This window comes from Chamaea fasciata, unplaced genomic scaffold, assembly GCF_029207755.1.
Source record: "Chamaea fasciata isolate MVZ Bird 193981 ecotype frontalis unplaced genomic scaffold, bChaFas1.0.hap1 SCAF_10, whole genome shotgun sequence".
NCBI classification, from domain to species: Eukaryota; Metazoa; Chordata; class Aves; order Passeriformes; family Sylviidae; genus Chamaea; species Chamaea fasciata.
In genome coordinates this window covers 15,214,851-15,357,879 of record NW_027094095.1, presented here as the reverse complement: position 1 = coordinate 15,357,879, position 143,029 = coordinate 15,214,851, and the positions used below count along the sequence as shown (strand labels likewise).

Genomic DNA, 143,029 nt, shown 5'->3' with positions numbered 1-143,029 from the left:
TTTCTAATCTACTGCTATTAAAGAAGCCCAGGAAATTATATATTCTTTCAAACCCTTTTCTTCTCTTCAAACCCTCTTCATTTACTCAAACCAGAGTAATTAGGTTCTACAGCAGGAAGCAGGTAACTGGTAACTCAAACACTACCTCTCAGAAAAATCGGCTAAAGAAAGCTGAAGCCTCTCACTGCAGGTATTGCTATAAAAGTTACTCAAAACACACATTCCTTCTGCTATTCCAGCAAAGGCAAAATCCATGCTGCATTTTCTCAGCACTTTTTCCAGAGGTAAACCTCAAGACTTATCACTCTAATTTGCCCCCACCCAGCAAGCTCATGTACTTGATTCTTTGCTGCCAGCTGTGATGCCAGGCATAGGCTTGACTGGGGAATGAACAGATGACAGGGCAGGTCCTGAGGTGAGAGGCATCTCCCAGTTGCTCAGTTGTAACAGTGCTCAGTGTTTCCCACCAACCGCACTGACAGCACTTGGTTGCCTGTCAGCCTGCCCTGATGTAACTCCATGAACTCACATTAGCTGAACAGGCTGACTGAGGTGCCTGTGATAGGTATTCATAAAATAAAACACAGATTCCTCCCATTCTTACTATCCTTGCACATAATGATTCAATCTGTCTTTTTTTTTTTTCTTTTTTTTTGGAATTTAGGTGAAAGACATGATTTCTTGAGAACTTCCTTATCTGCTTCTAGCTACTAAGAGCTGCCTAGATTTATCTTTCATAAAGGTAGTAGATCAAAATCTTTCAATTCATGCATAGCACGTTTTTCTGGTTGAGGTAATTTTTCCCACTGCTAGTTTTCTTGGCAGAAGCACAAGCAGTGCAGATTTCACACCCAAAGCTTTAGAAGACCTTGTCTATCAACAGCTTCATACTCTTGTTTTGCTTTACTGCCAGCAAAAATATTGCAAGAATGAACTTGGCACAAAGAATGAAAAACAATGATAATCTGCTGCTCCTGGCCCTCCACCTCACACCCTCCCACGTATATCTCTGACCAATTCAGTAGGTGATGCACAAGGTTGATTATAATCCAGGAAACATTCAAAAATATTTTGGATTTGGCCACCCTGACAAGTTGTGCTTTAACCACATAAGAAGTGTTATAACGATATTTTTTAAAAAAGGGTGATGACCATAAACACATTAGAAAATGTTTATTTAATTTTCTAATAATTAATATACATCTTAAGAAGAAAGTCTAAGGAAAGTAAGACAAAGTGAAAAAATTTATGATTACATGAACTTCTAGCTCAACCTTTTATTTAATGAAAATGTAGTTTTAGGAACATACAAATCAAGCCATAAGGCTGCTACACAGGAGTTTATGAGTAAAGAAGAAAGTACAAGTGTGAAAGTAGTAAAGACAGTCCAACTCCAAAGTAACAGGTTCTGATTCAATACCCTGTAGAAACTTTCAAAGCACTATTTTCCAGCAATTCAACACAAGCAGAAAGAACTGCTGGGGGTGGGCAAGAGATGCACATACACACTGCATCCAAAACTCAGGACCCCACAAGGCAAGTTGTGGTGTTATTATACTGCACTCCTGAATTGAGAGTAGGTTTGAAATACCCACCCAACAGAGTGTATGGGCAAGGATGTGCTGCAAATGACTGAGAGGTCTCAATCCTCAACTATTTAAGGTTCCATTATTGTTCAGCCGTACAAAATGCTCAGGTGCACTGACTGAACTTTATCTTTGTTAGTTATATTTTGTTCCATCCTTTCAAAGACCTTTCAATATCAGCCTTACCACTGATATTTCACCTCACAATCTTTGTTTACTTTTTAATTAAAACCAGCTAGATTCTTTCAAATAGAAGTAGCTTTCCATATCAAAGACATTTTCATCCTATCATTTATTAATGATAAAGGCTGCCATCAAGACAGACCATAGTAAAAATGCATTAGTCTTTATTTTCTTCAAAAGTTACTTGTACATTTTACTTGTATAGGGCATGATTAATACAACAATGTCAGCAAGGCAAGGCAACAGCTTCCTGCAAAATTAAGCAAAAAGCATTTAGCCTTAGCACACCAGATACGTGCCTGAACTGATACATATGCTTCACTGACTTAACACAGTATTGACTTCCAATTATGATATATAATGGGACTTCTAATTGATCCCCCGCAGTGTTATGAAGTGAACCAAAGCAGTGGCAGCTCAAGCTGGTCATGCACTGGGAATCTCAACAGGAGCTGCAGTACAGGTCCTGCTCCAACACATCCTTCTGCTTGGTGAGTACTGGCCTGAGCTCTGACTTGTGTTCTGCCCATGCTCAACATAGAAGGGAAATACTCTGCTGGGGTCCATGGCAGCAGCAAGGCAGGAGCTGCTTTTCACCGTGAATGTTTAACCAAATCCCTTCCCAAATGCATGTGTATTTGATGCCTTAGCTTTTTTTGTGAAAAAAATTGTTCTTATTCCAGCAAAACCAGGGATACTAAGATAATGCTGCCTATAAATAAGAGGCTGTAGCAGTGGAAATATCAGCAGGAAAGCAATGTAACAGGAAAGCTTTCTTAGCAGGAACGCAAAGTAAGGCTTTTGCAATAGCAACGTCCAGTTTTATCCTGGGTAGAGCCATGGTACAAACATGCAAATCAGAGCAAGAAGATTTGTTTGGAATCTATCCATAATTCAGCCAGCTAGGCTTTTCAATAGATCAGATTCCATCTTCATGCAAGCATTTCAGGATAACAAGAAAGTGCAGAAATATTTAGGCAAATACTTGGTGTTCCGGTCCTGTGTGTATGCACAAGCCACATACTCTTTCACTTCACTGTAGCTCCTAAGGATAACTCGGTAACCGAAAGTTTGTCTAGATAAAGGTCTGCCTAAATAAAGTCCTCAAGAAAAATCCTGTGTTGACCCTAGAATACGGGGTTGAGTCTTGGAAGGGAAGCAGCAAAGGCACTGAGTGGTAAAAGTCTGGTTTCCATGAGTGAGTATCAGTGACCAGGGCAAGCTCAGGCTCCCAAGACTTAAATCCTGCTTGGCCCAGCTGCTGGGACTGGGCAAGGCATTGGGGACAGTCCAAGCAGGGCACTAGACCATAACTGTGACAGCAGCACTTCATCCTCACTGCGGTGGCCTTCCCTCGCTGCCAGCTCCTCCAGGGGCACTGACGCCTGCCAGCCTTTGCCAGTTATACATCCAGAACAGCATCCGCTTTGAGTAAGAGAGTTTTGTACAAGCAACAAAAAGTTTAATTATGTTTCTCCTCTAAAAATGTACTAAAATCTGCACTGGTTTGAGAAGGAGGAGGGGTGAAAAAAAAGGTGAGGGAGGGGGACCAGTGTGGGTGGGAGGAGGGAAGGGTTATTTCAGCTTAAAAAAAAAAAAGAAGTCCCAAACATAGAACAACCCACCTGAAGAAAGTCAAAACCGTTTTTGAGAAAATCACTGTCATTCAACCCCACTAAATAGAAACAATGACATAAGTTACAATGAGGCATTACTGCAGAACCAAATGTATTTACGCAAAAGAAAGTATTTGCTGCTGAACATAACTATACAAGTTAACAGTTGTTTAGAATCAGATACTTACAAAAAGCACTTTTAAGCAAAAGAGTCCCTCTTAAAGAAAAAAAAGGAGGATTTTCACATGATCTCACTTAGAAAAAATCTGTTTCAAATTGCCCTACGTGTCCTGGCCTCCAGCCCATTTTTACTGAAGGCCTTTCCTGTACAGTTCCATAGGGGATGGGAATCTCTACAAAGTTTGCCTTAAAAGGACGTGTCAGATGCCCAGTGTATACCGTGTTATGCAGCTACAGAAGCTAACAATTCTGAGTACAAAGAAGTTTCTATCCTTTATTCTCTGAGGCAAATTATAAACTACTTACAGGCAAGAAAAAGCATCCAAATTACTGTTCTGTCAGAAAAACCAAGGTGAGACAAAAATCAGGTATGTGCTGCTGTCCCACCAGAATGTGTGCATCCATTCATCTATCTTTCATGGGTATTGACTCAGCAACAGGACTATAACAAATATTTTTCTCCAAATTTTAAACTAAGTCTAACTCTGAAACCACACAAAGAGTACATTCATTTGTAAATTTTAAACAAGCAAGCCTTACTGTAATGCAAATCATAGTTTTTATTTTCTGAGGCTGCTAATCCCATTTAATTGCTATGACTGTCAAGCTCTATTTGCTTTCTTCAGAAGTGTTCTAGTCATAGGAGGTACACTGTGAGCTTGCATTCAAAGGATGCAAAATACTTATCTCATATCCTTAAAAATCAACCTTAGCAAGCTTCATGATTTTCTATCACCAGTGTATGATTTACTAAAAGTGTATTAATCTACCATAAAAAAGGTCACTGTGCTACATTTTATACATGGGCGGAAAATGCTTTAAATTTCCAAGTGCAGACACGGGGCGCTTACTAAGGTTAAACATAACGGAAGTTTCAGCAAGCATCCTCACTGTTCGTCTGCTTGTGCCCCGAGCTGATGCAGCGCTGGCAGCCCTGTCTGTGCTGTCCCCACACGCAGCAGCACACCCGTGTCTGCCTCGACGCTCAGGAGGCAGCAGTAGCTAATCCTGGCTATGCCATGCCCTCCATCACCTCCCTCCTAGAAAATCTGCTGTAAGACGAGAGGCGGAACTGGAAATGACGGCCCTCCCTCGGGGCTCGACACAGGCAGTGACACCTGCCCCGCAGCTCAAGCACGGCCAGCGCTGCTCCCCGCCTCAGCTCTCAGGCCTCCAAAAGACAACTGGCAACCGGGCAAGGAAGCGACAGGATTTACTGGGGATTTAACCACCGGGCAAAGGCAGCTAACTCCCGTGTCAGTGGTGTACAGCAACGACTGCCGGATGTCCCTGGGGCAGCCACTTTCACCTATCTATTTCATCTGCCCAGGGGCTCCTGAGGTGGGGACAGGGCGCACCTACCAGCCGGGGTTGTGCGAGGGCTCCCGAAGGCGAGTCTCATTGTCTGTGGGCTCAGGCAGGAGTCCAGGACAGGCATGGGTGCTATCATCCAAGCTGCTGGCAAGAGAAGGGTTTCCATGGCAAATCATTGCTTCTGCTCATGCTAAGAGACGGATCCTTGCTATGATCTGTCAACCCAATGCCACGTAGGTTCCATCACCATCGGTCTGTACCTCTTAGTAGGGCTACTTACTACTGCTGTAGTGTTAATACTTCTCTTGAAGTAGCCACAGAACTGGAAACCTATACTTGATCACGCCTAAGAGAACAGATCTGTCCTGAGATTCCAACAGTGAAAGTGGTAAATGGATTAGACACATCAGGGTAGGGTAGACACACTGAGACAGACAGTAAAGGATGAAGATGAGTGGAAACACTGTAGTTAAGATTCTCCACTGCTGGATTACCTTCCTTGTTTAACAACAACAAAAAGAAATCTAACTAATCTGCGTTAATACCGATTCTCATTCAGTATGAGAACTCCTCACACACACGACCTAACACCAGGAGAATACAAATTAATAGGTGACTACAGCTTAATAAAGCCAGTGATTCACTGGGTCTCTTAAACAAAAAAAACCTTTGCAAAATTCCCAGCAAGAGGCTAAACTCATGTTTCAGCAATTGAGGTGGCAAACACGTTCTCAAAAGCACAGGAGGCGTCTGATCAGAAAAGGAACACGGCACGATTTGGAAGCAGAAGGCAGCAGGGCCATGTTCAAGCAAGTGTCGTTGAACACAATTAACTGAAATTTAATACGGTCAGTCAAAGTGAAAGTAAGCATCAGAAACAAGTAACCAGCAGAAAACTGTAAACAAATTGGAGAATTCTCATAAATTGGTTGCTGAAACATTAAAAAAATGCATCTTAAGACTGACAAAAGAGATGGTCTCATTTTTATATCACGAATGTGGTTTTAGTGATGTACATAGTTATTGTGGCAAACATCAATTATAAGTTTAGCTATGGAATTATTCCACAGTCATATTTATATTTCATGGACAGTTTTGCTACAGACTCAATTATCAGAACTGTACCATTAAGTACAAAGTTATGAAGTTCACTTGAACTGCAGATCTGTTACCAATGCCTGGATCCAGCTGGAAGAAATTCACAGGTTTTTTTTGAAAAGAATACCAAATTTGGACACAAAGAGAAAAGTTTTAGTGCTTTCTACAGTGAAATTGATATTTAGCTAGGAGATGTTAACTTCAAGAGCCATGATCAGCTATCAGAAACCATGAACTAACTGGAGCAAACTGAAGTTTAACACTTGCTCCTATAAATTCTTCTGCCATTTCCTCTGAAATTGCCTTTTCAGTATATATTTCTATTACAATATTTCTAAGAGCACCATAATATTAGATTTTTTTATTTATTCCTCATGCAACAAAATGAAGATTTGTGTAATGCAAATGGTCATGCAGGCTGATTTTAAGATAAACACCTGAATTTAATTCAAAACTTGTAAATTAAAGATATTATTTCTTTAAAAGTTATATAGATGCCTACACACAAGAGAATAGGAATGCAGAGATCTTATCCTGTCACTTACGATGACAGAAGATATTCTCCTCTGCTCTCAAGGCCCAAGTTTTCACTGCCTTTATCGAGTACCATCTCAGTTTTTATTACATAATTTCAGACAACATTAATTGAAATGCACTTTTGTCAGCAGCAAACATTCTTACCTAGGGTTCACAAAATTTGGTGACCAAACCTTTCCTTTAACAAACCTCTGTTTGTTAAAGGAATATAGTCTAGAGGAAGCGTGGTAAAGTTTCAATGGTAAAGCAAATATATGGTAGGAAGAGATGCATTTTAAGAATGGAAAAGGGTATTATTTCTGTTTTGAAAGGAGGGGTGAGAAAGAGGAAGGAGAGGTTCAGTTCAACCAGACAGCCAAAACTTGTCTCACTGTTAAACCACTAATTGAAAAATCTGAAGGCCAGTGATTTTAATCTGGTTCCCAGATAAAAATATTTATTTAAAAAAAAAGGTGATTTCTGGACTTAGCAATTAAATCTGTTTATTTGGCCTGTAGCAGGCAAAATAGATGACAAGAATTTTCTCCTCAGCAGTTTCAAGAGGAACACAATAATCATTCATAGAACTAGTTTGCATTAATCACCGCAGACTTCAATTCTTTTTCATTAATTGGCATTTGCCCTCAAGAAGGAAAGCAGGAAACACTACTGCCCTCCTGCATACTTGCAAAATAGGGAGATACTTTGTTTACAGGCCTCATTTGTTTAATAGCCTTCACTTTACAAAGTTTGTTTCCTCTGCTCTTCCATTTCACTAGGGCTTGACCTTTCAGGGTGGAAGTTGCAGGGCTGGGATAACTGCCCTCAGTTACTCTGCTGTCTTTAAAAAGTCTGGAAAATGGCACTGCCCAGTGACAGCTTCCTGGGGCAGGGATGGCTCAGAGGGACAGTCAGGGATGCGCAGTAGCCAAATGCTATGCAAAATTTAGCTCCCCACACAAACCAGAGTCCTGCCCAACCTCACTTTCTTATGAAGATGAAACTGGCACTGTATCAAACATAAGAGGTGGGAGAAGATAAATGCCTGCCCAACACAAATAACATTTCCATGGGAAGGGTGGAGCCACTAGGAAGCAGCTGAATGGACTGGAACCTCTTCTCCGGCTGCCCAATGTTCCTGTTTGCTCCACACCTTCTGCAGTGAGACAATGGAGCATAAATCAGAGACAAATATAAAATCGAGTTTGCAGCCTTATCTAATTGCCTCGTCATCTCATGCTATGTCAGCCTCACACACTGCAGAAACTCTCCCATTGCTCAAGAAGAAAATTATTTCTTGCCTGCAGAAGAAACCATCCATTTCCATCAGCTTAAAGGGCTCCCCACTGAATATTTGTTTTGGATCAATTATCTTCTGTGATCTCAAGTAAACAGGGAATCAGCTTCAAAGGGATTACATTAGTTTGACTACCTACACATTTCTCATGCAGACAAGTTTCCTTACAGCTGGGAACCAGTACACAAACTCCATGCTTTCTTTGTAGGAATGAGGAAAGAGATTCCTAACAGAGACCAGACACCATATTAATGTGAACTAAGGTAAGGAGCAAAACAAGAGAAGGGTGGAGCCTCAAAAGGGTAAAAAGAAAAAAAAAAAAAAAACCAAAACAAACCCCACCAAAAACCCCCAAACCCCTAAACACCAAACTAGAGGTAGATTTTATGATCCTGAACCTCAATTAAATTAAATTCTTAAAAAGCACCAGGACATGTTGTTGTCATCCATTCAAATACCATAGCAAACAAAATGTCTCTCTGAGCACTAATAAAATGTCAAATGAGAAAATAAAGAATAAAAACCAAAACCAAGGGATTTTTTTTATCCAGCACAGCTGGACCCTCAGGCAGCATAGCTATGAAGCTGTCTGTTTACTGCAGAAAAACACTGCTTGGGGATCAGCACTGAAAATTTCAAACAAGGGTATTTGAGAGTAACTATCATTCAAGCACGGAGGTTCTACAGCTGCCTACAAACATTAACCCAAAAGGACATTAAAAAACCCATGACACAATAGTTTGCACAAAGGCCAGTATTTTAGAAAGTGCGATTATAATTGGCAGGAAAAACTGCTCCTCCAAGAGTTGGAAACTAATTCTTCAAATCTTCATGAGACAGACAAATCTGGGAAAAGGAATTTTTGATCTAACAGAGATATTATCAGCTAATCCTCTAGAATTATACAGATGAACAGACATCTAACTCACAAACGCATGCAACAAACTAGATTGGAGCTACACAGTATACCTGTATATAACCCAATTGCTTTGAAATTTGATCCCTTACAGTGAGAACATCATTATAAAAGCTCAAAGCTACATCTCTTCTGGAGTTTTTGTTGTTCATTGGAGGTGTTTTTTGTTTGCTTGGAGTTTTTGAAAGCCAATGAATTAATTTGTCTTTGGTGCACTTGAATTGTTTTCTATGGCTCTGCTGCACCAACACTTTCAAAGAATGCAGCAGAAACCTACAAACAAGTAAACTGGAGCTGCCCCAAAACACTCACCCCTCTGCAATATTTGTACTGAAGACAGAGAATGTGAGCAAAACAAAACCCAGCAAGATGAAGTCGAAGGCCCTTTGCATATGGGTGTGAAATACACCAGTTTCAAACCCTCTGCTAATGTACAGGCTTGGAACAGCTCCTTAGGAGGCCCTAAGGAAGCTGATGGCAATAAGAAACTGAAAGAAAGAACAAAGAACTTCTTCCCATCTTGTCCCCATTAAGGGATCACTGTTAAACCTATGTAGTTTCGTCAATAACATTTAAAGTAAAAATGCATCTACTTTCTTCCTAATTCACATGCATTAGTACACAACCCGTTTTAGTCTTTTTTTAGGTTTGAGTTGGTTTTAGGGGTTTTTTCAGTCTGTAATGGTGTAGATAAATCACTAAGTTTAGATGCTGGAAGCAACCACTCTGGAAGACATTTAGTTACATGATGTCATCAAACTTTGCAGCAGAACCCTCAATCACGCTGAGAAAGCTAATAAAGAAAAAAAAACAAAGCAAAATGTTGTTTTGTAAAGCATAAATTACAAGGTTTAAAGTAACTACTTTTCTCCCTGTTCTCCTTTCTACTCAGCTACAAGTAAAACAGGATCTGGGGATCTGCTGAAGCCTGAGACCAGACATGAAACAACCGGTTATTAAGACCACGTTTAGATTTTAAGCCTGTGAATAAAGACACTAAGCACCAACTTATCCCCGCTCGTTTAGCGGTGTAATTTTTATTGCAAAGGTTTTCCCTCTTACTAGGTAATTGTTCGCTGCAAGGTAGTAGCCGGTCTAACAGGGCAACGTGAGACATCTTTTGTTCCTAAGAGTACGAGAAAAACCTCAGCAAAGCCGCGCACAACCGGCGCCCGCCGCTCCGGCCGCGGGGCCCGGCTGCCGTCAGCGCTGCCTTTTCTGCCGCTTCCAAGCGGAGCTCCCGGCGCGGCGGCGGCCGCCGGGCTCTCGGCGCTGGCGGGACTCCCCGCGGGGCGCGGGGCGCGGGGCGCGGGGCGCGGGGCGCGGGTCCCGCCCGCAGCCGCGCCGCCTTTGTGCGCCCCCGCGGGCGGGGCGGGCCGGGCCGGGCCGGGCGGACAATGCGCGTCTGTGCGGGCCCCGCGCCGATTGGCCGCGCGCCGCCCGTGCCCATGATGTCATGCGCCTGGAATGCGCTGCGCGGGGGGCCGCGAGCCGCGCAGCGCCCGCGCCGCGCTCCGCACCGCGCTCCGCACCGCGCTCCGCACCGCTCGGCGCCGTGCCCGGCTCTGCCCCGCCGGGGCACGCCTGCCCGCCGCTCCGCTCCGCTCCGCCGGCTGCGGGACGGCTGCGGGCCCCAGCGCCGCGCCCCGCCCGATCCCGGCGGGCGGAGAAGGCACGGGCGGGATGTCCCGTGCCAGGGCTGCCGGCACGGGCAGGTGCAGCCCGGGCGGCCACGCGAATCGCGGCTCCGCACACGGGTCCGCCCGGCGCTGACAGCTCTTCGGTGCCCGCAAGTTTCCGGAGCGGTGCCGCGAAGGGCGGCGCTGTCCCGGGCCGGCGGCGGGCGCATCCTTGCGCGCCTCCACCGCGCGGGGCGGGCGGGACCCCGGCTGGCAGCCGGAGGCAGCGGAGCCCCGCGTCGCGTCGCGCCTCATCCCGTCCCGCCCCGCCGTCCCGGTGCAGACAAAGCCCGGCGAACCCCGCGCCGCCCGTACCTTGTTCTTGACCTCGGCGGAGAGCCCATAGGAGGGCCCCTTGTTGAAGTGGGTCATGTCGGTGGTCTCCCGCGGTTCGGGGGCGCTGATCGCAGGCGCTGGCGGCTCCGGGCTGAGACGAGAGTCCGCCCGCGGCCGCGGAAAGTTCTAGTCCCTCCCCCCCGGCCCGGCCCCGCGGCCGCCGGAGCCGCTGCGCGCCAATCGGGGCGCGGGGCCGGGGAGGGGGCGCGGGGAGGAGCACCCGCCCCGCCCGCCGCCGCCGGGCGCCGCCCGGGGGTCCGGCCGGGGCGGGGAGCGGAGCGGAGCGGGGGGACGTCAGCGGGAAGGAATCCGCGGGCACCGAGGGCCGCCGCGGAATGCGCCGCCGCCGCGGATTGCTGCGGCCCGCGGCGGCCCCGGGGAAGGGGAGGGGGATCTCGGCGAGGGACCGGCGGCCGCGATCCGGCGCTGCCCGGCTGCTCACGGGGCCTTCTCGCCCCGTCAGCGAACTGCCGCACCCGCTGGGAAGCCCCCGCCGGACCGGGATCACGGCACTGAGGACAGGGAAGCCGGGAGGATGGCGGTGGCTCTGCGTTCGGGGCCGTGCTTGCCCTCGGGCCTTTCCCGGGCGGTGCGGGACCGCCGCCGGAGAGGAGGGCTCGGGCAGCCCGGGCAGAGTGGGACCGGCCGCGGGCAGGGCTGGATGCTGGGGGAAACCCTCGGCCGCTCATGCAAATCGCTCTCTTGCTCTGTGCCGTGGCCCGAGCTACTTGTGAAATTCCTTTAAAAGGTTAGAGATTATCACGAAACTTTGAACAATGCTGGGAGACGGAGCAAGAGGGAGGAAAGACGTGTGCAAGTTGTCGAAGTGAGACTGAAGTGTAGCAGGACGATGGGCTCATGCTCGTCTCGATCTGATAGTTCCTCTGTGCCATGTGGTCCTGGGCACGGATCCTGCGGGAGCCAGCACCTCCGGAGTTCGGTTCGGGTCACCCCCTTCCCTATGGCGTTAAGGCATTAAAGGACAGCGCTGCGCTGTGTTAGTGGCCGCTGGGGAGCCGTGGGAGTCCCGTCCTTCTGTGGAAAGCACAGGGCACACACGAGGTTTGTGTGTTGGGCATGCCAGCGGGATTACATCCAGCCCAGGGCACGCTCGTTCCTGGGAGCCAGCGGTGGAGCGCGGCTGGCTTCGGCACTGAAGCCACTCTGGAAAGCGAGTACACAGTGAACACTTGGTCCATTGAGTGAAGTCCTGACCCGAAAATGCAAAATTGTTTCCTTCAGTGCTGGAGTAACCCCAGGCATGCAAAGTAACCTTTGAGATACGGTTAAATTGTAACAGATTTGAAAATAAAGATCATAAAATGATCCACTGGTAGGACTAGTTGTACAAGGCACAGCAGGCTATAAGGCTGGCTGCTGGAGCTGTGGCCTCCTCAGCCACCTACTTGGTATCCCACAGAACAGGTCTGTGCTTCGATTTCATAGCAAAATATCAGCACCAAGTGATCTTGACTCCGGCTGAAACCAACGGGGCTCTTTCAAAAGACTTGCGGTGGGGCTCTAACAGTCCTGAGGAACTCACAGGGCAGCCCGGAGGTTGTTTTGTGCTGTGGTGCTGTGGATCAGCTCAAACCGCTTCTCCACTGCACTGCCTCTAAGGAAAACAGCCAGGGCTGTTCCTAATTAAAGGAAGCAGTACTGCCTAAAGAACCCATTGGGAAAAGGAAACTGTGCAAGAGAAGCAGGAAACTGAAGAATGGGGTGAGGGAAATGGCAGTTCACATAAACATAATGAAAGTTCATTAGTTTTTGGACATTCATATTGGGATAAACTCATCTTTCATGACCTCAGAGAACATGTGATTTAGGGCTAGATTCAACATCCTCCAAAGTCCTTGGAAATGTTTCCATTGACTTAAGTGATGTTGGATCAGGACGCTGTTAATGCTCTCAATCATTTTTGCTTGCAATACACAGTGGCTTGGGAAGTTTGAGACATTGACAGTTGGTATGGTTTTCTCAGCTCCTTAAATTATATGTTCCATCAATTTTGGAGTAAAATGGTCCTGATTAGTAGCAGACAAAAATATGGCCTACCATTTTCTTGCTGTACAATTAGGTTTAAATTATCCTCAAATAAATCCTGTAGTTTGTGGGGGTTTTACCTCATCTGAGCAGGGCACAAATACCATTTGTTTTTTTATGCTGATGCTGAACATCTGATTAGAAAATTACCAACCTTTCAGGGTGATTGCTGCCTTTTATTCTGTGACCAGGAATATGCTCACACCCTGGGGAAGAAGTTGTACAAGAAATATTTGAGTGTAGTTAAGAACACATTCTGTTTTGCATCACTCTAACAGCACAAAGCAAATTTAAGCCCGTCAGTCCACTACAAAGCAGCTGGAGCATACTGGGCAATCTGGCTCATTATGGGTAAATCTTTTATCTTTGCCCTATTTTTCCACATTTCTTATTACTAAGGCTGTTTGTATGGAAAGAGGATTTGTAGAAGAATTATTCCCCACCTGAAATCTTAATCCTCTCTGTGACATTGTAATAACTTCTTCAGCCACCGCACATAATATCATAAACACGCGCTGATGACTTCAGTTGGCAACTAGAGAAAAAGAGCTCTGAAGAGGCTAAGTCTGTTTTCCTGGAAACATGGACCATAATCTTACAAATATTCTTGCGCATGAATTGTTATAAGCATGTGTAGTCCTGTTAAACTCCTTGAGTTTAAATTATCCTGTGTGTAATTCCACCGTAATCTATAGAATTAATGTGGCTCAATCAAACTTCTAAAATACATTTGATTTCTGTGTTCTGCTCAGTGACTGAAGATGTGCAAAGGGGAGACGAGCTCAGCCATCTCTGAGGTGGAGCACTGTCTCCTTCCTACCCATCTGATCCTGATAAAGGGCTGGCTCAGCTGAGGAGTGGGATGATCTCCCTAAAGGATAAAGGGAGATAGTTTGGGAGACCTAAACTGTGTACAGGAAGATAGTTTGCCAGGATGATCTCCAAAGGGTGATCCGTAAGGGAAGGAGGAATGAGCTGCTGAGTGGTGTGGCTGTTCGGAGGGAGAGGAATCAGGTTCTGAACTGGGGAGAATGGTGGTACCAGCCACGGGGCTGGGTGGAAGCAGACGAAGAAATTCAGCGCTGTGTACATCACACGTTTGTGGTCATGGGTGTGATTTTCGCCTGGAGCAGAGGAGTAGGTTCCTAGGTGGGAGGTGGGGCTACAGAGCTTGGAGGTACAGGAGTGCAGGGAGAATTAAAGCAGGAGTTGTGCTGCCCTGGTACAGGCAGGAGTTGCCTGGGCAGAGGAGGGGTCCCGTGCTGGCTGCCGTCGATGGAGCTCGCTGGCTTGCAGGTAACTGGGGAGGAGCTGCCTGAAGACTGTGCTGGCCAGTAGCCTCGTGCTTTAGGAAGGGGTAGGATTCTCTAGAATTTCTGAGTTAAAACTGTGTTTTCTAAGGATTAAGGAAAAAAATACCAGTGAGTGAGGGAGCTGACCTGATGAGGCCAAAGGAAAGCTGGGCTGTTTGCTTCCCCTTTGATGTGCCTCAGCTGAGGCAAGGAGTTAACAAAGCCCTTGTGCAATTCTCTTGAATTTGGGGGAGTTTTTCTCAGGCTGCCATGTCAGTGTGTTAACTACTCCTAGTGTTGTGAAATGGCCTGTCCCAGGGTGGTAGTGACACTAACATTCAGTAATGTTTTAGCCTAATTAACTTGCGTGACTAAAGTTATTAAAATTGCTGTAGGATAAATACAACTTGTGACTCCAGTAAGACTTGAATTTTACTGATGGTCAAGGCCAAACCTTAGCAGTAGCATTGAAACTGCAAAGAAAGGACTCTACAGAACAGCCTTAGCACTACCCAAAACTGTTCCTAATCTTTCATTTATTAGGATTCCTTTTCAAAATAATGCGTGTCCTATGTAAGCTGTTATAATGTTTATTCATTTGTTATCTCAAATACCTCCTTTAAAACTTTGCTATGCTCTTACTGCTGCTTACTTTGGAACATTCTGAGGGTGTGCAGCATTGCCCTTGGTACTTTGATTAAACATGTCGTGCTGTATGTGTGCTGTGCTGCCTCTCAACTACTTCACCAGACCATTCTCATCCCATGAGAGATCCTCTTGCCTTGTAGAACAATTACAGGCACTGAGAGGTGTTCGTAGCCCACTCCTCTTTCCTGTGTACCAGACTACAGAAGACAGCATTTTCTCAACAGTCATTAATTCTACCTAAAAGTAGCTTGCAAGTGTCTTAAAATCAACATCTGGAAAAACTAAGTACAGAGACTTCTTTCAAATACCACAAACTGAATCATGGGGCCAAATTCGGCCTTGATGGAATTATTATCTGATATCTGTGTTCTGTGTTTTCCCTACGTTGTTTGAGTAAATTCCCTTATATGGAGATGTTTTCTGAGATGCACATGATGCCAAAATGCTCAGAGAATCACATAGGACCAAACCTAAAATACTGAAGTAAAAAAAAAAAAAAAAAAAAAAAAAAAAAAAAAAAAAAAAAAATTCAAACACAGACTTTTCTTGAAAGTGTGTTGTTGAAATCCCTCTTTTGAGAAGGGAACTTAAGCATCAGTTCTGGCAGTTGTAGTACTGGAAGCGTGGTCTTAACTTTGGGAAAGACTCCCCTTTGTGACTTAAATTTTTAAGGACATAAATATTACTCATGCTTATGATAAAATAACTTGCTGAAGGGAAAGACTTATCTTTGTGTTTGTATTTTTAGAGATTAAGCTGTGTTTAAACTAAAACAATATATTCAGTTTGTTAAAATATCTAAAGGTTTGCTTCTTAATTAATCACTTTTTCATTGATTCTAACACTGATGTCATCTTCTGTTCTCCACACTTTTATGAGAAGGGGGGGTTTATTACCTGCTTCTGCTAGATGTTCATAAATAAGCTTAAGGAAGATTTTCTGCTTTTTAAAATTTTATTTTAGGCTCATGACCTCCTCTTAAAATGTGATAGCTGCATTCTTATCAGTGGGGCTATAGCTCAAAAATATTTGAATGCTGAAGTACATTCCATGGTAATATAGGGAAAAAAAATCAAATATAATTTACCTGCAACCGGATTACTGTTGGGGGTCCTGAGTTGTCATGTGCCCCTCCCTGCCTCCTCCCTGCCTGGGTGAAAGGCTTGCTGCTGGTGTTGGTTTTTAACTTGCAAAAACCAGTACACAAGCAGAAGCCAACAAAGGACTTCAGATTGCTGCTGTGCAATCAAAGTGCCTGACATATTTTACAATTCTGTTCCTCAAGCACAGGAACAGCAGTCTGTTGGCTTGCAGCAGGTGGGTCACAGCGCCCTTTCTCCCTCTCATTTGACGGCTTCACTTCTCCATCACTGGGACCAAAACACTTGCAGACAGACTGTGTCACCAGCATGATGATGCTGAAATGTTGGACTCCGTTAACAGCCATCAGTTTTCTTCACAGTGATATTTAACTACAACAAAAGGAAATACCTGCAGGGACAGCATGTGCTACCAGACTGCTCCTTGTGAGGAAGACAAGGCTTTGTGTTTTTCTTCTTTGTTCTCTTTCATGTGTGTGAAGAAAAAAACCAACTCAGCTCTCCTATCTCAGCTTAAGGCAGACTTTGGTAGGAAAATAACTTGGCACAGTATCTTTGTAAACATTAGGCCACTTGTAAACATTGGACCTCTTAAGAGTGGCCTTTTCCTTCTTAATTATTTTGCTTCTGATGGCTCTTCTTAAAACTTCTCATCAGTCACACCGCAGGTCCTGAAGTTCACCAGGCCACTTCCTTGGCAGCCCTGGATGAGCCAAGGCTGGGAGCAGCCAACCAGCACACACCAGAATTTCTCCTCCCCACAGCAGAGGTCTGAGCACACACACACCTACTGCCCCATCTGTATTTGAACTGCAGTTCTGTGATGACAGAGGGGAAGGCCAAGTGGTCTTCACATGGGCCACTGCTGTTGGCAGCCTCACAGGAACTGCTGCTCTGGGAGCTGAGGGAGCGCCCCGAGCCACGGGCACCTCTGCCCTGAAGAGAAGGGGCTGCTGCCTGCTGCCTCAAAATTATAAACACTGAATATTAAGGATGTGTTCCACTATTAAACTCTGAATGGATGCAAAAGTTAATGATATAACAGGTTAATTCTAATGCAGAATGACTTTGAAGCCTGAAACTTATTTTTCTAAGAAGCTTCACGAGTCAGTTTTGCCCTCTCTTTTGGAGGGAATGACTGCATGAGGGAATCAGAGAAAGGGAGAAAACTGTAACTTTGTGGTATTTTGTGCTTCTGTAATTCTTGACTTCTAGCTACCACTTTAACTTTCCATATATACATACGAAATACAGATTTTCACATAGATATTTTGAAGAAGCAATTTCTGTCTCTCCAGGATGCAGAAGTTATTACATTTACTATTTGGCTGAAGCCTGCTCAGCATGATCTAAGATTGATTTCATTGCTTTATCTCCCTTTCTGAACCTCCAGACTTGATTTTTATGCTACTTGAGCACGTTCTCCTTGCTTTTATTTCAGTGCAGCTCTTAACAGGTCTGGACAAATTCATGTCTTTAAAGGCCTGGTGTGTTAACACCAATCTTTTTCTTCATTCTCCATTGTGTTCCCCAATAATAACCTCACAAGAGGATTGATTCAAGATAATACATGGTAAATTTTTTCGTGCAACTTCGTGTTGCATTATTCAAATTCATTAACTTGGATGCCAAACACAAAATAATCACAATTGACCTGTGAATAGATCAGTTATTTGATGGTTAAAGCTTCATGCTCACTTACTGGAAAAAGACTATTCTTGAGAAGTGCTGATATTTTAAAAGGTTGGTTAATTATCCAGTAATAATAATCTTCATCCACTCTTAATATTCAAAATGTTAATATAGAAAATAGTAATAAACCCCTTCTCCTTGCTGCCTAATTCTATGACTTCTTCCAATTTTAATTATCTAGGCAGTATTTTCTAAATTAGACTAATTCATTGTCAGAAATATTTTCCACTTCTGACAAGGTATTCTCATAAGCTTGAGAAAACGTGCTCGTTTTTGCCTGATAACTTTATTCATTATCCTTCTGTGAAATCTCATGATAAATTTATACTTAGAAGTTAAGATAATTTCAGGAGCAAAACAATACATGGCAAGTGATCATCAGAGTGCTTTATAGGGGGTTATATATAGGGTTATTTGGGACTGGAATGGTGCAAAGAAGCAAAGAATGCTGAGTGCTGCACATGAGTGACTGGCTGAGACACAGTGGCATTTAGCCAGAGGCTGGCTACCATGGCATGGAAACTCAGTTATTACAATGGTTTGGATCCCAAATCTGTTTGAATAAGAGAGGTTTCAAATAATCCATGTCACTGTTAATGTACTTCAGTACATGTCAGAGGATGTGATTCAGACTTGGGGGAGAGAAGGGAATTAGGAATAGCTGATGCTCAGATAACTGAGACTGTACCAGAACACAGAATGCTGAGGTTTTTAGCCACTTTATCCCAGATCATTAATCTTGTCTATTTTATGCTCACATTGCATCCCGCAAAACTTCAGAATTTCCAGAAGATGTTGAGTGTGGAGTTTTTTTGATGGTTTGGGTTTGGTTTTTTTTTTTTTACTTGTTTATTTTGGCTTTGGAAAAGTACTTTTCCCCCTTCTTTTTCTGTTTTTTTTTTTTTTTTTTTTTTTTTTTTCCTCCCAAACTGAAACAAAGATTTAATATTACTGGGATGGTTCAATTCTGGATCTGCAGTTCCCACATGTGTTGACCCATCTCCAAAAGGGGCTGTGGGATGCAGTAGAAGGTACTGGTAAAGTTTACTTGTAAACAGAAAGGAAAATTCTGGTCATGGGGATTAAAGCTGCAAGTAAGCAGATACAAAATAAAGCTGTATCTGTGGTCTGTAATAAACCTGCTTCAGAGGAAAACGTTGGCAAAGGAGCATATAGGAATTCTCATTACATCACAGCACAGTGCCGCTGTGTAAATTCAGTCTAACCAGTGTAAAAGCTTAATTGCTTTGTCATAGATTCTGATTCCTCAATCAAACTGAAAGAACCTGGTGGGGGTGGGAGGTGTGTTAGGGGAGTATGGCAGCAATCATAATTGCTTTCCTCTCAGAAACACCTGTTCAGCCTTACCAAAGTAACACTTTATATGGAAGCGGCTCTCTCTGTATTTCCTCAGCCTTCCTATTCTATGCCCAGTTTATTCAAAGAAAGTTAGACGAAGATTGTAATGAATTATCTCTAGTCTGGAGTTAAATGAAAAATGTGTTTAGAATTGGGATGAGCTCTGAGATAACGACCTTTGCTTGTCAGCAGTCATCTTCTATCTCAAAGTTACAGAAGAGTGAAGATCCTTCCACCAATAATTTTTAAAGGTATTTATTTTGTATCTAACTCAGTGTACCTTGTTATGAAGTTACTTTTTAAAGGAATTATTACAAGTATTAATGCAGAGCTGCTAAGATATCACTTAAGTGCTTCTTTACAAATACAGCTACATTACTTTTAATATTCTGCTTTTCAGTGTGGATATAAAAAGCACATTTAACTGTAATTCCCAGCTGTCATGCTTGCTTTTTTACAAATGGGTGCCTGCAAAAACAGGCCCTGTTTACTGCTGCTGAATAATAATTTCTAGATGTCATCTTGGCAGTGAATGTTGGGGAGATATCCTTTAAGCCACTGAATTGGAGGTTAGGACATTCATTTCAGTGTCAGCTGACATCCCAAGCTGGATCACAAATGAAAAGCAGCAGAGTTCAATTGCAGTGTTTAACAATAAAGCAGGAAACTCTAATTGCCAAGCTACTGGCAGCTGAAAGTAGAATTTACAGTAATGCTAAGTGAGCAGATCTGGCTGTTGATATAGTATTACAAATATCCACTCTTTCTTAAACCAAGGAGAGGGCTTTTTTGATTTTAAGAACCTACTGTGCATTGATGCATAGAAGGGGTAGGATTATGCACAGCAACTTCACTGTAGGGTCTAAAATACTTCCTAAATCACAATATTAAAAAAAGAAACTATAACTTTTTAATACACTTCTTTAAAAATTATTTGCTGCATAGTACAAGGACAATTTAATCCATCTAAGAACATTCTCTTTCTCTTCCTCTGAAGTTTACACAAAATCTCTTTGAGCAGTTGCCTAAACCCGGTACAGTCCAGGTCATCTCACTGCATAGTCATCAATACTTGACTTTTGGAATTCCATTCTGGGTGGAACAGTGAACTCATGTCTGTGCTACTGTTCACTATTTCATCAATTTACAATACACATGTTTAATATGCATAATATCTTAATTGATAAAATGTTGTAAGTTTTTTTAAATCCTCAGAGAGACCCTAATTTCCCCCATTTTCTGTTAAATATTATTATCCCTACTCTGTCTCTTGCTAGAGAATAACAAACACATCAAATGTCTTGTTTAGCTTTGTTCCTCAGGTACATGCAAAGATACAAGGTATGTGTAAAACTCACATTATCAATCAACAAATGCATCTTTTTATAGATGCATGAATGGTTAAAGCCTGTCCTTGGCACAGCTAAGTCTGAGATTGCTTATTTCTGTTGCATGCACATTTTATGCCCAAAAATTTTGGGCAGGGGAGTAAAATAGATACAAGATATTCTAAATGGGAAATTTTACACTCTGCAGAATAGTGCCCTTAGTTTAAATATGTAGGTCAACAAAGGTCCATCTTCATGTATCATATACCACTTTCATTTCCTTATCCATTGCCACTGCAGCATGAAACAGCAATGAGAGGGAAAATGTCCCAAGGTGTTACTGTGAGAGCTACTGTTTTGTTTTTGTTTTTAATTCTTGTGCAAAATCTGGTTCTTACCAAGCAGCTTATGCAAGATGACCTCTGCCTCTGAGTACTTCCTATTGATTTCAACAATACTGGTCATGAGACTACCATTTTGCTATCAGGAAGTACGGCCTTTGGAAAAAGTCAGATTCAAGTTTCAGAAAGGTCTGTGAGCAGCCTGAGGGCTCAATGCTTACTTTCCTAGATCCTCACCCAGCTCCTGGAACAAGCAGGAGTTTGTTGGCACAGCATGGCCAGCCAAAGGAGAGGCCTATCAGAGTACTGACTGAGAGCCAGGCAGCTTCTTCAAACCTCCTGCTGCCAGTGCTCTGCTATTTTGGTTTTCTGTCCCATAATATAGATACCATCTTCCCACCACATTACTCTGTGTCCAGTTATGTAAGCTTCAGTTAAATAATCATTGGGTGTTCATAGCATGTGAGCTGTCCTTCATTCACTAATAAATTAGTGAAGACTGTTTTTGCTGAAATAAAACTTAAAAACTAATGTCCTAGGGCACGTTTGTCCTGAACACTGAAGTCAACAACCTATGTGAACTAGTTGTTACTTATGTGAACTAGTTTCCTGAAGTCAGCCTGGAAATAATAGATAAGGATTGTATGGTCTATTCTTAATGCTGCTAGGTCTAACACATACCCCAGGATCAAAGCACTTATGTACCATGGTTGTTGATGTTCCTTGCTTGACTGGTACAGAAGACTCTACCTGTGTCCAAGCTAATATGTGAAATGCACTCGGGGACAATGTGAAGGCAATTTCCCCTTATCTATACAAGGTTAAAAGGGGGTTTGCAATCTGTTGTAGAAAATATTTATTATGAGAATTTTACTGCTCAACCTGTGATAGACTTAAAATAGCCAGTGTTAGATAAAAATATGTTTCTGAATTGCACAGTTAAGTTGTAAATTTTTTTAAAGTGACTTTTTAAAGCTCCAACATTTATGACATGTATGACCTAGTAGTCATCTGTGTCAGGCTTTTACTTGAGTGCACCAGCTACCAGAGACAAAATGGGATTGCCATGGCTACAGTCCTTGGATGCTTATGTTCATTCTCAGTGCCTCCTGTTGGGAGAGCAGAAGTTCTTCAGAGAACTAAAGCCATTCTCAGATCAGCAGGTCGTGTCTGTGGCAGTAACTCCCCAGCCCAGCACAGGGACTTGGTTTCAGCCCGGAGCAGGAGGGGCAAAGGCAACACAAACATGATTTGGAGGAGACACATGCACTGTGTGTGCAATGTGTTTGAACAGCCATGGAGACATCTATCAAGGGTCTGTTAGAACCCTTCATTTCCATTAAGGAGATGTAAGAGACACAGTTGCTACAGAGAAATGGTGACAGCGAGTCTTTTGTGTTTTTGCTTGAAGCGTGGGGCAAAAATGTCTTCAATTGGATGGTGCCACTTGGCACTAAACAAAGTAAAGGTTTCTGCGCAATTGCCACTCCCTGACTCCCTCTGAGCTGTTCTTCCCTGTGGCATCCTACTTTCTCTCCTGTCCCAGGGAAACTGCCAGCTGCTTGGATGCAGTCTGTGATTGCTCATTGGCTAAGGCACACTGGTAAGCTCATTTGGAGGTGAAAATGAGGGTGGAAAAGGTGGTCACTTTGGGTCTGCTTATACTCTGGGGCCCCTTGCACAGATTTAAGAGGATCTTTTGCTTTACAAACATGACTTGCATTCGCATGTTTAAAATGGTCAGTGCAGTATTTGTATACAGCAGGGCTCTTTTTTCACTGGTATTAACTGTCCTATGTTATGACAGGGTGATTTTGCATGGAAAAACAGGTGTCTGAAGAATTATGTGAGTACAACTTCAGAAGTTGTTTTTGAGACATTGACTGCTGTTCTCAGAAATCCTTAATGTCTTGCAAAATAGAACAGCATGACTACTGGAATGGTCATGGCTGAGTTGTAAAAATTTGAATCATTGGCTGAAAGTAGACCTGTCTGTTTAGCTTTCTTCTGGTATAGCATGGAAATAATCTCTTAAGCTGTTTTGAGTAAGAGCCCACCTTTTTCTCATATAGTTATTTTATTACATTCTATCTGGTGCTCCTCTTTTACCTTCCCTTCCTCCTTTTTTAAAATAAAATTAACCCATTTTTAGATGCACATTATATACTCTCCAGTAGGAGACAACCAGGCCAAAAGAGATGCACCTCTGAATATTTAATATTTGTCAGCTAATGCAAATCTAGATAAAACAATCTGATAAAGAAAATTCATTTAGAATTTGGCTTCCATGCTAGGATTCAGACAATGAATTTCTGGATGCCTTCTGTTCTCTTTGAAAATCTTTTCCAATTTTGATGATGATATTTTCATAAAGTTGTATTTGTTTAAGAATATGTTTTTTCTTCATTTTGCTTCAAATCTATAAGATACTATGGTTTCCTCTTCTGGAAATGGAGAAAAAGAGGTAATGTATTTCATGTCAAACATTCCTTGTATGTAAAGCAAATGTGTTTGCCATAATATTAATATTTAAGAAAAAAAAATAAGACATAACAAACCCCAAGAATCTAAACTTAAGGAATCCAGCCAGTGACCTTTAACTCTTTAGCTAGACCCTGGGAGGGCTGTTTTCTGTTCTGTGCTGGGAGAGGAAAAATGCAGTTTTCTCCTAGAACAATAGACTGTTTGGTTGTATCCACCTTCTAAAAACAAAAGATAAGAAAGAGTTCCTCAGTAACAAAATGCTAGTTTACTTCAGCTCCACTGTGCTCTTGGAGAGAACTAGCAGTTATTTGAGATAATCTTCTCAAGGAAAAGTCACTCAGGTTGATAACAAAACTTCCTTTAAGAGAATTTGAGCTAGAAGTCTTTTTTTCTGAACCTGTAACTGTGACGTAGTGTTTTGTTGAAGGCTTTGGTCAGTTAGGCTGTGATCTTCCCATTTCAGTTCTACCTGCTTCAACTCTAGAGAGTTCTTGGTCATTTCTAATCCAAGTTTTCACTTGCTAGAACGGATTATAAACTGCTGAAAAGTAAATGCCCGTAACTCAAATAGACACTTGAGCCAGTAAGGAAAACAGCAGTCCCAGGGAATGGGTACCACTCATAAGCCAACAATCCGCATTAAAAACCACGTTATATGTGCTATTTTAACCAGCATTTCCCAGGTTTACCAGAGTAAAGAACATGCTGTTGGGAAAACACAGGCTGAGATACTCTTGACTTTGCTACCCCAGAAGGCTGGCAGTGAAGGAAAGTGGGAAAAGTCTTCCCAAATCCTTGAAAATGAGACTCCTCCACACCAGATGACCTGGAGCAACTCAGTTTTTCAGGACAGCCTCTTGTGAAGAAATCAACTGTTACCTTCAGAGTGTTTACATGGGAGGTTACAAGTCCGAACAGGCGAGTTCTTTCTTTCAGCAGCAGTCATTGCCATGCAGGTGACAGGTGAAAGAAAATTCCCGGAACTCCACGGCGTTCAAAGGCAGGCTCACAAAGTTTATGAACCCGCAGTCGGGAAGCACACCAAAACCCCAAATGCTGCCCTGGGCAGGGCTCTGAGGCAGTAACGGGGCAGGCAGAGCCGCTTTGGCTGAGGTGCGAGCCGCGGGCAGGACGAGGCCGGCGCTCCCGCCCCGCTGGGCGCCGCGGGCGCGGCTGAGTGCGCGGGTGGCTCCGGGAGCTCACCGCCTTGCTCTCCTCAGCCTTCTCCTCGCCCCAGGGCACTGAGCCTGTGCCCCTGCCCCTTACCCAGAGCAGAGGAAGAGGCTGCCTCTGTCCTCTTCCCCTCTACTCTAGTTCCCTTGCAAGAAAGAAAGCAAGATTCAGGAGAGAAAGCACGGACCGAAAATCAACTACCATTAGCCATAACAGAGTCCAGTGCTATCTCTAATTTACCAAACTGGCTGCAACTGTGTAGAAAGTCATGATAAGATAGTTCTCACTCCAGCTCAGGGGAAAAAAGCCCTTGGACACACCAGATTTACTTCAACCAAATAATTTTCAAGGACCCCAGTATGCATTGCACAAAATCCTTCTCACATAGCCTTAACCTATTAACTGCTCTTTAATTTCAGACATAATCTTGGTTAAAACCCACAAAACCTCCCTGTTCTCACATGTGACCACATCAAGGGACTCTACCTGTGCTGAGGATTATTCAGCCTGTTGGAGAGGTTATGACAGCTGGCTTCCCCACAGGCCCCCACACGACCCTGCAATATCGTGACAGTAGTTTTCTGCACAGCGTTTCCTGATGATTTCTAATGGCTTTCCGCATGAAGCAGCCTATTCCTCTGGACCCTTGTTTGGGAACTGCAGGAACCATTGTTTCTGTTGAGCTAAATTCCACCCCCTCCCATTCCCTCCCAGAATAGCTGCTGCAATGTTTTGACATCTGATGCAGAGGAAAAGCCTTCCCAGAGAGTCTCCTCCTGCCGCAGCGAGGAGCCGCTCCTGGCTCCACCAGAGGCAGCCTGTGCACTCTGGAGGGCGTTTCTACTCTTCTTTGAGCTTCTCTCTTTGTTTGTGTTTCTGCAGCCAGCCACATAGCTCTGTGTGCGTACAGATGACAGATGTGTTTATATTGCTTTATAGGTGGGATAGTTGTAGAAGTACATTTTGCCAGACGAATGTGAAATGCTGGAGTATGCTTTCACACATTTACCGCCAACAAAATGCCTTTTAAAAGTTGTTCCCATGTATGAGATACCATTTTTCATGGCAAAGTCTTAAGTGTATACTGTACTGTTGAAAGTAAGGGGCTAAAAACAGGATATACTGGAAGTCAAATTCACTGAATGAGGAAAAGAGGGTAACTGTTCCTTCCCCTGTTACTGAGGTGTTTTGTTTTTTTTTTTTTCTCTATTTCAGAGCTTGAACCAGTTCAATTTCCCGAACTGACAGTTTTGTTCTGTTTGATGTAGATTCGGTAAGGCTTTTTGCACATAAGCTTTGAAGAAAGTCTTCTTAAACGGGTAAGTATTGTGCCTGTAGCATGACACTTGTCACCTTTTTATTTATCTTAAGAAGTGAGCAACAATTTTCAAAAGGCGCACAACAGATTATAAGGACAGCTTTGACAAGACCAGAGGAAAAATGATACTGGTTTAATGCTCTGGGGGTTTTGGAAGACTGTAAAGTACAAACTGTCATGAAGCCAACTTAATATAACTGTTTCCTTTATACTCTAAGGATTCACAAGGGACTTCACTGCTAGCATAAGGGAAATAAAGTCTGTTGTGCTAGAGAAAGACTTTGTTGCTTACAATTTTAAAAATGACACAGAGTTTCCTTACAGGAAATGCTACATTCATACAAATCCCCATATTTATTTGTAGACAAAAATTACCATTCACATAGCAGGAAAACTAGATGAAAACAGAGACAGCATAGAATTAAAGCCACTATGAGTTATTGGCAAACAGACCTACACGATAGCAATAAATACAAATATACAAAATTTTTACTTAAATGTAGAGAAATCTTTATTGTCTCATTTTTAAGTACCAGCCTAACTTCTTAACAGGAATTCTTGGAAATAAATTACTACAGGAATGCAAGTGAGAAGCTTGCAGCATCTATTTCAGGTAAAGCTTAGCATATCTTCTGTCGTTACACTATTCGACCAAGATATACTGACTTGGGATATTTTTTCTTTAGATCAGGCCACTGAACTATGAAATAATCTGAAAAGTAGTAAAGAATCTTTCCAGACAGGGATAAAGTTTCCACACGGCAGATGCTCTCTACATACACAATGATTGTTCTCTTTATTCGTAGAAGGCCAAGAAGAAAAGCAGATAAACAGACAGGAACACATGTTCCCGGTCCATTGCACAATATCTAAAAGAGATGAAACACATTACAAAAGTAAGTAATAAGTTTTTTCATACAGTAAAGAATTAAGTGTATATTCATTTAACATTACATTTACACAAAAAAATATATTTCAAAATATATTTAAAAAAACCCAGAAAAGGCAGGTGAATATGAAAAAATAGGAGGGGCAAACAAAACACATTATTTCAAAATCGCTGTCAAAAATACCATATTTCTTTACATGTCATGAACGAGGAAAAGACCTCTGATGGCACAGTTATTTTTATGAAGGAAAAGTTTACGATTCCTTGTCTCGTGGATATATAACGAAAACAGCTTCCACTCTCAGTCAGAGCTTTGTGTTGTATCAGTCATGAAATCTTTGCACATAACAAAGCCAAAGAAATTTAATTAGGATTAAACCTGGGATCCAATTACAAATGTCTTGAACCTTGGCTTAAGTCAGCAAAACACTTAAGAGTTCAGCAAAAATGTGCTGATGAATTAGGACGTTCACAAGAATCTATTAGCCATGTGTGACTAGATTTTATTTTTTATTTTTAATAAACATGAGGAGATAGTTAAAAGCATAGAGAAGGAATATGTTGTGGTAAAACCATGTCATATCCTTTGAACCGAGTAGCTCAAATTCACTTATAAATGTTAACAATTAAAGGAAAATACTCTTTTAATTTTAGACATTGTTCAAGTGAAAAACAGATTGCTTAAAAAAGTAAAAGGTTAAAACCAGGGTGTATTAGGCACTCACTTGGTATCAAAATTGATTTCAGGCAAGAAATTTCTACTAAACTTAAATACCACCATGTAATCAGCACTTTTCTGCACAGCTGGAGTTACATGGAAATAAAGAGTTCTTTTATAAAATCATGGCCTTATGTCCCATAAACTCACTTTTTTTTTGTTCCAAGTTTGCCAAATTGTGAAAGATATTATACTGGGGGGGGGGGAAATCTGAATTTCTGTTTAACGGCTGTAACAATTAGTTCAGAACACTTCCTTTCCTGCTTCATGGCAAGATCCCACTGATAAACTGGTTAGCAGCACCTAGCCTGAGCTAAAAGCAGCAACAGATTTGGTGCTATGGAATTCCAAATTCTCTCACCTATTCTTTGCCTTGATCATAGCCCCAGAAATCCAGCTTGGGGATGTGATAACTGTAGTGCTGTGTTTTCTGACCAGAATCTGTAATAATGTTTCTAAAAACGCTCTGATTTTATTGTTGATTTTAACTGAACTATTTATTAATGCAAGGCTTCACTGATGTTTTCTCAGAGTCCCTTACAAGTAATATGCCGTATGCAATTTTAATCTTGAATTTTTAGAGTATCAACATCTACAGATACTTGAAGTATACTTCATATACAGAGCACAATCCTGGAAGAGCTGGCAGCCCGGGGCTTGGACAGGAGCACTCTTTGCTGGGTTAGGAACTGGCTGGATGGCCGGGCCCAGAGAGTGGTGGTGAATGGTGCTGCATCCAGCTGGGGACAGTCACCAGTGGTGTTCCTTAGGGATCTGTACTGGGGCCAGCTCTGTTCAATATCTTTATTGATGACATGGATGAGGGCATTGAGTCGTTCATTAGTAAATTTGCAGATGACACTAAGCTGGGAGCATGTGTTGATCTATTGGAAGGGAGAAGGGCCCTGCAGAGAGACCTGGAATGGTTGGAAGGATGGGCAGAGTCCAATGAGATGAAGTTTACTAAGTCCAAGCGCTGGATCCTGCACTTTGGCCACAGTAACCCCCTGCAGTGCTCTAGGCTGTGGATGGTGTGGCTGGGCAGTGCCCAGGCAGAAAGGGACCTGGGGGTTCTGGTGACAGCAGCTGAACATGAGCCAGGGTGTGCCCAGGTGGCCAAACGGGCCAATGGCTCCTGGCCTGGATCAGGAATAGTGTGGCCAGCAGGAGCAGGGATCTCATTCTTCCCGTCCTGGGCCCTGGTGAGGCCACACCTTGAGTGCTGTGTCCAGCTCTGGGCCCTCAGTTTAGGAAGGATGTTGAGACACTTGAGCGCATCCAGAGGAGGCAACGAGGCTGGTGAGGGGCTTGGAACACAAGCCCTGTGAGGAATGACTGAGGGAGCTGGGGGTTGTTTAACCTGGAGAAAAGGAGGCTCAGAGGTGACCTTATCACTCTCTACAACTCCCTGAAAGGTGGCTGTAGTCAGGTGGGGGTTGGTCTCTTTCTCCAGGCAGCAACTGACAGAACAAGAGGACACAGTCTCAAGCTGTACCAAGGGAAATACAGGTTGGATATTAGAAAAAAGTTTTTTACAGAAAGAGTGATAAAGTACTGAAATGGTCTGCCCAGGAAGGTGGTGGAGTCACCATCCCTGGATGTATTTAAAAAAAGACTGGATGTGGCACTTGGTGCCATGGTTTAGTTGAGGTGTTAGAGCATGGGTTGTACTTGATGATCTTGAAGGTCCCTTCCGACCTAATCATTCTGTGATTGTGTGATTATAGATGTTCCTATCCCAAAATGCTTGGATTTAGGAACTGGCCGCTGAAATAGACTTATAAACCTGCTGAAGCCCACAGACAGGTCCCTATCTGAACTGGTGGCTGTGATGTGTAAGTCAGAACTAAAAATTAACCTTCAGTTAACCTTTAGTGCGTGTCTACAGACAGGTCTTGCTTAGAACTGGTGCAGTTGCAATTGCAGTGGCAATTCCCCTCTAAAAATCCGGTCCAACCAGTCCTATTTACTCCCTCTCACACTGCCAAGCAGGAAGGGAGACCAGTGGTCCTTTTGCTTGGAGTCCAACATGACACAACCTTCAAAGAATACAGAGGACACTTCTAAGAAAACAAATATGTACATTATGAAGAAGAGGAGCCATTGCAGAAGGTGTAAGGTAGAAATGCTGCTGTTCAGCTCCTGTCTGTACACAAACTGGAAAGAGTGATGAAAAGGAACTGAATCACCTACAGTCTTCTTCAAAGATGAGAAGATGAGCAGTCCTACTAGTGAATTTCAAAATGCTATTCAAAAGTAAATTTTGGAGAATGATTGATGTCTTACACCTTGAAAAGACCAAGGCTTTTGCTTTTCCCTGCTAGCAGAGTACCAGTATCTCCCAGTGAAGCCCATGGCAATCATCAGTATGCTCTGGGGAAGAAGCAGGCATCTCTTGGACAAGAAGGGACCAGGGCCCCTACAAGGCCAAGCAGCTATTGAGGGTGTTTCCCTTAAGTATCTATTTACAATTATCTGTTTCCCTTAGTATCTATTTACTTCAGCAACAAGGCGGCCCTTAGAACATTTGTGTTGCATGAGATAAGTCTCTGAAAATCTCTGAGTTCAGCCTTCCTTAATGAGGCAGCAGAAAGTGGGGGGGGGGTTAGAGGCCAAAGACAATTTTTGTGTCACTTTTTTGACCTCCTGAGCTACAATTGTCCAAGGACTTTCCTGGTCACTGGGGGTTCCTATTAGCTGTCAAAAAGCTGTAAGGGATTGTTCTAGAAGCCAGTGCTACAGGTCTCCCCACATCATTTATATGCACTAATGCACTATATACAAAGAAATATCCAACTCCCTGTTAAATTGGCTCACTGGCTGCCTGGGCTCACATCTAGGTCTGTAAACTAAGTCCTACATACTAAAATTCTCTGCCAATTCAATCTAACTCTAGACAGTACAATTAACTAATCAGGCTGTATATTAATGGAGGTTTAAAAGTAAAGAATCAGAATACGACATTTACCTCCAGCAACTCTATGATTTCCAATTAATCACTTTTATATGAAAATGGAATAGTTCTTGCCTTTGTGTTTCAGATATTTTCCACAGCTGTTGAAAGAAAATAAGCTAAGCCAGCAGTCTGGGAACACCAGGAACACTGGCACATGGCACCACTGCTGATAAAAGCTACTTTAGAGTTGGTGAATGCAGCAGTGTAGCAGAGTGACATTTACCAGGGAAAACACTGAAACAGAGCTTCAGCTTCACTGGGGTTAAATGTCACTGGTCAAAGCAAAAATGAGTAAAGCAGTAAACTTGCAGTTTTTCTCATAAGTACGTAAAAATACAATTGCTGCCGATCTTTTAAAGAACAAGTGTTTAAGTACCACTGATGTCCCCAAATTACAACAATCAAAAGGAGGACAACATAAGTCCCCCTAAATTTAGCAGAAAGTGGAAAACTAATTTGCAATTTGCTTTCCATAGGAAACTGGCAACACCAGCTGTTCTCCTTAATGACTTCCGCAGAGACTGGCCTTTTGTCACTTGGTCAAGAGCAGAAAAACTGCCCTGCTCCCTGAGGCTGGGGAGGATGGTGGTGTGGGAACGCTGTTTGCTGATGGGGATGATGTACATGTGTGAATTGAAGGTTGTGTTGCTTACTAGGCACGGAGCTACCTCCTGGAGTACCTTTAGGACAGTGCTCGGGCCTCCTTCGTTCTGGTAATGCTCCCTACTCCACAGTGCTGAACACCTGGAGATAAGACTAAGGGAATAGGAGGTGGTGGTGATAGACAACTTCTAAAAGAGGCAAAGGCAAGTGGAGTGATACAAAATGGACCAAAGCTGGGTTAACTGAATTATCTATGTCTATGCAAGTCCTACCTTGTAACTGCTATGCAAAACCTACTTTTTAACAATGTAGGAAAAAAACCCGTTAGATATTCCTATGTTATAGGAATAATGATTCTTTTTGTTTATGTGGTTTTTGTTTTGATGGGGGGAGGTGGTTGTTTCTGTGGCGCAAGAAGAGAGAATCTGCAATGAATTCACTTGCATTCTGCTACGTAAATTAAAGCACTGCATGAGCTCATCAGCCCTTGCTTGGTTTTAATACTATATTACTGTTTCAAAAACTTCGCACTCAAATACTTAAGCATGTTGAGAGGGAGTGTTCCTATGGAAGCTTTTGCTAGTCTTGGTCTTTAGTATGTCTGAAAATTCAAGTTTTGAACACTGAGAAAAAATTAGCTTAGAATTGTTAATACTTTTTGTGGTTTAAAAAAGGCAGGAACCTTTATAAACAATTCTTTATTATTGTTATTGAAAGAAGAATTTCAGGTTCTGTTTGCACAATAGAAAGGTCATTAAACTACCTACTGCTTTATTCTTTTTGAAGAGTGAAGATCTTATCCACTTCACTTTCCTCCACCACCTGCATGTAAAACCAGCTAAAACTTCACACCCTATTTTCTGTTTGAACTTACCTGCAGAATGCAAGGCAGGACAAAAAAAATGTCAAAAAACTAGCTGTGTAGTTTGATGTAAATCAGGTAATTAAGGCAGAACTGAATTATACCTGGGTACACTTTTATCTTCTACTGTCTAAATTACTTGAATCATCAGGGCTGCAAGAAGGTAGTTATAGTGTCCTACAGCAACAGCCTGTGTTGGGGCTGTAGGTTGTAGCACCGCCATGAAAACCTTTCTTGTTCACCTCTGGATCTCACTGGTACAGTTGCTGTTGTTATTATCATACAACACAGCCAGTAAGTGAGGTGCTCTTCAAAACAAGCAGAGACATGTGTGGTCCTACAGGCAGATTACCTAACCAGGATAAATAAAATTAGTGAATGCCAGAGTGGGGAAGACAGAAGTGGAAGAGCAAGGACTTAAATTAGTACACTATACAGCTGGGGTTCTATTTGTTTCTGAGTATTACTTTCATCATAGAATGAAATAGATTGGGAAGCATCAACTTTTATGCAGCTCTCACTTTCTGAAGGTTTGGGGACAGAGACCTAGTGGATTTTTCTATAGGACAAAAGGAGAGTTTCTGCAAAACCACTAGGAACTAGAAGTAAGGATTTAATTGTAACAGCATTAGACATTATCACATCTGTCTTCTAGGCCTGACCCAGAGTTACCAACCCACTGTCCTCAGGGGCAAGAGACAAGGGAAGAGCCTCAGCTGATGTGACTTGCATCAGCCTCTGAATACAAAGCAGCGAGGGAAGCTCCCAGCTCCTGGATTGCAGTGGAGAACACGGAGAACACGAGCTTAGTTATGCATGAGGCTGTTTGACACTGTAGACTTAAAACAGCTCAGGTCTGCTTGTGGGTATGCCCAAGGGCTTTGCTGATGAAAAGAAAAGATATGACTGGGGTCACTAAGAGTGTCAAAAGTTAGGCAACAGCTTAGTGAGGAAGGTTTGAGAATCTTCATTTGGATGCCTAAAGAAACATGCAGGCTTTAATTTTTTCTAAGGAGTCTAACTTCAGGCACCATACCTAACTGCCCCTGAATGCCAGGTGACAGGTCTCTCATTGGAATTGAAAGGTCTTTGGAGTGGTAGTTTCCACCAGCATACTTCCCAGCCTAGTTTCCAAATGTAAAATGAGAAACATAGAATGATCAATTAAAAATAATAGTAAATGACAGCTGTGAGACTGGTACTAAGGCTCAAGTCTGTGAAAATGTTAGTGTTGGTTATTAAAATGTAACATGAATACCCAGGCTGTCAGTCGGACCAACAAAATAACCATTGAGTCTTTTGAGAAATTGTGGGAGATGGATAGGTTGGTTAAAAAAGAAGATTACCAAAGCAGATACAGGGTGGAGAATAAACTAGCTCCCTTACTCCATTATGGAGTGGGTATGTGGTTTATTGCTGCTGACAAATTACTAGGAAGTAGAGGAAATTTGACCTAGTGTAGATGAAAAGGTTGGTCATAAAAGAATTCAGTAAAAAGCCTTTGCCAAGTAAATTAAATGGTAGTTACTGAACTACATCTCTAGCTACAACACTAGGTACTAGTTGGCTTTCATCATCGCCTTGGCTGAATCTGAACCTGACCACAGTCTGTTGGTCACCATGAGAAATACCATCCAACCTTTTAGAGGCTCTTTACAAATAATTTTTACATCTCCTCATATTAAAAGTACTGCTTATTCTAGTAGCCTGCTTCTACTCGAAAGATGAAATTAAATCCAAGGAATTTCAAATATACTCATATATGTTTCTACTAGTGGCCTAAAATGAGCCTTGAATTACAAATCTCAGTGTGTTTTTCATTAATCAGGCATTTGTTCAACTTGAAAGCAGTATTTTAGGTTAACTAAACATGATATTTAAATGTTCATAAAACACCTCTTGGGCTACTGCCTAATCACTGAAGTTAGTATAGCAAGAATGTGCATCAAATACCTGCCTGAAATATCTTCACAGTGTAAAACCTAGAGGTGTTGGCAGTCTGTATCTGCATACCAGTGGTTAGATTTAGCAAGACTGTTATGCTTTATAACGTACATGGAAGTGTGACCAGGGTGTTCATTAGGCTCATAATGAACCTCATAGCTGATGAGTTAAGACTCTTTTATGTCTAAAAATGCCTCCTTAAATCTAAACTAAGATCTCAGTTCATCTTTACTGCTACTCCTGTCCTCCCTCTGAAAAGGAGTGTCTATAGGCAAGTCTAATTAGCAGTCACAGAAAGGGCAGAACTACAATGCAGCTTTGAACCAGCTGACTGGAATAGCTTCAGATGTTTATCTGTGCTCAGCAGAGGGGATATTCTACATTGTGACTGCAGGGTAGCTGTACACAGTACACAAGGTAGGAGAGGTGAATAAGACCCATTTTCACCAACACTGAGAAGTTAAACAAATTCTGATGCTTTCACTTTGTTTTCTTTTTAGATGAAAAAGTTTGTATCACTGAAGTTCTTAATCCAGTGTTCTCGCTCTTGCTTATTTCGACTGTTTTGATCCTAGAAGAACATTAGTAGATCAGACATACAGTCACTGTGGTCCAAAAGAATTCTAAACACTGTGGAAAGATTCAGTGTACAAAAGAATGCAGCAGATAGTCCTAATATTGCATTATACAAAGTTCACTTGTTATAAAATGAATAAAGAAAAAAATGCCACCACCCAGATTTTGTAGCTTTGCACAAAGTTCCAATTGGAACTGTGATATAAGGGACAATAACTTACTCTTTGTCACAGTGAGAGTGTTATGAACTTAAGACATTTTGGGCAGGGCACAAAGAATGGAAAATCTTAGCTAAATGAAATAATGATCTCCTTTCATTTAGCTTACTGTGCAAACACTTCTGTAACCAGAAGCTGCCTTAGTCAGTTTAACCAGACAGAGGACCAGGCTGTGTGATGGGATGTGCAATCATAAAAGAAGAGGTGATTGCTACAAGCATGATGAGCTGTGCAGGTTTCAGGCTTCTAGAAAGAAGTTTAAAAAGGAGAGACTCATTCAACTGACAGCTGGTGGGGAGGGAGAGACAGCAGAGCACGTACTTGCTGTGCAAATGTAAACTTACTACAGACTTCCCACAGGAAGGAGGCCCTACTGTGGGAGGACCGCCTTCTTAGCCTGATTTAACCCAGGTTTTTCCAAATAGCAGTCATCTGAAAATATCCACTTATCTCCGGCTCTGTAGAGCCCTGAGGCAGTAGGAACTGTTGAGAAGTGTCCCCAGAAAAGGAAAAAGTCTGGTCCTAGGGGTCCAGGATGTGCAATCTACTAATGAATGGAGCTTTTTGCAGCATTTCTGTACAACTGTAGGTGAAATTTAATTATACTGAAGGACAACAAATCACTGATCCAATTACATAACCCATCTACGGCTGAAAATAGAAGTATTGGATACAACATTTTGCAGCTTCTGCGGTGTGGTAGGTGCACAGCCTTTGTTTTCAGTTTGGATTTCAGGTATGCCAGAATGAGCAGGGTAATCATGACCCAGACAAAAGGCTAGATCACCTGAAAATTTAGTTGCAGGGTTGGCAAACTGGCCCAAGGACAATGGTTCTGTAAGCAGCAAGAGAACTGAAGACCAGTTTCCTTTGTACTTGTATCTACTGACTGACGTCAAACATATTAAAGGAAAGATGTAACTTCAGTAGTTCTTGTATAGCAAATAATCTATGTAAGATGCAGTAATTTTCCTTATATTTGGAAAAAAAAAATCTCTGTGCAGCTTGTGTAATTTTTTGTAAATAAGAAGGATTTGCATCCTCTTCTAGATAATAGATCTTATAACAGCTTGTTCTGGTTTTATGTTTCTTCTTAGCCTTTCTCTCAATGAAGACAACAAAAGTCTCTCTTCTCTGACCAGCTGCTTGTTTTCATGGTAGGAATTTGCAATCTCTGAGACTGCATGCTAAATCTGGCTGCAGCTGATGAATGGTTTCAAAAGCTTTTCTGGGGGAAGGTGGGTGTAGGCAGTGTGTGCTGGCACAAGCCTTTCGTTCCCTGGAATTTTAGGCTTCTGTACAGGAATCCTATCTAAGGCGGATGGATGCTGTAAAAACTGCCTACCATACATTCACCTGCAAAACACTGACATTTACATTTCTATCATTCTTGGCTATAGAAACACAAGCCAATCATCACTTCTGACATCTTAATTGTTACTTGGCTCAATGTCTCCAAAGGGACATAACTTTGCAGAGTGCAGATGTTCATAACTCAGAAATGGGCCCCCTGAAGATGATCTCAAGCTGAACAACTAAGCTAACTTTTACATTTCTTAAACTCTCTGGAGGCCCACTTCAAGCATGGGTCAGGTCCTGGAAGACAGCAAAGATCTCCTGGAAGTTGTTCAGTTTTTTCTGAACTTACTGTCTTGAAGAAGGGTTAGATGGAACTGATTTCTCAGGCAAAGTAAACCAAGAAGCTTTGACCGATCAGTGTTAGACATAAAAGGGACACAGTGCTCATCAAGTAAAGCACATATCAAGTGCTCATCAAGTAACTCCTGTGCAGCTGGGTTTGGTGTTTCCCTTTTGCAGCTATTTGCACTCCACAGACAGGCTTAGGCTGGCATAACTAGCATATCTGTTCCAAATCTTGCCTTTGTGCACCTACCTAATGGTTTTGGGCTCCCTTTGCAGTACTTTTCTTGCCCTGCATTTCTTGACAACTGCAACACTTCTGTGTTTCTCTAGCTTTTGGCTGCCTATGGAAGACTTCAGTCATTCCTTCATACATACACATATTTCTGACAAGCCTGAAAGCAAGTGTAAGGATTTGGGGATCACTCACACATACAAATGACTTAAAAGCAACTCAAAGTTGTCTTTCCCTCCTGCAGTTAAACAAAACCAGTGTCTAGACTGAAAATGTACAGCACCCATAAGCTCTCCTGTTTAAAAATATGAAGCTCTCAGCATGATGTAATACGATGCTTGTTTCTAAACTCAGTTGTTGATTTCCATGCCAAAACTTATAGATGACTCCTGTGAATGCCAGCATTTGTCCCAGCCTTTCTAGTTCTTTACATTACTAAGCATTACATTTTGCCAAGAGTAGAGTGAGTTTCAATTCAATGCAAATATTTTTGTTGAAAGGCAATTAAATACTACCAGTTGCTTCACATACCATACATCCTTTTTACTGGCAATGTGAGGCATTTTAATCCCTGAAGCAGTCTCCTTGGGTAAGTGTTTCAAAATCTTTGCAGCTCTCTGAGTTATTATATTTTACAGAATTCTTAAACCAACATATGCATACAAGTAGTATGTAAGCAGCTTTCAAGTGGTACATGATTTGCCATAATGCCAGGGATGCTTCTGCCAGCTGTTATTTTGGTTGATCATAGCACCTGACAAAAAGTAATTGGGGTTGTTTTCCCCTCCTGCTCTTTAACCATGGATAAAGACTCTTTGGATCTGATTTTGAGATGAGTTAAACACTGCAAAGGGCTTAAAGACCTTGCTAAAACCTACCCTTATTTTACAAGTAGAGATGTTTTTCGAAACATTAGTCTTCTGATAGCTTATCACAGTTTATCAACTCCAACGCCATTTCTAATAACTCTATGTGTAAATTTCACTGTCACTTTAAACTCCTTTGGTAAACAGAAAACATGGAATTAAATTAGTACCTTCCTCCTCCCTTTATTAAGCTACTCAGTGAGATTTTTCCATTAAATTTCTTTTGCAGTAAGTAAAAAAATAAATATACACTAACCTAACACAGTGGTGCAGCAAAGTGATTACTAAATACCTTACTCACATTTTTCTCTATCTGCTCATGTAAACAAACTTGTCTATTAGCACTGCCCCAATCAAAACCACTGTAGAAAGAATAGCATGCCACCTTCTCCCCTCTCCCAGTTTTATCTCCAGTTTTCAGAATAGGCTTGAAAAACAGTAACTGCAAAAAAAACTACTTCTGCTGTTCTGCACACTAAACTGTTTGAAAAGTCCAGCAAGCAAGTAGCTTTTGATCTGACAGGAACTGACCAGTACTATTGAAGCAAATGAGATCACATTACTCACATCAGCCTCTCTAAACATTCAAAATATCATAAACGTTTAAAAACCTCTTTAGAACTAGCTGCACAGTTCACAGAGGGATTTTTAAAAAGTCTTACAAATATTCTTCCAAACATCTGTCTCCTTACAAATATCTGTGCGTGTATAGACGCTACTACTAAATTATGAAAAATACCTTGTAACATGTAATTTTTACATGTTTCATTTAAGTATTTTAAACCTCATAAAGTATTAATTTGAAGTTCTACTAAACTAAAACTTTTTCAAAAACCCTCAAGTTTAGGTTACTGACTCCTTAGGATGACAACAATTCCAGCAAGAAGTCAGTTGGAACCAAATTTTTTCGTACAAAATTGTAAGACTTGAGGCTAGAAGACCAGAGCACAACCTTTTGTGTTAACACAAAACTTTCTTGACTGAATATATCCATTGTAGTTCTACCATCTGACAACCCTGAATGCTTCTGACTTGTTTAAGTTTGTGGAATATTTTTAAATAAATGTAATTAGCATGAGAGTGCAAATTTCTGAACAGCTTGAAAAAGCTACTAAAGTGCTGAGGAGTTGCTACTTCAGCAGTGATGGGTTTTGTCATTAGATGAGATAATTAATGTCAGTCAGCCAAAGACTAAATAAATATGCATTGTAGCTCAAAAGTCTGTGTAAGCACAAGAACTGAATCTGTATATATTTGTGCTGGTCTGAACCTGTCTGTGCCATGCTGGTCATACCATTTTAGAAGCAAGTCCAGCCAACAGGATAACCAGGCTTTCAGGCATAGCTTGTGCTGCTGCAATCCTGAAGAGATATTATCAGGAAGCAGCAATCTTGTTTTTGCTAGCTCTACCAGCATAACAAGGGAGTGACTCTCTGAAGTTACTTGCGAACTTTGAGAGGGAAAACTGGTACTTGCTATTCTAATCCACCAGCAGTGAAACCTGTTCTCTCTTTCTTGATGTATTGCTGCTATATTTAATTTAACATTAAAAACAGTTTTCCTGTGAATTGCAAACCTAAGCATACAAATGAGATGCGGTCTGCATATTTCAAGTGCTTTAATGATGCGGATTAGCAAGTTGTCAATAAATTAAAATTTTCTTTACCTACCAAATCTGGCTTCCGTTTGTAGGTCAGAGGAAGAGAGTAAAGTATGGAGTACAGTGTTGTTACCACAGAGGAGATCCAAGACTGTCTAACCTCCCGGCTTCTGGGAATGCGATCGAGGCTGAACTGGAAAAGAGCACGAGGAGTGGAGCTGTTACCTTCCTGAGAATATTGTGGCTCCTTCTTATTAAATCTGTCTGTGCCAACCTTTTTTTATTTTTTTTTTTCACTTAGCCTAGTTTGGAAGCGTTGGTGTATAAAAAGTATACAGTAGAGTACAAAGAACAGAGAAACAGTAGAACTGCGTAGCTGTTGTTTATTCCGTCCCAGGTTACCCCGAACCACCCGCAGGACGCAGCAGTCGCGCCGGGAGCGTTGGGCGAGGGCGGCACCTCGTGGGCACCGGCGGCGCTCGGAGCCGCTCCGCCGCCTCCGGCCTCCCCACACTCCCGGGGATTTACACTGCAGGAAACGCAGCAGCTTTGCTCAGCTACTGCCCGCCGAGTGCCATGAAACATGGAAAAGCAAATATCACCTTCCTTTACACGGGTACTCAGTGAGTATTCAAAAGATGTGCACGATGCATATTCAAAACGCAAAATATTCGCATAACAAACAGGAAAGAGCATCTTATCATTAAATTAAAAAAAAGGTAAAGAAGTAACTTTCTTAATTCTTTCCCTAAATGAAGATTATTCGCTGTTGTAAAAGGTATCAAATTAATAAAGCAAGGATGTTTTCCTTTTGTCTTGAAATCCTGGGAGCAAGGAGCAGTTGTTAGGCTGCCTGCCCTCCTTGCAGGTGCCTTTACCTCAACGGAGAGGAGCTGCACCCAAGAATTCTTGCTATGTCAGACGGCATACCTGATGCCAATGACATTTTTGACCGTTTAAATGGAAGACAAATGTAGTGGCTGCAGTGCAGTGTTCAGTGATGCTGACGTGGTTGTTACCTCACTTCACATGGGACACCAGATCACCACCACTTTGGAAGAACTTATATGGGGTGTGAGAAACTCTAAATACTGAAAATTGCCCAGTTACTTCACGTGTACATTGCTAATTGTCATAGCTTAGTCCTGGTGATTTGTGCCCCCGAAAGAGGATGTTAGCAAAAGCTGTATAGTAAATACAAACTACAAATCTGTCTTGAATAGCAATAACTGGGACTATTTTTAACATATAAAGTGTAAAGAATAAAAAAAACCCCAACACTTGTAAATGCAGAATGTTAATCTTCTTGACTGAGATTATCCTGTTTCATTGTGATATGTTTCTTTAATAGCTGTGATACTGGAAGGTGTTAACAGATGTTACAAACTGATTTTTTAATGTTTTATCTACAGGTCTTGAAACTCTGATTGCATTACTCTGACAACAGAATATGGAAAAATAAACATGCCCCCTGCTCCCTCTTCAACAGGTTTCTGGTTATCACTGCCTCTGTTTCTTAAAGCTTTGGAAGAGTTCAGGTGATAAAAAAAAATGCTCTAAGTTGAATTTAAACCCCTGCGTAGCCCTCAGCCCTGCAAGAAATATGGGCATGATAAGGTGGTTTTAGGCAGATCAGGGTCCAGTGGAACTATTCAGATGAACCTTCACTGTCAGAATGGTGTTAAAGAGTATTTGACAAAAAAAATGTAGGTGATTTTCATCAGCATTAAAAAACCCAAATAATTTCAGCAGAACTTGGCAGGAACCCCAAACAGTATCAAAGTAGGAATTTACTTAGAGAATTCAAGTAAAGATCAAGCTGATTTTGTCTACCCTTTTCAAAAATCATGCTGGAAACTCTGCGCATCAGTGCCTATGTCATGTTAGGACTTCAGTCCACACATCAAACAACTCCTAAGTATTAAAATGAAAAAACAAAATGGGGGGTGGGGGGTGTTGTTTGTTTGTTTGTTTAAAAGCCACTGCCAGATGCTTTTGTAATCCCAGCCTCTGATCTCATGAAGAACTATCAATGTTCCAAAGGTACGTCCTGTATATTTTGGTGGAATACTGCACAGTATGTCTGATACCAGAAAAAGATTTCTCCCCTATCTACTACGGTGTCATACTGTTGCATCTTTTTTCTTTACATCTTTAATGCACTCAGAATTTTTTTTCTAATTTGAAAACAAATGTTCCAAACTGGCAAGTCTGTAATGTCATTTCAAAACCAGTGATGTAGTCCTTTACCTAGTTAATACTGTTGTTTTGCAAGGATGCAAGGAAAAGCTGGTGGAAAACTGCAACTGCTGTGGATTATTATAATATGCTGTATATAGCTGAACATACTGTTCAGCTCAGCTGAACATACTGCAATGCTTGCAAAGAAACTGAGTTTACATAATTCTTTTTCACGATGGGAAAGAAGACTTCTTAGCATAGTACCCGTCATGAAATGGAAAAGAACATATGGTCAGAAGAGGTTTATGTAAACGTTAGTTAATCTGGTTGCTCATCTCAGACATGACCAATGGGGGTACAGGAATTCATGTTCTAGAGTCAACAAATATAAGTTCGTCTCTCTGCTGCTAGAGTATGTTGCCAGCAGCTGAAGCAGGTTCTCTATGAGCGTAGAAGGTTCCCTAAGTAACAGCTCTGGGGGCATCCGTGTGGAATAGTTGTGATTACAGGTGGGGGGGCAACAAAGAGGCCAGTTGATAGCAGGACCAAACACTTTTCATAGGAGGCATTTTTTATTTCTTTTTTAAGAGACTTAGTGGGTTGAGGTCCAGCATTTCTCTTCTTGTAAGCAAGATGTTCATTCTGGCTTTCTTTCCTTCTCCCTGAACAGCTGTTGGAACAGAGCTAGAGCACAGATCAAAAAGAAAAATATTTGGGGGAGTGGGGAGGTGTGTGTCTTTAATTTTCTCTTACATCACTGGTTTTCTGTTACATCATTATTGTAATTTGTCTTCTATCTGGTCCCTAGTTCTGGAAAAATCTACTTCCTTAACAGGATGAGGAAGGGAATGACATGTGTTGAAGCATTCAGACTTCTCCCTTTCATTTATGCAAAGCTGCAAGAAGCTACTGAGAAATAATTTTTAAATGTTTGATCTCCAGTGTCCCCAATAACAAAACACACACTGTATGTGTGTGAAAGCACAGCCTGAAAATTTAGCAAATATATGTTACAGGTGATATTTATATTAAATAAGTGATATTTACTTTCCAAAATTTATCTTTCATTTTCACTCTAAATACTTTTGCTCAGTAGGAAGAGAATGGTCAAAGGAAAACGAGCATCTGTTATCCAGACATCAAACTCACATGCCGCCAAAAATGTTCCTCTGGCTTTCAGTGTTGAGGGAAAATATAAACTACAGGATCTGTTAGTAGTTCGAGGGGTTATAAAGGAGAAGCTGCTTAGCAAAAATAAGTGAACTATGAAAACCACATAACCTTTTAATACTGAAAATACGTATCTTTAAGAAATCTAATAGTTTAGGGTTGGACGTTCTTCAGGTAAATGAATATGACTACGTGAATGGCTATTTACCCAACAAGATGTCACTGAACAGGAAATACCTCTGGTCACTTTATTAAACATCCATCCTTGGTGCACAATAAGATGTGAAAGTTGGGGTAAACAAACTTATGGATGCCATTCCTTAGTGAGCCTGTGGTTCACCTTAGCAGCAGTTGCCTTACACTAGAAGGGGTTATTCTGAAAATCATTGGTACTGAGTCCTACAGTCTTTTGTCCCAACAGTGCTGCTGAAAACAATGGAAGTGCACCACATGAAATCAACACCATGCAAATAATTAATGTACTGTGTGTTGTACTACTTTCTCAAAAGGACTTAAAATTTTTGTAGTCAGAACATCATTTCCACTGTACGTATTCCACTAATACTTTCTACTAATTTCACTGGATGTCAGATCACACTTTAGGTCAGCAGCTATGCTGCTGTCTGTTAATCATACAACAAACTAGCTGAAAGCAAGCAAACACCTGAGAAAAAATAAACAAGATATTTTAATGATTTTCTCATGATTTTTAGGAGTTCAGCATTTGCTCAGGTCATCAGCCAGAAAACTGACATTCAGAGGCCTTGCATCCCTTTAAAACGCACATTTAATACCTTACTTTAAAAATACAACTAAGATACAGTCTAGAAACACACAAAGCCAATACAATTTAAATTAAGGTTTTCTTAGATAAAATATTTTTATATATAATTTCTTTTCAAAAAATACTATGTGTCACTGAGGGAAAAAAAATCCCCTCTGGAGTATTTTTTGCCCCAGTATTCTTAAAGCTACATGTAACACTTCAATGGCCAGCTGGTATAAATGGCCTTTCAAAGAATCCTTTCCAAATTGCCTTGAATTAGAATATCAAGAACATTTTTCTTACATGAGTATTTAACAAGTTACCTGGGACTTGGAGAATGTTTCAGCTCTTTTTTCTTCAAAAGAACGTATTTTAGCTTCACTCATCTTATCTGAGTCTGCCAAAACATAATGTCTAGGAGAGTATGACTCTGACAAACAGCTAAGTAACCTCAGGATTTCTGTTGTGTGCCCACCTGTAAAACATAACAAACTGCAATTAGTATGTGAAAAATTTCATAACTTTCCATTTCTTCAGCTGAATCAGTCACTTTTCACTTTAAAGCATATTAGTATTATGACTACCAGTGAGAAAGCATCTTCTGAGTAAAGGATTCAATTAGGGGATGGCTGAGACTGTTTAAATAACATGGAGGGAACTCAGCTCCCAGGGAAGCAGTATTGACAGATGTTTTCCAGTGAAATGGGATTGAACCAGGGTCACGCAGGAGTCTGATGTTTGTGTTTAATGTCCTGTACACGGTGCAGAACAACCGGGCAAAGAGTGACACGATGGTCTGCACTCAAAGGCCACCCCATGGGGCAACGGCCAAAACGAAGCTGGACAGGATCTGGCTCAGAGCTGCACCTTGGAAGCAGAACTGACCCTGCCCTGTGCCCAGCGCTGCCACCTGCCAGAGCAGGGGCTGTGCTGCCCCAGCTCATCATACTGAAACCAGCCAGGCAGCAGTGTCACCCTGCAGCCACAGCAGTGGCAGCCACAGCGGTGTCACCCTGCAGCCACAGCAGTGGCAGCCACAGCGGTGTCACCCTGCAGCCACAGCAGTGGCAGCCACAACAGTGTAGCCACGGGGTGCTGACAGAACAAACAGTCCTGCCCCAGCCACTGCTCTGAGCACTGCCCTTCAACGGCCGTCACAACCTTCTAAGCAGGGTCACTCTGTCCCAGAGCTAAACTGGCACTAAACCAGACAAAAGGGGAGGGTGGACATACTGTGCCTTTTGGGAGCTGGGTTAATTTCTTTTTTTTTTTTTTTTTTGTCATCTGAGTTTCCTGAAAAGCAGTTAGAGGGATATTGTAAGAGAGGAGGGGGGGGAGAAGGAAGATTGTGTGTATAGGTGAAGTGGAGCAGTCTCACCTTCGTATTTTTCAAATATGTACGGAGATATTTTCTCCTGAGTGGTGTTTGTTAAAGGTTTCACAAATTTTATTGCAATCAGCTAAGAACTCGCAGAAGAGCAAGAGATTTCTACTTAAAAGTCTCAAAGAATAGGCTTGAACATTACATGAATCTTAACTGACATGTATTATTTCACCTGGTAAGCTTATATATAGTGGAAGTATTTTTTTAATACAGACAAACTAGATTCTAAAGGACTGAAGGAAAATACACACATTCCCAGCCCGAGTGGAAGTAAAGACGACGTGAAGAATTATACACCTGCCGGTCAAACTCAGATGCAGAAAGATCTCAGGAATATTACTTAGCTGGCATGCAAAAACTAAAGGGATACTGAAATCAACAGCTGGCCTGTATTTGTCAACTGCAAATTTTCAAATAAATTTTTTGGAGATAAATTAATTGCCCTTCAACTCTGCTAACAAGGTAACAAGGAGTAGCAGATGCGTACACTCCCTTTAGCGAGGGGTGCCATTCTTGTCTGACGGATCCACGTGCGACTCTTGTAAGTAAATCACAGCAACGTGGTTTGGGTAGATTGCAAAATGCCACGTATGTGAGGGGCGTGCCAGTCTTCGGAAGGCCGTGCCCTGCATCGCCATCAGTAATCTCCAGTCAGAAGAGCGAGCAGCTGCACAGGTCAGTCCTGCACCAGTTCATCGATGCCTTCGCGCGTGGCTTTGGTGAAACTCGTAACAGTGACTCAAATCAAGAACCAAAACACCCAAAGGCAGGCGGCGGCCCGAAGACACTGGGCCCGGCCCGGGGGGACAGCAGGAGCTGCCGTGGCGGGACCCCGGCACCGGCTTCTGACACACGTAACCGCGACTACAGCTCCCGGCATGCACCAGGGCATAGCGGCAGCGCTGCGCTGGCCGCTCGTCGCGCTGCATATCGGGAGTCGTAGTTCCAAGAACATGGAGAGGCAGCTCTACGGCGCCACCCGATCCCGCCGGCGGCAACCCTCACTCACCAGAGCCGGCCACCACCAGGAGACTGAATGGAGGCCTCCGCCGACCGCGGTGTCTCCTATCCAGGAGCACCAGCGGGACAAACAATAAGGAGAGGAGGAGGAGCAGGAAGACAACGACGAGAAGCTCCTCCATGCGCGCCGGGGGCCACCTCTCGCGGAAACGGCAGCGGCACCTCCCCCATACGGCGGCCGGCGCGGTTCAAACCTCCGCGCGCTCTGAGCGCGGTGGTGGCTCCGGGGTTGGCGGGGCCGCGGGCGGGGGGGGCTCGGCGGGCCCGGGGCGCGGCCATGCGGCGTGAGGGGCTCTCCGTGTGCCCGCCCTGTGCTGCCCGTGTGCCCGCCCTGTGCTGCCCGTGTGCCCGCCCTGTGCTGCCCGCGCCTCCGAGCACCCGCTGCCCCCCAGCCGGCGTCCCGGAGCTGCGAAATACCGCCGTAGGCAGGGGTGAATGCGAGCCGGCGCTGTCAGGGCCCGCAGGCCGAGGCTGGCCGCCCTGCACGGCTGCAGGAGCCGGGAGAGGCCCGCCTGCTTTGGCACAGGCTGCAGCCGTGGGGCTCCGTGACGGGCACGGATCCCTGCGGGAGCATGATTCTTCTATACACATGATACTCATCAGGTATGTCTGCTTAGATGCGGCTGTAATGTTACACAGCCTGCGATAATGCATAAAATAAAGGATGTTAACGTTTCACTGCCTGTCGTGGTTCTTGTTTTCATTCGTGGGAATACTTAAGCTTTTATTTCAGTAAGAAGCATGGAGCAGCAGATCAGCACTCTTTCTGCCTCTGTCAGCATCCGGCCTTTGTTGGGAGATAGCGATGATTCAGCCACTGGGCTAATCTCAGATGTGACATGTGTTTGCTAGAAAGAGTAAAATACTGCATTTTATGATTAGGAAAGAGTTTGTTCGTCAGTGTCCTTAAATTATCTGCCAGGGAGCAAGGCCCTCCTCTTGGACAGTGAATCAGGAGCAATGACCTATGGAGCTTTGTGGAGACGCTATTGCTTTATGGGGTGAGTTGTCAAACATGAAACGTGACAGCTGTGCACTTGTACTTCAAGTGCACAAACACAATAGTTCAAACACATTGCAATTCTGCATCCGCCTGCCATGGTTTCTCTGGCTGTATTTTTTCCTCTTACTCCTGAACAAATGGGACTTTTTGTGTCCTTACCAGCCTTGGAACCTTAATGTTTCATTCTCATTTTTAACAAAGATTTGCCAGTTGTGGATTCCAGTGGTTACTGCATGTCATACAAGTAAAAGATAGAAGCTCCAGCAATCCTTTGCCATCTTAGGATCTGAAGTGAATCTTTCTGATTCATGCTTCACAGCTCTACAGATTTTTTTTTTCTTTTCATGAATGTAACATATAATTTTGCAGTTGCTTTAAGCAGAGTATTAAAAACAGTATTACCATGGTAAGCTTGTCTTACACCCAAATGAGTAACCTCACAAAAAGTATCTCATTGCCTAGTCATTATGGACATTTGGAAGCAACAAGGTTTTAATTAAAGTTCTGTTGATGATGCATACATTTCCAAAATTAATTTTGATTTCCACTTAATTAGCTACATAAAACTAGTAAGTAGGGACAATAGATGTGCACATCAATGACAGAAGAAAGTACCACAGTACCTTTTCAGGATATGAACTACTAGGTTAAAACAAGACAGTAAGGTCTGTAGACAATTTAAATACTAATTTTGTCTATGGTCATCTTTTCCCTGCTTGTAGTCTCTTCAATGAAAATGAATGTCATTGATGTAGGATTTATCCAGGCTGCCACAGCAGGTGTAGCTAGCAATTGTTTTATTTAAGGTGGGTTTTTTTCAAGACTTCTCAAGATCTTTCCTTTGCTCTTATTTTTTCCTACCATTAATGTTAAAGAACTTCTTTTTCTTAGGCGTTTTATTCCAAGAAACAGTCCTGGAAACTCAGCAGTGGAGATTGATATAAAAAGCTTCAACTTCCTTTCTCCTTTTCATGTTATTTATTCTGTATGTACATACTTCCCCTTCTAATACAGAATTCTTCTGTAAAGGTATTTGGTGAAATTCATGAGAAACTGACCTAAAACCAGGGAAGTTGGAAGGCATTTAAAAATAAGAGGGATGCAGACCTGTTCATTGGAGTAGACAGTTTCTTGGGTGCAAAGCAAAGGTTTTGACTTTCAAGAAGTCTAAAAAGCTAATCAGTGAGTTTGACCCATAAACTCCTACAGCTAGTGCTTGAAGTCTGCTAACTCATTGTTAAATTTGCAAGAGTAAGGGATATAGTTTTCAAGGAGTATCCCCAGAAGATTGCAAGGCTTAAGGGAGGATTGAGAATTTGGTAAGACTGGTTAAAACAACTAAAAGACTGAGGCAACAGTCTGATACCTATTTGCAATAAAGTTTTGTGGATTTTTTTTCCTTTGTGAAAACTGAGCACAGCTCATAAAGATCCCTTTTGCAGTGTAACAGTGCTAGTTATGCCTCTTCTCAGTAGGACATAGGTGTGTTTGTGTTCTTTCATCATGGCAATTCCCTCCTCCCTTGATACCATGTTCTGAACCTGGGAGACTTCATTGCAACAACTGTAACAGTCCTGAAGAAAGCAGGTTGCTGTCTACTCCTCCAGGTGTGTGCTGAATGCTTGGCCATGATTCCAATCTGGGAAGTGCCTTGAGAAATCTTTTCCTCAGCATCACCTGTGCATGTGAAAGTTACTATGAAAAGCGAAGTTTAGCACAACACGGCTGTGTTAGTTAAGTAATGTGAAGCAGGTGAAATACAGGATTTCCATAAGGAAGGCAGTGATCAGTGCTGGATACTGCTCTCCAGTCTTCGAGTGAGTGACCTGTATTTTTGGGGGTGGTGCACTTGGTCTGAAAAGTCATTTGACAGAAAGTGGTGCAGGTGCAGAGGCTGCCTCTGACACCTCTGCTACTGATGCAGGAAGTTAGCTTTGAACTTCTTCACTAAAGGAGAAACGAACCACACTTTTTCTAAATAATTGGTCACTGTTGTCCAACTCTGAAACCCTTGAATAGGAAAAAACAGGTACAGTATTCTTTCCATGTACCACTTGTGAGACAATGTTCCAAAGAAGGACGTGCTGCTCCCCTTTTTGTATGTGAATATTCTCTGTGGAAGCCTCTTGGTACCTGGGGTGCATGTTTCCTTTGAAAGTTACACTGCTGGGTACTAAAAGGAACTGAGCAAAGCTTGCTCTTTGTATTTCAGGTTCTTTTGTCTCCAACAGGAAAGGCTGTAATTGGAATATAAATAAAACTACTTTTTTTTCCCTGAAATGAAATGCAGACAGCTTTGGCTATCTGACAGTAATTCCCTTTCTGAGTTTCCACCTGTAAGTGATTTAACTCTTAAGTGTTAAACAAGATTCTTTCCATTGAACTGAAATGCACCTTATATTCATGATTTCTTAACTGGCACTTGGAATACTTGTGATATTTGGGGTTTTCTTTTCCTTTTAGTTACAGGTTCTAAAATTACACCTATGAACAAGAGTGAGTGTACTGTTGTTTTCTAAAATGAGATCATTTTTTCTTGTTTTGGCTTAGAGTGCAGCTTCACAAACAGTTGCCTTAGCACTACTGATGAGTAAACTAGCAAAATGGTAGAAGCAGTTGGGTGAAAAAAAAGGACAGGAATCACTTGGGCTTTGCTACTGGAAAAAATTGTAATGTGGAACCATTTATCATGTTGAACCTCAGGTTGTAATTTATTTAAATGTATTTAAATATTATTCTTAGTTTCTGCATGATATTTTCATAGAAGTAATTTGTAAGAACAGATACGTTACATAAGTAAACTTGATTTTTTTTTCCAGGAAGCAATTATTTCTTTATATGTGCTTATGATGTTTTTAGAAACACTGTGAGAAGTGGTATGCTCTTCCACTGGACAAAACCTGAAGGCTTCTAACTGGATTTCTCATGGTTCTTCTTTAAAATTAGAAATGCAAACTGCATCTGGAAGACTCTAGAAGAGCAGTAACATCCTGAATGTTGTAACAAGTTCTGTGGTTGGGAAAGAAAGGTATTTTTAAATTAAGCAGTGGAGTAGACCTTTTGGGATCAACTGGAGACAAGCTACTGGCTGCTCTCACTTGAAGGCAGAATTAGGATGTTATCAGAGCCAGTCTGTGGAAAATTTGTCCCTTTAGATAGCTGCTACTTTCAATTGCTTTGGGCCAAGAGCAGTTTCACTTTCTTATGAGTCATTAGAATTAAAGGAATGTAATCATAGAAGTCCTGATTTGTATTTGCAATCAATAACAGCTGTAATATTTATGTTAACTTTACAGTTAGTGCTGTGCTTCCTGGTATAAGGGCACTTCTCATATATATTTGAGTCTCTTTTGTTTAGATATAAAAATACAGCACTTGCAAACACTTAAACAATGCGTGTGCTAAGTACCAAAAAAGTGGAACCAAATTCCCCAAATAATGAGACTTATTCCATATTAAAAACTTTTTAAAATTTTAATTTTTTCCCATTCACATTTGCTTTTCTTTTCACTTTAATTTTCAGTGATAGACAGCAAAGTGGTTGTGAGTTTACAACAGCTCAATAAATAAGGTATCCTTCACTCCTACTATTTAAACATTTCCCTCTTGTTGGCAATGTCAAGTTTTCTGAAAATAGTCTTTGGAAGTGGGAGAGGAGGTTGTTTTTAGAAATTTGTTTGGGTCTAAATACCATGTACGAATTTAGAATCAAGAAGCAATTTGTAACGAGAATGTTTTTCTCTAACAGGCATGAGCCACACTGCCAGCCAATGTTTCTTTAACCTGCTGCATCTGAGAGCATGTCTGGAGGGCTGGTATGTGTGGCTTTGATGACACAAGGTGTTGTAACCATTTGGGTGCATTCTGACTGTGCTTTTATGGAGCAGAAACTTTTGTAGTAGACAGCACTGAAATTACATAATGCAACTTGTAATTACTGGGTAGCGTGTGCAGGGAGCAGTCCCTGTAATATAATGTAAAATAATGCTCTTCTATCTACTCAAAAGGCCAGGAGAAAGAGACTGCTGTTTCACTTCTTTAAAGTACTGAGTGGCCTGGAGGTCACTTGGGTGCCTCAGGCCCCTTGGCCTGTAAAAATAAGGCCTTTTTTTAAAACACGCCTAAAAATAGATTTGAAGTCTATTCTTAATCTCCTGGAAATCTGTTTTCTGATCTCTATTGTTAAATGAAACTTGCAGGGTACTTGGGGGTTAGGATTTAGGATTCTCTACCTATTCACTGCTGTTTTTTGACTGGGGTTTTCCCAAGCTTCCTTGTTTTCCCAAGCATCTGTGAGGAGGATGAGGAGAAATGCACATTGGTTTAGCCTTTCCTGTGTTCCTGCTGTCAGAAAACTCAACCACTGCTTGTGCAGGCTGATAGATGAGACCAGGCTATCAGCTTGTTTTGGGTGCTCAGTTTTTTCTCTCAGACTGAAACCCAGGCAGCCATGGGGCTGCTGCTGTCACAACTCTGGGTTTGAGTGCTCAGCCCTCAGCATTCGTAGGCTTGAGGAAAGGGTGTCTCATTCTGCGTTCTCTCCCTCCTCTCCTTATGAGCATTCAAAATGCTGCAGAACTGACACGCTCCTCTGTAAGGAAACGCTACTCAGCTGAAAGTGAGGACAGCTTTCTGAGCTGTATAGATTTCTAAAAGTCTAGGAATTAATGCCATGCTGGAGCTGGAACTAACTGGTCATAGTAAAAGAGAAGGGAAGATGTTTTCTGGTTTTGCTCTACACTGTCTTTCATTTTCTTTTCCTCCCGTTTTTGTTCCATCTTTTCTTCATGCAATTGTGTTTAAAGACATGTCATTTATTGACTATTGTTTTGGGGATGTTGCCAGGTATGACTGTGGATTTGGGGATTTGATCAAGTACTATTTAAGTCAATTGAATGTAATGATTCCACTAGCTCTCAGTGGAGATAAATTGAATTCTTTGCAGAGTTTCCAAGGGCTGCCAAAGGTATGTCAGTGCTTTAATTTCTGTATGTTTGTGTATAATTCTTGCAATTAAGACAAAAGATTACAATTTCAAACTATGAAATTATTCTTTCTTTCTGTTTAGTTAAAATATGTAAGATGTCAAGTACATCAAACCCTGTTAAGAAAAAGCTGACACAGTTTAAAGCCTAACTATTGCCGATATAATTTGCCCTCTGCACTGTACTTTGTCTTTAATTATGTGATAACATAAGATTTAAAACCAGATACCCCTCACATTTTTTTCATCAAACACAGGTGATGTGTAACACTGTTCTCTCTCTGTTTGACAGTACAAGAAAAGAATGTTCTTGCCTTTATTACAGTTTTAATGAATGTTAGGAAATTATAAACCATTTGCATTAGTTACTGTGAATTTAATGCGTTGTTAAGGTGTCAAAAGAGTTAGTTGGTCGACTCCAGTGCCTGTGAATTAAACAGTGATAATGAGACAATTGCTTAGAGTTAAGGTATTAATTATTTAGCTGACTTGTGATTAATATATTACTGAAAAGAAAAAACTTTACACATGTGGAAACACAAGTTTTATGTCAAGTTCCAATTTACTAACACTGACTAAAACAAATAAATAATAGAAATAATTTCCAAAAAGAAACTTTACATGTGATTTCATACTCATTTTAGAATACTTTGAAGAAAAAATATGTGGTCTTTTTGACTGTACCTTTGTGTTTGAGGACTGCTACAATTGTAAATACAAGCAATGGTTAAGTAGCTAATAGTCAAGCCAAGAGCTTGTATAAGTCTTGATGATGATGATTATTATTATTATTATCATCATTATTATCATTACTCTTATTTAATTGATGAATTGTTTGTAACTGCAATCACCTTTAAGGAGTACTGTACACCCAAAAGGAAAAACAGGTTTGTTCCAAGTGAAACTGAAGAGTGCACACATGTGGAGTACAGTGTGGCCAGAACTGACTTGGCACTGCAGAACGTGGCATTGGACTGGAATGTTTTGGTCTGTGTGTGTGCAGCTACAGTGGTCAAACATACCTTTAATTGTAAAGTTTCCACTTTCAGTGGTGAGTTTCCACTGGAGCATAATTTTCAAACAGAAAAAGAGGACATTGCCAGAGGCACTCCAGATGTGTAATGTCCCTTATTCAGCAATTCAGATTAACAGGTGCTGAAATGATGGCTCTTCAAGCAGTCTCAGTGGAGTTATTAAAGAAAGATGTGTATGTTTACAACAAAATAAAAGGAAATAGGCAACACTGAAAAAAAAACACAACCAAGATGTTCTAATTTGTGTGTATATCACAATGTAATTTTTCTACAATTTATTCAGTTAGATGATATATTTGGTGCAATTGACAAAGTGACTTTTCAAATCAACTTACAATGTTTGCCTGATATATTTTCATGGTGAAACTCTTCCACCTTAGCATTTTTTAATATCTATCTATCTAAATCTTACATATAGAATTAGAATTAATTTTGTATTTTCTTTATTTTTTCAGTATTCTTGGGTTTTATAGTCAATATTTTTTCTAGTATTTGTCTAATCAGTAAAGTATGGTGTAGAATAGTGTCATTGGAAATTGAAGCCTAAACAAAATTCCTCACTTGACTTGAAAGGCAAGCTTTCTTTCTGTACTTTGGCACTGCTGTATTTAATGTAGTTCCTTGTCTTTTTGTATGTTTTTACCAGGGCTGCTGTCTTAAATCTTAGATTTGAAAGAACAGTATAGAGCATGATATCCTTCCTATGACTAGAATTGTACAAAGGAACAGAAGTATGTCTGAATGAATTAATATACAGAACAAGGCCTTGGGAGGGGAATCACTAGAGCTCCTGACATCAATGCAGACAAAAATTAAACCCTAGATAAGAATCTATAATTGTGGCAATGCAAAATTGGAAAATAAGCACAATATTAACAAATGGCAGTGCTAAAAGCAGGGGCTTTGCTAGAATTCATTATTCGTAATAAAGGAAACATGAATAATACATTTTGCACCTCCTAAACTGAAAAAATTAAGACATAAATTATATTTACTTTTGAAATAATGTATGACACTACTTTAATATCTATCCCTAAATATGAAATGAAAAAGTTTTAGTATTTAGGAAATATCACTTTTAAAGTCATGTTCTCTGAAAAATATATAATTATTACAAATACTATTGACTACTCTTTTGAGAACTATGTGGAAAACAATTTCTTGTTTTCTTATTCCGTTTCTTAAAATAGATTTCAGCAGCATTTGGATATACATAAAGTGAGTATGGCCGAGGTTTTATTGTTTCCTTGTGTCATCAAGCAATTCTCCTTCCTTGTTCCCTCAAGGCTTTCACAGATCAACAAAGGATCAAAAAAATCACTAAACGTGATAGAAAGTTTTTTAAAAAATCTGAAAAAATTGACAAAGCATTCAGAGGGAATTATATTGTCTGAAGAAGCTACTTGACCTGTTCAGTAACACATCTGCCATTAAAATATCCTTCCAAACCATTCTTTCCAGGCTGTGGTGTGTGCTGAAAGAGGCACAGTGACACGCTGTGCAGCTGCTGTGGTGTGTGCCAAAGTTTAGACTGAGCTAAGCGAGGCTTAGACGCTATCTTTAGCATACAGATGAGTAATGTCATCCAAAGCACATGCTCTTTCTTTTTACCTGAAAGTCTGATGCTATCACATAAAACAAAATACCTTGTATCAACAAGCACTGTTTTGCTCTGCACTTGAATTATACTGATTTTAACTACCAGTCAGAACGTTGAATCCCAGACTGCTTTCTGACCCGCTGTGTGTTGAATTATTGGGAAACATTTTATTTGGTTTTAGCACTGCTTGGCACCAATTTTATTCTTTCCAACTGTATGCCATTACAAAGTACATCTTCCATTTTCTGCTGTTCTGACATCATCACATTCTAGTCACTACCCTGCTCTACAGTGCTCTTGTTGCTAAGAGCCTCGACTCACAAAGCAAAAGGAAATATGTGCATGTGAAAAAAAGAATCTGGTATTATTTCAAGATTCTTCCTGCTGTTTGTGGTGTGCTTCATATCAGAGATTAGGGAACCAAGAAATTTTCTAAATCTCTCTGCTCTCTGGCTTAAGCCTTTGGGAATGAAATGCTTTCTCTAGACCTTTCTGGTTTGCAGATCCCAAAGATGCACCCAGTTACAGCTTTGTTTACTCAAGAGCCAAGGACACATTTAACAAAGCTGCAGTACTGCCTCCGTTATACTCCTTTGTGCAGGCACATCAGAGGGAAGAAAATGCATGGAGGAATGGGAGGTAGACAGTGAAGGAAGCCAAGGGAGGATAACGGTGGGGAGGAAGAATATAAAGTGACAGAAAAGGAAAAGGTGATAGTAAAATAGAATACAAAGCAGAAGAGGGGGAAACAGAGGAGACAGAATGACCTGGAAAAGAAAAAGAGATGGCATTCCTGTGAATTCTGTGGATAATACTCAGCACATCTGTCTTAATGTGGTTTGATGTCTTGTCATAATGCTGACGTGGTGCATCAGTGTAGGGGTTTCTAGTGCAGCATGGTAAGCTCACAATGTGCTGTTTTACATGTCCTCAGTAGCTTCTGGATAATTATAATCAGGACAATAATACCAATGGAGAGGGTAATGCTGCAGGTGAGGTGTAAACAGATGAAAGAGACAGCCTGTGATGAGAGACATAAATGGAGAAGACAGAAAAACTGGAAGAAAACTGAAGAAGAGACAGAAAGAGATTCGTGAACAGACAGCTTTACAGAAACAAGCCTTTGTTCTCTTATGGACAGTAAATACTACTGGCAGAAATGCTCTCTCAAGTGGGAGGTGACAGGTGCTGGAAAAGTCAAACTCACTGACCTCAGATGAAAAATGGAGTGTGTGTTTAGAGGGAGTAAACCAAAGCAGGGAAAGTGAAGGTACATTACTACCTAAAGATGTGGTTGGATATATTACAGTGACCTGTGCTGGAAAGGTGTGACACTGGTTCTGCAGCACTCATCTGAGTAGGTGTAGCACAGTATGCATCAACTCACAAAATGTGTCTGCTCTATGTGTCTGCTCTTTGGAAAGCCAAGATAACACTTTCCCTTCAGGGAAGCATACAGCTCAGCCACTGTTAACTAGGTACCTGCAGGGTGTTAAAAAAACCCCCAAAGCATACAGATTTGTTCTCTGGTCTATGCAAATTATTTTTGGAGAGGGAGGATTTTTTAGAAATTGAATATTTTTTTTCCTTTTCCATTCACCATTTTCTTCTTATTTTTCAGGGTTTTTTTTGACCAAAACCAAATTCAAATCCTTTATTTTCAGTCTCCTCTTTTCAGTCTTGAATTAAATGCTGCAATATTAGCTGCCTGCAGTTCCCGTGATTGGACTCCATGGGTGGCCCGAGTAATTTTCAGACAATGGAGCTGGTTCTTTTCTCACTCACACCACTGTAACTCATTGGCTTCAGTGAAGTTACTCTTGATTCACAGTGTTGTGAAAGAAGAGTTGTGCTTGCTCTTTCATATATTCTTTAATCTCCATGATATTTTTGCTTACGTGTATAATTGATTTTCTGGGAATATATCATACTGCTGACAGGTAGACCTAGGAAATTCCTAAGACAGGAATAAATGTAAGCATTTTTTAGGTCACTGAATTCAATCAACTCCTTCTACAACAGCATGTTATATAATTTCTTTCATAAACTGCTCAGGTTTTAAACATTCATTAAGATCTACTCTTACCATAGTGGGTAAATTCAGACAGAGGTTAGTTACATCCTGTGTAAATTTAAAACCACAATTGAAATAATCTTCAAATGCTCTAGAAGTATTTTGCTTTCTCACCTATGTCTCACTTTTCAGTACAGCAACCATGATAAGGGCTTCATTCTTGGCAAAAGGAGGCTCAGCTCTGGGAAAGCACGATTCTGAAATTACAGGCATACTTTGGAAAGGTTACTGTGTATTTTTCTTTCATGGTCACATCCCTCTTGCAGATTTTAGTGGGAGCAGTCATCTGGCAACAAATTTTTACCATACCTGAAGTGCCACTCTGAAAGCAATTCCAGAAGGAGAAGGGTACAGAACAGGTGTGTACAGCTCAGCTGAGGATAGATTACTACAGACTTTTTTACTTTCTTCTCTTGGGCTGCCTTCCAATTACTATCCTGTTGTAACAAATCCCATCCATTTTATCCAAATTTGCTCTTCATTTATGGAATTAATGGGTCTAATTGACATGAAGTTGAAAATCATCAGTCAAGAAGTTTTATTGTAATTAAAGGATAGATGAAAAGCACAGCCCTACTTTTCTCTTACATAGTACAAATAGGATGATTCAGCAGAAGCCAACAGAATTATGCTGCTACTCGCAAATGCTACTGTGATACCTCCCTACCTTTGCTATACATATGTGTTGACATGGAATATACTGGGATTTTTTGCCTTGTGTTGCTAAATCTCTGTTCTGCTCACCTTAGCAAGCCCATTGCTGGTACTTCCATTCTGTTCTGAAGCTTGACTTCAGAAGTTGCAGCTGTTACCGAGGAAAATTCTTGGCAGTTGAGGTTTAGCAGGGGCAACTTTGGTTTGCAGCAGCTGGAAGGTGGTGGCTGGACATCACAAGGGGGGGGAGGAAGAGGTGTATTAGTTGTGAAAGGCAGATTGGTCACTGTACAGCAGCCAGTTGGCTGTGATGTGGCTCTTTATCCCACCCTTTGGCTACTCTATTTCTGGTGCAGAAAAAGGTGCTCTAGTTGCATCAGACAGGTACAGTAAGCCTTATACTTTTAGGACTTGCTGGAAATGCTCAAAGTAATTGTGTGGTCTGTTCATGTAACACTTTTTAGGAGGGCTAGAGCACTTCCTTAGTTTTGTTGGCATTACACTGCCTATAGAATATGAACCTATGGTGTTTGCTCTGATGTCTCTGGGATTGCTGGACATGGGACATCCAAGGTTGAGACTGCTGCATGTATGCAATAACAATGAGATTATTAGATCCCAAGAATCCTAGACAAACATAGTGCTCAAAATCTCTCTGGAAAACAATTCTGGTTGGAAAAGAGGACAGACAACCAATCTAAGGCAACCTGATATGGTAGCCATATCTAATCATGTCTACAGGTCTCCCTTCTATGGCAATGCCTTCATGCTTCCCCATAGCAAGTTCTTTTTATTTGCAATATTTTTTGTCGAAAGTGTGAAAAGTACCCTGCTGTATGCTTATGTGGAGAGCAGTTGTCATTCTGGAATCCTCAGTGCATCACCATTCTCAGCTTTACAGTCAGCAGCTCTCAACCCAGCGCGTGTTATGGGGCTGTTGAACGAGGCCATTGCCTCTGGTCATGATCTGCTGCGTGCTCAACAACGTGCTGATCTCAGGCCAAGGAGAGAGCAGCAAGGCAGGACAAACTCGTTTCTTTCACCCACGCAGCACACTGGGCCAAAGGAATTCTTTGGTAGGCTGTGTGCTACACAGGCCTGATACAGAGGCTTGGGGAGAGTCTGGTTTGCCTTCTAGATGCTTCCTAACCTGTAAGTGCATAATAGTGATGGGTTGTTTTGAGGTTAAGAGCCCTGATAAGTGGTCTGCGGCAGAGTTACCAGTTCAGTTTAAGACATTACCACTCCGTAGTGTCTATTTTGCTCTGCTCTTAAGTATTACCACACTCTTACAGTGGAGACTCCAGGTCACAGGCTGGCATGTTACAAGAATACCTACTTTTATTGTTGTACTCTCCTAGAATGATCATGACCTCAGGCAGCTGAGAGAAATCACATCTTCAAGCACAGCAGCTAAATCTGCCAGAGCTTGTTGTTCAGAGCCTTTGGCCTTTTCTTCTTAACCATGAGAGGAAAGAATCCTTTCCAGTGCCTGCAGGCCTGAGGACAACCATTCATGCCTTTACTGCCACTGCAGGTCCTCTGTCACCCCAGAAGTCCACTGCTTGTCCATATGGATTACTGGTGTCACAGCTGTTACAACTAAAAAGAGCAAGGAGTATGTGTAAAGAAATTTCAAAGTCACTGATACTGTATTAAGCAAAAAGTGAGGGCTGTTCTTTGGAAGGTGAGTTAATGAAGAAAAAAAATCTCTTGAAATTTTTATGGTTTATGTCATCATGAAAGTGGTTAATGATCCTACCATGGAGTTCTTAGGATTTAGTGGCTGTTCTGATTCACTGAAAATTGCAGATGTAGTAGAAAATAGGCTGAAATATTCATTTTTATCAGGAATGATATGACTTCAGAGTAAAACATGAGGTTTTAAACTTAATAGTAAAACATGAGGTTTTAAACTTAATTTCACTAAGAAATTGAGTGATTGTGTTGATATTGTGTTGGTATGCTATTGCTGTCTTTATTTGTCTATCTGTTTTTGAAATGGAAGGAGATTGGAAGCAGGAACGAGATCCCCTTCTCTTGTCAGGACATCTTGTAAAATTTTGTTAACAAAAATCAATTCAAAAGCTGGTTGGTCATAAGACACAAGTCCACAGGAAATCCAACTTCAGTAGTTCCGATGTTTACACAAACACCTGGAGTTTGGTTCATGCGCAGCAATGGATTACGCCAAGCTGGCTGGAAACAGTTAGAGATGCTGGCGGTGTGCCCTGCCCACCTCCCACAGGTTCCCACTTCTGCAGCAGGAACGGCTCAGTGCCTCATTAATCAGCACCTGGGTTTCTGCATTTTGCAGGTTGGCACATTAAGGCAAGCCAACATCAGTTTCTGTTCAGGCTTAATCCAGAGCATTCCTGCTGTGGGAGATCTTTTGCAAGAGAGATAGATCAGTGTACATAGTGGGGTAGATGACTTGTCAGCTGCAGCTTAAACTATAGGGCGAGATATATATTAATACCTTCATCATTATTTTGTTAGAGGAGAATTTTTAATTTATTGATCAGAACTCATTAATGGAAATGTAAAGTTGGGGTGGTTTAGGATGTGGATGATAACAGAAGAATGCCAAGAGGAACAGTCATGACCATTACATTTTCTAGTTGGTGAAAGACTATGTCTATCTATCATATTTAATTTTGTCAGCATAAGTTTGCTTGTGTTTTTCAACACAACAGTTCAAAAATATTAAATAAAAAATAATTTGACATAAATCACAGCACTGAATTTAGTAAATAGCACGTATTGGCAATACCTGTTCTCTCTGTGATGGGTGTGTTCCCCATGACTCTGTGCTGTATAGTGCTCCCAAGGAGCGCGTACATTAGCGCACGAACAGTCACATCAGCATTTTTCCCGTGACATATTTTAGACAACCGGGCTGTGTTGGTGAAAGCCGGTAACTAAACCGTTGTTGGAAGGTGAGGTGCTATGCCTGACTGGCCTTTATCCTGCCCCAGCACAAACACCACGTACATTCAGCAGCGCTCAGAGCCCCGTGCGCCCACGGCGGCAGCTCGCAGGGGCGGCGGCGGCCGCAGGGGTGGCCGGCGGGGCCCGCCGCCCGCGCGGGCGGTCCCGGCCGTGCGCTGTCACCGCGGCCGCGCTCGGGCCGCGCTGAGGGGCTGCGGGACGGTCCCGGGCCATTCCCGTGGGCTGTCGAGCCCCGCTCTGCGCGGCCCTTCGCGGGGGCGGCCGCGGAGAGGGGGCGGCGGCCTCCAGCGCGGGGCGGGCGGGAGGGAGGGTCCGGGGAAGCCGCGGCCCCTCTGAGGCGGCGAGCGGAGCCCGGCGGCAGGTGGCGGCGGTGGCTCGGCCCCTTTAAGGCTACGGTTGCCGTAACCCGATCCCCGCCGGAGCATCCTGCGCCCGGGAAGGGCTGTCCCGTCCCCGACGCCGCGGGGAAAGGCATGGAGGAGGAGGAGGCGGCGGCGGCACCGCAGCCCCCGTAGCCCCGCTCCCAGGTGCGGCGGGCGGGGAGGGAAGGCGGTGGGACGCCGAGAGGCCGGGGCTGGCGGGGCGGGGGCGGTGCAGCCCCTTTCCCCCGCCCCGCGGGGCTGCGGGGAGCGGCCCCTTCCCTCCCTCGGCGCGGGGCGGCCCCCGGGGGCCGAGGGCCGCAAGCCGCAGGCGGCGGCGCGCTGACAGCGCAGGGCTGCGCGGGGCCGCCTCCTCCCGCCGCCGCGGCAGCGCCTGGCCGCGGCCGGAGCGAGCGCGGAGGGTGCGCGCTGCCTGCGCTCTCCTGCGCTCTCCTGCGCTCTCCTGCGCGCTCCTGCCCGCTGCCCGCCCGCCCGCTCGGAGCCGGTGCGAACGGCAGGCGCCGCGGGTCACCGGGACGGCGAGGTAATGCCCGGCTCGGGGGCAGCGTCCCTCGGGGTCAGCCTGGGGGCCCTCCGCGCCCGCCGAGTCTGGGCGGGCTCCCTCTTGGGGGCTTTGCGACTCCAGACTGCTCGCGGGGTTTGAGGAAATTCGGTAAATGCTATCGCAGCGGCCACCTCACCCTGAGTACCCTGGCTTTATAAGAAGCGTGCTGTGAGTGGAGTTTAGGGTGTGAATGGCCTTAAATAGAAAAGGGAGCGACTTAAGCGTGAGTAGCTTGAATTTTGTTGTGTTTTTTCTTAACGCTGCTTACTGAGCTAAGTAAGATCTCAGACGAATAGGAACTACCATTCAGAGCCAAGAGCACAGCCAAGCTCCAGCACTGCAGATGTCTTATTACTGAGCTTATTGTAAAATGTGGAAACAGTCAGTAGTCCAGTGTTGCTCTCTGCAGAATGGTCTTGACAAGTTTTACAGCTATTGGATTTGGCTTTCAGTTTTAAGCGGATCAGGAGAGCACGGTACTTCATGCGATGTCCTGGTAGCAGTAGCAGCTTTACGGTGTAATCTTGTTTGGAAATTGATCCAACTCATCTTGATATCCAGCTTGGAAGAAAGTAAGGGCTGTGGGCCTTAAACCTTCTACTGCACCTTCTTACCGTGTCCTGTGGCTATACTGTTACATTTCTTATTTTTATGATGTGAAAAATTGATGTGGAAACAGTAAGATGAGGAGAATGTAAATGCTAAGTGCTTTTGATGGTATAACACTTGATAACTTTTCTGCTCCTTTATCCTCTTTCATTAAGTGCCAACTTGTTTCTATTAGGAGTTCATATGTTATCATATTGGGGTAAATGGATATTGTTTTTAATTCTCAATTTCACGTAGAAACAAAGTTGCAGGAAAACCACTGCATGTTAATAGCAAATGAAAACGAACATATTTTTAGCTCTTATGGAGTATGGTGGAAAAACGTGTGTTATTAACCTTTTCAAAATTATTGGGTCAATAGGGTGATTTGAAATAACATTAGGCATTTAAACAATATCTTGCTGAAAAATGTTGGTTTCAAGTGTTTGGTAATATTTATTTACCTAAAGATTCCATTGAAAAGCTCCAAGAGTGAAGTTCTGATCATATGTAATTAGACAGTAACTGTCTAACTGAATGGTTAAGACAGTAATTTTGGGTAAGCAAGGCAAATGCTAATGGTGAAGGACCAACCTGTATATAGTACTGTTTTTCCTGCATTACAAAGTAGTTACACTAAACCTCCTCCCCATCCAGCCTCCCATTAGCTCAAACTCCGTATCAGCTGACAGAACAGTAATCAATGACTATGCAGTTTGGGTGATAAAGTGTCTGCTCATACATAATCCACGAAGTTCTGTATCTTGATCAGACTTTGCTGTGCAGCTATAAGAAGATACTTGGAAAAAAACCCCACAGTGTAGTTGAAGCTGCCTGGTTTACTAACTTTGGCTTCTGTTAAGGAAAATTGTAACCAGAAGTTAATTGTGCTTGTTTTAAGTCACCAAGCACAATGCAGCAAGCTGTTTAGGTTCAGCAACATGAGTCGTTTTTCTTGCAAATGAAAAGAAAGCCTGGTAAACCCCAGTACATTTTCATGTTAAACAGGATACAGTTGAAAACAACCTAGAGATAGGAGAAAATAACAACCTATGGGTATGAGACAATGTTTATAGCTGAACACCTACAAAATGCTGTATTTTCACCTGGTCCTTGAATTGAATTAGAATATGACACTATTAACTGCTGAGATAAACATAAAATTATTCTGGAGCTGGTAGTTACTATACTTAAACAACAACTTGATAAGCATATATGAAATCAGGCTTGCAAAACTTGGGCATCTGTGAGACCAACAGAGGCTTAGCGATTAATTTTTTGTCTGCCCCTCTTCTTCTCTAAAACCATCGTACCTTTCTCCTTCATGGGCATCATGGTTCTGCATTTGCTGAAAGTCGGGTCATGCACTTTCCATGCTGATACCTTTTTTAAAAAAGTGTTCCTTCCACAGGCTCCTTAGGAGAAAGATTAGTCTTCTAATGCATTTCTTTCAAGGGATGTTTGCAAGGTTTGTTTAATTCCATAATCTGTACTAAAATGAACACCTCTCAAAAGCTGAAACATTACTTACCTAATATAATCTTCTGATGCTAAGGAGACAAAACAAAACATGATTTTCTCTTGTCCAAGAGGTTATGTCAGTGTCTTTGAAACTCAGAGGTACTAGTGTAGTCGCTGCTAATGAAGAAAATGTAGCATCATGAGAATTGCTGTATTTTACTCAAAAGGATTAAGTAGGTGTGGTTAATGCTCAGTGGTTTTGCTATTCTTCTGAAGAGAATTGTATTTAACCTGGATTTTGGCTTCCTGCATTAATTAAACCAACTGATTTTTTTTTCTTCATGTGGTCCAAGAGAAGACTTGGTTGCTACAGATGAGATAATACAATTACAAAGTTTTTCCCCTGGGGTCACAGTCTGGAACTGGACACAGTACAGTGCTTCTCAGTGGGTTTAAACTGGTAGATATTAAATTGTTTTATTCCTTCAAATGGTAAAGTTTTGGAAAATTGAGCCTAACACCCATTGTCTCTGGTTCTTTACACTATGTGAAAAGAATATAAAGTTTGGTTTGTATTTTGTGTCTTCTTGGTCAGCAGAGGCAAATGGAGAAATATGTGGAGAATCAATAATACTGAATATTCAGGATTGTAATTGAAATTGGAAGTTTTGATAGAGTAACATTAAAAAGTGTGCAGAACTTATATGCTGCTGCACTAGAACAAGTCATCAGAGAACAACTGGAATCGATTAGTTTGATGCAATGCACTGCAGTGTGTGTACATAAAAATTTTAGTTTGGATAAAAAATGCGTTTATGAACTGAATCTTCTGATTGCCCCCTGTGATTTGTGTTGCGTAGCTGTCCCAGAGCATGGAAGCTGGATTCCTTTTGGGTTCAACTGGGCAGGAAGATAGGCCCTAGGAGCACATCAAATATGTTCCAAGAATTGTGGAGTCCCTAAGACAGAATTAAAGCTGGTCTGAAGTAAGCACTTAAAATCTACATGATAGAGGCAGGTTTCACTCAGCAAATCTGCCCTTATTTGTCCTGCATTCTCTTTTTATACGTGTAGCTCTGTGGGTACTAGTCAGAGGAAGTTTTATTGTCTTCAGTTCTGGGAGAATAAATAGAAAAGAAAGAGGTAGAGGGGAAAAAAATTGAGATCATTGAACTTTCTGCTTCTAAATCTTTGAAGATGAAAGTATATTTTTTTCTGGTCTCTGTGTTTCAATATACTCTCCATTTACACCCCGAAGTGAGAATATTGTACTTAATTTTTTAAAAGCTATTGTTTTGTTATTATGGTGGACTTTTTCCCCTCTGTTTTTTCCTCCTGATGTTCAAGTTTCTTACCATCTGCAATGCAGATACAATTTCAAAAATCAAAGGCATGTTCACTCATTCTGTAATGCATGTGAAATAAAGGTGGACATAAATGTATTATATCATTGTATCACTTTCGCTGACCATTAGGTTGCTGTAGGAACGTCAAATTATGCTGTCCTAAAAGTCTTAATTTTATTTTTAGATATTTTCTTAAGTAAAAATAAAATAAGTGACAGCAATTTTTTTACAGTTATTAAAATAATTATTTAAATATTTGAAATGAAGCCATTTGGCTTTTTTCCCTTTTGCAGTTCAACTTAATATAAATTGACATTTTTTTGAGTTTGTAACTTCTGCCGGTCTTGGAGTGTAAACCATTTCACTGTCAAATTGGAGATGCACGTCACAAGTTTGTGGCTTCTGGGAAAATAGCATTCTGTGTTGCAAATACTGGCAACTCAGGAAAAATGACTGAAGCATTTAGAGACTGACACTTCTGTTTGGAATTGTTCTGGTATTTAGACCTCACAAAATAGCTGAACATCCAGCAACCAAAAAGCCAATCAGCTCTGATGATAGGAAGCTTTCCCCTGTGTGTGAAAATGTGCGAAGGTTGGAGTTTTGTGAAGGAAGAGAGCTGGGATGTGATAGCCCACAGACTGTCACAGGGACGAGCTCTCGACTGAGCACAGTGTGAATTGGGAACTGCTGTCTCTGGAAAGTGTACAAACAGAGCTGCAGCCAGGCTACTGCTTCTCTGGGCTGACCCAAAAACCTTTATTCTGTGCTTATCTGATTTTATTGTTGCCTTTTAAAGTTTTGTTGGCAGCAGTCAATCTGTCAATAATGAAACAAGTTTTAACTTTGGAGGTTCTTGGAACAGGAGTGGAGGCTTCAGAGCTGGCAGTTGCCCTGGTCAGTGGTCTTCACTGCCTTTTCTGTGTAGATAAAAATACATGCAGTTTTAGGCCACAACAACGTATAATATGCAAATGTTTAAAAAACCAAAATGTAACTAGTGTATATAAAAATTTGAGCATACTTTTATACTGTTAATGCTTAAGTAGAAACATTGAACAGGTAGAATCTTTTAGTGAATAATATTTCTGTTGATAAGTTTGCTGTCAAAAACACTTTCTATGTTTGCTTAAATAGTTAAATGGAGAATAGACTGAAATTACCTTCTGCTTCTCTTCACAGGCTGAAGAACAATGGCTTCCTTCAGCAACCTGACTATTGCCATTGCTGTTGCCAGTTTTACTGTATTTCAGCTCCTGTTCCACATTTTAAGTTCTTGGGTGTCGACACGAATAACACCTGGTTTTAACAATCTCAGCCAAAAAAGGAAGATTGAATGGAATTCAAGGTAGAGTGTTCAAAACAGCAGTTAAGGACCTACCTGAAATCATGGACACCTGAAACACCTGTGTGTGTATGTGTAAGACTGGAGAAAACCCTATTAGTTAAATGTTTGTAGAGATCACAGGGCTGGCTCTAGGCACTGAAAGAGTAATGCATGTGAAATGTTGAGGCCCATTCATGGAAACACAGCATTGCTAACACTTGTACATTAAATGCTTTGTTAGACAGTGATGCCCAAGTGAAGATCAGTAGAAAAATAAAACAGTGACTGGTGAGAAGCAATAAGCTGAAGGGATGCTCTGTGATGCTTCTAGTTAAGAGAAGAGAGAAATAATTCCTTTCCAAATATGTATGAAAATCGTAACAGTTGCAATTTATTCTAAATCCCTGTGTATCTCTGGTCATGCTTTTGGGAGCAAAGCAGTTTGCTCTCTGTTCTCTTGGTGCTACTACACTACAAACAGTTTTATATTGGTTAAGGTTTTCTAAGGAATTTATTGAAGCTTTGGTGTGGTATTGAAGAGTCAGGTTCATATGTGTGTTGTTGGGGAAGGAGACTGCAGGAGGAGGAGGAGGGGGAAGCTATAGCAGATGTAGGGTACACACACAGGAAGGAGTTGTGGAAACTTAGTTCAAAAACATTCCTCACTCCCTTTATATTTCTGTACATCCATCAGTGGGGTGGATCCACCTGCAGTTCACTTGTCTCCTCAGTTACAGGACTTCTAGAAACTTGTTTGACCTGTGAGTCTTTTAAGCCATAAAGTATAAGATAGTAGTTGAAAATGGGGTGATCAGTGAGGTTTTATTTGCAACATACTACTCTGAAAGGGTATATATAGTACACAGAGTTCTCCAGTTGAAATTAATTAGTACAGTATAACTTTGAGTAGCCTATTACAACCTTAAAATATTTTTTCAGATGTTTCCCAAATTTAGAGCTCAAAAATGTGTACTGTATGTTTGTCACTGCATTCAAAATGCATTCGTTGCATTTCTATTCCTCCTCAGTGCTGTTTAGTATCAGGTGTATACTTTTAAAGTTGTTTCCATAGTTCTAGGCAGCATTAGCAACTCAAATACCCTTGCCCTTCCATTTGGCAAATGTCCACTTGCAGTGTTCTTAAGGGCACCATCTTGATTTCAGTTCCACGTTTGAATAATTACCTATCTGCCAGAACAACTGTGTAGGATGCCAGTTCACAGTATCAGTGCAGCTTAGGTTTACCTCTCTGTTACAATTAACAATAGAGGCAGACAGGGAAAGTAAACTAAACTGTTCCCGTGTGAAGCTGAACTATTGTCTATAAGCCACATCAAATGGCCTTTGAATTGCATAATAGGCTTTATGAGAACTTATCCCATGCCTGGTAGCGCTATGCTGGTGTAGTGCTTTGCATAATAACGGGAATTGTTTTACACATCACAAGTGTGCTGGAAATAAGCTGCTCCATAATCTCTGGGCTACTTTGCAGTAAGGTATTTAACTGCTCAACTTGATAACAGTACCCCAGACTATGTCCTTTTTTACCTCTTTGCACATTTTTTTTCCTTGGGGTTGATAGCAGGATGTAGATGTTAGCACGCAGATGGGTTGTGATCCTGGGCTTCATCCAGTTCAGGAGTTAGAAGGCATGAAACACAAAGCATGGTTCATCAGCATCTTGTGGATCTTATAACTGAGAAGGGCATGAAGGGAAAGAAAGGCTAGCTGTGCTTCTGTTACTTCAGCTCTGCTAACCACAGTGTTTTGTCCAACTGCCCTGTCACTCCAGTATTTCACCAAAATGAAGAGAGGCCTCAAGGAGTATCTTGCAAGTTCAGAGAATGCAGATGAGTATGTATTTATTCTGCAGAAAGCTCTGCAGGTAGAGACAGTTACTATGTCCCAGTAAAATAAGTTGGTTTCATTTAAATTATTTAAAAGTAGATGGTTGTATATTTTGTCCTATATTGAACTGGTGTAGGGAGTGCAAACACAAATGATTCTGTTGGCAGTGCTAAGGAAACTGGCACAGAGGATGGTAATGCATTTTTATCAGCTGAGCTGGGTCTGGAAGAGGGCATCTGCCTGAAATGAGCTGTAGCATTGAAAATATATTGTTACAGTTTAGAGGACTTTGTAATCAAGCATTTGAGCTGCAGTTCTTGACTATATTTTCCATCTTGTCAGTTTGTTCATTCTGACCTTCCAGGAATTATGAACGAATAAAGTAATTTCTTCTGGCATCTAAAGTATGTGGATACTCAAATTGAGTTAAAAACTGTATTTTGTCACGGATGTAGTATAATTCTTCAAGTTGTTGTGCATATATTCCTGTCACCTCTCCTATAATACATGCTTGTATTGCTACTAAGTAGTTGTGAAAAAAAATTTCAATAATAAAGGAGCGAATCTGCAACCTAGCAGTGCAACTTTTTGCAGCTTAATGAGGAGTTAAAGGATGCAAGCTTTGACAAAAATTTCAAGGAAATGTACAGAGCTTGATAGCTTGACCTAGATTCCTTATTAAAATGGACTGTCATACTATTTCCCTTCTGTCCCACCTTCTATGGAGAAGCTTCAAAGTCCAGAGTTAAGGAGGAAATCTGCTCCTTTTTCCCCTCTCAAGTGCTCTACTTGTGTATAGCTTGTATTCTAAACACTAAGGTTCTAATAAACAGCCTCTTCAAAGACAAATTACAACTGTAAACTAATGAGCTATATTTTAGGACAAATTTTCCTTTTTGCAGCATTATCCTCTCCTCAAGTTCAAAAATTCCAGGTATTTCTGAGACATTAGTATATTGCATCCTGTGCTTTGTTTTTAAAAAGAAAGAAAAGTTTCTATCTTTTTAAATCCTATGCTACAAGAGTAGATCTTTTAATTAAACTATTAATTATTATTAAAATTCTGATAATTAAATTTTCTTTCTTTGTTAAAAGAAGAGAGGGCGGAAGTGCAGCCTGTGCTGTAATGAGTATTAATTGTTCTCATCTAGCTTTTTACTACTCATATTATACTAATCTCCATTAATTTTCTGGAACACTATTGAAAAAGCTGCTGAAAATAGCACAGTGACACTCTTGAAACAAATTATAAATATGGTCTCTTTTATGAAAAGTTACAGAATCTTCTATTGCCAATAGATAATAATATAACTTCTGGAAATGGAGTAGGGATTATAACCCCTTTCTTTGCAGAGTCTTCTGCAGGAAGTAAGATGTTTTCTTCAAATCTTGCGTGGTAGAGCTTAGACTCCTGAGAGTGCCTTAAGGACATCTAAAATATTAATGACTTCCAAATACATGAATTCAATATGTACAAAGACAAGAATAAAAAACATCTGTTCATTTGTGTGTATGTTGCTGGTGCTGTGAATATGGTGTGAAGTGTTTCCAATCACACAGCACTGAACTTAGTGCTCATCTTTTGTATCTGTGATTCCTTATGGATGTTTTTTCACATCATTGTTTTTTCTTTCTAGTTATACTTGGAAAGTAGGAGAGCAGACAGTAGCTGCACAGTGTTAGGTGCAGTTTATAGCTGTGTTAAGCCCATGGTTAGAGCAGGAAGGTTACACATGTTGGACCTATGCCCATTGCATTGTTCTACCTTCCAAGAATACAAGTGGACTGAAAGGGCAGGAGTGGTCCTGGCTCTTGTGCTGGCAGAAACCTTGCTGGGGGTTCTGTAAATAGATATTCCTCTGTAAGTGCATGCTTCTTAACATGCAGAGTTTATCTACACTGTGCATGCAGCCTGTAAACTGGAGACTGTTGTCTTTGGGGGAAAAAAGGTGTCCAGTACCCAGGCAGGGACAAGGCAGCTTTGATCCCTGTGATGTATATATTTTATATTTCCCTTGTCTGATACAAAGCTGTTAATTGATATAAACCTGTAGCTGTTATACCTTGGGTACTCAGCTACAACCTACTGTTAAACAAGTTTTCTCTTTGAAAACCAGAATCTTCTTCAAATGCACTAGAAACTCTGTCTGAAGCTTGGGATTTTTTATTTAATGCCACCTTCCAAACCCAAACTAGACTTACTATGGGCCTTTTAATTTGGTGCCTGAAAGGGGAAACCTGCATTTGCAGGACTCCTGGGCTAATCTGAGTATGAAATTTCATACACATTTTCCAGAAAAAGGGACAATACAGAAAACATTTGTTAGAGAGCTTGATGTCATACTGTTTGTAAGGATTAATTGTATGGGATACTTGGAGGAAAATTTATATTTCTGTTACTTTTAAGACTCTACTTTGTATCTAATATCGCCAGTCTCACTCCAATCTAATAGATTCCTTCTTACTGACTGTTTTTTCCCACCTGCCATTGTGTAAGTGGTTGGATGTAGCATAGAGAACATGATTGTCTTCCACAGAAGTATCTGGATGCAGTTGAGAATGCCTTTGGAAACATCCTTAAGCACACTATGGGAAGTTGTGAATGGCAGTACCTCCTTCTGACTGTGATCTCTTTTTCAGGACAGTGTCCACATTCCATGCCTTGGTGGTTGGAGGGTTTTGCCTATATATTTTATTATATGATGATGCCGTTAACGCTGACCGTCTCTGGTAAGGCATGTTACATACATGTTGTGGTTACACAATAAAATAACATAATTGAGAAGAAAAAACATAATCCTGCAGTGTGCAAAGTACCGAATAATTGTTTCATTTTCCATTAAAATATGTACTTGTGATGTATTCATTTTTATGCTTGTACTGTTTGAAAATTTGATAGCTGTTGTGTCAGTATTAATATCTTAGTTCAGTGTGTCTCTGTGAAGTGGAATAGATAAAATACAAGCAATTGATTTGAAATAGCATATTAAATTACTAAAGAATAAACTGTAACTATAAGTCAATATGACTGAAACTCTGCTACTTACAGTAATCATTTTAAAGTGAAATTGAAAAGCTGTAGCAGATCTGGATAGTGTATATCTGAAAGTTCTCCATTGAACCCTGGGAAGGGTTTGGGTTCAGTGAAGAGACAATGTGGTATTACTGTCAGGTAATGCCTGAAAATAGATACAGTAGATCATAACAAAGACTGGAGCATTGGTTAGCTCCAGGGAAGCATCAGTGTTGTGTGTGACTTTTTGATGGTCTAGGACTTCTCATAAAACTTTCCCTTTTTTTCTGTATGTACTAGAGACTAACACAGATGATGTAGAAATTGTTTTTGTGGTGGTGAGAATCACACGGTAGAAAATGTGGAGGTGGTAGAGATCAGATAAGGAGAGGGAGTAGATGTACATAAACGGACTAAGTTGTGGCTTCATAGGAGAACAGGGTCCTTCCTATGACTGTTCACAGTCATTACAGTTTTTCAAGTTCAGTGTTTGATTAGCATTTTATGACTGTCTGCAAAGAAGTTTGAAGAAAGTCATTCGTATGGACTTCTGTTTGTTTTATCTGCCCATGCATGTTCATGTGCAATTCATTTGCCACACATACCTCCTTAGCAATCACCATTTGCTTATTCAAGTCACTCCCTGTTTGTCACTCGGGCTGTTGCTTGCATCAAAACTCGCCTGCAAACATCAGGGCTCATTAATTCCATTGCACCTTCCATTCAAGGAGATAGGTCGGGAAATCTGGAAGATTTTAGACTAAATTTTAAGTTCTCCATTTATTGAGAATAATTTGGGACTCTAACATGGACTCTTCTTGAAGGGACGTGACAGATGGGCAATGCAGCCATAAATATCATTGCAGTGTTGGTTTAGAAAGCCTAGAGAAGGTTTGATGCAAAGTGACCCTTCTCTGGGGAAAAAAGGTGGGAAGCAAACCATTCCCTGTCCCATCCAGTTAAGTCATGTCTACCATTATCAAGGAACCAATTTCATATACTCAGTCCTTTGCATGTTCTCTGGACAATATGAAGATTCTTGAGTGCAGGTGGTGATGTGCTGAAGTGTGTTGGGACCCCTTAGAAGTTTAGTTATGATGCTGCTGCTGCAGCTGGGAGCTGTAACATGAGGGCTCTATGTAAAGAGTTTCTGCTGAAGTTACGAGAACTTACCTGTCTATACTCTATGTCTAAACCTAAAGAAGCACTCAGCCCACAACATATGAAGCTCATGAAATCAAGTTTTGAAGCCATGGAAAAATGTTTCCATTTCAAGCTGTATTTAAAAGAACCTCTATGGCCAATCTTAAGAGATGGAGTGAATTACAGACTCTCCTAGTAATGACTTTTCTTCACCTAACAGCAGAATTCTGGTTTTGCGAGTCCTGTTATCCTGTAAACTACCCTCTCACTGAGGGGAACGGTTAGTTTTAGACACTAAGAAAGCTTTACAATTTAGTGATCAGATTGTAATAATACAGGAAATCTCTACCACTGCTCCATTCCAATTGGATTAAGAAAAAAATAGTTAAGTAATAGTGTTTTACTGTGTTCTGGCTGAGGCAGACTTTGTATTGCAGTTGGCTGTAAGCACAGTTAGGTTCCTTTTTTCTGGAAAGGTTTACAACAAGGATTGCTTTCACAGCTTGTCTTGAGCAGTCTGCATTTTATGGATCTGTTGACCTGTCACTTGAAGCTCAATTCATATTTAAATGAAACATAAAAAGCATAGCTAGATTAGTTGCCAACTTAATTAAAAAAATAAGTTGTAATCCTTATGCCAAGGAAAAAAGACCTGCTTACCAAACTCCTCAAAGTTAGGAATGCACAGAGGACAGTGAAGGGAAGAACTGTTGCTTGCTGTAATGTGGAGGCTTCCCTTTCTTGAGCTGTATTCTTGAGTTTGGGTTTCTTGAACATTCTAGAGGAGCTGAAAGTTGTGTGTGTGCTACTATGCTACTAAGATCTTTGCCTGCTGAATGTTTGGCACCCAAATGAAAGGGATAGAAGGTGTGGAAACTACTCTGAAGCGCATTTCTGCTCAAAAGTTCTTTGGCTCCAGAGAACTGGCAAATAATTCCTTTCCTGTGTCCTTCTACTCTGTTTATTCCTATAAACATCCATCTGATTATGAATATGAAAAGCACCAGCTGAGCAAGATATTTTTGTCATCCCTACCAAAGTTTTAGCACTGGCAGAAAACAAAAATGGAGACACAGTGTCAGTTAAAAGGCTAAGAGACAGCGACTGGGCTGTTCTCTTTTATCCTCAGTTTCCTAAGAAGCCAGCTCAGAGTACTTGCTGGGTTTCAGTTCAAATCTCTAGCAAGGCTCTTGGGGCAAGCAGGAGTTGATCCTGATTAGGGTAGTTAGTAGGTGTCTTGTATCTGGGTGGAAAAGGAATCCACTTTTATGATTAGAACCCTTCTTAAGTCGGTTGCATAATGTCTTACTGATGAGCCAAGTAATGTGTCCTGTTGGGCATTGTGTTCAAGATGTGTATGTCCTTTGCAAATTAGGCTGTAACTATGTATTTCTGGTATGTTTACAGGGGTGACCCTTCAATTGTGAAGCTGAATATTGCTATTACCACAGGCTACCTCATTTCTGGTAATTATGCGACTTGTATATAAAATGCATGACCTGTTTATTTATATTGAGTCACTATACCCATATGTTTATCCTGAGCCACTGTGGTGAAGATGTGATATGTGCATACAATACAGTTTCTACTGCGGCTTTTAAAATTGCTAACGATTTGTGGGTTGTGGTGAAATTACAGGATCTTGCTAGCAGATGTGAATATCTCCCCAAGCGCTGAGGAAATGCCAGTGTGTGGCTTTGTGATAGTTTGATGTGCAACCACCAGCTCCAGCTCAGTTTTGTCCTTTGGCCAATTGAGGAGGTGTTAGAGCAGTGCCCTTCACTCCCTTCACAGTGCCTACAACTCATAGCTCTTCTATCATGTTTCTCCCTGTGACCTCAGAATGCTGGCAGAAGAATTTTAGTTACCCTCAATACAAGCTAAGGCAAATGATGCCATAGGATCCTGCCTGCCCATCTTTTAGTCTCACTTTAAGACAAAATTCAGTCACGTATAAAACATGGAAATTTTAATTATTTACTTTGTATGTTACTTATTCCTACATATGTTTTTTGTTCTTAATTTTGCTGTCAACTAAAATTGGCATGGGAATTTTGTTACAGAATGCTTTGAAGCTTTCTTTTATGTTTTGTGGGGATAATAATGGCTTATCAAAGCAAAAACTTGTTGTCTTGGGCTATTTTCAGTGAAAACTTGTCATGTTAGAATGAAGTCTCTGGTCAGAGACTGGGCCACAGACTTGGTTATCTCATACTATATGTCTCAACCCAGTGGAAGTGATAATTTGGTGATCAGCCTGCTCAGTTAAACTGTTCATTACATTAAGTATCTAGGTTTTTTCATAGCTTCAGCTGTCATGTTTAAATTAATCAGTATCTATTTTTGAATAATTATACATTAAACTTTGATTATGAATTAATGAATGCCTTTGAACAGACATCTCAACCTGACCACTCATTCTCTCTCACTTCCCTATATAGTTGATGTTTAATTATTAATATGAAGTGGGCGGCTGTGTCAGATGATGGAAGGCCCTGCCTGAGGATAGCTAATGTAAAAGAGATAAAGGCACACACTGCACTTAAGAAAGGAATAGGGGTAAAGTCTTTGATTTTGAACATTGGTCAATAATATTCCAGTCCAAAGTGCTAATTTGCAGAAAGAAGGGACAGAAATTGCTTGTTCCAGTACAGAGAACAAAATCTTCTGAATTCTCAGACCATCATGGGAGAAGGAAGATTTGTTGTTGTTGTTGTTTTTGGTTTTTTTTTATGTCAGAGCTTTCTTTTTAACACTAACTTGGGTCTGCTATGTCACTTTTGCAGTAATTAGAAAATTGGGATTTAATAAAACAAATATGCTTCTTATTCCAAATGCCTCTTACAAAATATTTTTGGTAAACAGTTCCAAAATTGCTAATATACTTTACTTTTTCATTCAGAGGTTCTCCATATAGATCCCTGCATTTTTTGTTGCATGCATTTGTATGTTTGCTATGCCCCCTGGAGACCTACCTTTTTTTTAAAAGTCATTTGTTCCAGATTTTTGGGGTCATAAGTGTGAAGTTACTATGAGATTCAGGATCCACCTTTTCTCTCCAAAATACTTTGGCTAAAGTTATTGTGTCTGTATTTTCATTGATGTGGAAAGTAATCATGCTTTGACTGAAGTAAAGTCTTTAGGATAAAGATGTTCTCTTCAGAGATCATTAATTCAGGGGGTTTCTACTGATGCCATATCTTGGTATATCTCTAAAACTTAGAGAAACTATTCTGAGGTCAATGATTGTATAATAAATAGTTCTTTATAGTAATTTCTGTTCTCTTGTAGATCTGTTGCTTATTATTTACTACTGGAAGGCAATTGGTGACAAATTTTTTGTAATACATCACTTGGCAGCTCTGTATGCTTATTATTTTGTACTGGTAAGTGCTGTATTTTCATGTGACATAAGCAGATGAGATTAAAGAAACAGCTTTTATAGACCTCAATGTTGAAAAAAATTTTCCCTGGTTAATGAAAGGTGTACTTATACTTTGAATCATTTTTTAAAAATGTTTTTATCAGTTATTTGTGCTAAGTGCATGCCTTTTCAGTGTTACACTCCAACAAAAATGTGTAACTTTGTTGAGCTTAAAAACTTTTCTCAGTTTTTGCTGTAAAGAGATTTTGACAGAAGGGCTTTTCATATGATTATAGAACAGGGTTTTAAATAAAACCACAAACTTGAATATTTAGTTGGAAACTTAGAAGGAAATGGTTTCAAGTGGTTATGTTCTGCTTCTGTCTCCCAGGTAACAAGTGACAGGACCAGGGGAAATGGCCACAAGCTGTGCCAGGGGAGGTTTAGTTTGGACAGGAAGAACTTCTTCACTGAAAGGGTGGTCAGGGAAGTGGTGGAATCACCATCCCTGGAAGTTTGAAAGACATGTAGATGTGGCATTTGGGGATATGGTTTAGTGATGAACACAGGGCACAGTTAATGATTTTAACTCGATCTTGAAGGTCTTTTCCAACTCTAATGATATTTTCCCTGCCCACTGTGTGAATCCCAGGTTTAGAATATTAAAAGTGTTGAGATGCCAGATTACTGTCAGATTTCTCATGTAAAGGTGTAAAGGGGCTGAAGTACACTGACAAGTAAATACTCTGTTTCTGGTTGAAGATAATTAAATTTACTAATATTATCATGGATTAAAATGAATTAGAGCTGAATATTAGATAAATAAAAATACCACTACCAAGGCTAATCCCCCATTACAGAAGATTCATTAGTTGTTTCTGGAGGAAACAGAAAGCATACTATTAGTGTTAACTTCTTTAAAGGCATTTATTACTATGTGGATAGAGCTCTGCCTGTGGATAACTGTGTTGCTCTCAGTCTGTTGTCTTCAGAGAAAGTTACCCCTGAGTATGTTGTTTCCAAATTGCCTTTTGAGGATAGGAAAGAATTTGGTTGAACACAGAGATTTTCTGTTTAGTGTAGTGCAAACTGACACGAAAAGCTCGAAGTAGTTGGTATTTGCTTGCTTGGTGGGGGAAAGAGGAATCATGACACACACTCCATAGGTTGCTCGGGAAACTAAAGGAAATTAGAAAACCCCAATCTTTTTATCTCTGCATCTGCAAACTGCTGCTTTCCCAGCAATTGTGTGAGCGGATTCTGTTTCCGGCATAACTAATTGATAAGGCAGATCAAAGGCTGTGCTGTGTCACTGGAGGAAGGAGCTCAGCCGGAGGGGGTGTGGTGTGGCTGTGCCCCGCGGAGGAGCCGTGCCCGGTGTCGGAGCCGCGGGCACGGCAGGGACCTGGCAGAGCTGCAGGCCAGGGCTGCCCCTGCCTCTGCAGGAGGGAAGAAAGGGCTTCATGTGCCCTTCCCTGCTCTCAAGTGACAGCTCAGAATTCGTCTGTGCTTTGGCAAAATGTGTTCCTAAAACAATGCAGGGACGTTTTTCTTCAGCATACGGTGTTTCTGTTTGGGCTTGTTTAAACGTTGAAAAATCAGAAAATACTTATAATTCTTTCAGACAGTAATGCTGTCATGATAATTACTAATCTATGACTATTTGTGTGAATCTTCTCTAGTTAGCTTTTCATGGCCACTTAACTGTAGGTCTTAAAAAGATTTATTTGAAGTAAGAAGTTACTAATTGGAAATACATGAAGGACAATTGCAGTTTTTGTGATAAAATTTGCTTTGAAAGTTCAAGAAAGGTGGCCACAGCAGGCAAACTCAGTTTGATTAAAGAAGTTGAGATGATGTATCATTCTGTGTATACTTAAAGCCTCAAATGACAAATTCACATCTACCTTGTTGATTTTTGTGTGTCTGTTTTGTTTTGCTAACCAGAGCAAGGGTCTGCTGGCTTATTTTGGAAACTTCCGTCTCCTTGCAGAGTTCTCCACTCCTTTTGTCAATCAGCGGTAAGTGGTTAGGGAGGTTTTCCACAGTTCTTTTAAAATTTAATTTGCGTTACTATTTCCATCGCTTAGGAAATCTTTTTATAGTTGTCAAATGTCTGCTGAGAGGGAGTTTACATATATTGAACTAAGGATTACTATATGAAAGTCTTTTTTGCTATGAAAACCTTTTACTGCTATAGCTGCAACAGTAAAACTAATATATTCATCCCAAGTTCCTTTTTAGATTAGACCAGGCTTTGTATAAAATGCCAGCTTTTTTATTAAAATTCCAAACAAAAAATTCACAAATAAAGTATTCTTTATTAACTTTTGTATATTCATTTAATTTTTATAATAAAGCCATCTTCAATATGGGTGTTTTTTCTTGGTATCATGGATGAGGAATAATAGAAATATATATTCTTTGTTTGATTTAAAAAGTAGTTCTGCAAGTTATTTTGAGCACTTAACTATATCTGAAATGGTTAAACTTCACACCAGTGATTAGAGAAGAAAGGGGCAGAAGCTTCTCCTGCAGAGCTCAGATTCAGAGCCTGCCCTGGCTGCTGCTTCAAGTGTTTTTACTTGATTTGCTGCTGTATCAGAAAAGCAGGCTGATGATGCCACATACTGCAGCAAGGGGAAATCTGTCATTGGAGTTTCCTGGTGCTGTGGGTAGCGTGGCCTCTCTCCTTACTCTGTAGCCACCAGGACACAGCTGGGGGTAGGGATTTTCCCCAGAAAGACTTCACCTCAGGTAAGGGGCTTTGGTACAGAGCAGGGCTGCAGCCTTCTCTTCCTCCAATTTTTTGCAAGGTAGGATGAGAACTTTCAGAGGATCAGATGCCTTTTTCTTAACCATGCTTTTTGGGGTGTATTTCTACTTTACTGCTTCGACATGTGTGGTATCTGTTTTCCAGATGTCTGGGAGAAAAAGGATAAGGCAAATAGAAACTGTATTCCTCCTGCAGACAGGCTATTGCCCATTACTGCATTGTGACTGTAATCTCCGAAGTGTTTTATGACACTGTAGCATTCCTCAGAGCTTTTAGGAATAAAAAAGACTCTGCTGTGGTCCCTTTAGAACATCAGTTTGATAAACTCGAACTTGCAGGTGGACAGACTGGAATAATGGAGTTCTCCAGAGGCTCCTCTCCGCTGCCCCAGTGCAGCTGAGTGGGAGATAATCAGTCTGCTATAGTCTGTGCTCTGTGTGCACAGCGAAACTAAAGATTAAATAAACACTTCTTCAAACTTAATGAAGAAAAAATGGTTTATATTGATATTCATGTCCCAGTGAATGGCTGTTGTCCGAGCTTCTACCAAGATAGGATGTTATCTTGGGTTCTGGTGGGTTCATACACTGATGCTTACCTTTCAGACTGTGGCATTAGAAAGAATTGTGGTACATCTGGCTATTAAAAGTAATTTGTGTTATACTTTTAAAATGCCTGTGGTGAGATTATGGGTCTTTGAATACTGACATTTAGCACTCTCTCAGAAAAGCAGAAATTGCTGCAGGAGATAATAAAGTCCTTTGCACTAAGTGATGTCATCTCATTAGTGCATGATTTTTTTCCATTAAATTTGAAGTGAATCAGACCCTTAAGAGAGTAAGTAGCGGGTAATGATAACGACTTTCATTATGTTTCTTGTTTGCATTCTTAGTCGACCAAAAGAGCTCTTATTAAAATATAAAAAGATATTCTAATCTTAGAACTGTCTGTGTATTTCCTGTCTTTGTTGTTAGGGATCTCTAATTGGAGGTTGTCTCCATGCCAAGCATTTAGATCTTTTAATGTTAGTATCAGCATTTATGTAATTAATTCTGAACTTTAGTGGATAAAATTGTAATGGTAACTGTTATTTACAGACCTTTTTTTTTTTTTTTTTTTTTTTTTTTTTTTAATTTGCTGGGAAGGGGAAGCTGCTAAACAGACATCCAGTTACCTATACTGGCATGTTGTAGTATGTTTGAAAACCACTTTTTATATTACTTTTTGATTCTGTATTGTATCTGTCATTGAAAGTAAAGGCTTTGATTGCAAATCTAACCAAACATATGAGGTCTTTCTCTTCATCATGTCAGTAAGTGTTTCTGTGGTGAGGCATCCTGCTTCCGGGCTGGACTGCCACCTCGAGTGCCTGGACTTTAATTGTCCTAGTTGCATGCTTAATGAATTTCTAGAATATGTCTGTTAGAGCTGTATGTCTGGAAAATCTTTTTAGTGTATTTATAATTACCTAGATTGTAATCTGTAGGTAATTAAATTAAAACCTACTCTTAAAACCAGGTTTAGAACTGTTTTTTGTTAAATCATTTTAGCTTTGTATCTTATTAGAGAAAAACTGATTATTTCATTCTCTTTCCCATCCCCCATTATGAATACAGTGATTTATGTTATTTTGCTCTGGTCCTGCCTGCCATCGCTGCACAAATTTTACTTGTTTATTCTGGTTTAAGTGTGAATGACAAAGGATTAGAGGAGTTTGTTGTTCCATTTTCAACCCTCAGGTTCTGTGTGCTAGGCAATAGATAAGTTATGCCTGTCTAGTATATCTAGGAATAAATATGCAAGAATTTTTTTTTAAAGACTGTTTATGACACAGCAGTAGATGGAGAGGCAGTTTTTAGATTTCTCTTTTTCACTGAATAATGTTCCAAGTTGTGACGTGATCAAGAGTTCACAATGTCTGGTTCTGAAAATGTTCCGGTTTTGGGCTGAACAGGAGGAGTCAGAAAATCCCAGTTACAAGAAATGAGAGCTCTATCTGGACTACCAAATCCAAATGCAATTTTATAGTTGCTTTCAGTAAGACAAAGAATTTTAGCTGCTGTTGGTATAAACTATAATAGCAAGTAATAAATATGCCTTCATGATTTTAAAAGTTAGCTTCATTATTGTATATTACACAATAATCACTGAAATGCATGTGGGTTGTCAACTAGTTCACAGTTCATATCAGGATTTTCTATGTGTTATTCTGCAATATACTGGATATCATACACTGCTTAAGTGGTGGGGGAAAAGGGCAGCCGAGCAGAAGGATTTGTAACTAAGCCAAGACAAAGTGCAATAACTTAGAAATCATAAAGCAATTAGAAGCAATTAATACATGATGAATGAAAAATAAACATGAAGTAAAATAATTTTTAATGAGATGGCTTCAAGTCTGCCTGGTATTTGTGAACACTTCTTTTGCAGGTGGTTTTTTGAAGTACTGGGATATCCCAAATCTTCAATAGCCAACATCATCAATGGTGTGCTGATGACAGTTGTGTTCTTCGTGGTGAGGATTGCCGTCATGCCTGTATATTACAGCCATGTAATTTCTTCATTTGGAACAGAAGGTTTCCAGAGATTAGGATTTGCAGCCCAGAGCGCCTGGATTATCTCAAGTGTTGTCTTGGATATTATGAACGTGATGTGGATGGTCAAAATTGCAAAAGGATGCTACAAGGTCGTTTGTCTTATTGGACAGGAGGAAGCGAAAACTCATAGAAATGGAAAATCTGCCTAGAAATCATACATAAAATGAAATTTCTGCTATGAAAATAATTTGGGTTCACTGAAACAGTGCACATTTCTGCCATGGAATGCTCCTATTACGGAAACAAGGTATTACCTCTGTACTGACCTTACTCTTTCCCTAGCCACACTGCCTGCACGCCCAGGGCCACGCTTTGCGGATCCTGTCCAGTGAGGAATAAAAGCAAAAGCTCACACAGATGAGTTCCACATGCCTGTTCTAAGCAGTTGCAAGCATCAGAAATTTGAAAGGAGCAGACTGGTTACTTGCTTATTGTCCACCAGTGTGTTCAAAGTGTTTCTCTCAGGTTTCTTGGATTAAAATGTTTTATAAATCCAGTGAATACTGACATATCTTTTTTTTTAGAAAATGAAAAATTCCCCAAACTCCTGATATGGTGCAATTTTCCAGGCACGTTTCTATGTTTTCTTCTAGGAATAACAATCAAGATTTAATTCTTGACAACTTTTTAATTTTTGCAAGAAAAGCTGAAAATTTGGCTTTGATTCTATGAAGTCTTTTACTGCTTTTTGTTCTGCCTTATATGAATGCAAACATTTTGGGAAATTTATGAAATAATTTTATCTAAAATGCTGTATTATAAGACCACATGATATCTTAAAAGCTGTTAAAATTCTCACTTTGATGGGGAGGATTCCCATTTCCTGTGCTAGGTTACATGCAATAGTACATCTTCTAATATCCCCATGCAGCTTTTTTTGTAAGTTAATATGAAAATGGTAGATTATGTGTGGAAATGGCATAGTTCTTACTGAAGTGCTTTTTCCTCTGCTGCTACTACCTTTGAGACGTGCTGCAGTTCTTCTCAGAGTATTTTTAACCATTGGCTGTTTGGATTGAAAGTTTAATTGCAAAGATATAAAAATCTTCTGTATATGTGATGTGTAACTTTAAGTAATACTTTTTTCTTTTATGACATTTAATACGAAGAGTTAAGGTTTTTTTGTCACATTTTCCTTGTTAATCAAGTCAGAAATCTGAGGTGTGACTAAGAACACTCTTGAATTAATTGTGCCAAACTCCTCTAAAGCTGTATGGTAAATCTGTAGAAGGAACAGTTGAACTCTGTAGACACAATTTTTTTTTTTGTTTTAAACCACACATTTGTCAATAGATACTCAGTTATTTTGTGAACTTGAAGACTTGGAGGTCATAAGAGAGGAATCTCACCATCTAGGAATAGTCCTAAATCTCATCTGTAATACAATTTGAGGAAATTCTGAGTTGTTTTATTTAAAAATATTTTGAGAGCTATATTTATGTGTAAATTTGTTTTGTTTTGTTTCTTTTAACCGGAATTGTGACTGATTAGCTTCTTTTTTTTTTCCTTGATGTAGGTGGGCTAAAAGTGTCCACCTTCACTGAGACATCAGTGCACATCCCAATTATTGTAGCAATCTGCTAAAGCAATTTATTTTTAAACTTAGAGGTAGCATATTTAGCCCGTGCTGGGTGATTAGTCCTGTTCCCTCTGCCAAAGCTGGGTGACATGAGCTCTCCCCTCCACAGTCAGAGGTGTGAGTGCCCTGTGCTGTCCTCCCTGGTGAGGGACTCTGCCATTCCCCTCTTCCAGAAATTGCATGCAAGACCCAAGAGGACTGCATAGGCTGAAATGCCTTTTAACCAAGGCAGCTGCAATGATTTAGTTCCCCAGTTAAAATACTGTCAGGGACTATTGTTTGGACTTGTGTAAAAGGCACTTTTGGAAGCCTAGTTCCATTGCTCAGCTTGGCAGGCTTTTTTCCAAAAGTTTCCCAATCCTGCCTTGTTAAGGGAGATAGCAAGGATTGTTAATACTTGTGTTTTTTGGGTCCCGTGGTCGTTAATACTTCACAGGCCTACGGACAAAAGATCAGTTTATGCCTTGGGAGAGTTAGCAGTTAATCTGGTGAGCTGTACGATCTGAGTGAGCGCAGTGCCTCATTTGGGTACCAGTAAATCCACAGTCTTTGAGAGTCAATCCTTTGAGCTGCTTTGCTCAAAGCAATAGACTCTCTTTTATGCTACTTTGCAGAATCTGGTATCATTTCAAATGTGATTTCAGTGTACCTAATGCAAAATTGTAAAAAGGCTGTGTTTCTATCACCTTTATGATTTAAATGTGTATATGAAATACTCTTTTACTTTTTAAATCACTAGATCCCTTTGATTAATAGTTTTGTAAAATCTTGTTCCTTTCTAAAATTGAGTAAATTCAAACATTTTGGAGAAGTATGCTTGAAAATAGGGAAGTAGGGAGAAGGAAGTAGGGAAGTAGGAAGAAAAAATTTAGAAGACGATATGGAGCAACTCTTAGGGTGATAATTTATGAAAATTTCTGAAATTTATAATTTCTTACATTGATTTTAATATTTCAGTGTTTTAAATATTTTGTTCTCAGTGGAGGCCATTCATTAAAATGGTCTATTACTTCCACTTTTAGATAGACTTGTGTTTGATTGGGGGGGGGGAAAGAGTAAGTCAAGGTATAATAACGTTGATGTTAAAACTAGATTTAGAAACAAAAAACAATCCAAAACTGCATACTACACTTTGGCCAACAATCCAGGCTTGAAGGGCAGTGGGATAATCTTTTAGAACGGCTAATATTTTGGATTGCTGCACAAAATTAGTGTAATTAAAAATTTATTTTGCAATGCATTAGCTTTAAATTTTGTAATTTTTAAAAAAAGTTACTACAATTATGTCCTGATGCATCAGAAGAAAATTTTCTTATTAAAAAAGTTATTAAGAGCTGTGGTTTCAGCAAAGACTTTAGTAAACAGGCAGCAAAGTTGTGATGTACTAAATACAGTAGTGTATATAGGGCACTTCTAACCTGCCATTAAAAGCTTATAATACAGCAAATTAGATAGCTGTGGCACCCATTTTTAATTGCACTTTATTAATTTTAAAAATGTGGTAAAATATTGATAAAATTCAATGTTGTAAGCTTGTGTCTTTGCTTTTTTATGGAAAAAGTAAATGCATGATAAATAGTATAATAAAAAATGCTTTTGAATGTAATATCTTATTAGTGGCTTAAAATTTCTATTTTTAACAGATGCATTGTAAAAGCAGACTCTTGGCATGTCACCTGATGTCCTCTGTGAGCATATCAAATGGACGGAGTATATCTTGTATAAAATAGCATGTTTTTCCTTTCTTTTCTTTTCCATTCTTCAATACCAGGTGACATAAAATTAGCTTGCTGATCATGGGAGAGACTATTTGTACCAGTTAGGCTGTAAGTAGAAATGCAAGTTTCCATTTTTATGGCTTTAATTTTTCACCAGAAGTTGAGTAAATACCACTTTCAGAACTCTACAGGAGAATGGTGGGTCACGTGTTCTGTAACTGATTTGTGGAATCAGTACTTGCAGAGAGGAAGTACTTCAAATACTTCAAATACTCATTTTCTCAGAGTGTTTCAGTGGATTTCAGTGGACAGTCTCACACAGCAGGGATGCTGTATGGGTTATCTGTGTGAATTCTTCAGTGGTAAGAGTTACATCTCTGAAGCCTACTCTACCTCTATAAATACATGCTATCTTGAGTGAGCTCCATAATTTAATAACTTAATTGCTTAAAAAGCATAATCCATTGAATAATGAAATATATGCACAGGAAATGAGGGGAGCTGACTTAATATATAAATTCTTAACAATTCCAAATTTTGTACTAAAGTTTAGTAAAAGTTAAATTAGTTACAGTGTTTGGAAGAGAATGACTTCCATCTTTACTTAAAATATTGTGGGAGAAGATTACTCATATTGCAGAACTAACAATCTAAGGGTAAAAGCTTACACAAGTGAGCAAATGTATTCAGACAGGTTTAAAGATGAGACGAGGAGGAGACTTTAAGTACACACAGAAATCCAGATGTCTTCCTACTGCTGTGGTTGAGACAACAGCAGACTGATATGTCACAGAGGTTTAGGTGTTTGTGTCTCTGTTCACAATGGAAAATGGAATTTTATTCTTTAAAATTTTCAAGCTGTATAAAATGGAATACCAGTTGTTGATTACTGTGTGAAGAGGACTTTTTCTCATGGTCTTGTGTGTGTTTAAGCATATGTATGTACAAGCTTCCTGTAAAAGACCATTTAATAGAGAAGTTTGAAAAATCATTTTGTGATGCTTCTGCTGAGCCATTTAGAGGAAAATAAAGGGCTGCTTGACAATTACTCCAGCTTAAGGTCTGGTGAGGTGTTGGCTGCTGCTGAAAGCCATCAATAAAGCAAATAGAAAGGGACTAGAATTTTCAGATGAAAAAGTGCAAGTGTAGAAGACTTAGAAAAGTATTGCAAGCCCCTTATATATCTTTACTAGCCTGGTGTACAGCAGCATTATCTGGCCACAAGGAGCTCCACAAGGGAAAGTTTGTTCCTGGTCAAATTCCTCTGTCTATTGAATACAGGTAGAAAAAGAACAGTACTTCATTGCTGATATCCTGATTGATGGCAGTCAGATGGAAGTAGTGATAATATTTATGAACTTTTAACATCCATCCAAACCTGGATAAAATCTGTATTAGACAGGTGAAGTTCTTAGGATTTTCTGAAAGCAACTTGAAAGTTGTTTTTATGGCAGAGAAGATGAAATATGTGCTGTCTGTGTTGTTTAGAGATCTGGGTTATAGCATCAAGTCATACTTTTAGATGGTAACACTTGGTGATGTTTCTTATCCATTAAAAATTCCTACTAGCTACCTCCTTTGAAAGTCTTGTTCTATTTATAATAACCAAGCACTTTATATCTCAGTAAAGAATGGAAGGTAGCTATGAAGAATAAATTGTATTGTTTGGTACAAGAAATATTTTGGCAAAATTTCTTCTGAGAACGGTTTCATTGTGTGATGTCCTGCACTGAGAGGGCGTCAGTTTAATATGAAGTATATACATTTTTAACCTAGTCGTAAGTAAAAGAAGTGTCTTTAAGAGAGTGAAGAATGAAGTGATCAGCATGGCTTGGTATCAACCACATAATGATTCAGTGTGCTATTTCTAACTTCCTACTTACTGAAATTGAAAATATAAAAGCAAATAAAATATTCTGTATTGTATCTTTATTTTTAATCTATGTGTGGGATGTCAAATATTGTACTTGTCTTGTGGACAGGACATGCTTTTATGAGCCTATAAATATTTAAGTATATGAGAATTTGCACCCAAATGGAACATGTTGCATGTAAATTGTCTTCTAAGTTTTTAAATTTTGGTATTTTTAAAAATTTGCTAGGTTTGAAAGCAACATTTAAATATGAATACACTAAGCTGTAATACAGAATACAAAATTTTGAATGCAATGTGGTTTTGTTTATAGTAATCCTATTTCAGTTTCACAAGAAAAATCCATCAAATCATAGGGGGAAGGGAAGAAAAGGGCTAATTGTGAGCTCGGCTATATAATTTGCACACTTAATATACACACATCCAAATGTCCTGGATTTATTTCTAGCATGCATTTACCAAACAGTGTTTTCTTCAATACTGACAGATATCTATTTATGTAGAATAAGCACAGCTAACCTGTTATAAAATCAAGTTCGAAAACCTGTTTGGAACAAATGAGTTACAAGTTAGGCATAGGTAATGGAGCCTGTAATTCGAAAATGTTTGTATAATCTTCTATCTGAGAAGAAACTTGATGAGATTATCTAACTTATGTGCAGAGCAAGGACAAAAATTGCAGATTCTGCTAGACTGACTTCTGGTAAATCTTGACAATCTGGTTTGCAGTAAATTCTAATACTGTCACAAAATGTCAGGATCACATTACTAAATTCAACTAGTAATATGATCTGATTGAAGTAGCAATCCTTATCATGGCACAAGAACTTAAAAATGCAATATAACAATTCTGAAGATTGGAGATAAAAGTAATCCATCATAGTAAGGTGAATTATTAAGTATTATGGGTTTAAATTTACTTTTTATTATGAGAAAGAATCTGAATTATTTGTTAGCATTTCAGTGATATTGTAAAGCATTTCTGTATTTTGTTTGAACAGTTTAGGAGCTTGCATAAAATGATATTGGCTGATTTTTTTCCCCTTTGATATATGCAATAATGTCAATAAGCAATAAATTGCATGTTGTATGCAAAGTATTGGTACTTCATAATAAAGGAAAGGAAAACAGTTTCTTACTTTGTGAAGTTTTCTTTCTTAATATGATAAAAGCTCATGTATCTGTAATAGGTGCATCATGAAAGAACAGTTTGGGGGGCTTAAATTCTGAAACAACTGGCTTTTATGGTATCTTGAGATTTCGTGCTGTATCTTAAAGAAAGTGAAGATGGGTGTATGAGGTCTGAGCCCCACTGTTGCTCAGGTGGCTGGAATTCTGAATGCTGAAATTCTATGTAGGACATCACTGGGGCCAGGAATGTAACTTAAACTATAAATTTTTGTTGTGTTTTGGGGAAGAACTCTTGTATTCGATAGTATAATTATATTGCGTTGTCTTGTAATACCACGTGTGCCCGGGCATAGGCTGGACAGTTTTCTGAAGGCTCTGGGGATAAAGAGCTGCTGTTGTCAGCATACTATAAATATGATGCACTACGCAGTCCCTTACTGAATACTAAGATGGGCGTTTAAGTTCCTCAGTATGGCAGTTCCTAGGTTCTATATGTGCTGTGAACATAAGCATGGAAGCATGAATTGTGTAGTAAAGCCCACAGGTTCTTTGAACATCCTTAGAAGTTGCTGCAGTTTTATATCTTAACCACTGGCTTCCAAGCAAAGGAGTTACTCGTGTTCCTTTGTCTTTTCTTATGTGTCACGCAATGGTTAAATTGTTAGAAGAAAACACAAAGCAGTCCAGTCTTTTTCTTTTTTTTCCTCTCATCTTTTGAAGGGTATTTAGTTGCATTTGTAAATTATACACTTAAGGTACTACACTGCTAGTGTAGTAAACTACTCATTAAGTAGTTGGTTTGTTAGCAAGTGAGTGGGAGTTTCTGGGAACAGACATTCTTTGGGGTCAGATGCTATATAGGTCAGATTTCCAACTGCCTGAGGAAGGACAATGGGGCTTGGTGGGAGGCTTTCCTATTGGCACTAGGCAGCTTTTAGCACTGAATGGTGGAAAGGACTGAGCATGGCTGGGAACAAGGGGTGCCTTTCAGTGAGCCATTCTTAAAATGATGCATTCAACAAATCTTGCCTAAAGTGTGAGAAACATTATCTCTCCCTAAGATGTAGGATATAGGAAGTATTTTGTATATCCACTTCTTTGTCATACTTGGGTGTGCAGTTGCTTTTCATTTTCTCCCCAATTTTTTCAGTAATTCTTTGTGTTCTTGCTGACAACTTTTGTTTCTCTCCTCATACTGGTGTGGTAATTTTGCACTACTATTTAAAATAATAAATTCAATCTTTGCAATGGATATCTGTAATATTTTTGAAGGTGAGCTACTGTAGTATCTTTTGCTCTGCTTTTCTGGAGTTCACATGGGTAGACTGTGTGTTTCATTGAGATTGAGACCTTGGTGTTCTTTGTAAAGAAGGCTTTACATTGAGTAAAAAAGTATTTGCTACCTGGCTCATCTTACAGAGGGTGAAAACTATGATCTATACAATGACTAACAGTGCAGTTGTTGCTTCTGGTGGAGTGTGATAGCGGAAAGCAGGGAGATGGCATACTGACATCTACAGCATCATGTACTTTGAGAGGAAGGAGTAGAATCAGTTTTCCATTTGAGAAAATCACAGAGAAAATCTGTTTTACTGTAGAGTCCTGCCACTGACTTGAAATATTTAGAAGCAGATTTCAGTTGCCCTGTGGGAGGATCTTATTAACCAGCTCATTAAGTGAAGACAGGATGGTGACTTGTGGTTGTTCAGCCTTGGGAAGAGAAGGCTCTGTGGACACTCTAGAGCCCCTTCCAGTATGTAAAGGGGCTACAAGAGAGCTGGAGAGGGACTTTTTTTTACAGAGGCATGTAGTGATAGGACAAGAGGGAATGGTTTTAAACCAAAAGAGGGCAGGTTTAGATTGGATGTCATGAAGAAATTCTTCCCTGTGAGAGTGATGAGGCATTGGAACAGGTTGCCCAGAGAAGCTGTGGATGTCCCTGTCCAAGGCCAATGAGCTACCTGCTGTACGTGTCAGGAAAATTAATCCACAAACGCCAGAGGTTTATGTCCAAAAAGGAGACAGAGGAGTCCCGTAACTTTATTTGAATAAAGGGAGAGGTCATGGGGCATTCATTCCCCATGGGGTCTCTCAAAATTTTTAGGGGACAGAGCCTCCTTTTAATCCTCATTTTCTGGTCACACTTTCCCTCTCTCTTTCCCCATTGGCTGAGGTACTGGAGGGGTACAGACTTCCTGAAACACCTAAGACCCCCTTTTAATGACCCCCCACCTTCCCTGTTTTTCATTTTCTCTCTGTTCTGTTCCTCTAAATCCAGAGATTTAGTACAGTCTTGACTGAGTAGCAGTCTGTGTCAATTAGTGGAATTCCTATGGAATTTATGCTTCTCCCCATTGCTTCTTTCACCTCTCTGTATCTGGCCTTATCTACAATCAGGCCCACAGTTTGTTTGTAAAGACACCTCCTTCTCATTCCTTTCATAGGGGAAGATGTCCCTGCCGATGGCAGAGAGCTTGGAATGAGAGGATCTTTACGGTCCCTTCTAACACAAAGTGTTCTGTGTGGTTCTGTACCTGTAGCAAGTGAAGACTTAAAATGATTGTTCAGTGCTGCTTACACAGCTGTTACTGTGAGTGTAGTCTTAGACACTGCAGCAAAGCCAGATCTCTCTAAATCGGGAAATGATGGAGGCAATCAGAATATTTTCTAGGCCATATAGTAGAGATTCAATTACTGACATGATGCTAAATTTCTATCTTAAGGTTCTCAATATGCTGTGCTAGTAATTCCTGCATGCAGAAAGGGTAGAAAACAATTTCCTCTTAAGTAATCAAGACTGTAAAAGAGCAAAAATGACTGAAAGGATGAGTATTTGGTATTGCTTTATACTTGTATCCTTATTTCATGTTCACACTGAATGGCAATGTCCTTGTTAATAAGAATGATCCTACTTTGAAAAATGCCATGTAAAATTCTCTTAAAAACACTCTTGAGAGAAATATATAAAAACTTTTTAAATCCAGCTAGTTATACATTTTGAAATACTGCTACTTAGAACTGTTTCAGTGTGGTTCAGAACTTGTCTTTTTTGAAAGAAATGGGAGAAAATCTCTCATTTCTGTATGTACGTACACCCTTCTTCCACATGAATTTGGATTTTCTTCATCCCAAGATACTATAGTGACTGTGTCACTTGAAGATTAAATTCCTTTCTACTTTAGTTTTATTTTTAATTGCTACAATGAAATTGAATGTTTGGGAAAAAATATTGTTATTTTTAAAATCAGTTGTAATTGTTATACATTTATAATGAGTATTTCTGGGCTCCCCACCTGCTTTTTGCACTTGACAGCCTCTTTCAGAGTCCATGTGGTGGGATGAACATTGAAATAGTCCTGAGGGGTTTGTACCCGGTGTTACAGTGGTTACTGCACAGCCAGGTCTTACCACTTGTTGGCCAAGAAGGGATGCAGTGAAGGTACTGCTCCGTGCTCTGATGCACAGCGAGCTCCATCTTCTGTGTGTTGTGCACGGTACTTCACACATACAGGTAAACTGCATCTTCTGGCTCGGAAATACGGCAATCTTATTAGGAAATCGTAAAAAAGCTGTCATACTTTTCTTGGCTAGTTGATGTTTAAAAATCATCTTAAATAACTTTACTAGCTCCGCAAGTTTAACATTAAAAAGGATACGCCTTTCCGCTATCGATGCGTGCTGCCAGTGCGTTGTGGGTTCCTTCCGAACTAAAGCAATTATTTGCGGTTCTAAGGGATAACGGTTTCACTAACAAGCCCGCAGCAGGAGGCACGCGGCCTCGCTAGCGCAGCTCCCGGGGCTCCCCGCGAGCCTCGGTTCGCACGGTTCGCTGTCGTTGGCACGTTCAGACCCGGCTCTCTCGTCCCCTGCCCTGCGGCCCCGGGCTGCCGGGCCTGGGCACCGGGCGCCGGGCGAGGGCCCGCCGGGGACGCGGCGCTGCGGCCGCTCGCGGAGCGCCGGCGGCGGGCGGGGCCGGCCCCGTGCCCGCCCCCGCGCCGCCCCTGGCCCGCCCCGTGCCCGCCCCCGCGCCGCCCCTGGCCGGCCCCGTGCCCGCCCCCGCGCCGCCCCTGGCCGGCCCCGTGCCCGCCCCCGCGCCGCCCCTGGCCGGCCCCGTGCCCGCCCCCGCGCCGCCCCTGGCCGGCGGCGCAGGCGTGCGGCGGAGGCGCGCTCTCGCGAGGCGCTGGGGGCCGCCGGGGAGGCGCGGGCCGCGCCGGGCGAGGTGAGGAGGGGGAGGGTGCGGAGGATGTGCGGGGTGCGGAGGGGCAGCCGCAGCTCCGGGCTCCGCGGCGCTGGCAGGCGGGCGCTGAGGCGGCGGCGCCGCCGGGCCGCGCAGAGGAGCCGGGCCTGCCCTGACCTTGCGGGTCGGTCGCGGCGGGGAACGGGCCGGGGCGCTCCGGCGGGAGCCGCTGCCCTTCACCGCGAGCGGGCGCAGCCCCTGCCGGGGACCGTGAGGAGCGGCTGCGGAGGAGCTCGGGGCAGCCCTGGTGGGCCCTTGAGTTTTTGTTTGGGCTGGAAGCTTGTTACTTAAATCGAGTTTTCAGTTAATTTTTTAATTTGTGGTGCAGCACTGCACCTGCACTGGGCGTTCACCTTAATAAATAACCAGTGTAGTTTTGCGTTACGAATGTTTGCTTTCTTTTTCTTTAGAAATTTCATCTTAAAAGGCCCGGTGTGCAGAGGCCATGGGTTTGTCCGCATCCTCCCCGTCTGCTGCAGAGCAGTCACCAAATGCATCCAGGCGATATCAGACAGCATCTCCACCTTCAGAATGTCCCATGCATCAGGAGAAAATAAGCGGTAATCGTGCCTGAAACCTAAATGAACTAAACTCTCCTTGGAAACCAGACTGAAAAATCTTGGGGGGAGGGGGGTGGGGTGAAGCGAGAAATTCTTCAAATAAACTCGAGTTTTTTGTTTAAAAAAAGTCATTCTCAAGTAAATTTCCCCTAGGAGGAGTCACTTGTTCACCAGAACACTGTGCAAGCTGTTTTGTTTGTAGAGACAGGAGGTGCTTACTGTAGAACCTATGGGTCACTCCCAGTTGTCCCGTTTCACAGGGGCCCTGCACATCTGTTCCATGGTGTGGTACAGCCACAGAGGGTCAGGGAGCCCACACAGAAATGGTGACTTGTTGTCACTAAAACCGTGCATCTGGGAAAAGGCAGCAGAAGGGTGGAATGAGATGAATGCCTGCAGAAGGACATCAGCTCTTCTGTTGACTCAGTCAATGCACTGGGTCAGCTTCCCTGAAGAGATCTTAAGTACAAAGATTCAGTATTGGGACCAGCATGGGGATAGGAAATGAGCATTCAAAGACTACACAGGAAACTCTGATCTTATCATGATTTTGGGTCCTGAAATGCAGGAAAGAGAGCAGATAAAACTGTTGAAAATCTCAGAGGAAAGAATGAAATACCCATTTGCATTTACATGAGCCTTCAATGAACTTTTCTATTTCATGTGTTAGAGTTTATATCTTGTAGCAAAATGTGTGCTACTGTTGTGTTTAAGGTTGTCCAATGCACATGAAGACTGCTGATCATAGAACAGAGAACACAGATGATGTTCCTGCACATCAAGAAAGAGCTTATGAGTTTGTAGCATGTCCTGTGAAGTCTGGTGCATCTCAAATGAAAGATGACATAGATCCCAGCAATATGGTAAGTTTTGCTTACTTCATGTGTTTTCTTTAGCCTTGTTTCTTCTGAAGTGTTATACCGAAAAATGTAAATAGTGTTATTATGTAAGCTGGAAACTCAGGAAAAAAACATTTTTTATTTTTACGACTGGTTTTTCTCTTTTTTTGAGCAAATTTTTAATTAAAACAAGTTGCATCTTATTTAACATTGTGTTAAAATTTCCATCTCTGGTGGTTTTCCAGTTTTTAAATATCTTCTGCTCTCTGCTTACTAGTTACATAAATGTTTTTTATGATACATTGGTGGATTTTAGTTTCTGTGTAATAGCAGTATGGTTGAGTTCTGATTAGCATCTCCAAGATTTCCTCTGATTTACAAAAAGCATTGCTCTTTTGAAACTTGAAGTTTAGGCAGAAAGCTTTCCTGTAGTCTTCTGATGACAAACTTGTGCAAAGAGTTCTGCTGCAAAAAAAGTACAATTTTGGTGGACTTAAATAAAGGCTGAGCTTCTTCTTTGTAGGAGTTGATTGATTATGCTTTCATTTTTCTCTAACACTGTAACTTAAAAAAATGCTAATACTCTAGTTTGTTGTTGCTTCTCCTTGTTCTCCTAGATGCCTCCTCCCAATCAGCAGCCATCCCCAGGTCAACCATTTCCATTGTCAACTGTTAGAGAAGAATCTTCCATTCCTAGAGCACATTCTGACAAGAAATGGGTCTACCCTTCAGAGCAAATGTTTTGGAATGCTATGCTAAGAAAAGGGTAAATACACTGTGAATTATCAGATGTGTCTGTGAGCCTGGAATTCATGGACTAGTATCATTAGTTATTGTTTTTTTGAGAGTTTGTGGATTTTAACCAGTAAATAATAAAGTAAGTCTTAAAAAAAAGTACTATTTTTATAAACATCTTTATTTTAATGGGTTTGGTCTCAAAGGCCATGTGTCTTCTAGTGATCAGGAGGATGGTAAAAAATGTCAAGCAACTGCTGCTGGCTCAGAAAATTTTCTTAGAAGTCCATGCACAGGTGTGGACAAACTCTACATGACTGCCAACTTTCAAACTCAGTTGGTTTCATGCTAATAGTGTAAAATTACTGTAGAAGTTCTATGTAAGAACATCTAACTTAGCAGAATTACTAAAAATGGGGAAATTTGCAAGTAGATATTTTTGGTATTTACAAAAATTTAGTGTAGGCAAGACTAAAAATCCTCCTGTGCTGATGTTTCCTTGTTCTTTTGTAATGATTTGTTTGTCATTCTTGAACAGGTTAACTTTACAGGTAGTTTACTTTTGGAGCAATAGTAATTCTTTTTTCTACGTGTTGATATGGTTCATAACACAATATGATATAAGCACCGTGTATGGAACATACAAATTTTGGTCCTGTAAACACTGAAATGTGTTAATGTTATGCCAGTTGAAAAGCAAGCACACATGCAGTCAAAGCGCAGTGTCAAGAGAGATGAAAAGTATTTCTAGGTGTTTGCAAAATGTATTGAATACAGGAGTTCTGTGCATTAGGAACACAAGTGGGATTTTTCCCAAGCATTTTTATGAATACTGTGGATGTGGTGATGTTTGCACACTCTGATAACTTTCTGATCCAGTTAAGCTGTTCATTTAGCTAGGAAGAATTTGTGGATCTGTGTGATGATAAGTTGGATAACCACACTTGTGCACAGAAAATGAAGTGGTTCTCAAGATGCTTAAGCAGATGAGCCAGAAGTTTGCGTACTTGTCCTGTGTCTTGCACACAACCTTAAATCTCGATTCAAAAGTAGATCAGATAAACCTAGGAAGGTGGAATAGTTATGCTGTGATGTTTATGAACTATTTTCAAGTTCTTATTTTTTAGGTGGAGGTGGAAAGATGATGACATAACAAGTGAAGACATGACCAACATTATTAAGATTCATAATCAAAACAATGAGCAAGCTTGGAAGGAGATTTTGAAATGGGAAGCTCTACATGCTATGTATGTACCTATGAAATGTTGCATATGGAATATTTGTAATGACAAAGATGCGAGTTGTAAACTTAGCGTGACTGGTGTAAAACACTGTTTATAAAACTGTTACTTTTTAGATCAGCATAGTTCCTACAAGGTTGCCTTGTAGATCACCTGTTCCTACAAGACACAGACTAGTTAAGCATTTAATATTACAAATTTTTCTCTGAAATTCCATGATGGTTTTTACACAGTAGTTTGGATTATGGTTTTCTATTCTTAGTCTATTAAATCTGTGAATTAGATTTGCAGAGAACTGCTTTCTTGGCAAATTAGAACAATTTCATATCAGAGATACTTTATCATACTAGCAGTAAGTGCTGGCAGAAACTGTGTGACTTTTCAAAGCTTTAAAGAGAGGAAAAAAAGTTGGTTTGTATCACTTGTAATTTATTTTTACTTTTGCTTTCTTCTACTCAGTTTCTCTGTTACTAAAACAAATTATCATAGTGGTTTAATCACTGAAAATAAGCCTGTGTTCAAAGATAAAACTATTTTCCTTTTAAATTGTGTGCGCAGGGAATGTCCGTGTGGGCCGTCACTGATGCGGTTTGGAGGCAAAGCAAAGGAGTACTCACCAAGAGCCAGAATACGTTCATGGATGGGGTACGTGGGTAGGGAAAAAGATCTTCCAGTGAGGTGGGAGGCTCCAGAAATGTGTCTGGAAACATGGTGTAGAATTAATTTAAAGGTGTTTCAGAACAGGTACTGCAAGTTAGAATTGCCAGAAGATAGAAGTACTAGTGGGATCTTATGGACAAAAAAATCTTGAACTGGACTTCCTCTCCCAGGTTCATAATGTCCTTTAGAATACCTCCATGGCCTGTTCCCTGTCCTTTGCAGGTACGAGCTGCCCTTTGACCGGCATGACTGGATAGTTGACCGGTGTGGGAAGGAGGTGCGCTACGTCATCGATTACTACGACGGCGGAGCAGTGGACAAGAACTACCAGTTTACTATCCTGGATGTGCGCCCGGCGCTGGACTCGCTCTCGGCCGTCTGGGACAGAGTCAAGGTGGCCTGGTGGCGCTGGACTTCCTAACTGCTCCTCTGGTGTGTACTCCAGAAGTAACCGCTTTCCTCCTAGACAATGGACGTGTCAATACCAGGACTTGAGACAGAAATTCACTGCAGCCATCATTGCTTTCATCATCCCCACTGTTCTTTGTGGGTGGGAAGGGAGGACAGGGAAACCTCTTGAGTACACCAGTGCTTTGTGGTGTTTCAAATGGAATAATAAAGTTACAGTGGCAAAAAGATGTATCTTAATTTTCTTAAGAACTGGGAAGCCTTTCTTACATTGTCTCAGATTCTGCATAAGCTCGCCTTCATTTCATGATGTCAGTGCTGCTCCAAATTCATTACAATTCTTATACTGACTGGAGTTTTGAGTATTACTTGATTAGTAAAAACTGGAAATTACATAAATTATTTAACATATTTAAAGTATTTGGATACCTCCATGATGAATAAAGCGTAAAATATCTATACTCTTTCAAATTACATGTTTTATTTACACTGTAAAGCCATGTATTTGTTTTCACATGGACATTTTACCTATTCAAATACTTCCTCAGAAAACTTCATTTAATCAGTCAAAGGAGGTGTAGTGTGGTATGACTATTTTAAAGGTATGTTCTGTAGAAAAGGGGAATATACTCATGCCTTAATCTGCAATTTTTCTTTGAACAGAAGAACATCTGTTAGAAGCAGGAAATGAGTATCACTTTTAAAACAGCCTTTCTAAAAGGACATAAAATTGATATTTAATGGCTATTTATTTGAATATCCAAAAGGTAGTTTTCTGATTTAAGAAAATGCATTATTTTAGTATTTTCATGTCTATAATGTGTGTCATGTAATGAATTCAGGACAGAGCTAAGCCTTATTTAAAGAACCTCCTGCAGTGCATCTGTATTTGGCATCCTGGCTGCATTAACGGTATTTATTACAGCATGGTTTTTTATATAATAAGGAATTGCACAAGGGGGTGTGACTACACAGTCACACAGGTGAGTATAGTGAGGTGCATTACAGATGTGTACATAAGTGGGCTAAAAGGGTATCAAAAGTGCTGTGGGAGAAGGTTGATTGGAGTGTTTTCTAGGAGCGATGCGTGGCGTCAAGATCTGATTATTGTTTGTGCTTAGTAAGGGAAACTAACTTTTTAAAGTCTTCCACTGTAATAGCTTTAAGTTTGCACGCCTCAGTAGGTTTCAGGTGCTGTGCAAAAAAACCATTTGGGAATGGAAAGGAGGATGAGAATAGCACGTTGCAGCTTCTCAAATGGAGACAGCTGCCTTGAAACTTCTCAACCTTAATGGGAAACTGGCTGTACGTTTCTTTGTCTGAAAGTGGCCTATATTTAACTGACATTGGAACCTGTTGTTTTTGGTTTTGGTTTTTGTTTTTTTTTTTCCCCAATGGGAAACCCCTCTCAATGTTTCAGGAAAGTCACTTCCCATTTGGGGAAGAATTAGTCAAGGAAACTTTCCTACTTTAGAATCCTAATGATCACAAATAGTTCCCACTTCAGAGACAACTGTTGTGCATGGTAAGAATAAATATTATCTAGAATCCTAAAAGGAAAACCATGCTCTTACCCATATCCACTTTGCTTATTCCTTTTTCACCTTTTCAGTGATTTATATATATATATATATATATCTATCTGTATATATGTATATATGATAAACAGTGATGAAAAAAAAATCCATCTAAATAAGCAATGTATGGATAAGATAAATAAAAAGTGAGTTTCTATGAAGAATATCTAACTCAGGAGGGAACTCTCTGGTCTAACAGTAAAGATGTAAAGATTGAGGAGTATTCTTTTTGGGGTGGTGGGTTGTTTTTGTTTGGGATTTTTTTTGGTAGTTGTTGGTTTATGCATTTGGCAACTTGCTACAGTATATTTCTCATAACAAAATATGGAAAGGCTACACCACTGTAGGGAGTACTTCAGAAGCTTCAAAAGCAGGAGTTTGCTTTATTGATTTCTGCAGTGTGATGTTGAGGGCATGGAAATTACAATTGCTGCTAAATCTGTGGAAACCTTCACAAGCCACTTAATGTGTTTGCTATCTCCTGTTATGTTCCATCTTCCACAGATTCAAAATTGTTCTTCTCTGTGGTACCGTTAATGAAATGTACTACTTTGTCATCCAACTAAAAGGAGAATCAAATAAATACACTTTTCTTAACTTTGGTATTTGGTGATCATGCTTTTCACTGTAATAATTATTAAAATGAGGTTTTGCATGTGTCATATGAGATTCCAGTCTGTTACAATTAATATCGTGCTATAGAGTATATATTTGATATTGTTCCTATGTATTATTTTATATTACTACAACTTAACTATTGTCAGATCTACTCATTTTTCAGGTGAATACAGAAGCAAAACCCAAGGACTAAATACACGTGTTTGCTAACAGCAGTTCTCAGAATAAGAGCTATGACAAGAAATACATTCATCCTGAGTCTGGCTAACTTGAGAGCAATGCAAGGAAATTAAAAAAAATAAAAATTCCTAGAAGAGTAAATGAAAATAATTAATTTCTACAAGCAGTAAAACTTAAGGAAGTAAATGGAGTTTCTTCTTTAGGCCTGAGTTTCTTGATGAACGATGCATAAATGTTAAAATTATGACAATTCCAATCTAAATTTGAATAACGATGATTTAAATTGTTTTTTTTTTTTAATCCTTACTTTAGGAAGGATGTTTTAACTGAAAAACGATTGTTCAGGCTATATTAAAAGAAATGTGTGTGTATATGCATAAATAAATACATTCATATCTTTTCTTTGTAAGTGTAGGAAGGTATGGAGAGCTCATGGAGCCCAAGAAAGTGAAGAAGTATCCTGATCAAGCCCTTTCAGGGAATTCTGCAGTGACATCAGGTTCCCAATCCTGGTCAGGCTGAAACAGAACCCAACATCTCAAACCAAGATTAACCTTGTGCACGTTCCAAAGAGAAAATGCAGGCACTCACTAAAAAAGGCTGCTTCTATAATTAGTTCTGTATTTAGTTATCTAAAGTTCACCTGTGTTCTTCTTTGCTGTATCAAAGCCCTGCTTCAAAGCCCTATTGTGTTTGACTCTTGCAGATGAAACAAATTAGGGGTGCTCTCCTGGCCTGCCCTGAAGATGAGTATTTAAGGATGTTGCAGTGCCCAGAAACTGCAGTCTCTCGGACTGGTGGAAAAGGACTCCAGCATAACATTCCCAACTGTAATCAGGCCTTGGGTCATGCACATGTGGTCAGGAGTGGTTCTGACCTTTTATTTCCTGGAACAGGAAGCCATTCTGCATTCAGGTATGGGTTTTGGCCATTTGTGGTTGTGTCACTTCAGGCTGCAGTGGCTCCCCTGTGCTGGGGTGCCTGGCACTGCTGCCACTCTACAGGGGCACCAGACTGGGTGCTCTGCCTCCAACACCCTCCCTGCTCTGTCACAAGAGACCAGCTCTCTGCTCTTCTGCAGTTTGTCCTGTTAGTATCTGGCCAACATGAGTGCGCCTGTAATTGGGCAGTAATTCAGAGGCTGATCTTTCTGGGATGCCTGGAGTTCCTGACTCGAGTCATCCTGTAACATTTTACCATTGCAGGCACTTTGGAAGGGGGAGCTGTAGCTCTGTCACTCGTTTATTTTTTTTTCTCCCCTGTTCCCTAAAAACGCCTTTGCTCCTTCCTTCCATACTATGCTCATGGTCCTAGCTTCAATCCCTCTAAGAATTTTTCAGCTAAAAAATCCCTTAGAATTTCTGCCCTGCTTTGCTGTAGAAGAAAGAGATTGTGTTGCTGTAAGAAGATGTGTCCATTCTTGATTACTGCTACTTACTACTGCCAAAGCAAAGTGTTTTGGATTACCACTTTTCAATTATGAGGTGAAAGAGGCATGCTAGTTTAGTGTTGAAGTTCTGTCTAGTGTTTACATAATTTATTTACCATCAGGACTTTATGTGCTCTGTAAATTTGAAGTCTCAAATGTGCTGATGAATACTGTTCTGCTTTCAAAAGGTGTGAGAATGGCAAAGGACCTCTCAGTGCTCTGAAAATGGTCATAGATAGTTTGTAATCCTATGCACTCCCATTGTGTTTGTTCCACTCTTGTATCAAAGTGTGGGGGAAGAGTAGCTGATGTGCCAAATTGCGGAAGATGAAGGCAGATACATTGCTGCAGCTCAGCAGCTAAAAATGAACTGGCAGACTAAGAAGCGCTTCCTAGTATTTGGACTTTTACTGAAGTTTGTTTTTTATAGAGGGTAGAAATGCCTCTTTCAGAACCATCACTTTTTAAAGACATCTGTTCACAATGCTTACTAAATCATATGGCACGCTAATTCTCTGTCTCCTTTGCTTACACCTGGAGGAGAGTCCATGTAGTAAGGTTCCACAAGCCAATGTACTTGACGTGGAAGCTGAATGAACTCGATGCTAGGTGTGCTTATCTCTTCAGTATCATACCCTTCCCTGCCCACAAGTATCTTTATATATGTTCTTTATAAAAATGCACAGGATTGCTAGCTTTTTACAAATGTTTAGTAGGCAACTACATGCATTTTTACTCTCGCTGAAATAAAATATATTCTATTTGTTATTCTACCTTTGTACAAGGTAAATTGCATGCAAAGATCTTTATGCCGTGAATCAAGTAAGTATTGATTCTCTCAGCAATGCTAGTATTAGGAATCTATGGTCATACTAGACATACCCGGTCATAAGAAGCAAACTTTTTAGTTTGTACTAGATGGCTAATCACTTTTATGTGCTTCTCCTTCAAGAAAAAATGGCTTGCCACACTCCTAAAGGAAGAATCTTATATTCTTTTATGAATGTGAGAGTTACATCTGTTTGGTCATACTACCTGTACATCACATTGCATAGAAACTTCTGGGCAGAGTGCTGGACTCCAAACCTTACCACGGGGCCTTGAGCATGTGTAAAAAGACCCGTTACCACCGGGGAGCCACGGGTTCTGATGGCAGCTCCCCACAACACGGCTCTGCAGATTTGCAGTGTGGGTACATATTTTTGGCTGGAGTCAGAATGAATCCAATTTTCAAAGGATTAAGTAAATTTATTGGAAGTTTTAGGATAGTTACTAGGCTTCATTAAGAAAATTTAAAAGATTAGATTATTTCTTTTGCTGACATTCAGTTTGGACCATGGCCTCTCTCATAAAATAGAAACCATCACATTTGTTTTCTATGTATTATGGCAAAAAACCCCCCAACCTGTCATGTTTTTTGTTTTCCAATGTTTTGCCAATTTTGTGGTAACTACATAAAATTTCAGCTATTTTGCAAACATGCTGCTGTTCTTGCCTTCAGCTTCTGAGGACTATGACCCCATAAACCTCCTGTCTGCAGAGATAGCTAATGCTTTAATTGATCATTAGTACACTTGCAAAATGAGTTTCCATCTGCCAAAAGATTAAGTGTCTCAGGGAATTGACTTAGAGCGGTTTGATGTATGGAGAATAAATGCAAGTGCCTTTAAAAGCACTGCTAGATCATGGATCCTTGAAAAACTTGCTCCTAAAATACTTAGAAGGAAAAGTAATAGAAAAGGTTTTTCCTCTGCTTTGTTTTTCCCTCAAACTAAAAATCTTTTTTTATATATCAATGAGAATTTGTTACCTCATTTTCAAGAACTGAAAAACAAAATCTCATGAAAATGTTTAATTTAACCTTACAGCAAACCATGCAACTTTTGGCAGCATTAATTTGCAATGTAATTTTTTTGTTAAATGGGTTTATTTCAACTGAAAAAAAAAAAAAACCAGAAAAAAAGAAGAAAATTTTTCCATTAGCTGTATTGAAGAATACTGAGGGGGAAAATACTTCCATGCTTTATCATGTATTTTCACAACTACTGGGGTCACTTCTCTTTCTGTTTTCTTCAAGCTTTTGCCTCTTAGTTTATTTGGAGAGATTTTTACAGGTTTCCTGTTGGTTTCTCTGTGCCATTTTTGTACAAGCCACTTTGGGTAGGATTTCTACCACTGCAGTAACACTTAGAGTTGTTATTAGAGAAATGGTAGGTTCTTTCTCAGGTCCCTGAAAAAGCAGTCCTGGTTAACTGAGGTAAGCACAGTTCTGACTGGTAAGAATGCCATTTTGGCTGCATTGGAGCTGGCAGCACTGTTGTACCAGAAAGTAAGGGCACTGCAGCTGTCCTGCAGCAGTGCCCAAGGGCAGAGGTGTTTGTGCTGCACTGGCCAGCTGTCACCTTCGCTGTTGTTATGAGTTCCACATTAGTCATTAGTGTTGCTCTTGTGAGCCCCAAACGGGAACTGCAGTGACTTCTAGACTTCCTAGTAGTCCTTTAATGCCTTTCCGGAGGATGTGCTTTTAGCACCGCCTGCAGTTATGACCGAGGAGGTGGCAAAGGGGCTGGCATGGAGCTGATGGTACAAAGATACAGATGGGTGTTCCAAATTTACTTTTATTTCCAAATGTCTGTCTATTCCTCCTCTGATTTGCCAATCAGGTTAGGAAAAAACTGGTCTAAATGCACCATTTTTATATATATTCACTAGTGGTTGTTGACACAAACTCTAATTGAGGCTGTAATTATAGTGAGTAAAAGGCAAAGGATACTGCTTTTGCAAATGACACTGGGAAGATTAACCTATGTATGAAAGGTTGCATTCTGCTTGCCTTGTCAGGCAAAGTGGAAGATACTGGTGGCACAATCATTTTGTGACAGGATGTTGGAGCTGGTTTAATATAGGCTGACAAAAAGCGAAACACTTCTTTTTTGAGTTTATTTGCCATGTGTTGATGGGGAAGTACCATTTAGAGAATATGGCTAAAATTCTATAAAGCCCTTTAATGCTTGAAGAAATAAAGAAAGAGAGGAAAGAAGATCTTGACTTTCAATTTCATAATAATGCAATATGAAAGCCAGATTGTAACTGTAGATGTTCGTTTCAAATTTAAATATTTAGCATTTTCAGTTGTCTGTGAATACACGAAAATTTATTACATTAAGATGGAATTTAGATCTTTGACAGGAAGCTGATATTTTCATAGAGTGAAAAATATCAAGCTGACATTATACTGTCTCATTTGATGACTTCCAAATGTCAGAGTGCAGTAACTTATTCATAGGGACCTCCATGTCTTGTGATAGTGTCAATTCAAAAGACATTTACATCGACTTTTTTATTTAAACATGTAAAATGGAATATGCAAAGTGGCAGAGGAGAAGGGGGAAGGACCGGGGCAAGGAAGTTTTTAATAATAGAATGGAGGCACTTCTAAGGCTAATTTCCACCACAGCCTTCTTTCTGACAGCGGCCTGGCTGTGCTGTTCCCTCCCAGCATCTTTCTCCTCCCCTGCTCAGTCACCTCATAGTTCTGTTTATTTCAACACAAGTCGAGGGGTTAGAAATAGGATATACTCTGCTGTAAAGTAACCACCCCCAGCCCTTGTTTTTAGAAGTGATTTTGTAATAATAGAAGATACTGGATGATTTTGTCTGGGAGTTAATTGATGCCTATATAACTTAGATCAAATTAAAAGGTGCTTATATAGCTTGAGTTATAAGATACCAATACAACCTGATGTATCTGTATAACCTGATATCAATATAACCTAAATCATGACTTTTTACGTATCTATATAACCTGATACCTATATAACCTGAATCATAACTTTTATACCTATATAACATGATATAAATAACTTTTTATACAATTTAATGGCTAGTATACGGTTAACTAGTTGGTAAATGCTGAATAGACAAAGAAGAAAAAATTCACCAGGTGGATAGCTTTAGAGATAGATAAGTATAGTAGTAATGAAAAACTGGCAAGTGCAAAGTCAATTATCCACAAAATAAAGAATTTAGGCTGGTTAAGACCAGACAGACCGAGGAACACCGTAACCGCATACTCTGAAGACAAGGTCGAAAAGTTCAGATGCGAAGAAGACCTTGGAAGCCTTCATCAAAGACTCCTGACAACCCCCGAATTGGGAGACACAAGCATAGTACAAAAGAACTAGCTAATAATCATGAGATCATACTATATAAACTGGTTCTGGCACATACGTGATGATGTAGTGACAGTGATACTAAGCAATGCTTACTGTAGAAATACACAGCACTTGACAAGGGTGCGTGAGTTAGGTGGAGATATCCCCCTCACCACCAGCACCGCAATAAACAAATACCTGCTCGATAGACACTAGTCTATGGGGATTTATTTCCAGCCGATCTTTTGGGCATCATAATGGTATTGCGGGCAGTGCACCACCTCGGTGTGAGGGCTGCTAACAGGACTGCGAAGCCGCACTAGTTGATTATAAAAACATTATTTTATATTCTGGTAACTCTTGTGCAGGGTGCGTGCGGCCGCGATCCAGGGCTTGGCGTACACGCCGAGGCCGAGCCGCTGTTCCCCCCGCGGCTCAGGCGGCGGCACAGCGCTCCGCACGCCGGGGCAGGGCCGCCGCGGGGACGGGGCGCTCCGGCCCGCGCCGAGCCGCCATTTTGTTCTGGCGGCGGCGCCGGCCGGGCCGCCGGCGCCCCCTGGCGGCCGTGCTGCGGGTCCCGCGGCCGGCAGGGGGCGCGGCGGCGCGCGGCGGCGGCCATGTCGGAGCTGGCGCGGGAGGAGCTGTCGGCGCTCGCCGCCATCTACTGCGAGCCGGGCGCCTGCGAGGTGCTGGCGGCCTCAGGTGAGGCGGCCGCGCTCTCGGCCCGCAGCCCGGGCTCTCCCCCGGCCCCGCGCGGCGGCCCGGCCCGGCACAGCCCCGGGAGGAACCGCTCCGGGGCCGCTCACGGCGGGGCTCAGCCCCCGGGGCAGCACGGGCTCCGTCGCTCGCTGCTGTCGCTTGTCGCGTGTCCCGCCCCGCCGGGTGTCTGTGCTGCCGGCCTCGCTTGGGGCACGGAGCCCAGCGGAGCCTGCTGGTTATAGTTAGGGACCTTCTCAGTGCCCTGCAGGCCCTGGGGGCCAGCCAGGGGCAGCGCTGGGAACGGGCTGGCTGTTCTCTGGGTACACAAGCCAGTGACTCTTGTACGCGTTAACAAGGCCAGGTGTTTATTCTTGGATACTGAGTAGGGGTACAGCTGTTGCAATGCATGAGAAGCGTTGGGTCATCTCTCTGTTTTTCTGGGTTAAGCTGACAGCCTGAGCACTGTGACGTGCCCGATGTTCTCCTGCTAACGCAAGATGTGCGCGGTTCTGCACGGTACTGATGTGTCGTGTCTGCTGTGGGTGGAATGATCAGGTTTGTAGTACTAGCTCCCATCAGCTGCTGGATGCTGTAGACAGGGAGTGCAGGGTGTGTGGATGCCTTCATGGTTTCCCCACCAGCCATGGTGGCCACTGGTCAGAACATAGTATTAAGAGATGGCTTTTATCAGGCTGTGCTCTACGATGCTGTGAAGATGCCCCTTCAGCAAGGGAGAATAAATCTCAGTAGTTCCGGTGTACAGTAGCACCGGAATATCAGGCTTAAATGTCAGTTAAGATATGCAAGTGTTGGTGTCTGTTCAGATCCAGACCAGTAGTAATTTTTGCTTAGTGCCTGCCACAGATGTGACAACTCTTAGGTATTTGTTAGAGAGAGATACACATGCACATGTACACACAGAGTATGCCTGTATTGTGTAACACAGGTCCCTGGTGTCTGTGAACTGCTGAAGAGTTCTGCCCAGCCCCAGCAGAGTGGTGGACAGGGAGCAGCTTCCTGCTGGTTGGACTGCAGTGAAGTCCTGGGGAATGCTGCTAAAGATGGATGTACTAGCCTGCTGTCAGATTTTGTCTGCACGTGTAATGTATTCAGCCCTAAAGAACTGGAATTGATAAGGGAATTTTTTTTTTTTACTGTGAGAGTGACGAGTGCTGGAGGCTTCCAAGAGAGCTTCTGGAGTCTCCCTCACTGGAGATATTCGGAATATCTGGATATTGTCCTGGGCAGTTGTCCTGTTGGAGGTGACTCTGCTTGAGGGGTGAGGCTGGATGAAGGCATTAGTGTCTGCAGGGAGCACAATTAACCACAGTAATCTAAAACCAGAATTTCGTATCTAGATACATCCGGCACACCTCCTGCTCCAGTGCAGGCATGTACTTCTGCCATTTTATTTGTTTAATTGGCATTTAGGGTTATATTTTTAAAAATATGATTGATGAAGTGTTTCAACTGAGCTTTATTTTTAAGTGAAAAATTTCAAGACTGTTATTTTGGGCATAGTTTGAAAAAGCAGTATCCAGGCTTATCAGATGTTAATTTTAAAAAACGTGAGCATATCTGAACATTGCATATACACGTCTGTTCCTCCAAATCTGTTGAGAAATGCAGGCACATTCTTCTCTGTGCGTCATATATGTAAAAATGATTTTGTGTTTATAAGTTAGCAGAATCGAAAAGGTTTAGAAACCTTCCTGGACATAAAGTGAGGTGCCACAAGTGCACAGTGGGAGTAGGCTATTTTATTTATATTGATGTTATGTGATCTTGGAGAGCCTTTAACCAGGCTGTGTTCATGATGTGGTAGGATGAGGTATATTTGATTGGTTTACATAGTTTTCTGCTGAAATTGAAAAGATTGTTTTACAACAATGATTATTGGTATTTTTATTACGCTTGGAATTTACCTGTTGGAATTTACTCGCAGAATCTCCAGTCAGTATACCATTAACTTTTGTGCCAGTCATTAGCTTACATTTGCTTTATCTCTTCAAACCATGTAAATTTTCGTTGACACACGGTGCACAGACATAACTTCCAGGAAAACTGTTGTGTTATGCAATCTCTAAGACATTAAGAGTAATTTGTGTGTAGATCCATGGGATCAAAAAGGAGGCCATTGGGGATTCATGGTTTTGAGGAATGTAAGAGAATGCTTTTATAGGTCTCTTGGTATGGTAAAAACTTTGGCTTTTTGGAATTTAACAAAGAAGTATTCGGAATGTGAAATGTGTTTTTATCAAAATCAATGTGTGGATGAATTTAAATAAACTAATTACAGCATATCTTTCTTACCTTACATATCTATTTGCAAAGATTAGTGTTACAGATAGAAATCCATAATTTAATTGTTAATCTGTTCTCTTTTGGTCTGTTCACCAAGCTTGCTATAAAAATATATTTAGATATTCTAAGCTTGTACATTAGTAGGTGCCGTTTTCTGAATTTAAAAATAGACTGCATGTGTTGCATAAAATGCCTTTGGGCAGGAGAGGAGGGGGATATCTGTCTGGTTGACATGGAACATAAGAAAAAATCTGAAGTATGCTAGAGCTAAATATACTGATAAGCATGCAGCTATGGGGGAAAATGAGTTAAAATGTATTGAGTTTAGTCTGATTAGCACATTAAATGCCAGCAGAACAGTCATACCCAACCTTTTATTTCAGAAATAATCACCGTGTTGCTGTGAAGACAACTCGGCCCTTGTAGCATGTGCAAACAAAGGAAATATTTCTTTGGAGCCAGGTTGTGCAGGGCGCTGGTGGTTTGCTCTTTGTTCTGCCAGTGTCTGCAGCGCTGGTGCAGAAAATGGACGCTGCAAGGTTTAAATAAACTTCAGATGTTGTAGCCCTGCAAAGGTTTTGAACTGATTCTTCTTTTTAAAAGTCTGAAGCAGATGTAAATGAGCACGACTGGGCTTTAACTGATGGCTCAGGGTGATACACCTTGGGATGCGAGGCTGTTCTGCTTCCTTCAGATTAGTTCATCACAAGGAAAGGTGTGAGATTTTTGCAGGTTTAAGAATAAGATCACTGCAGCAGGAGGCCCTTCTCGAAGGGGCAGGGTTGGTCTGTCTGTCCCTCTGTTACTTCTGAGTTGGTGAGATCTGTTGTGACAAGCTAGTGAAAAAATCCTAGGAGGATTATCAGAAAGGTAACGAGTTTTTCTGTCACTGTAATTAAGTTGCTGATAGAGTAGCATTTTTCAACTTATATAGGCTGTGCGTTTCAAAATCTCTTGGCAACATCGTTTAAAAGGAAGTTGGACGATAATGCTCGCCCCATGCATTCGGCTGGCTGCGTACCTGGTGGGGCTGCCCTGAGTGGGGCAGCTGAGGGACATGGGGCAGCAGCACTGTCTGGTGTGATGGTTGTGTGTGCAGACACCTCTGTGGTGGCCAGGAGGGTGCTGGGGGCCCCAGGATGCGCAGGGCAGGTTTTCTGCCTGTGATTATGGGTGCTGAGCCCGGCGTAATGGCAGAGGAGCTGCTGCTGCTGGGGCCCAGGAAGAAACATTTGTCAGGGCAGCAGAAGACAGAGATTAGGAATGGGAGGGCTTGAGGTTCTCCTCTGTACCTACTGGCCATGTGCAAGGGTCTCTTCCAAGGCTGGTGTTTTTCTGAGGGATACATTTGTCTTGAAAGTAGTCTGGAACCTTTGGTAGGGTCTTGGAGGATTGAAGACAAACTCCTCTTGGTGGGAAACGACTCTTTTGACATGTGGTGCCTATAAATACAGACATGGTTGGGTGTGATTTCGTTGGATTCACTGGAATTACATCTACTGCTTTCACCACTGACTCTTAGGTAGTGGTGGTCTGTAGTGCTGCTAGAATTTGATTGTTGGGTTTGGAGGGTTTTCTGGTTTTATTTTGTGACTTCTCTGGCCTTGAGAGTTTGTATGACCCAAGAGGGAGGTTTGTAAACAAGTCCTTGATAAGCTCTATAAAATACTTCTGTCTGTCCAAGTAATTTTTAGCTTCTTTCACTTTTCTAGTAGGTTTCAAGTATAAAATCATACATTTTATGTGAGAGGAACTGTGAGAGGTTGGTTACTGGCATCAGCAATACTAATCAAATATAATTCATCTGACTGTCATGTAAAGGAAGGTAAGGTAAGGTAGAGGGGGAAGAGTGCAAGTCACTTCAAAAGACCTGCTCTGAAACTCATCTCTCCTCTAATCTGCCTTTCAAATCTGGCTTCTCTTGCCCTCATAGAGTGAATCAACCTGACATTTTAGCAATTTTTGAAAGAAAAGGGTTGAAGTGTTTAGAATGCATCAAAGGGGTGAAGCAGAGAACGTCTGAAGAAGATCATCTTTTGTCTGATTGATACCCTCTTACTTCATGGCAGAGGAGTGAAAGTAGGTTAGGTCTTTGTCCATGCTTTTCACTTTGTCAAATTTTGTATTGTTTTTCTGTGAAACTTCTAGTTAAGAAGGTTTTATTTCATGAAATACTGTACATAACTTTAATATTAAGCATCGTTGATTATATGATTTATCAGGATGATGTAGTCTTTAGCCTTTCCTGCTGCATACTGAGTGTATCCCTTTTCACTCTGAAAATAATTCCATTCTTAAGTTAACCTACAACAGATTTTTAGCAGATATGAAGATACATAAACATACATTAATATGAGTACATGCATATTTATATATGTACTATCTAGGGTCAGGTGTCCAACAGAAATGTTTTCCTTATGTCAGTCCAACTATTACAGAGGAGTTGGCAGAAAAAATTTAAGCATATTTCCTCTGCAAGTTGTAGGGGACAAAGAATCTGACTTCTTTCTTTCCAAGTCTCTAGTTAGTGTGGAACTGCTTTTGAATGATTGTCTTAAAAAATACCTGGTGCAAGTCTGTTTGCCTTGCATAAGTATTGATGTTAGAAGTTTTACAGATTTCTTTAGGAGCAAACTTAGGGCAGTGCTGAATCCATCCAGAAAAGTCTGTATTTTCAGTTGTCCTTGCATTTCTTTGCTTTTGCTATTGAGCTGTGGAAGCTGAGTTATGTGTTTGAGAGAGACAATTCTTTATTACTGGCTTGTCTAGACTTTGAAAGAGCCAAAAGATGTGAATGCTTTTTAGAATGTGTTAATAACTTTCCTTCTGCTATGTTATAGAAGTGTTTCATTTCAGGATTCCCTGCAGGTATAGCTTGAGCCATTGGTTGCAAGCCCACACCCTGCAGGAAAAAAAAAAAAATCACTCCCTCATATTTTATAGGAAATGTCAGTTATTTGAGTTAAAGAAAGTAACATGATTTAATGATATATATGTATTTCAACTTCAAACTATTAATGTTTATTTTTTTAATATATTTTCCAGAGACAAATGGAATATCATTTAGAATTCAAATCAGCGTGAAAGAACTGCTGGATAAGGATATACTTTTAAAGCTGTTATTTCATTTACCAGTCAGTTACCCATCAACTCTACCGGATATTTCTGTTAACTCAGACCAGCTTACAAGGGCCCAGTGTATGGATGTGAAGGAGAAATTACTTGAACAAGCAAAGAAGCATCTCTCTGAACCCATGGTACATGATCTGATTCTTTGGGTGCAGCAGCATCTTAAAGGTGTCATTAAGCAATCAGCAACGGTTTGCAATGAAAAAACTACTTTGTCAGAAGGAACAGAAGATGGTATCTGGATGCTCCTTTTGCATTTAGATCACATGAGAGCAAAGGCAAAATATGTGAAAACTGTGGAAAAATGGGCTTCAAACCTAAGGCTGACTGGAAGACTGATGTTCATGGGCAAGATAATATTGATTCTTCTCCAGGGTGACAGGAGCAGCATTAAGGTGCAGGAACAATGAATGTTGACTAGTTCTATCGATTTACCACTGAAACCTCCGTGTCTGAATATTTTATGTGTGTTTTTCTAAGTTGAACAATTTTGGAAGCAAATTGATCATTATGAGAGTAGGAAGACCCAGCAATTTTATTCTGTATTTAAGAAAAAGAGGGTGTTCTATTCTGTCTACAGTGATACCTGTAGACCTGTGCCCTGTATTGCTTTACCTCCCACTGGAATTATACCCCCATATCCCTTTGTTTCCTGACCTTGATATGCCTAGATTCAGTTTCCTGTATTTCCCAAATGCCCCAGAAAGTGGAAACATTTTTGATGAGGAATTTATAACAGGCATATTTCTAACTCATTGCTGTCTCTTTCCTTGACTTAAAACCACATGGTGCTCCTGGTGCATGCCTGGGCTTTGAAATTCTTGTCTGTGCTTACAAACTCCCACTGCCTTTGGTGGTTTTTGTGGTGATGTTGGAGGGAAAGGTTTTGGCTTTTCTGACTCCTGTTCTCTTAGTCAGTTAGGCCTGCCTATTTTAAAACTGACAAATAGAAGCAGTTGTGCGCTTTTTGGGATGGGCACTTTCAAAGTTGGATTGCTATGTTCTGAAAAAAACCCTACATTTTGAGTGAGCTTTTGCATTTTACTAAACTTTGGAAGTACTAGGTGACATTTAATATTTTGGGATTTTTTTGTCATTTAGGAGTACTTGGTTCTTCAGAAAACTTCTAAGGTAGATGTGGACTCAAGTGGAAAGAAATGCAAAGAGAAAATGATGAGAGTACTGTGTGAGACAGAAGTACAGTCACAGCATAAAAGGTATAATTTAATACTGTTGTGGATAGAAAAGTAACAGAATCGGTAATTACATTCTGACAAATGCAGGCATATTCATGAGTTTCCCTTTTACAATGTAGGTTTCAGACGTTTGAAGTCAAAGAATATTCAGCACTGGAGGAGCTACAAAAGGAATTTGAAACTGCAGGACTTACAACTCTTTTCTCTGAGTTTGTGCCTCCTCTCTTAAAATAAAATTAAAAGAAAGCACTGGACCTTTGACCAAAGCAGTAGTTGACTGCAGATGCTAATGGAAGATAAAAGGACAAATGTGGCAAAACAATGTTGAAGCTTTTCTGCAAAAAATACCAGTAGTAGTCATCCTTTTGCAAGAAGAAGGCAATTAATACATTAAGAACTGATTTTTTTTTGACATTTATGTATTAATAACTTTTTCCAAGCAATGTGATGTTGACTGTGATAATTGCATGGCAAGCATGAGAGATTGGGAAGAAATAATGTTAATAAAAAAGTCTTCTAGTCAGACTGTTTTATAGTCCCTGTTTTTCAATGTTCTGTTTCTTCTCTCACATGGTGGAATTTGTTGATAATGGCCTGTTAGAAAGCATCATTACTTTTGCTTTGGAAGACTGTATGAAGATATTTCCATAAAAAACATAGCAAACACACATTTGAATATGTGAGGACAGCATATACTTAATATCCCTAAGGAGTTCATCCGCTAATTTTTCATTCTCCCTTTAATTGACTATAAATGCTAGGTGGTTGATTTGAAGAAAAAGCTCATGTCACTTGGGGCCTGAAAAAACTTAGAAGTGTCTTTTTGAATATTAGTTTTTATTCTAAAATTTATAAAAACACCCACGTGGAGGATTTAAATTGATAAAAAGCTGAGGTAAAGCCAATTGTAACGTTTTCTTTGATAGTTTACAGATGTCTTTTTGCACTTTGTCTGGTTTTACAGTCTATGCAGCTTTAGATATCTTGATTCAATTGAACTGTTTGAGCAGTATATATACAGACTTCAGTCTTCCATCTTTCAAGGCTTCTGCCAAGTTGTTTTTGTTTGTTTGTTTATTTGGATTTTTTTGGATTGGTCACTGGCCTTGGCCAACCTGTGATTTTTTTAAATCAGAAGTCTGTGGTTTACATCTGTATAGTGTTACAAATTATATGCATAATTTTATGAATTGTGCAAGTTCTGTTTACCTAGGGAGGATTGGATATCTGTTTATTGTGTTTATTAATGTATGTCCTTTGGTTCCTATTTTACCTGAAACCATTCTCTAACAAGACTAGATAAATTATCCAGTAATAAAAATTTTGCAATCATGAGTTTCTTAGTAACTAGCACTGCCATTTGCCATTTCAGTGTAGCTAAACCTGTGCTTCACTGCTCTCTAAAATTCAGTCTCAGAAGCCAAATGTCTCATGTATTCTGTAATTAAACAGATTTTATCAATTCAGTGTAAACGAATTTATTTCCATTGTGCTGGGGGAAGACCAGTACAATTTGTTTAGTTCCCAAAGTGTGGTTTGGCAAATCATTTCCTGATTTCCTGTCTCATGCTCAGACCATGAGATCATACCTCTTTTTTTATGTATTCTAGAAAAGCAACTAATGCAGACTAGGAAGATTTTTATATTTTACTGTTTGAGATATCAGATGCATAAAAGGTTGTAGAGTGTTTGAAAGTTTCTGCAGTTTTTCAGAAGTTTGGTGTTTTTCTTAATGTAGAGTGTCTCAAATATGTATGTTGCATGTTATTTTATGCACTCATGCTAATTTACTGAGATAGTAGCAAAGTTCTTTTTAATGAGTCTTTCGTATTTACCACGTGCAGTACTTCAGGCTCAGTAGAAAAGAGGCTGTGTTGAACAGGTTTTACAAATCTGTTCTATGTTATTTTGAAATGGATTCCTGAGAGACAGGAAATCTAATTTTGTATCATTTTAAGTGCATGTGAAGATGAATTCTTACTTTTACAAGGAAGAATAAAACTTTAAAATATTAAAATAACGTGTATTTTAAATTACAGTTTCCAGAATTTGAGCTGTTCTCAGATAAAATATCTGTTGAAAAACTGTGTCAGTGCAGTATAAAGTTTTGAAAAGCTGCAGAGGGTCTCTCATTCTGTGTGACAGATCTGACAAGTATCAAACTCAAGAAAAGGCCTATGCATGTACAGCATAAGAGAACACAGTCAGTATCTCTCTGCAAAACTAAATGTAAGATTTTGCCAGATGCATTCTAAGTCTGTTGATTTTAGGAATCAGGTTGAATGGCATACCTACTTGTGTGATCTCAAAATGCGTGTGACTTCAAAAATAATTGGGGCGGAAGTTGTTGTGATCATCTTTCTTGCAAGATTAGATGCAGACTTACTAAATTTTCCTCCCTACTAGAAAAAACATTTGTGGTGTCACTGGCTGCCAGTTGCACTTGAATATAAAACCCATGTATTTTTTTGAATTTTATTGCCTGATGCCTTCTTGGTCAACTGTTTGGCCAGAGCTGGCATTCTGCAACAGCCAATTAAAAAGTAACAGTTGGGTAAGTTGCACATCTCTCCAGATCTGTGCTCATGTGTCTGCCAAATGAAGTTGTAAGAAGCTGTGTTTCAGGAGATGGAAAATGCAGTTTATACAATGGATTTTTACCAAAGTTGAATTTGTTATTCACTACTCACACTGGGCAAATCCACAAGTTCACTGTAGCAAAGGACTACAGTTTATAGCTTGGTTTGATGTGCTTCAGGAGAATTACAAATCGGATCAGGTTGATGCAGTTCAGACAGCAGAGAACATGAAAACTGATGTCAGTCTGATTCTGTTAAAGCAAATGCTTTTGCCTACCTATCAGTCAGTAACTTATTTTGAAGGGTAGGAGGATATCTTCTGTTCAGACAAGTAAACAGTATTTTTAAAGGCTGTTCTTTTGGAAGGATGTTGCAGCTGTCTGTTAGCTGATGGTTTGTTTGCATTCATTGTGAAAAGAGATGAGCTAGCCCGTGAGCCTCTGGGACACAGGAGTCATCAGAATGGGTCCTGTGGTGCATGTTCTGCCTTCCAAGGGAGCTGAAGCAGACACAGAAGAACAAAATGCACAGATACAGAAAAACAAGAAGCAGGGAAAAAATGCATCAGTGTGTAAAAAGTTAGTGAAGTGTATGTAACTATTGGAATCTGACAGTTCAGTTGCAAGGAAGAAGAAATCCACAAATTAAAGGTGATTGAACAGATTAGAAGCTATCTTTCTTGTGGATATGGTGTTATAAATAGTTCTTCAAACAGCATGGTCAGTAAAGCCTTGTTTCCTGTGAGCCTGCTAGTTTCTAAGCTGTAGCACACATGAAGCCTTCCCTGCAGGAGATACATTCCTGATGGTGTTCTCCCATGTGGGTTCCCCTGTGCCTGGTATTGATTGTGCATAAATTGACTATTGCTTGCATAAATCTTGAAAATCTTGAATCGCATTTTTTCACCTGTTGGCCTTTTTCATCGAAGTTGTAGGTACTTGGTTTCTTTCAGGTTATTAACATCTCATTTTAATTGAAATAACTTAAATTCTAAAGTTCTCGAAAAACTCTGTAGTATAAATATGCTTGCTTCTGTATGGGCAGCACAGATGCATAACCACAGTTTCCTTTAAAAATCAGGCTAAAATGAAAGATGTTGCAATAGGACTGACAGCTTGAAGAATCAAGTTTTTTAGGGCAAAAAACTTGAGGTTTGATTGGTCTTTTTGAATAGCTTGGCTTATTAAGTATGAAGAAAACAAAAAAAAAATAGCTTGAGGAAACAAGAGTGATCAAGAGGAAGGAAATAAATGGGGAACAACATCAGTATTGGGAATTCATCTGGTTTTTTGTACTTAGTCCCATGAATTCTTCCCTCCACCATCCCTGAATTTGTTATTTGATGTTACAGGGAGGACAGGACACTGTAAGAACTCATATATGAAAATCCTTGACACAATCAATTAAAAATAAAGTAGATTTGATTGTTTTGTGACTAAGGCCGATTTTTGTGGTTTTGTAGTTACATCTCATTTTCCTATAAAAAGAGCATTTGTCTCTTATTTCTGATGTGAATGACCCACAAAACCCACTGAGATTAGTATAAATTATACGCCGAGGTACTGTAATGAGCCTTAAGAAACTTCGTAGTGGAAAAAAATATTTTGTTTATGTTGTTTCTTTTAAAAATAGTTTAATAAACCCTACATATGGATGATTTAAAGCCTAGTGTCCCTTGATTTGTTCAGCTTTATCTGTGAAAATACAAACATAATCATGCTATAGTACATTTGAAATAAGATGATGAAATGTTGCACTCACTGTATTTCTGCCAGAGTTTGAGACTGAAATTGCTTATATTATGAAATAGTGCAATTGCTGGAATCAACTTTAATATATCTTCTAGTAGTACTAAGCATTATCTTCCTGTCTTTTTCTATATAACACATGCAACATTGGCAGCACTCTGCTATGGTTTTATGTTTTGTATGTATACTTAATTTTTTGTTATCTTATGCAAGAGTTATGATTGTTTATGTTCTTAATCATAGACATAAATGGAACTTGGAATATAAATATGCTGATAGCATTTTGCAGCTATTGGTCTGTGCTATGTTCATGTATTGGCTTTTATATTAGTTTGTGTTGTCTGACTTCAAAGTATTAACCTGCAGTGAAGAGAACTCTTCAGGGTGACAGAAAAATTTGCCTAAAAGACATTAATTCAAGGAATTCTTTGGACTCTAAAGATGAATCCCTTAATGTTTTGAGTTAATTATGCACTCAGATGCTTTAATTTTATGCTAATAATGTAGCAACTGCTGCACTTCTGAGTTTTCTTTGTGTTTCTTAATGTGATACCAGTAATCTCTTTGTATCCTGTGTTAGAACATAGCTGATCATGGAATTTGGGTCAATATTTTATTACCATTTCCCCTTGTAACTATTTATGATTCTTTATATGTATACATTATTATCTATTATAACTTGAATGCAAAGCGTCATTTTAGGATGCAACTTCTTACAAGAAGTCTCTGCATGAGAACAACGACTCTACTTTGTGCTACTTTTCCTGTTGTCAACTTCTGCATTCCTGGAGCCATGGGAGGCTGTCCAATGATCAGTTTTCTGGAGTTGAACTTAACAGGCCAACCCAGTGTGTTACACTAGATCTCAGGGAGAGGCATGGTGCTCTCCATGCCTTTGTGGGACCACTTTGGACAACATCTGACTGCCACTGAAGGCATTAGCTGGATACTCCTTGAACTTCACATGGAGAATCACTGGAGTGAATTCCACCAGTGCGGAAGGTGAATGGTTGGCTGCTGCTTGATCCAAGCTTTACGTCAGGAAAGCTCTCTGGTACTCCTTTTATGCCAGTGCTGTGGTGGGTAATGAGCTGAAATTTACACATCCCAGGGAACACTGCATAGCAAAATCTGTGCCATGATTTTAAGGCTGAAGGTGGTTAACTCAATGTACTTTGACTGTTTTTTAGTTGTACTTAGAAAAAAGACCAACGGAGAATGATTTTGTTGGTCTCCGATCAGTCACTCATCTGTAGTGGTATACAGAGGCAGGGTACATTTTTAGGGGAGATGGTGCTATGACTACCTTTCAGTCAAGATAAAATGAAAAGCACTTCTTTTTTGAAGTAAAATAACTGAGTTGTTTGTGAGAACACTGTCCACGTGAGATGCTGAACAGAAGCTGAGCTGCATGGCTGTGCCAGAGGCTGATTTTTATTTGGTGGAAGTGGAGGTGTTAGGAACAGACGGCAATAAAAACACTGGTGATGTGGCTCTCAGAGAAGCCAAAAGGAAGGATTTTTTTGCATTGATTTCTCTCTGGAAAGAAGTTTGGAAGTATGAGCAAAGAAGTTGCTACTGTATCCAAGCTTCAAGTAGAAATGTCTGAAATAAATATGCATCTTCATTGTCATTTTCTCTTTTTAGCAGAAACAGCATGTAGAAATGAGAACAAGTAGTGGAAGTTTTCACGAGTACAGAAATGACAAACCTCACTCGAGCTGTAGGCTGTCCATGAAGGAATTAGTGCAGTTCTTAGAAATTGTCCTCAATTGACTCAGAAATGACAGAGACTTTGTAGAAGCAACAAACTCCAAAAGTCTCGTGGTTTGAAATCCAGGCTATTGTGGCTCCAAGTGGTTGGGAAGATTGATGGAAGAGGTGGCCAGCAACTCCCAGGAGCAGATTTTCTACAAAATTTGGGCATTCTGGAAAGCAAAGGCTAAGGGGGTTGACAAATCACTTTTTGGGAAAAAAAAAATTCTGCTTATTTGTGGAATCAGAGAATACAGGTAAGTGTTTAATTTTTACAAGACTTTTTCTGCATTGATACTATAGACACCTGGTATGGAGATTTTAGATGGTCCTTGCTCAAATAGTGCTAATGTCTTGGTTAGCTGATGTATTTCAGTTCCACAGCAATTAAGATTTTTGGGTGATATTGGTGGTCAGTGGCATGAAAAGATTTAAGTACTGCAAACCTATTCTGGATCAAGGATTTGTTATGGAATTAAGAAACAGCTTGTAAGTATGAATTAGACAAAGCACATCTAATAAATGCAAAAACAGGAGGGAAAGAAAACATTCCACTTGAATAGCTACAAGAAATCCAGAAAGTCATGTTTCTGAGGTACTGGTGTGCCAAAGGAGAACTTCAGGGTTACCCTTGCATTGACAAGGAGCCAAATGCTGTACACTCAGCTGCGTGTGAGAGTTTCTGGGCTGTACAGTGCTTGGCACAGTATGTGTGTCTTCTCTGCCAGCATTGCACCAGATATCTTCCCCTCCCCCCCTTTAATTTTTTACTTTATTTGGAGGCGGCTGCAGGAAGGGAGATGTGGCAGTTGCTTGCTGTAAATTCTGTTCTTAGGACACTAAAAGATGCTACAGGTTTCCTTCAGACTAATTTTGAAGAAAGGGGGAATGCTTTTTAAAACAAATAAAGGAACAGAGATAAAATCTCAGGAGAAGCTGTTAATTTACATATTGGAGCTGTGAATAAAAAGATTTATCACAAGAAGAAGAGTCATAAAACAGAGTGGGAATAAAGATGTCCCCCCACTGCTCCAGAGTGGCCATGTCTCCGAGCTCTGGCAGAAGCTAATGTTAGTGCTTAGCAGAGGAGAACAGGTATTTCTACTCAGTAGTGCCTGATGCTGGCACTAAAGAGCTTTTTGTGCTGGAAGACTGGGGACAGCTAAAGGCAAAGCTTGGAAGCACAGGCAGCATGCTGACAATTTTTTGGGGTCTCAGCTTTTGAACAGTCATGAAAGCTGGGCTACTCACTGTGTAACACTGTCAGTAACACCCACAGGAGCTCTGGTACTGGCTCTTGTTTAACTGATCAGATCTATTAGAGAAGGTAACAAAATTGAAATTGTGTAGTCATTCCCAAAGGGAGGTGGTGATTATAGAGGGTGTAGCCGTTCAATACTGGAGAACACTGGTTTTTGAAAGCTGGATAGTTTTCAGCAGCTGAGACAATGAAAAGCTGTGAAAAAAAGGGGAAAACATTGATTCTTACTTATATAATTATGGATTTTTTTCTAGAAATTCATTGCAAAGTTGAAACAAATGAGTTGTGGATAATTATTTATCAGGAAAAGTTTTCCTACTTTAGGTAGAATGTGAGAGAGTTCTAAGAGAAATTTTAATTGTTGGGTTTCTTATGAATCTGAAGTAGGAATAGGCTACAGCTCCCTAAAAATATCTTATTAACAGCAAATCATTAAAGCATTGCAACAAGCATTAGAAAACTTCAACTGCTGTGGAATAAACTACAGCAGAAAGTTGTGAGTATAACTCCTGTTATTCAGTATTTTGCAGGGACCCTTGGGATTAGCAGCAAGGGAGGGTCAGAATTTTCTGAATAGTAATAAGAATTTTAATTTTTTTTCTTAGCCAGCTGCAAGAGTTTTCATTTATGCCAACTTTCTGACAGCAGAAAGAAAAGGGATATACTTCTGGAATACCATGAAGGGTAACAGAACTTTTAACCAATCTATAGGTCTCATCATTCATAAAAGTTTCAAAATCAAACACAAGCAAACCCCAGAACAGTCTGGGAAAAGATTACTTTCATGGTAAAATACAGCTTGTGGCAATCTGAAGCGATAGCTTTTGGCTTGTGCACATGTATTTGAGAGATTATTGTCTGCACAGGTAAGGGGTGCTTTATGGTTTGGTTTTGTTCTTTTTTTTCCTGTTAAAGCCAGAAGGGATGCTGGGATGTGCTGAAACATTTGAGCAAGAACTAGTATGTGAACAAATAACCTGCAGTAAACCTCAGGTTGCCACTCAAGGTCAAACATGATGTCAGTTGTTCCAAAGTTATGCTGAGGAACACATTCAGTGCAGGGAGCTCTGGGTGAGCCCAGGCCCCGGGAAAAGGGCCTGAACTGCCGACACTTGGCAGCACAAAGAGCCCTTGACCTGTGCCACAGCTGGGGACTGGACACTCAGGGACATGGTGGGAGCCCACGGCCCCCAGACTTCCCTGCCTTTAGGATAAAAAGGGATAAAAGCCCTGGCACTTTGTTCGGGGTCCCTCCCGGGAGGCACCAGCTCCAGCTGTTACTCTGTTATTTCGTTATTGCACCATGATTAAACTCTTTTCAGGAACAGGAGGTCTAAGGCTCTGCCGTGGATCAGCTGGGGCTGAGACGGTGGGAAGCGCGGTGTGGCTGAGTGTGGGATGTGCAGTTGGGAAGGGACTCAGCTCCGGTGGTGCCAGAGGGACTGCTGGAGTGCCTCCTGGATGGTCAGACAGGGAAGCTTCCTTAACAGGTGCTATTTACCCAGGGATACAAAGTAAGAAGGGTGGATGTTCCACTGATAAACCGAAGACTGAAGTAATTCAGAGAATAGGAAGAATTGGCAATTCTGGAGGACCGTTACCCAATATGCTAAAAATCAGAAATGTGCAGTGGTTAACGTTGTTCTTTGGTCCATTTGGTTTTACAACCCCTTGTGTAGTGAATGCAGAGAGGAGGGTAATTAAAGGGCTAGTGATTAATTATTAATTAAATTTTTAATAATAATTAAAGGTGTAGTGATTGGTTTATGATGCCAGCATCCAGAAGTTTTTAGTGATGAAGTGTCATTTCCCTGGAAAGCTATAGCTGGCATGGTAAAGCCACTGCTTGCCATGGAGAGTGCTTGTGGTCAGGACGGCTGGGTGTTACTCCAGTGTCTCCATTTGCCAATAATGACCTAGAGAAGAGAGCAAAGGTTTGCTTAATTCCAAAGCTTTGCGCTACAAAATACCATCCTTTTGTCTTTTTACCATGAAATGTCTTTCCATTTGTAAGCAGTGAGAAAATAACTGAATGGTGAAAGTCAACTAGACAGCAAACTACTGACAGCATGGGATGTAACTGTCAATCTGTCACTTACAGAAATGGAACAATAATTGTTGTTCCTCTTCAGAAATGTAGTTTATGCAGTCTCTGTAAAGGCGTATTATTTAGTGCAGTGCAAGGAAAATTCTTTTTTCCTATCTGAAACCAATTTAATGTTAACTGATGAAACCATTAGAAGATACTGAGCCCAGTATGAATCCCTTTGGTGGAATACACGATGTGGAGGAGTGGCTTATCTCACAAAATGCCTGCCTCCATTTTGGAGGTAATGAGTTTTTTATTTTTTCACTTTCTTAATAATAGAGGAAGAGAGAGGGATAGATCTGCTAGAATACTCTCCTTATCATCTTTACAGCCCATGGTCTCATGGAGAGGAATAGCTGAGAGTTGAAAGGGGAAAAATTCTGACTATTGTGCTTTCCCTGAGATAAGGAATATTTTAGAATCCCTTGTCTCATGCATGAAACCTGGTAAAAGGGTTCCATATTAACATATGGAAGAGTTTTTGGGGGAAAACAGATCTCAGCCTCAGGAGTCTGCTTTTGACTTTTGGTTTGTCTGGGTGTTTTATATGTCTTTGAAAATGAATGTTAAAAGGGGGACTATGAGCCACACAAGCTGAGATTGCTGCATTGACCTCAAGAGGTGAAAGCACAATTGAAAAGGTCTGTTTTAAATGTTTAAGGAATTAATAATTGCTGAAAAGTGCAGATACTAGAAGAACAAGCATCTTATATGCCATGTACAGACAGATCTGGCACTCACGGGAGACATTTGTGACAACAGTCTTCCAGTGGGTGACATTTATGTGCACGATAAAGAGACAAGACCTCTCTATGTAAAATTTACAATGAGCTTTCTAATGTCATCAGTTTTTTTAGGCTTACAAAATTGCCTCTCTTATAAAATTAACTCCTCATGTTTGGCCGTCCACTTTTGGGAGTTGTGAAGAGCAGCCCCACGGGTGTGAGTGGCAGTGGGTACACTGGGTGGCTGTGGAGCTGGGGACCCACAGAGACACAGGACAGGATGCTGCTGGCCATGGGCACAAGACAGTCAAAATGCCTCTGAGCAACAGCTGCTGCTGTTAGACTGAGTGCAGCAAAATGGTTGTTCAGCCTGAAGGAGGCTGAGGTGAGACCTCATTGCAGTCTACAACTTCCTCATGAGGGGAAGAGGAGGGGCAGGCACTGATCTCCGTGGTGACCAGTGACAGGATACTCGGGTCAGGGAAGATTTAGTTTGGGTGTCAGGGAAAGGTGCATCACCCAGAGGATAGTCAGACACTGGAACGGGCTCCTCAAGGAAGTGGTCACAGCACCTGCCTGGCAGAGTTCAGAAGTGTTTGGACAATGCTCTCAGGCACAGGGTGTGACGCCTGGGGATGTTGCTGTGCAGGCCAGGAGTTGGACTCGATCCTGTGGGTCCCTTCCAACTCAGGATATTCTGTGGTTCTATGAAAGTGCATCATTACCCTTGTTTTTTCCTGAACCTGTATCTGAGAGTTGAGAAGACACTTTTTATTAATAAGAGACCAGCAAAGAATTACAAAATAGAGAAGAAATAGATAAAAAATACTAAATGAGGGAGGAGGAAAAAGACATTGGACTAGAAACTGATGCTAAAACCAGTGTGAGGGAAGGGAGCAGAGAGTGCCAGACAGAGCACAGCGTGTTAGAGCAGAAAGTGTGAGTGGAGATCACAAGCTGCAGTGAGGCTTCTGTATGTCTCCCTGCAGCCTCCTCTGAGTAGTGTCACTCATGTCACCTGGTCTCCCAACCTCTGTCAACTCCAAGTGTAGCCACTGACTGCTTGGATCCCTTGTTGGAGCAGGTGGCTTCTACGTGATGGACATCAGGAGAAAACAGTGTGTACTGTCTTTAATTAAACTGGGAATTGCCTCTTGTGATGAGAACCCTGGTGAGAGGTTTGTGGCATTGTTCACCCAGAATGCTTTTTCATTTTCAATGTATGAATTGATAATCACTTCCAGTAGAAAGCCATAAGCACTGTGTCTCTTGAAAGCAACAAGATTCTTTCATCTCTCAAATCCTTTCAAGAAATGAAACCCAGTAATAGCTAGAGCTGTCCAATCTGAATTAATTTTCTCAAGCAGAACTCTGTACGCTAGAATTTTTTGTTGGGTGATAGGTGGACAAGGCTTTGAATTCAGCCATCACTTGACATTTGTACCTTCAAAAGTAAGTATTTTGTTTTAGGATGTTGTAGGTGACACCTTTGTGGGGGTTTGAAGGACATGCTCTCTCTGTAGGATGCATGCTTTTGTCCAACCTTTCTGTATGGAAAAGATGATATGCATATGGAGGATACATTTTGCTGAGCAATGCTGTGAAAAGACAATTTCAGCTTGAGAAATTCAAGGAGGTGAATGGGTGGCTGTGGGGAAGTGGTGGCCCTGTGGGGGCTCTGACCACATGCTTTGGCTGGCTGTGATCTCTCTTTACTAGTTTTATCGTGTTTAATATGGCAGTAGTGTGTACAGGAGAAGGTTTATGACCCCATCTCAAAAAACTTTGCCTTCTTGCTGAGTCTGCTGTATCCCTGGTTTAAAGGAAAATAAGCTGCATTTTGCTAAGAAGTTCACTAAACCATTCAGATACTCTTAGATCTGGCAGCCTGCAGTGCATCAGAGTATTTTGATAAGCATCATGTCTCCTTGGAAACTACTACTTAGCAGTAACTTGACGCTACATTTGGAGTGTTGTGATTAATATAAGCCTTGCTTCTGCAAAGACACATGGTATGGGCCTCCTCCTACAGAAGTGCAGAGTCTTGTTGAGCTTATCAGAACAGCTCGCATGTTCCAAAGTGTCCCTGTGGGGTTTTGGAGTTCTCTGAATCTCTTCAGGCTCTGCTTTAAGCTCGTTGGTTATAAATCTCACTTGTTATTCTTAGGTACATTTTCAGGAGTCTGTTGTCTAATTTGAAATTTTAAAAACATTTCTAAAAAGTCTACATCCACAGTTATGAATAAATATAAAGCTCCTTCTGAGGCCATTAAATAGTATTTTAATTAGGCTGGCAAAATTGCTTTTGGCTTGTCTTTAAAGTCTTTAGTATCTTATTTCTATTAACAAAATGGTAATCAAGATTAAATTCTAAAATGTAACCAAAGTAGGTCATATTTTTATTAACTGGAGATAGATAATGAATGTGCCCTATATAAAGATTTGGATTAAATCTTCTGAGATGCTGAGGATGGTGTTTTAATTAAGGTAATCCTTATTGCATCTAGCCAACACTATTGCTGCTTAGGAATTTAAGATCTCAGTCATGCATATTAGTGCATTACCTCAACGAATCTAATAGAGATTTAATACTTGTATTTGAAGTAGCAATCTGTTATAAATTAAAAGCATTTGAATAATAAATTTAAATCGTGTTATTCTTTGCAGAGTTTTATATAATTAAGGAACACATTCAACACATTCATTAACATTTTGTCATTTCTATAGTGCTAAGAAGGTGTGCTTTGTTGTTGCTCTTAAACTAGTTGTTTTCACCTGCTTGTAATACAGAGAAGTCCAGCTGTTGCAGGAGTGTTATGTATATGTGCTGTCTCCCTAATCCCCCGGGTATTTGGGACACCTCATAAAGGATGGGACTACTATCCCACTGGATGCTAGTGGGATTTGCAAAATAATGCTTTAAAATTAAAATAATAATGTAAATAATATATTAATATAGAATTAAAAAATGCTTTCAAATACTTAAAAAAATTGACAGAAGGGTTACTGATTTGCACTGTAAGTTGCAGTGTTTGAAGATTTGGCCTGTGGTACTGGCAAAAGGACTGTACTTGATGCAGTACATTGTAGTCTCCCAGTATAGATGCGCATGCAAAGGCAATACTCGTCTGATTTCAGTGAGAATTAGCTTAGAAGTCTAGGCAGTTTTTGTGTATTAAATAACATAACTGGAGACTTTTACACGGCATGCCTTCTGAGCATCTTTTTTCTGTGAAGACATTACTGTTCCTGTGATTTCTAGGTTGCATTTCTGAACTGTGCTCTGTATTAATCCATGGGAATCACAGCTCAAAGCGGAGCAGGCAGACACTCTCTCACATAGCGCTTGGCTCTCGGTGTGCACTGCCATGCCAGGGTTAGCTGCAATTTGAGTAAGAGCTCTTATAATACCCTGCTCTGAGTTATGAGACATGCTAATTTTTGAACTCAGCTTAGCCTGAGAAATACTGGTTGGAGTGTCCTGAGGTCCTGTCTGTCTCAGCACTTACTCCCTGGAAGCAGCTGATGGGGTACTTGTAGAACAAGGAAAAGGAATGGGCAGTATCTGCAGAAAGACTCCTCCCTGGTCCATGTTGTTTCAGTTTTTTACTTGCACTAGCTTCTCCTGAGGAGACCATCTATCACTTAAAATGGGTGATGTACAGAGATTTTCTGGCCATGTTACCCACAGAGCCCCACTCCCCACAGGGAGGGAAGAATGTGACAGCAAATCTGCCATCTTCTTCTATTAACGACTCCTCCTATGCTGATGTTACTACCATTGTGCCAGATCTTTCCATGTCCCATGGTGGGATGCACAGAAGAGTCAAAGCAGTTTTGGATGTGCTTTGTCGAGTTCCTATAGCGGTAGAGATTTCCTTACCTCTTTTAATTCTGGTCTTCCTCATGGAGGAAAACCATACTGATATTCAAACTTTAATTTTTGCTTGCATAAACATAACCCTGCTGCTCCTTTAGGAAGCATGATGCACAATTCTCATCTCTTGGCATTTATGGCCATCAAAAACAGTATCTTTCTTGCTCAAAAACAAAAAGCAAATCAATGGGAAGATCATAAAGATTATCTTTATTAGCTTCCTCCCTGCATAACTACACAACCATAAAACAATGTCCTATAAATTAACATTGTTCTATAAATTAATGTAAAAGAATGTTCCTGTTAGGAGTTTCCTGTTATATGCAGTCAAGTAATATTAAATACTTTATTTATGTCAAAGTCACTGAATATAACATATTCATGCTCTCTGTAGATGACAACTACTAGAGTGGTCACAGATGAATTATCTCTCTGTTGGGATGGATAGTTTTGCTATCCTTGGTCTGATGTTCTGTTTTGTGATTTAGTGAGGAATATAAAGAGGAGCCAGGACTACATACTACAACAGGACAAGGTTGTTTAAGCTCTTCACTAGCTGTTAATGTTCACTATTTGTTACAGATATTGTCCCTTAAATTGGTAATTGATGTATAAACTTTACGCTAATTTACACTTTGTTTTTGGCATCATTAGTTGGAAAATTACAACCTTTCCTCTGTTTGTTATACTTTGGATTCTGGTTGCAGTGATTCTGCCTCTCTTCTCTATTTTAGCATTCCCTAGATCGATGCTGAAAATTACATGTTATTTTTTCCTCCTTCATAAAGCCATGTCACAGGAGTGGAAAGACCTCAGCTATTGAGATCAAAGGTTGCTCAACTTTGCTGGATAGCATGGCATAAAGTTCGGCCGTGATGAATGGTGCCAGGACTTGAAATAAGAGTAGCAAGTCTAAGAGCATGAGTCACTGTACTAGGTCTTCATGTCTGCAGAAAATTTGTGTGTGCTGGCTGAAAGCATTGACAATTTTCCATTAGTAATGAATTACAGTAGTAATTTCATTAATTTCTTCACCTCAGTCAGGATATGTTAGTGTAAGTTGCTTAACCAAGCATCAGAGGAGCCATTGCCGTTAACCTTTAGTCCTTTGCTGTGTAACCAGGTCCAGTTAAGAAGTAAATTAGTGTAGCATCCCTTTAAAAAAAATTACTTTAGATAAGCAGTGGACATAATTTTTGCCTGTTTTTAATTTAATAGCAGGTTTATGGTTTTATGCAAAACCATTCACATTACAGCTGACCCTCTGGGAACTGGGCTTTTTCGTCTGTGTAATTTGGTGTCTTTAATAATCTGCTGTCTGTTAAATCCAGCACAGGCTTGATTAATGAATTGTGATGAACCAATGCATTAATTTGCAGGTTTGGTCTAATACCCTAAAAGGCTACATCAGTGCTTCCAGTTATTAATGTTAATAAACTTAAAAGAAAAAGCAATGCTAGGAGAGGTAAGGGAAGGTAGCATGTAGCAAGTTTTGTCTTTATTCAAGCATTTTATGTCTGCAGCTACTTTTCTTACAAGAGAACTGCAAAAGCCCTTGACAACAGACAACATCAAATGGAGAACAGCTTAGTAGTGTTGGAAAAGACAGTAGAATTTCCGAAGCTGTCTGTGTTCCATAGTCAAATCTTTTTTTCTGCGCTGAAAGTCCATATTCAACATAGGTTTTCATGCTGTTTTTCTAAATACTGTGTAATAGTTTTGAAACCCGTTGCTGTTAAATCTGTAGCTGAAACACAATCTTGAATATGAATTTCTCTGAAAAGTCACTCTGGAAGCCTGGCAGATGATAGGTAGATGTGCATATAAGGAGGCATATGCATGAGAATGGTGGGTATTTGACATTGACAAAATTTGCTATGATGAGCAACTCATTTCTAAGATGATATTGAAGCTTTTAAGAGGATCCTTTTGAAGACTTTAAATAAATCTACAAGCTAAATTGCAAAATTTTATTCTATTTCATTTTTAAAAAAATCCTTCATGTGTCTATTCCATGTAATGATTCCAAAGAGTAGAGTGTATTCTGTTCAGTCTCAAAAGTGCTGGTACATTGAGGAAAAGGAATAGTAATTGAATGTATTTATTTTTTATTGAGAAAGTAGGGTTTGGGAATGGGATAGTAATATGGTGTGAAGACTTTAGGGTGGTGTAAAAAAAGTATGAAATTTTGTCTTTGATGCTGCGGCTTTAGATCTTGAAAACATCTTAAAACAGCATAGAAGTTCAAAGAAGGAGCTGTGTGTCCTCTCTCCTTGGATATTAGCTCACAGTGCTGGAGCTCAGACTTCTTCAAATTACAATTCAAGCCTTGCCTTGTTCTGATAAATATAATCGAAGAATTATTATTTTAGACATTGATGTATCCATCTTTCTGTCTATTAAAATATAGCATGACGTTTAAAGCCCATTTTAGCAATCCTGCCTCAGGCATTGTCTTTCTAGTGGGGCACAGGAATTTTCACTTGTCCTTGAGATAAATGACACTGGTATAGAATTGGCATCTCTTAAGTCTTTCTTCAGCATCCATGGCACCAAAGTATTGCTGGAAACATTGGAATGAGACCGAGAATAACACTGTTTAGACTGAAAAAAAAAAAAAAATAAAAATAAATCCCCGTTTCTTGTGCTTCTTTCACTTCCTTACTGGTAGGGAGAGAATAATTTCTCCTACATCTTGGCTATTTTAATAGGATTCAGAATGCATGATCACATTAGATACTGTACCTGAGGCAATCTGTGTTTAGACTGGTGATAATTACATGCAAAAGTCATTCAACAATGAGGCAATTAATGCTGATGAACTTTAATAAAGTCAGCTGTCAGCAATAGATATTGCTGGCAAGTTTCCTAATCCTATATTTATAATACTTTATAATTCCCTTCTGTTCCATTCTATAATGCATTTCTGTTTAATGTGTTAAAAAAAACCCACCAGAAAATATTGCCAGCAACATATTTATATATGGCACAAATATGAACAAAGAGGTCAGAAGTCAGCCTGCTTACCAGATTTACTGCAGTGATTGGTATTTACCAAAGAAGATGATAGACAGAACAAGGCAAATCCTCTAACTCTCTCAGCAGAGGAAAGGGAAAGCATTAGATAAGGAACCGAGGGCTTACATTTCCCCTCATTGTTGATTAACAAGCATTAAGTTATGCTTTATGTCAGATGTAGGTAGGTAATTGTAATGTGGTGTCGTCGTAAATTAGAAGATCAAGCCAGTTAGTGTCTGGGATTTGTAAAATTCTGGAATCTTTGTCTTTTGCTGCAGAGACATACTTTTGTGAATTTCTTAGTTATCCTAATCAGTTTTATGAGCAGATGAATTTTGACATTGGAAAATTCCATTTAAAAACCATTATTCTTTGGAATAGAAAGCAGAAAGTGACTGCCAAGCTTTTTTGCCTTTCCAGCACAGACAACTATGAAGTTGTAAGGAGTGGTTGATGGAGGAATGAAGCGTCCTCTTCATTATATTTTATTGAGCATTACAAAGGCAGTGCAGACCTGTGTGCCTTTTCCTGGAGATCAGTTGCTTTGGTGGGCTGCAGTTCAGGAACCACTGCTCTGACATGAGGAAGTTGGAAAATATGAAAAAACCTGCTACAGGGTGCAGATGAGATAGCTAACATGAGGGTATGGAGCCTTCTGTGAAATGATGTAAAAACTCTAAATATGGGAGTAGTTTTTAAATGGCAGAAATATAATTTTTCTCTTTCATAATCCAGTAGAATGCGTATAAATCGTGTGTCATTGTAAAGCTGTTATGTGTTAGGTTTAGGGCATGAGCTTGCTCTGGAAGTGCTGTTTTAACAGGAGCACTGCAAACTGTCAGTCTGGGGAAGGACTGTTTTTGTAAGAAACTTTCTCCCCCTTTTTTAGGAATGCAATGGGAAAGAGCAGCAAGGTGGTCTTCCTCCTTGTATGTTTTCTTATTGATATAAAGCGTTATCCATAAGGCCAGAGATGGCCAGAGGGAATATCCCTGCAGGTGTAGGTGTTCTCCTCCTTTTCCCTGGTGGCTGTGATGAGAGCCCTTGCCTGGATGCACTGGTGGTCTAAGCCAACGTGACTCTTCTCACACTCTTCCTTTATCTGCCTGGAGCAAAAGCAGTGTTGGCTGTCCCCAGGGCAGTGAGCAGCTGTTAAATACAGGTTCAGTAGCTGAAACTACAGAGTATTTTCTATTTTAGCTGTTGTACTATGTTAATCAGTAAAAAACATACACAGCTGAGGAAAATCTGTTTATGGTGGCTGAAAATTTGTTGTGGTAAGTGCTAAGGTTACAGATGATGATTCATATGTGTAAGCCTTTGGTTTCAGTTAGAAAAACTCTGGTATTTAGGATGAGGTTAAGTTTCTAGGGTGAGGTTGGAGATGGATCACAGCTGGATTTTGGCTTTTGGCTTTAACATCTACAATCTCTTTTCAGCAGCTGACAGAAAGATCATATTGTACTAGATAAGCCGTACAAAATTCCTGCTGTTTTAACTTGAAATGATATGATAGTAAGGTTGAGAGTTGGAAATGGAAAATGTAATGGAAAATGTTTGCCATGAAATGTTGGAAGCCACCTGCAGCAAAGCCCCAGCAGGAGACAGGTGAGAGTAAGGAGAGGCTCACCTGGGTCTCTCTGACCATGGAAAATATCTGTTTTGGTCTGTCTGGCTTTGGCTGCTTGTGTCCTTCAGGAGTGAAAGTAGAAGGGGAAGAGGAAACTGAGATAGGGACTCTAGGGACAGTGGGGAGATGGGGGCCTTGGCACAGGCAGACAGAAAGGCGCAGGCAGTGGAGACTCAGAGGAGAGGCAGTGGTGAAGAAAGAAATTAATGATGTAAAAAAAATGGGGTTGGGGGTTCACATCTTTCCCTGCTTGCACTGAAGCAGGTGACAGCAGCATGGAGTGGTTTTTACTTGCTAGTTAGATCTGTAAAGTATTGAAACATCTGTTACACTCTGTAATGACTTCTTGAATTGCTCAGGCACTTATGGCATAAGGCAATTCTGCATAAACAAGCTTGTCTCTAAAGTCAAGTGTAGGACATTCCTGTGGTTTTCTTACTTCTCCAGTCTTTGTTAGGAGTAATGGTCTTTTCCAGTGATTGGGTTGCTTAGTCTGCCTACGGAGGAAGTGACATTTCTTTTTGTGTTACATGAGTACAAGAGAAAACACTTTTAAATAGGAGAAGGCTGGCAAGCATCCCGATTAGGATGCTAAGACCTGGATGGGTGGAAAGCTGTGAGGATATAAACCCAGGGTGGGTCTCAGAGGCTGGTGGATGATGGGTCTTGCTCTGCATGTCACAAATGTGGCACTCGGATCTGTCCTGGGATCTATCCTGTTTGATATCCTTGTGACCTGAGGAGGTGATGGAGTGCACTCACATCAAGTGTGTAGGTGTCACCAGCTGCAGCTGGGGGAGGGATCAACATACTTGAGGCCTGGGCTATTCTTTAGGGAGAATTAGCCAGGCTAGAGAAGGGAGATGCCAGGGATTTAATGAAATTAAATACCAACAAATGCAAAGTTGTGGCCTGGGGAAAGAGAAACCCCTGGGGTTCCCCTGGGATGGGCTGTCTGGGGACAGCTCTGTGGAAAAGTGCAGCAGAAATGAAGGTCGATAATATCCTGGGCTCTTAGCAGGAGCAAAGCCAGGAAGTTGAGGAAAGTGACTATCTCCTTCTCAGGACTTGCTCGATGTTGCGTAGATATCCATCAAGTTTGTACCTCCAGTACAGTAATGACATCCTTAAAGTGGATTTCAGTGAAGGGCCAGCAATTTGGTCTGGGGCTGGAACCCTGTAAGGAGAGGCTGAGGGAAGGGGCCTTGCTCAGCCAGGGGAGGGCATGGATGGATGGATGGATTTGGTCACCTACCAGCAGCCTGCTGGAGGCACTTTGCCCATTGGAGGGGCCTTTCCCCATCGTGGGTGGGAGGTCCAGCAGTGCAGCAGGGGCCCAGGGAGACTGTGCAGCCTCCACCCTTGGAGGTTTTCAAGAACCTGACAAAGGCCAGAGTCACCTGGTCTGGTCTCCTGGCTGACTGTGTCCTGAGCACAGGCTGGACAGGATGGACTCCCATACTCCCTTCCAGTCTGAATTGTCTGACAATTCAGAGAACTGAATATAAAAAGGGAGAGGAAGTGGTGGGGGGGTGGTGTATGAAGTGGGAAGAAAGAAGAGTTGATCAAAATATATTGCTCAGAAATTCAGTGGTAGAAACCCGAATGTTGTGGCTCTTAAACACTTAGATTTCTGTGGACCCCCTGGTCCAGAATCTGTTTGCAGTCTCTTTAGACTAAATTTAACCATTTGCATTTGTTCTAGTTGGATAATTACTTGAAAATAATGCTGTGGGCTAATTTACCTGCTTTTACGTGCTCAAATGACCCTGGAGATATTTGTAACTTCGGATGGGGCTCTTAAAGGTCTTTTTATTATTAAATTGGGTGTTTTTTTTCTTTTTTCCTTTTTGAGATTTAGTTTTGTGATTTTTCTTTTAAAGAGATTGATTTTGCCCACTTATTTTTGAAAAATTAGTAGTCTGTGGCAGGGTGTGTTTTAAGTACTATGTGGGCACAGTGAAATAGGCAACTTTAAAGAACAGTCTGAAAAATGCAGGGCCCGACTTTTTCATATGCGAGGAAGCAAACAAAGCTGGAAAAATGGTTGTAAAATTCAGCTGCTGGTGCCACCTGAGCGAAAGCAATTCCTTTTCTAGGTGCAAGAATGAATCATGCATTGTGCTAGAGCTTGTGATTTAGGCAGATGTGCTTCATTCTCTCACTTCGAGCCGGTGCAGCAATTCCTGCAGTCAGCTCCCACAGCTCAGTGGCAGCACATGAGCTGCTGGTGCTCTCCTAACCCATGGATGGGCCTGTGTTTGCACAGCTCTGCCTGTAAAAAAGAGGCAGGATGAGGAGAAGAAATGGTGCGAGGTGGTTTGGTTTGTCCTCATGAAGAGGTCATTGCGAGATGTGTTGGTCCAAGGTGTCATGGTGAAGTGGCCTGAGCTCCTGAGCAGGCACCCAGCACTGGGCAGTGGCTCCTGCACTTCCTGCTCAGTGTGGATTACAAAGATGTAGCAGAGATTGTGTAGAGACCTGACATGCAGGAGCCTGATGCCCCCGTGCTTGGGGTTTAACATGAACCCCTTGAGTCTCTGCACAGCAGCCCCATCAGAGCCTGGAGAGCTCTGTCCCCAGGGCTCTCGAGGGGGCTTCAGATGTCAGGTAAGTAGCAATTATTAATCGTTAGGGCTGAGATTATTCACACTGTTTGCTTTCCTCACATTCATTCCTCCCTTTCTTGTTCAAATAAGGTGACATTTAGTAGAAACTTACAGTGGAGCTTTTTATCCCCCTTTCAGTGGTTTATTTGATTTCATTGATCTTTTAAACTCATAATCAAACCGATTTTTGTAACCAGAAACTGTCTGATCTTACCCCTTTTATTTTCCTGTGTACTGAAGGAACAGTTCGGTCTTGCAGAGCTCGACAGTCTTTGTTAGAACCGAGTTTGGGCCGGGGCTGTGGAGCAGCGTGAGCTTCCCGCATGTCCTGGTGCGGGGCAGGAGCGCGGAGCCGGCGGGACCCGGCAGCTGCGCCTCCCTCGGGAGCCCGGGGAGGGACGGCCGCCCGCGGGGGTGACCCCGCTGCTCCTCCCGGGCTCTTCCTTAACGAGGGCTCCTTGCCTAAAATCGGCACCCATGTGGCGACGCCTAATACCACACATACCCTTTTAAACCCAGCAAGGGCCGCGATCGGAGGAAGCTTTCGAGAGGAAATTTTTGTAGAATTGCCAGCTCGTCTGGTAAATCACCTGTCTGAAGATAAACGGCATTTTAACGAGACGAATAGACATTTTTGAACGTTCCCCACTGGTTTTTCGCCCTCTGAGTGCCAGGAGGAGACAGGCGGTGTGGAAGCGCACGGCGAAGGGAGCGGTACGTGTCCGGGGGCGCAGGCCCGGCGGGCCGGTGCGGGCGGTGTGGCGGCCGGGGCTGCCCCTGAGGCGGGCGGAGCGGCGGCAGCGCCTCCGCGGCTCCGCCAGGGGCTGCTCGAGCACCGCGGCCGGGCCGGGCCGGGCCGGGCCCCGCTGGCCCCGCTCCGCACCGCTCCGCTCCCCCCGGCCCTCTGCCCTCGCCCCGCTGCCCGCCGCCCCCCCGCCGGCCCCTGCATGGGGGCTGTAGTTAATTAATTCCCCGAGCTGCACGGGATTTTTTTTTTTTTCTTTTCCCCCCCCAAGGCATGAGCGCGGGGATTTGAGCTCCGGGTCCCGGCCCGGCGGTGCGCTGTGGAAGGGCCGACTGCCGCTCAGCCCCAGCGATAATCAGAGAGGAGCGTGTTCGCAGGGGATAACTCACGCGTCTCCCTTCCGCTCGGCGGTATCAGCGCGATTTTTATCTTGGCTATATGCCAAAGACGGTGTCGTGCTGCCTGCTTACTCCTCTTCCCATGCTCTGGCTTCTTTCTGCGTGGTTTCTGTAAAATAATGATTTGAAAATGTATTGTTTTAACATTGGCACTAATCTAAAACGCCCTAAAAATGTTTTTAGCAATAGTACCGTTCAAAAGGTTGATCTGTGATGGAGACCACCGCACTAGGCTTTCCTTCAATGCAGAAATGTGTAAGGTAATATGGCATTGAGTAATGCAATTTTTGTTTTCCCAAGGCTAGTATTTCACTTGTAATAGTTAATGAGTTAACACCAGAGATACAATAGATTGAAATAAGAAAAGGCAAGGCTTTACAGATTTCATTGGAATTTCTGGAGAAAATCTGGTGTCAAGCAAAAACTCCATTTTGTGTTTTCTGAAAGCGAAGTCACGGTAATTAAAATGCTTTGATAAAATGTTTCACCTACATAATTGCTGTCCTTGGTCTGTTGCTCCTCGAGTGTGGGGGTTTTTTTGTTTTGTTTTGTTTTGTTTTGTTTTGTTTTAATCTCCCAAACTTTTACAACAGCTGCAGTAGAAGGACCACAGTCACAGTGTTTTGGGAGAAAAGGAATTTGTCCTGTTTTTTTTTTTACTTTTGTGTAGGTTTCAGCATGTTTGTGACTGTAATAGTTGTGTGCTCTGTTGTCAAAAACCTTAACAAAACCTTTAAGTGCGTCTAATTAAAGCAGCCTTTGATAATGGCAATAATAAAAGATTGCTTTAATTTACACTGTAATGAAAGGATTGTGCCATTAAATGTTACAGGAAATAGTAGAACTGCTTTTCCAGACTAGGTAGAAATTGCATGCTGTGCTTTTATCATCTCAGTGAAGTCCCAGTGATTGTCTTTCCGGCCATCAGCCAGAACTTCCGAAATGAGATAGTTCCTCCCTCTTCTGAGAGAGAGGTATGTGTAGTCCAGTTATCCTGTTTGGTGCTTCCAGTGTGTTTCTTCTCTAAACCTTGCACATCTGCCCTCAAAGCCTGTCATTTTAATGGAGCCTGGCAGGTTTTGTGGTATCTGAACACCAAGCTTTGGGCTGGAAACATTGTAAGTTTTTTTTGTTTCTTGATTTGTTTTTTTCTCCTTGGAATTTCTTTTGCATCACATTGTTTCTTGGTGTCTTGTCCTTTAAGCCAGGATAGTTCCAGAGACATGAAATGAGAGCTTCTCTTTTGAACCATGATTCTAGATACCAACTGGATTGCCCTTCTCCAGTAATCAGGTTGCCAGCCTGTGAGGAATGGTGTGGTGCGATAGACATGTCAGCAGGACATACGGCTTTACACTGCAGGTTAATCACCAGAGAGCCTCATGTCACTTCTCCACTTTTCTGCTCCAGGTTCTGGTTTAATTTTTACTGTGTACTGAATTTTATATTTATTTTCATGGGACCCTGGATGAAGCCTGAACTTTTATGTTTTTGAGAGAAGAATCCAAAAAAGAAAAATAAGCAACTTACCCCAGATTATTTCCTAAGGTAAATTAGAACATTGAAGTTAAGTTCTATTTCATTTTCTGAAGTTTGTGTTGCAGTGAACGAGCAAATGAGGTTGCCAAAATATGACTAATTCACACATTGTAATAGTCTTTGCAGAATAAGCTGTTGGAAGGACTAAAGCCGTATACTTTTAAATACTGAGAAACAAGAATAAGATGAGACTCAGGAACCTTAGAGCAGAATATAAAATACTGCTGCTGCAGCTGGAGCTCATGCTGATTCTGTGTATTGTACAGAAAACACCATCATAACAATAACAAAAAGAAGATAAGCAACTGAACTGTGAATTCCAGGTTCATTTTTCAGTTCTACCTAAGTCTTTGTAACTTTACAATGAAAGATTCAGAAATTGGAGCCAATTACCATAATATGTGGTGGTTTGGTGGGAGCATGTTCTACATCAGACAGTTAAAAGGTTTTATTGCTATTAGGAGCTTGTTAATGCCCTTGATAATGTCTCTAGTTGCTTTGTAATGTCTCTTGTTGAAGTATAGAATTCTTTTATCTTCTTATTACATTATGCAGAAACTTGAATTGAAACGATATTTGCAGGAACATTTAAAGTAGTGCATCAATCAGTTTCAAAGAAGGGAAAATGTTCTCAGAATAGGTTATAAAAGGATAACTGTCAGTTTTATTTTGGATGAACAAAGAAACCAACGTAAAAAGCACTTTATTGTAAAAGCACACTGTGCAATTCAATAAATATTCCATATAAATATAAAGGAAAAGAAAGTTCATAATTATCTGATGGCTTGAATATAATTTAAGTAATACTTCCAGAATGCAGCAAGCAGTGAAGCTCCTTCTTCATTCTTGGGTATTCTACCTCCAGATCAAGTCCTCGGTAGGAGATAGTTTAAATCGAGTTGTTAATGATTTGAATGGATAAAATATGGTTATAATTTCACATTATCTTGCAGGGATGTAAACCTCCTCACAAACCACCTTGCTGCATGAGAAAAATAGCACTAGCACCTTCCCTCACTCTCCTTGTCTTTGTGTGTTTGTTTGGTTTTCTCCCTCAAATGTGATTTCTCATTGTTTGTTTTCCCTCTGGCATTTTTTACCTGCTTTAACAGGAAGTTATTTGAGTATTTATACATTTGGATTACAAACCTTCTATATGATTCGGTTAGAAAACACTTGCATGTGGTGTTATTATCCAGGAAAACAGTTGCAAATACTCTGCTCCCTGAACCAGTAGTAGCTTGCTAGACCACACAAAATATGGCATGTTGCAAATCTCATCTTGTAGCTTTGTAAACCAGAAGCAGCTCTCTCCCCTTCCCCCTTCTCTATCTTCTAAAAAAAGAAAAAGAAAAAAGAAAAAAAAAAGAAAAAAAAGAAGGGAAAAAAAAGAAAATACTAAAGACTGCACATAGAGAGTTGTAAATGCTCTGCTCACACGACAAATGTTTTCCAAAGAAATTCGAGTGTCTTTCTGTTTGGATCCACTGTCTTTTCAGAATCCAGTGTTCACTCCCTGACTTCAACAGAATAGAGTATTTCAAGTTTAAGAAATGTTTATTTCTAAAGAGTTTATTAAGGCAGAGAAGTAATTGACTGTAAATGCCCAGATTTTGGTTTATTTATTTATTTCAGTCTATTTTGGTAACTAAATTCTATGCACAAGGGATTTCTAACCTTTTTTGTTGGTCATTCTGAAAGGGTATGCAGCATGCACCTGCATTATTCAACTGTTTATTTTTCACTTCTGAAACTTTGAAAAGATAATTTATTTTTATTTAATAATCATGCCATGATAAGCTCACCTTGTTCATATCCTGTCCTCAATTCTAAGCTTCAACCTAGGTATGATTTTAAACTTGCAGCAGGTTTTAAAATTTGTAGGCTATTAAAAAAATCCTGTGGGTTTTAGAGACTTACAATAGTGATTTTGTTGCAGTCTGCTATAATTGATCAATCAATTCACAATATTCACAATGTATTTAAGATCAAATTTTATTTCCATGACACATTTTTGTACACAGTACTTCCCTCCTTTAACTGCTTCCCCATGCTTCCATGGCTGTGCAGCAGCTTTAAAGGCAGGAGTGCCAGGTGGCCTTTGCCCCCCCAGCACATCCATCCCCCTGCTCTTCTCTCTCTGGCCAACACCTGCCTTTTGTGGCATAGCTATCATTACAGTGCCCCAAAAAGAGTTTATTTCATAACACTTCAAGCAACTTCTGAAGGAGTGCCTCTGTGAGTTACTGAGTCCTTGAGAAAACAATAATTTACTGTGAGCAAGCTGCTGGGTTGCGTGCATCTGTGTGCTCTGCCTGGGAAAACAAGGTTCCCATGGCAGCTCCCCCGTGCTGTAGATGCGACATCCTGCACGGGTGAGGCTGGGGCTTGGTGCGAGGGGAGCCCTCCTTGGCCCTGCACCCTGGGCTCTGTGCCTGCTGCATGGGCAGCCTGGTGTGCAGCTCCATCCCTGCCTCGCTCCCACACCGCTCTTCCCAATGGGCAAGCTCCTTCCCTTAAAACCTGGGAACATCAGCCCTGGGTTAGAAACTCCAAACACCCATGTTAAACAAACATCACGCTTTAAAAAAATTACTGCACAGAAATCACAGTCGAGCGCATGATGATCCTGGGATTTTACCAGAAGACACTGGTAAGATATCAGCTCTTTCTTTGCTTAGGAAAGAATGTTTACTTGCCTTAAATTTATTTGGCTTTCAAATTCAGTCATTAACAAAGCAGCCTTTGCTGAACTGAGGTGAGAGCAGGGGAGCAGTAGTGCTTGCTCCAGGAGTGCAGATGAGAAACCTGACTTGAGTAAGACATTGAAACTAAGCAGTAAGAGCTGTTAGCACTTTATCTGTTCCAAAATGTAGGTTACTGTGCCAAGTGTGATGACGATGGCTCTCATTTTGCAGGAGTTTCTAGTAACTAGACCTGATGCCATTTCAAAGCAGGACTTTGGTTTGGGAGATGGCCAAGCTCTGCTTTCACCTAAAGGTGCAAGAGAGGTAAAACATGGGTGATCCTTGGGGAGATGGGGGTCAAGGCTTTCTAATCCAGTATGGGTTAAACATGAGAGACCTGTGGCATATATGGAATTACACAAACATATGTAAAATTGTTTCTAGTTGGGCTGGAAAGCCTCTTGTAACATGTAGTACTTTAAATATCTCTGAAGATAGGAGGAGGAATCTGGCTTTCCTAGATAGAAGTGTTTTTGGAGGAGGAGTAGATGATGTTATGAATAGATGTGATAAGGGCAATGACAAGACAGATTTTTGCATGAAGCACAGAAAGCTGATCTATAGGAGGAAATGTAGTGGCTTGGGTGACAATAGTGTGAGCCATAAAGAACCTTAAAACTGACAGGTGTTTCTTGTTTTACGATGGTACGACAAAAATCCAAAAAGAAGGGACTAGCAGTGGCACCCACAACACCCAGCCAAGAGCAAGAGACATGAGAGACCCTTCCTTAGTTTACCACTTTCTAAATCAAAATGGGAGGGAGGCTTTAGAAGGGAAAAACCCAGAGACTGAGTAGCCTTGCATGGTGTTTCTTCTGGCTGCTAATAGTTCTACAGCTGTGACCCGACTTACAGAATGAAACCTCTGGCCCAGGTAGTGAGCATCACATCACTGTGAGAGAACAGGGCTCAGTTCAGTTTGCAGCAGAGGAGAAGTGATGTCTTGGCAGAAGAATTGAGTGGGAAGTGACAGCTCTCGCTGTAAAAAAAGCAGAGAGTGTCTAAGAGTTAAAATAGATTCTTCTCTGAAATGCCCATGTAGCTTCAATAGCTCCACAGGAGTTTTAGGATTACAAATGACAGCAAAATTTGTGCCATTCTGCATAATTGTATTCTCTACAAAGAAAGTTTCCTACATCTCCTAGCAAAGACGGTACTTTCATTAGAAGGAAAATAATTTCAAAATGACATCTCTTTGTGCCAAGGATTAGAAAGATTTAACAAGGAGTTCTAAAAAAAAAAAAAAAAAGCATTTACATTGAATCCTTTGGTTTTACAGGTAGAATAATGACATGAAAATAAAAGAAAATTTTAATTGGTGAAGGGAAGGGGAAACATCTTAGTTCCTGACTCGTCACTATGTTCGTCCTCTCTTGTAGCTCCCACCGTTTTCACTGACAATATACAGAACTATATTTGTCTTTACTGAGGTTCAGCTCTGTTAAAAACAATCCAGTTCTACCTGTCTGCTAGTGTAAGATTTCAGCCTTCCTTAACATGAGTCTCTGACAGACAAGGAACCCAGAATGTCTTGGTTTGGCAATGGTTCAATCCCCCGTAATTTTGTTAATTTGAATGTAGTCACAGGCTGCACACTCAGGAAATGCCATCTCTTTTTGCCCCACCGCAGCCTAGAAACTCTCCGTGACTGCTCTGTTGTCATAGCTGGAGAGCACGAACCCTCTGTGCTCAGCTTGCAGTTCCGACTGCCATGTATGGACATTTCTAATTACTTTGGAGGCGCTCCATTTTGTACTGCATGCATAATTAGTTAGTTATTTACATTTTATTTCAGCATTTTTTCTAGCCGGTACACTAATGAAATCCCGGCGTGACATCAGAACCTTCCTGTTGAAGTGGGTCTTCCCTTCAGGGATCAGCCACCCTTTTAAATTAATGAGCCGCTTACAAGAAACAGCTTCATGATTTTATGTGCAGTGTTTGCAAGGAAATTTATAAATGGTCTGACTCCTTTCAGATCCAAAATCTGTTGAAATTAAAAGAAAATCTCCCAATAGTATTGCATGCTTTGGGTCATCTCTTACGTGGATTTTTTTTCTCATGTATTTACCATAACTTCATCTTTCACACAGAGGAGCAGATGTACAGGTGGGAAGGAAAAAATGGATATAAAGAAGCTGATTAGCACTGGAGCCCCCAAAAGTATAAAATGGCCTGTAGGTAAGAATTAGTAACATCATATTATTAAGAAACTTGTTTTTTATTTAAAGACTTCATTTGAAGAATAGAGGAAATACGATTAGCCTCCACAAAGTGAGCTGCTTTTTGAGGCACTGTTTTTGTAAAGAAATTGAGATTGTTAATCTTATGTTGTTTTTCTTTTAAGTTCAATTGAACAGAAAAAAAACAAACCGAAACAAAAAAAACCCCCTCCCAAACAAACCAAACCAACCCCAAAGAAACAAACCAAAAGAGAAAGGTAAATGCTGTTGCTTAGCAACAGCCTCATTCAAATGGTCAAGAAATTGGTGTATTTGCTGGAATTTGGGAGATATCTCACGGAGCTTGCCAGGTGCATGGGATAAGGAAAGAAAAGAATTAATGCCCAAAATAGAGAAGGGAACCACTACTGCCATCAGATTAAGCATGTGTGCTTGGCTCAGTGTGGTTTGCAACACACTTCTGGTTGCCTGGGTTAAGCACATTTGCACCTCCTCATGTGCCTGTATTGTTTCAGTGGTGCAGGACTGTTCCCGTGGCACGTAGACGCGGATAGTTTCTTTGTTGTCTTTGTTAGTGTGTTTATTTTCCTTCATTTTTAGGTATGGTCATCTTCTCTCGCCTCAGCCTGGTTTACTCACTAAGCAAGCTGGTCTTGAAGGCAGCACTTTCCCTGGGGCCAAGTGGGAGGACACACCAGCTGATATGTTTGCAGCAGCCACCTCTCCCTAAGCTTCTTTGCCTGTTCGAGAGTCCAATCCAATGTGCAAAAGGAGCCAAACTGCCCAGTGAGCACACCTGTCTCTCTGGATGGGGGGGAGTGTCTGAGAGGAGTGGGGGAAAGGAGGGTTTAAGAGTGTTTATTCCTAAGTGAAGTCCTGTGCCTGCCATTTTCTCGTTCTCCTGGGAGAGGCAACCCTTATGCAGGAGGCCTGGGAGAGCAGCAGCATTGCTGACGAGGAAGCCCACAAGGCACAGCAAAAGGCTGTATCATGCTGTTTTGGCTGTGAGCTGCAGCCTCAGGTACTTTTTTGTCCCCACATAATGCTGTCTCTGCTTTGTGCACTTGTAGGTGACCATGTTGCTTTTGGGCTGCCATGGGATCGTTGCTTTGTTACTTGGATTTTTTTTTTCTCACAGCTTTTTGTGTTCCCTCCCTTCTTTCTATGGTGTTTGAGGAAGGGGAGAGAAGCGGCTCGGTACAATTCCATGTACTCTTGATTTGCCGTTCATCAGCCTGGAGAGAGATCTCCAGTCTCCACATATCCTTAGGTCAGGCAGGATGAAGAGAATGTGGCACTGGCATTCCGGATACCTGGACTTCAGGAAAAGCACCCTTGAGGGTGTGCACTATTCCGCATCCCTGTTGAGAGCTAATTAGCCTTTTGCTTTCCCCAGAATTGCTAGGGATTTCTTTAATATCACTGTAAAAGTATTTGTAAGTCTGGTTGTGCTCTCTGTGCCTGTAGCTCCTCAGACACTGTAGCTGGAGCGTATTGACTTCGTGGCAGCCAAGTATTTACACTCTTTGTACAGTAGAGAGAAGGAACTGCAGGAGGGTGACTGAATCATCAGCTCTGTTTTTGGAATTAACCATTGCTTTTTTCCTGCCATTTCTGTTGCTTTTTGGGAATGGCTGCCTTTCCCACACAGCTCCATATAAGATGTGCAAAAGAAAAGCTAGTAACTTTTCACTTGCACTAAAGGAGGAGAGTCTGAAAGGGAGAAAGTGACCAGATCTCACAGGCAGTTAAAATTTTGTGGCTCCTTCCCTTTGTGGGGGGAGAATCTCATTCATATGTGGATTGACTTACCAACTCATTTGCAGAAAGAGTTATAAAATGCAAATATTTATGAATCACTGTATATGTTGTAATCTCATTTCTAAAACAAACATTGCTTTGTACTGTGGCTCCTGTGTGCTGTGAGTTGAAAGATTTTCCAGCATTTATCCCATTTTGAGCAATAAGCTGCGGGGAATAAATGCTGCCAGTCAGACTGGGATGCAGTGTCTCCTGGAGCATTTGTGCTCCTGGCAAGTTGTAATCTCCTTTCAACAAGTGTTAGTAAAAGTATTCAAATTAGCATTAAAACTGGGTATTTTCTGATATTTAACTTATATTTAGGCAGATGTTGTAGCCAAAATGTGTAGCATTCTTGTTAAATGTGGCTTGTAAGGTATGGCTGGGGTTTCTGTTTTGCAGGTAGGAGCTTCCTTCTGTGTGGTCTCTGGGGTGGCTTTTCTGCTGTGGCTGGGTGTGGAGGGCAGGCTGTGGGGACACAGGTGTCTGCTGTGTGCTGAGGTGGCCTTAGGGAGAGACAGCTGGGAGGGGACGGGAGAAAGGGCAAAAGACCGAGGGGACCGTGGAGGTTTAGGATTCTGGTTCCTGTGCAGTGAGCCCCCAGGACACGGAAGGGAGTGCTTTGTGTTTTTAGGAAGGCATGGTTTTGTAATCAGGATGGACGGGATCCCTGCTGAGTGTGTGTTTGTGCCCGAGTGAGGTGGTGCCTGGCCCGGTGGTGATGGTGGCAGGGCAAGCCCTGTGCCTCCACTGCTGCCCCTTGCAGCCCTCCTGGCAAGCCATCCTGCTGTGCGGCACTGGGCAGGGGACTCTCCTCTTCTTGGGTGTATTGGAAAACCTTCTGAGAAAAAAATCAGTGGCATTGATTTTGAGAGAGAGCAACTTGTGATCCAATATATTGGCAACTGGTAGGGAAGTAAGGCTGCTGCCATAAAATTATGCCATTAATATCTCTTTCCATGATGAATTCTGGTGCCTTTTCTTGATTATATTTCTTCTTATAAGAGGTTAAATAATTATTGAGGCTAAATAAAAGAGTAGCCGGGCTGCAAGGAGCTGCTTTGTGTCTGGAGCAATTGGTAATATGGTTGTATACAAGTACTAATGGTTTGCATGGAGCCTGAGGACTTCAGGAACTGGGTTAGTTACAAAGATTAAGACCGGTCCTGATGGATGGGTGCAATGTCCTTTATCAAAATACAACACAAAAATGAGAGAGAGTAAATCAAAAGGTATGAAGGAAGCAGATTGTTTCATTGTGGAAAATATCTTGAGAATTAATCACTTCTTTTGCTAGATAGATGCAAACGTGAGAAAGGAGATTATTTCCTTCCAAATTAGAGTACACAGTGGTTTTTAAGAAAGATATGAATCCCTGTGCAGAACAGTAGGTGCTGGTCTCTGAGCTGAAAATTATTATGCACTTCTTAATTTGTCTCTATTCATGATTAAGCGCATATAAATCAGGATATAAATGCATTATTAGAATGAAGTTATATAAAATGCATGTGCCTCTAATAATAATATGTTATATATGTCTGCTGTATACAGCTACATGACACAATGTATTTATTAAAAATCTAGCAATTGTACATTCCTGAAATTGCAGATTTTTACTCAACTGCTTGTGAGCCTGGGGGTATGCAACAGCTGTTTATCATTGTACTCTGATGAAACCCTGATAAAAATGAAACTGCTGCAAAGAAGTGTGGACTTAGAGTGGGAAACTAAAATTTCAGGTGCTAATACACTTCTGCATCTCAAAAATTGACTTATGCCTTTGCTTATTTTCAAAGAGCTCCTTTATAAAGTAGCAAAGAATGCATAGTCTCTGTATACTCAGTAAGGCAGAGATAGTAGAAAGAGAAATTTTTTTAAAAAGGCAATGTAATATATTATATATTATAATATAATAATAATAACATTGTATAATGTTATGTATTTAGGATGCTTCTCAGCCTGGTTTTGATTGTTTTCACATATTTCCTCAAGAAGTCAGACTGCTTAAACAGTAAATGAAATAGAAGTTTTAATTACAAGATCCAGCCATGGTCAGAGATGATGATGAGTAGCAATAAATTGGACAGTAACAGCTTTTCAACTCTTTTTAAAAATTTTTTTCTTGTGACAGGTCATGAATACTTACTCTTTTTTGAAAATAAAAAAAAAGGGTAAAATTCTACTAAAAATTAAAATCTTTGCTGAAAGGTTATGAAATGGACTGCAAAGACATTTTATTT

At 40.8% G+C, this 143,029-nt stretch overlaps 5 protein-coding genes across 10 annotated transcripts in view; 3 read left to right on the top strand and 2 right to left on the bottom strand.

The window, feature by feature from the left end:
- The window catches only part of CNN3 (calponin 3), a 23,659-nt gene extending 12,789 nt beyond the window's left edge, over positions 1-10,870 (bottom strand). Inside the window, exon 1 of the mRNA XM_066192417.1 lies at positions 10,701-10,870. Within this exon, the coding sequence (XP_066048514.1) occupies positions 10,701-10,757 (57 nt within the window). The 5' untranslated portion in view covers positions 10,758-10,870. The remainder of the gene's footprint in view (positions 1-10,700) is intronic.
- Positions 10,871-25,776: 14,906 nt separating this feature from the next.
- ALG14 (ALG14 UDP-N-acetylglucosaminyltransferase subunit) lies at positions 25,777-45,386 on the bottom strand. 2 transcript variants are annotated; one of them, XM_066192411.1, is made up of 4 exons: positions 45,121-45,386; positions 43,051-43,202; positions 38,677-38,803; positions 25,777-26,371 (listed from the first exon to the last, which is right to left on the bottom strand). In XM_066192411.1, the coding sequence occupies exons 1-4, from the start codon at positions 45,251-45,253 to the stop codon at positions 26,190-26,192; spliced, it is 594 nt and encodes a 197-aa protein (XP_066048508.1). In that variant the 5' UTR covers positions 45,254-45,386; the 3' UTR covers positions 25,777-26,189. The 2 variants fall into 2 exon arrangements, with proteins under 2 accessions (XP_066048508.1, XP_066048507.1); XM_066192410.1 differs by having other exon boundaries at positions 38,681-38,803; positions 45,121-45,378.
- Positions 45,387-47,894: 2,508 nt separating this feature from the next.
- Positions 47,895-86,109, top strand: TLCD4 (TLC domain containing 4). Of its 4 annotated transcripts, XM_066192405.1 has the most exons (8): positions 59,816-59,959; positions 63,266-63,391; positions 64,934-65,099; positions 69,567-69,656; positions 72,490-72,548; positions 74,374-74,468; positions 76,394-76,467; positions 79,653-86,109. In XM_066192405.1, the coding sequence occupies exons 3-8, from the start codon at positions 64,945-64,947 to the stop codon at positions 79,966-79,968; spliced, it is 789 nt and encodes a 262-aa protein (XP_066048502.1). In that variant the 5' UTR covers positions 59,816-59,959; positions 63,266-63,391; positions 64,934-64,944; the 3' UTR covers positions 79,969-86,109. The 4 variants fall into 4 exon arrangements, with proteins under 4 accessions (XP_066048506.1, XP_066048502.1, XP_066048504.1 ...); XM_066192409.1 differs by lacking the exons at positions 59,816-59,959; positions 63,266-63,391 and adding an exon at positions 47,895-47,951; XM_066192407.1 differs by lacking the exon at positions 63,266-63,391.
- A 4,140-nt stretch (positions 86,110-90,249) lies between these two features.
- HCCS (holocytochrome c synthase) lies at positions 90,250-95,040 on the top strand. Its single transcript, XM_066192404.1, has 7 exons — positions 90,250-90,339; positions 90,768-90,917; positions 91,632-91,780; positions 92,374-92,522; positions 93,619-93,738; positions 94,291-94,377; positions 94,615-95,040. Exons 2-7 carry the CDS (start codon positions 90,803-90,805, stop codon positions 94,811-94,813), a joined length of 819 nt encoding a protein of 272 aa, XP_066048501.1. The 5' UTR covers positions 90,250-90,339; positions 90,768-90,802; the 3' UTR covers positions 94,814-95,040.
- Positions 95,041-97,604: 2,564 nt separating this feature from the next.
- On the top strand, positions 97,605-110,609 carry RWDD3 (RWD domain containing 3). 2 transcript variants are annotated; one of them, XM_066192403.1, is made up of 4 exons: positions 97,605-98,090; positions 108,807-109,285; positions 109,992-110,107; positions 110,206-110,609. In XM_066192403.1, the coding sequence occupies exons 1-4, from the start codon at positions 98,024-98,026 to the stop codon at positions 110,318-110,320; spliced, it is 777 nt and encodes a 258-aa protein (XP_066048500.1). In that variant the 5' UTR covers positions 97,605-98,023; the 3' UTR covers positions 110,321-110,609. The 2 variants fall into 2 exon arrangements, with proteins under 2 accessions (XP_066048500.1, XP_066048499.1); XM_066192402.1 differs by lacking the exon at positions 97,605-98,090 and adding an exon at positions 103,376-103,460.
- Positions 110,610-143,029: the final 32,420 nt, after the last annotated feature.

What these genes read in the sequence shown, in the direction of transcription:
- ALG14 (XM_066192410.1), bottom strand. Translation starts at nt 45,253, where the DNA reads ATGGAGGAGCTTCTCGTCGTTGTCTTCCTGCTCCTCCTCCTCTCCTTA. An exon ending in AAACATTCTCCAAGTCCCAG is followed by an intron (nt 38,804 to 43,050) that starts GTAACTTGTTAA and finishes GCTCTTTTCCAG; the next exon opens with TTCAGCCTCGATCGCATTCC. An exon ending in ACAAACGGAAGCCAGATTTG is followed by an intron (nt 26,372 to 38,680) that starts GTAGGTAAAGAA and finishes CATCTCTTTTAG; the next exon opens with ATATTGTGCAATGGACCGGG.
- TLCD4 (XM_066192409.1), top strand. Translation starts at nt 64,945, where the DNA reads ATGGCTTCCTTCAGCAACCTGACTATTGCCATTGCTGTTGCCAGTTTT. An exon ending in GTTAACGCTGACCGTCTCTG is followed by an intron (nt 69,657 to 72,489) that starts GTAAGGCATGTT and finishes GTATGTTTACAG; the next exon opens with GGGTGACCCTTCAATTGTGA. An exon ending in CACAGGCTACCTCATTTCTG is followed by an intron (nt 72,549 to 74,373) that starts GTAATTATGCGA and finishes GTTCTCTTGTAG; the next exon opens with ATCTGTTGCTTATTATTTAC.
- HCCS (XM_066192404.1), top strand. Translation starts at nt 90,803, where the DNA reads ATGGGTTTGTCCGCATCCTCCCCGTCTGCTGCAGAGCAGTCACCAAAT. An exon ending in GCATCAGGAGAAAATAAGCG is followed by an intron (nt 90,918 to 91,631) that starts GTAATCGTGCCT and finishes GTTGTGTTTAAG; the next exon opens with GTTGTCCAATGCACATGAAG. An exon ending in ACATAGATCCCAGCAATATG is followed by an intron (nt 91,781 to 92,373) that starts GTAAGTTTTGCT and finishes TTGTTCTCCTAG; the next exon opens with ATGCCTCCTCCCAATCAGCA.
- RWDD3 (XM_066192402.1), top strand. Translation starts at nt 103,376, where the DNA reads ATGTCGGAGCTGGCGCGGGAGGAGCTGTCGGCGCTCGCCGCCATCTAC. An exon ending in CGAGGTGCTGGCGGCCTCAG is followed by an intron (nt 103,461 to 108,806) that starts GTGAGGCGGCCG and finishes TATATTTTCCAG; the next exon opens with AGACAAATGGAATATCATTT. An exon ending in GTGACAGGAGCAGCATTAAG is followed by an intron (nt 109,286 to 109,991) that starts GTGCAGGAACAA and finishes TTTGTCATTTAG; the next exon opens with GAGTACTTGGTTCTTCAGAA.